At 39.9% G+C, this 121896-nt stretch overlaps 5 protein-coding genes across 12 annotated transcripts; 3 read left to right on the top strand and 2 right to left on the bottom strand.

Annotated features, from left to right (window-relative positions):
• Positions 1-6225: 6225 nt before the first annotated feature.
• LOC115592406 (nuclear receptor subfamily 5 group A member 2-like) lies at positions 6226-13268 on the top strand. 2 transcript variants are annotated; one of them, XM_030435080.1, is made up of 7 exons: positions 6226-6334; positions 6601-6717; positions 6882-7023; positions 8750-9345; positions 11311-11430; positions 11723-11870; positions 12485-13268. In XM_030435080.1, the coding sequence occupies exons 2-7, from the start codon at positions 6616-6618 to the stop codon at positions 12736-12738; spliced, it is 1362 nt and encodes a 453-aa protein (XP_030290940.1). In that variant the 5' UTR covers positions 6226-6334; positions 6601-6615; the 3' UTR covers positions 12739-13268. The 2 variants fall into 2 exon arrangements, with proteins under 2 accessions (XP_030290940.1, XP_030290941.1); XM_030435081.1 differs by having other exon boundaries at positions 6324-6334; positions 6847-7023.
• Positions 13269-21945: 8677 nt separating this feature from the next.
• Positions 21946-27308, top strand: psmb7 (proteasome 20S subunit beta 7). Of its 2 annotated transcripts, XM_030436827.1 has the most exons (9): positions 21946-22094; positions 22995-23088; positions 23995-24092; positions 24234-24374; positions 24628-24743; positions 25863-25921; positions 26005-26156; positions 26752-26778; positions 27089-27308. In XM_030436827.1, exons 1-9 carry the CDS (start codon positions 22033-22035, stop codon positions 27198-27200), a joined length of 861 nt encoding a protein of 286 aa, XP_030292687.1. In that variant the 5' UTR covers positions 21946-22032; the 3' UTR covers positions 27201-27308. The 2 variants fall into 2 exon arrangements, with proteins under 2 accessions (XP_030292687.1, XP_030292688.1); XM_030436828.1 differs by lacking the exon at positions 26752-26778 and having other exon boundaries at positions 21947-22094.
• A 3101-nt stretch (positions 27309-30409) lies between these two features.
• On the bottom strand, positions 30410-60371 carry nek6 (NIMA-related kinase 6). Of its 4 annotated transcripts, none has more exons than XM_030436888.1 (10): positions 60285-60371; positions 42416-42516; positions 42117-42257; positions 41497-41559; positions 41167-41277; positions 40731-40839; positions 40181-40288; positions 39719-39813; positions 33751-33864; positions 30410-32753 (listed from the first exon to the last, which is right to left on the bottom strand). In XM_030436888.1, the coding sequence occupies exons 1-10, from the start codon at positions 60355-60357 to the stop codon at positions 32643-32645; spliced, it is 1026 nt and encodes a 341-aa protein (XP_030292748.1). In that variant the 5' UTR covers positions 60358-60371; the 3' UTR covers positions 30410-32642. The 4 variants fall into 4 exon arrangements, 3 of the variants coding, with proteins under 3 accessions (XP_030292748.1, XP_030292750.1, XP_030292749.1); XM_030436890.1 differs by lacking the exon at positions 60285-60371 and adding an exon at positions 56025-56148 and having other exon boundaries at positions 42416-42513; XM_030436889.1 differs by lacking the exon at positions 60285-60371 and adding an exon at positions 56025-56148.
• dennd1a (DENN/MADD domain containing 1A) lies at positions 59870-89543 on the top strand. Of its 3 annotated transcripts, none has more exons than XM_030436885.1 (23): positions 59870-60033; positions 62276-62340; positions 67932-67975; positions 68367-68416; positions 70533-70652; positions 71265-71334; positions 71710-71790; positions 72030-72083; positions 73578-73688; positions 75421-75521; positions 75948-75993; positions 76133-76234; positions 76335-76460; positions 78800-78901; positions 79015-79102; positions 79446-79486; positions 80549-80620; positions 80716-80772; positions 81052-81204; positions 82133-82197; positions 83019-83156; positions 84363-84609; positions 85790-89543. In XM_030436885.1, exons 1-23 carry the CDS (start codon positions 60017-60019, stop codon positions 86843-86845), a joined length of 3006 nt encoding a protein of 1001 aa, XP_030292745.1. In that variant the 5' UTR covers positions 59870-60016; the 3' UTR covers positions 86846-89543. The 3 variants fall into 3 exon arrangements, with proteins under 3 accessions (XP_030292745.1, XP_030292746.1, XP_030292747.1); XM_030436887.1 differs by having other exon boundaries at positions 60002-60033; positions 71692-71790; XM_030436886.1 differs by lacking the exon at positions 83019-83156.
• Positions 89544-90274: 731 nt separating this feature from the next.
• crb2a (crumbs cell polarity complex component 2a) lies at positions 90275-121653 on the bottom strand. The gene is made up of 13 exons (XM_030436884.1): positions 121433-121653; positions 107221-107913; positions 106291-106486; positions 105559-105698; positions 103553-103723; positions 103346-103459; positions 102287-103240; positions 99370-99944; positions 97359-97524; positions 95399-96269; positions 95148-95264; positions 93832-93958; positions 90275-93166 (listed from the first exon to the last, which is right to left on the bottom strand). The coding sequence occupies exons 1-13, from the start codon at positions 121497-121499 to the stop codon at positions 92945-92947; spliced, it is 4413 nt and encodes a 1470-aa protein (XP_030292744.1). The 5' UTR covers positions 121500-121653; the 3' UTR covers positions 90275-92944.
• Between the last annotated feature and the right edge of the window lie 243 nt (positions 121654-121896).

The following is a 121896-nucleotide window of genomic DNA, read 5'->3' on the forward strand; positions in this document are numbered from 1 at the left end:
TGCAGCCTCTGATGTTTGTTTAGGGGGAATTCTCCCTTCAGTCTCCTCTTTAACAGGTACAATGCATGTTCAATAGGATTAAGATCTGGAGATTGACTTGGCCAGTCTCAAATCTTCAACTTCTTTCCCCCGATGAACTCCTTAGTTGTTTTGGTAATGTGTTTTGGGTTGTTGTCCTTCTGCATGATGAAGGATCTCTCGATCACTTTGGTTCCATCCCTCTTTAAATTGGCAGAATAATTGTTTCTGTAGACCTCTGGGTTCATCTGCTGCTGCCATCATGTGTTACATTATCAGTGAAGATCAATGAACCCATCCCAGAAGAAGCCATGCAAGCCCAAGCCATGATATTACCTCCACCTTCTTTCACAGATGAGCTTGTGTGTTTGGGGTTCATCTTTGTCTCATCATTCCATAAAACTTTGTCCCAGAACTTTTGAACCTCATCTCAGCACTTTGGCAAATTCCAGTCTGGCCTTCCTATTCTTATTACTATTTCTATTAAGAGGGGTTTGCATCTTCTGTACTTTTATTCCCTAAGTCTTTTGCAAACACTCAATTGTGATACCTTCACTCCTGCCCCCTGGAGGTTGTTGGTGATGTCACTGACAGCACTGCTTTTTTCTTTACAGCTGTCACAATTTTTCTGTCATCGATTTGTATAAAAATTAAAATTAAAATTAAAAATTGCTGACCCCAATTTTGGAAATATTCCAAGAAGAATTTCAAAAAAGTAGTCTTCCATCTTCAATGAAAAGCGCTTTAATTGTTTTACTACCAAAGGAGGTAAACCCCCCAACAAGTGTGAGAATCTGAGAACCATATATTTGTCAAATTCTGATCTCAAGATGATATGTAAGCTTTTAGCAAAATTTCTTTAAAGAATATAACCGGATATTATCGATAGAGACCCAAATGGTTTTATAATTGGAAGCAAAGGTTTCCAGGTGCTGATTATTATGTTTAGTCACAAAAATATATTCAGTACAGCATAACTGTCCTTCGACACCGAAAAAGGCAGTTTAAAGGGTCCAATGGCTTTATTTGTTCAAGGTTTGAGAAATACTTGTATGTGGAAACAGTTTCCAAAAGTTGGTTCAGGTTGCAGGCAAGGTCGTCCATTATCATGCTTATTATTTACAATAGCAACTGAACCACTTGCAATAGCAGCACGTTCAATAGCAGCACGTTCTCGCAGAATTTAGTGGAATTAGAGTTGGCTCAATAGAGAACTGAATTCCTTTGTAGGCTGACGATTTACATTCAGCAGATGCTGATGTCCGACTCTCTCTTTCTCCTCTGCCACTGCTTAGGTTTTTACAGTTCTGTACAGATGAGGTTTGATTACATTATATTAAATCCACTTATTGAATCTGAATAACTTTAGCTTTAAAATGTGACATTTAAAGTTGTTTATAACTAACCAGTAATATGTTCAGTTTTGTCAGTTCGAGGGCAGAAACACTGACTGTACATGTTGTGGGTGAGTTTGTTATGTGGTACAACACCTCCATCTACTGGTCATGAGAATCCTGGCTCAAAAACATGGTTTTCATTGACATACACTACCTCAGATAGTACCATCAGGTGTGGTAATGATATGACTGTTTTCACTGATGTTCCTCTGGTCCTTCACTGGCTCCCGCTCAACAACCTTTGACCTCTCCCCAGTGGATGCTGGGAGTGGTTTTGGTCTGGGGTTCATTTACTCCTCTTGGCCAGGCTACTATATGCAGTGTTGGGGAGTAACGAATTACATGTAACGACGTTACGTAATTTAATTACAAAATGCACGTAATTGTAATCCGTTACATTACTGGGAGAAAATATGTAATTAAATTACAGTTGCTTTTGGAAATTTCAATGATTACAACTTAAGTTACATTTGAAAAATCGCCGCAAAATCTCGGATTTATCAAATAGTTTTTCGCCCCCCTGGATTCATGTTTGTTTTTAGTTATTTTCATATCAACATCCTCCTGCCAAAACTGACGCTTGTGATTGGCTCTGTCTGGTCATGTGCCATTCGACTCAACCGACAAACCGCACGGCAGCAGTCAGACTCAGCAGCAACAGTGTCGGCGGCGCACAAGATGTTCCTGGGCTGGAAATACAAAAAACACTTCATACAGACAGAAGCCAGGCTTCCCTGTATTACAAAGGTGGCTCTCTTTTAACCCGACTAGATCACCATGGTAACTTATACTTAGCTCATAACCTGGCCCCGACCAGGTTCTGTTGAGAGTTTAATCATACAATCGGCTATAAAAGCGCCGCTGTTTCACTATTTAACTCATTTACAGCTGGCGTCACCTTTACTTTGAAAGTCCAGTGGAGCTGGATCAGAACGGAGCATTTGTACGGAGGGAGAGATCGCGCTGATCCGCTGCTGTTTACTTTCTCTCCGCGTCTCCGCCTACAGATGTTCAGCTGAGGGGATACGCTGCTCAGCTGTTGATCCGACTCGCGTCAGGAGGTCATTTATTAGGCTATAGCCTATTTACTTTTATATACAGTCAGTCACCACTGAAAGAAGTTGTGTGCTCGCAGCAGGACAGATAATTTAACTTAATGTGGCCATGAATAAATTAATTGTTTCGCCTGTTATGTGTTGCCCAAACGCAGTAAATCTTGAGTAGGTCTACTCTGTTTTCTCACATTTAAAAAGGTCTTTGTACAGAGACAACATGAGATTTGCTTGTAGCTACAGCACCTAAAAAACCCACTGTAACCCATTTTCATACGCACACCAGCCTCACTTTCAATAAAACACACACTGGCATTTTATAATTGCGATCAGTGAAATATATGAAAACAATATAAAACACAGTTTAAAACAACAGTTGTTGTTGCTCTAAAGCTTCATATTTAAAAGCAGCTCAATGTAGAGCTGTCAGAAATTAAAATCAGCCTCCTCTTGTCATATTTGCAGCAAACCTGTTGCTTCAGGCTGTGATCAGGCTTTTTTGTATCGCTCATACTCTCTCCATTAAAACAACCTGCTCCTCATGGCTGAAATCAGCCAATTGTCGCTCCATTTAGTGAGGAAGTGAGCCTCCTTCGCAGTACGGCCCTAAGGTCAGACTCATAATATATGGTTAAACCTTTGAACTGAAAGGTTAATCACACTATAGGTCTTAAAATGTGAAAATGGTTAGCAGTTGAGAGATTTCATTCAAAATTAAGAAAAGTAATCATAATCTAATCAAATGTAATTAGTTACATTACTTTGAGAAAGTAATTGAAATAGTTACACTACTATTACATTTTCAACAGGGTAACTTGTAATTGTAACCAACTACATTTCCAAAGTAATCTTCCCAACACTGACTATATGTTTCACTGATGTAATGTTCCCCACAACTGTCATATGTGATGTCAGACACCAAACCTTCCTTTTGTTCTGTCTTTACCAGCAAAGATGTGAGCGTGTGGAGTGGTTTGTGGTCAACTCCTTGTGACTAAAAAACTTGTTCCATCAGCACAACAACAGATGAAAGGCCCTCTGGTGGTTCCTGCTGATTTAGCAGCTCTGGAAAATCTGTTAAACAGATCCGAAGATTGGAACAACCTTCCATGCTAACAGACGCTGAAGATTTAGACTCTACAAAACTCTAAAAAAATGGTAACTACTATCAAGGCTCTAATTTGTAGAGCCTCACCAGCACTGAGGTTGTGATATTCATCTTGAAGGTGGCACAAGAACAAAGGTCATAGCATGTATAAAAAACAAGTTGGTTTACTTTTGAGGAGCATGAATGTGCTCAGCAAATTTCCACCTTTTATTAAATCTGAAATTATGAACCAGTGGTTTGTGTACCTCTGGGGGTAATTCAGCATATGTAAAGGATCATAATGCAAAAAAAAAAGAACAAATTAGAAAAAAACATTATCTGGTAAAAGATAATAATCCCACAAGGGGGAAAATTGCAAAAATATGTAATAATAAAATGTTCATTGTGTTGGAGGAAGATATGTTGGAATAAAAAAAGTGGGAATTGTTGAACATTATAATAAGATAAAAGTTTGAACAGTTTCTTTTTCATTTCAATCAAATATACCATATATTAGTAAAAAGTAAAAATAAAAAAAAAGTAAAAGTAAAAAAAGTATTCCAATGGGTGATTTTTTCAAAGAAAAATAAAAGTCAAACATTCAGTAGCTAATGACAGATACCATTAAAGCTGGAAACTACACCACATCTTTATTTAATGTACTTCAATTCAAACACAGAGGTATGAAGAAAAAAATCTGAGGCACTCAAGAAGGTAATGATAAAAAGCCTTTATTGGTACATGGCTAGTCTAATAAAAACATGCCAACGCATTTCAGCCTAAAAGGCCTTCGTCAGGGCAAGGGCAAAGTGTTTGTCAGTCAGCTCTGCTCATTGTTAAATAGGTGATCAGAAACAGCTGCTCAGTGTGAGCAGGTAGGCGGTCACATGACCAGGATGACCTGCTAATGACAGAGAAAAAGGGTCAAGGATATTGCAGACTCTGCACAACCAAAAGGAAATCTGCACCACACAATTAAAAATCACCGACTCAACCAATAATAAAAAACATACATACTATATACATTCATGCAAAAAACGTTTGGGCATGGTAGAAGACCGAGAAACTGTCTCAAAGGACCCGTCCAAAAGACAACAAGAACTATCAGTTCAAAGAGAGAATTACAAAAAGGGAGAGAAATCCAGTTTGCCATTCAAACCTGGGTAATATGTAGCTTTCAATATATAGATCCAAAATGACTCTCTTTGCAGAAGTTTTTTGAGCCTGTCTCCACCCCTGATTGAGTTTTCAATATGTTCTATTCCTGATATCTTTAAAGAATTACAACTGCCATGATTTACATCTTTATAATGAACAGCCATGGGATATTGGGGATTGCCAGTTCTTATTGCATACTTATGCTCAGCCAATCTTGCCTTCAATTTACGCTTTGTTCTCCCAATATAAAAATAACCACATGGACATTCAAGTCTATAAACAACGTATGAGGTATTGCAATTGATAAATGAATTTATGTCAAACTTACGACCAGATGTAACGTCAGTTAAAAATAGTTAGCATTTATCATAATACTGCAGTGATTACAATGTCCACACTTATAGTTGCCTTTTCTGGTGGACACATTCATTTGAAGGGTAAATAGGCAGTTTCACTGTAACTACTGGAGGAGCTCTAGAGGTGTAAGTATATAGAACATTAATTCACACCTTCCAATCAGAATCAGAACAGTGTATTCACCCAGACCATGGTATACATATAAGTAAACACCAGTTCCCTTTGAGCTGATACACCTACACAATGAAGATTAACTGAATTTCACATTACACCAAATCTGGAGTCTGGGCCAACATTATTATGTAGTGATGCAATGATTGGTTTGCCACAAATCATGCACTGATGCTACAGAATTATAGAAGATCAAGATAGATGTTTTTAATATATATGTATATATTTCTGTAGCATCACTGTAGTGTTTTTGTGGCAAACATAATACATTCTAGATGCATCCCTCTTATAAGTAAGGTTGTGTCTTTAACCTCTTTCATTTCCTCCTTCAATAGTAAAGAAAACACACGTACATGTACGTGGTGATAGGTTCAGCATGTATCAATATATATATACAATCAGTGGCCACTTTATTAGGTGCACATCTGCTCTTTAATGCAGATAGAAATGTATCTGAGTACATGAAAACATGCACACCTGGTGGTATGATGCGTACTGCTGAGCCAGGCCAAGGGTTTGAGTTTCTCACAAACTGCTGACCTCCTGGGATTTTCACTACAAGAGTCTCAAGATTTTACAGACAGTGGTGCGAAAAACAGAGAAATGCTCAGTGAGCAGGAGTTCACCACACAGCGACCACACAGCCAGGGAGGTGACATGGTTGGTCTTTTTTAGTTAAGTTAGTTATTGACCGTACCTCAGGCAATATAATGAAGAAGCGTTCAGAGTTTGGTCTTTAAAAACAGCACAACACTAGCAGTAACAGGAGGCAGAAGGCACACAGACAGCATTACAACATTGTCCTGTTGAACAGAGAGCAATACTGTGGGCACATTCAAGTTACGAAGGTATGTTGTACACAGGTGAGTCAGTGATTAGGCAGCTGATTGGCTGCAGGTTCAGTCCGGACCAGTTCTCTGGCAGCTGCAGGATCAGGACCCTGGACAGCGTCCCTCCCCCACAGGATGATGACAGGAGCAGAGGTGACCACTGTGCTCCACGTCACACCTGCAGGTACGTAGATCCTCAGCGTTTGTACCGAGTCTGAGTTCAGCTCACAGGTGTTCAACACAGGCGGGACACGGACTGAACAGGTAGGGCAGTCAGGACACGCTGCAAAGAGTTTCCTACTGACTGCGTGATTGATACTTTAAATCTATGATATGTTGTTTCCTGTTGGGAACAGGATGCATTTCTTTTGATAGATTTTTCGGAGCTAATTGAAATGACCGCTTCAAAGATAATTCATTGATTGATTTGAAAAGGTCATGCAACAAACTGATTCCGGTGTCAGACTGTTGATTCCTACTAGAGATGGCTGAAGTGGAACACAGAGCAGGCACATGTTTGGCTTTTCCAGGTCCGTCTCTGCAGAATGCAGCGCAGACAGGCCGTGTGTCCGGAGGAGCTGTGTCCGGTCTGTGGAGATCAAGTGTCTGGGTACCACTACGGGCTGCTCACCTGTGAAAGCTGCAAGGTACCCGTTGTTTACCTGTGTGCTTCTGTTCTGATGGTTTTGGTGTCTGTGACTGTCTAGTTCTGCACAGCAGTGTAACAGGTAGAGAGCTTGTAAAACAGTTGTCTAATTACACCATACCTGCCCCAGCCATGTGGATCCGTGCTCTTCTTCAACACTCGCAGGGTTTTTTCAAAAGGACGGTTCAGAACAACAAGAAGTACGTGTGCGCTGAGAGCCAGGAGTGCACCATCGATACCACCCAGAGGAAACGCTGCCCATTCTGCAGGTTCCAGAAGTGTCTTCATGTTGGCATGCGGCTGGAAGGTAAGGATGGGTTAACGTGGAGGTCAGCCGGAAAACCAACCCAGAAGCGGCCTCGCACTGCGCACAACCTTTCTTCATTATTAACACGCTTTTGCGATGTTCGTCCCAGTGTCTCCAAAAAGTTTACACTGGATATGGGGAGGTCATATAATATGAAATCAAATGACAGTCTTATCCTTATTAGATTTGATTGCATTGAGATGCGGTCGATGGTTTTAACTGTTTTCTTTTCGTACCCTTGTTTTCTTAAAGGAGTATTCTGAAGTTTAGCTAAAGAAATGTTCGTGAAAAGTGAAAGATCGTCATTGGCTGATTTTTCTTTCTGCCTAGACAAACTTAATAATCAAACTTTCTTTGTTTTCATGACTGAAAAAACAAACTGAACTTAAAGGACAACACACTTCATACTGTTTTACTTTGTTTTTATGTGGCGGACCCTGCCACCTTTCTAGCTTTAAACTTTGTTTTGGGACCTTTTTTTCCTCTGAGAATAGCTTATGGAGAAAGTTTGTATTATCACCTTAATAATACTGTAAATATTCTTTTCTTTTCCAGATGTACATAGTGCCCCATTAATAATAATAATAATAATAATAATAATAATAATATGTATTATTATTATTATTATTATTATTACAATACAAATACTAATACAATTCATAATAATAATTGGAAGCAGTGTTGGATATGTTCAACTTAATAAATCATAGAACCTTTTTTCAGTCAGCAAACTTTAAACAGTTCATTGTATTTTGGACATACTGTCCTACTGCCGATTGGCTCGCTGTGAAGTAAAATATCAATCATTGAATTCTGCAGTGTTGTAAGAAGTACCCAAAAGTCATACTCGAGTAATAGTAAAGATATTGTGTTGAATATTTTATTTTGTCAAAGTGAGTCACACATATGAATTGTACTTGAGTAAAAGTCTAAAGTATTTGACTGAATATACTTGAGTATCAGAACTAAAAATACAAGTCAATGATACATATATTTACATGTATGTAGCCTGTATGCTGTACACTGTGAATTGACTACGTTTTATTTTCCCTGCTTGCCAATCAAATAGATTGATTAAAAGTGAAGTTGTCAGACAAATGTAGTAAAAAGTAAAAAGTACAATATGTAAAAATTAATTAATTTATTATTATTTCCAAAACGTACAGATAATCATCTGATAGCCATTGCTAGAACTTTGTTCACCAGCAGCAATAATGATTTACAGTATGGTTTTTTTAATCAGTTATTTATCTATGTATCTGTGTGTCTGTGAGTCTGTGTGTGTGTGTGTCTGTCTGTCTGTCTGTCTGTCTAACCATTTAAAATGTATAATGATAAATACCTTGTAGTTCATCTATAAATATCATGAGGATGGCCATTATGACGTTATGTTTATAAACCCTTATACTTGCTTAGTAAATGGTGTATAAAGCATTGCATTCTTCATCTAAGTGTTACTTTGTTGTAATTAAAAAATGACTTGGGAGTAAAAGTTAGACTTGTGACCAAAAGGGCACATTAAGTATGACATCGACATGCTGACATGTCCATTTATATTCTAGGTTTTGCTCAGTGGGTGCTGAAGGAGAGGAATGATGTCAGTCATAATGTTGTTTCAGCCTCTGAAAGAGGACCTAAGTAATTATCTGACATTAAGGATAGAGTGTTCGTATCAAGAGACATCAGCTTGAAATATTACTCTAAACAAATTAACGTTTCTCATCAGCTGTTCGCGCAGATCGGATGCGAGGTGGCAGAAACAAGTTTGGTCCCATGTACAAGCGTGATCGTGCCCTCAAGCAGCAGAGGAAGGCTTTGATCGAGGCGAGTGGACTGAGAATAGAGGGCAGCCCACTTCTGGTCTCCTCAACCCACCACAGAGACTTCTCCTTTACTGGTGGCCTCAACCCAGTTCCCCTGCTTCAAAGCACCACACTACCTATGGGAGAGAATGATTGTCTCAGCTACCAGCTTCCATCACTGCCCTCCACCCAGTACCAGTATACCTCCTCAAACTGGACCATCAAGTCAGAGCGCATCAACAACTGTGCAAGTCCACAGGGGCCTGCTGCAGGAGTCACCTCAGACTCAAGTATTTTCTCTCCACAAAGTCCCAGGATACCTCACCTAGTGATGGAGCTCCTGCGCTGTGATCCAGATGAGCTACAGCTGCAGAATAAGATCACTGCTCATCTCCTGCAGGAGCAGATGGGCCGGGAGAAACACAAGAGCACCTTCAGCCTGATGTGCCTCATGGCTGACCAGACGCTCTTCTCCATCGTGGATTGGGCCCGTACGTCCATCTTCTTCAAACAACTCAAGGTCAGATCCTGTCTGTTGGCTTTGGGTTTCGAGCTCAAAGCAAACCACAAGATTTTATTTTACAGCAGTCATATCTTTCTGTTTCTACCCATGGTGCAAAGTACAAGTACATGTTCTTTTACAGAAATATCTGTATTTAACTTGAGAATTTCCATTTTTTGCAACTTTTTACATGTGCTCCACTCCATTTCAACTTTTTTTTCCTCCTACATTCGACAGCTGTAGTTAAAAGATACTTTATATACATACAACTTTCATTTAACAAACACAACTTACTATCAGCTCAAATGATAGTGTGAGCTGCTGTAGATTTAAGATGCACTCACTGTTAGGTTGCCTTCAAATTAAGACAATGTCACTGCACTCAGTGATCAGACATAAATTCATCAGTACTGAAGGAGAAAGCTCAGGATTTAGATTAAGAGTAGCAGATGATTACTGCCCACAGCATCTTTCAACCATCCAGCCTGACCAGACCAAAAGACGAGAGGAAGAGAGGAGCCATTTAAATCCAGTTTAGATTTAAGGCTGCTCCCGGTGAATGTCTGGCTGCAGCAAAATGAAATGGACAAATGGAACTCCGATAAAACAATGTGGAATTAGAGACTTGTTGTGCCCACAGACACCTGTCAGTGACACAGCATTCTGGATCAAGCTGTTGCACTCGCCTGGCAGACCACTTTCAGAGCTGAGAGCGCAGGACTGCAGGTGTACGAGGAGAGGTGGAGGTGGAGGCGTTTACATCATTAATGCTTGTTGCTTACACTCCCTGATGTCAAATTTTAAATGTGAAGATATCAACCGTATAATCACCGCCATCTTGTTGCTGCTGTTTACATCACACACAGGCACATTTTAATGAATGAAAGAATTATTTATGGGTGTATATGTGTTCATGATTAAAATCAGTATATATTTTCTTTGTTTGCATAGCATGAAGGAGTTTATAAAAAAAATCACTATGCAACCCTCTGTTACTACAGCCTAACAGCCAAATTGTGCTGTGGTATTCTGGTCATTGCACACTATTCACACCCATAAAACCCCCTCTTAAATCCTTTCTATTCATATCTGGCATGTCTTTCTCCTCTGATTCTACATTTTCAACCAGCTGATCCAAGGAAAAATACAGTTTTATCCTGATTTTGTTCAGGGTGTTTACAGTGGTATTTATGATATAAAGCTTTCTGTTGAGTCCTATCTTGGATTTTTAGATAATATAAAAATACTATATCACAATTATATGTTGCAGACCTACAGTATATAATTTAGTTTTTTATGAAAATGTATATCAATTTGATATTTTTTAAAGTTAGTATAAGAAACATTCAAGTTCTCTGCAGATGAAGCAACCCCATATGTAGTCCCTACCCCAAAGTTATGAAAACATGCTGGCCTGCATGATGGGGAAACTATGTTTTGGTCATCATATTTTGTTGGGCAATGTGATTGGACAATCAGATTATATCATGTAACTAAGCACACCAGCTTGAGTATTAGCATCTAGCTACCATGGAGACACCTGAAACCTTTCACCACAGCATTAACTGAAAACCTTGTGTGGCTGTTCATATTCTTTCAGGCAACAGTTATCAAAGTGTCGAGCATCCTACTATGAATCACAATACACTCCGTCCAATCTGAAATGCCTCAACAGCTAATCGATGAATTGCGCTAAGGTTTCTTCCAGACGTTCATGTTCCACAGGGGATGAATTGTAAAAACTACGATCTAAACCTATAACTTTTTCTTTACTTTGGTTTACCTTTGTTGTCCAAATATGTGTATAATGACATCTCCATTAGCTTCTGGGGTACATTATACCTCTAAACATGAGAGCATCGTCAGCTGTCATGGTTGGAACTAGGTCAGATTAGATGGAGGGAACACGTCTTAAAATGCTGATAACTGATTAACTGCATAAACATGCACTTGAATTTTTTAAGTCTTTCTTTCTGCTCCAAGGTGGGTGACCAGATGAAGTTGCTACACAGCAGCTGGAGTGACCTGTTGCTTCTGGACATTATCTCCAGACAGGTCCTGTACGGCAAAGAGGGCAGTCTGCTGCTGGTCACTGGGCAGCAGGTGAGTCACCTCTGCTCCCCCCAGATTTGATTTTATCAGTTCTATTTGTAGCTAGTAAAGATATGTTACAAACCAAACAGAGAAAACAAATAGATATTAAGCATGCAGACTTAGTGGGGTTTACATTTCTTAGTGTACTGTCTGTACATCTACATTATACTCCTTAGGGCAAACATCTGATTTCCATCACATACAATATACTGTTAATCCCTTACTGTATACTATAGACTTTGTCCTGTATTATCAGACTTGTGACTGTTCCAGATGTCATTGCATGTGTTCTTTGGTTCAGATGGAGCTGTCATACATAGCCTCTCATGCTGGTCCTACCTTGGCAAACTTAGTCCAGAGAGGACAGGAGCTGGTTGACAAGCTCCACGTCCTAAAGGTGGACCACCAAGAGTTTGCATGCATCAAGTTCCTCATCCTGTTTAACCCAGGTTAGTTACAACTAAGGCTTTTGGGGTAAAGCTTCAGATTGGAAAAAGTTTCATAAGTGTGCCTTCAGCCAAGGTATATTTCAATAAATGCAAACATCTGTGCAATTATAGCATGTTTCCAAAAACTGAGCTTTTCCAGAGGGTACAGGGGTCATTTAAGGGCTTTACCTGCATCTGGAACAGAGGAACAGGTTCTCTGTTCCCTCTCTGCTCTGGAGGTAGTAGATTTCGATGGCTCAGGAATTATGAAAGCTGTAGTTGCAGCGCTGAGCTTTCTTCAGCAGTCAGACACAGATGGCTGCTTTCAACATATGTACAGCTTTAGTAAGAGAGTTACAGGCCGGCGGGTCTATTCCAGGACCCTGCAGTCAATATGTTGAGGTGTCCTAGGGCAAGATACTGAACGCTTGTTATCACTACTGATGAGTAGGTGGCACCTTGCATGGCAAGCTCGGCCACCAATGTATGAATGTGCGTGTGAATTGGTGAATGCTTAGAAAACTAGCAAAGCGCTTTATTAATATAGTCCATTTACCATCAGTTCTCTTTGACATAGCAGCAGAGACCTGAATATACATTCATTCCTTGTTACTTCATTTCCCCCCACTGACCAGATGTGAAACAGCTTGAAGACCATCAGTACATTGAGAGTGTGCATGAGCAGGTTGAAAGAGCCCTGCTGGAGTACACACTGTGCACGTCCTCCCACCTTCTTGGACGCTTTGCTCACCTGCTGCTGTGTTTGTGTGAGTTACGCTCTCTCAGCACGCTCGCTGAAGACTACCTGTACTGCAAACACCTGAGTGCTGAGGTACCCTGCAACAGCCTGCTCATTGAGATGCTCCATGCCAAGCGCAGCTGGACATGAAGACTCAGAGGCTCTGTGATGGTCTACATTAATATATGGAAGCATCAAGCTGTGATGTATGTCTAAAACAATGAGATTATCCTGGGTATTTCCCTTTTTGCGAGAGCCCAACCAATATATCTATTGTTAATATTATCAGATGATATTGGCTCATCGCAGATACATCTATATTGGTGTATATGTTGCCCAATATACCATATGAAAACATTTGATAGATTTTAATGTAGAAAACAGACATGTGGGGTGATTTAGTCATTAAATTACCAGTAGGTTTATTGTTTTTATTTCACTGATGTCATTTTAGACAAAAAAGTTTTTTGGTAAAGTATAAAATATCCTGCCTCCATTATGTCACAAGTGTTTGATAATCAAATTCAAGAGATGATTTTTTTTTTTTTTTTATGTGTATATATCAGCCGATATATTGATATCAGAATTTGTTTTAGTCCCCAATATTGACATTGGCATCAGCCCCATAAATCCAGTATACTTTGTGTTTTAAAATGTGATGTTAGCAATATTATGCAAAAGAAAAAAAAAAAAAAAAATGATAATAAAAAGAATAGAAATAAAATTATAGCTGCTGCGCAGCGATGGGTCGGGTCCGGGATATTTTTGGCAATTCTGAGCAACAAACAGGAGAATAGGACAGTTGACATTTCATTTTGGACCACTTGAGGCTTGAACTCACAACTTCTGGAACTAAAGACTGTCATCTATCGCTCTGAGCCACTTGGCAGGTGGCAGTACAACAGTGGCTTCACAATTCTGTAAGCCATTCACTGTTGTGCAGGCAGATTTGAAACAACTGTAAAAAATTCAGTTATCAAGACAAAAAATCTGAAAATACACATATTGCAGCATGGAGATGTTGGTAATTTGTTTTTAACAATGATTGATTTGCTCCATAAGTGAATAACTGATTTTTAAAAATGCTGCTTGCATTGACTGCAATTATTCACATGAGAGCAGAATTCAAAATGTTCTCAAAAATTCAGTTTTTTAGGTAAAATTCTGATATTTGTCAAACATCATCTACCATAACTCTAGAAAAATGTTAAATTTTTTCATGAACATTCAAGATTTATTTATCACTTTGCAGGTATATGTTTACAGTAGTGTTCACAGTCAAACATTTTCATGCCCTGTAGGCAAAAATTGTGGGAGGAGATAGGTTTTTATAAGTTTTACAGTTTAGAAAAAACAGAGTGATGGACTTTTTAAATAATTTTTAATAGGTTTAAATGTACAAAAGTTTATTTAGTATTGGGGCTACAGTTTGATGAAAGTGTGAAGTTCTAGCAGGTTGATTTGTTATGAATTTTCAATGTTTTGAACTTTAGATGCTTGCTGTAGCGCCACCATCAGGACTATTGGCTTGGGTTTATAGCTGAGGTAATCTGGCATGAGACTCGACCTTTGTGCAACATTTGGTTAGCTTTCACCCATGGTCCAGTCCAAGCTATTTGTTTTTATTTAATTTAGAGGCTTGCTGTGATGCCCCCATCAGGACAACTGTCTTGTGTTTCATGTTGAGGACATCTGACATGTGTTTTGCGTCATAAGAGAAAATCTTTAAAAATGCCACTCTTACATTGACTCCAGTTGTTCCCATGAGAGCAGAATTCAAAATGTTCTAAAAAATTCAGTTTTTGACATAGAATTCTGATATTTGCCAAACTTCATCAACCATGACTCCAAAATATTCTCAATTTTTTTCAGGAAGATTGAAAATGTATTTAGCAAGAATTTGATAGTATATGTTTACAGTACTGTTTACAGTCAAACATTTTGATGCACTGTAGGCTTAATTTTTGATAAATCAAAAATCCGAGAAACAAGTTTTGTGGAGGACGGTCTGAAGGTGCTCTCTAGCAAGTTTGGTGACAAATGAGCAAAAATTGTGGGAGGAGGTTTTGAAAAAAACTGAGTGATGGACTTCACTAAAGTTTCAGCAGTATTGGGGCTATAGTTTGGTGAACGTTTCAAAACTGTAGCATGTACTGTTGATTTTGTAGGTATTTCTAAAGTTTTTAAAATTTATACGCTTATTGTGCCCCCCCAGGAGGAATTTTGACATGTCCTTGGAATTAAGTAAATCTGGCATGGGGCTGGACATTTCTGTAAAGTTTGGTGAGTTTTCGCCCTTGGGAAGTATGACTTCCTCGGAAGAAAGAAGAAAGAATTCCTAGGAATACAATAGTGTCCTGGCAGCTTAGCTGCCCGGACCCTAAAAATAAATAGGCCAATGTGACAATGGACATAGACGTGGAATGTGTTTTGCCTACATTGCAGCACAAAGACTGGAAACTGCTAGCATTCAACATGAAGAAAAAACTAAATCAAAGCCGCTCTAAAACTGTTATTTATAGACTTCTTTTTGATGAACGTTACAGATAGACACAGGGTGAGGGAATGTTCCATAGGAACAGCAGATATATCAGACCACAATGTAATCTATTTAACTATTCATTTGAATGACAGACAGAAGAGTACACTATGGAGACTAAATATCAGTGTTCTAAACAAAGAAACTGTTGTTAAGGAGATTAAGAAAGAAATTGATGAATGTGTAAAGGATAATATGACTGGGCAAGTGGACCCAACTATTGTATGGGACACAGTAAAAGCAATAATGAGAGGGAAACTCATTTCAAGAACGGCTTATCTTAGAAAGTTGAAGAGATCAAAATATGATGAACTAGAGAAAATGCTGAGAAAATTAGAGAAGCAACAACCAAGAAATGAGGACGAAGGGTTGAAAAAACAGATTAAAGATGTAAAAGATCAAATAAGTTGTATTCAGAACGAGGAATTGGAAAAGAAACTGAGATTCGCTAAACAAAGCTTTTACGAGTCGGGCCCAAAAGCAACCAAAATTCTAGCAAAACGCCTCAGGGCTCAACAAATGAAACATACAATACACAAAATTAGAGATCCTGTAACCAATAGATTAACTTATGAGCCAGATGAAATCCATAGAACCTTCCAAAATTATTATGAAACTTTATACTCGCAGCCTAAGATGGTAGAAGAAGAAAACATCATACAATATTTGTCATTATTAAACCTCCCTTCCATAGGAAAATTTCAAAATGATGATTTGACTGCTCCCATCACAAGGAAAGAGCTGGACATGGCTATCAGTAAACTGAAAGCAAATAAATGTCCTGGAAGTGATGGCTTCCCGAATGAATGGTATAAGATTTTTAAAGAAGACCTTGCTCCTGTTATGCTAGATTCATTTAATTGGACTCTATCAAAAGCTGTGGCACCACCATCATGGAAAGAGGCAGTGATATCAGTCATTCCAAAGGAAGGGAGGAATAAAGAAAATTGTGAATCATATCGTCCAATCTCTATATTGAATGTAGATTACAAGCTGTTCACATCTATTCTTACTAAAAGAATTGAGCATCTCCTGCCCAATTTAATTAATGAGGATCAGACAGGGTTTATAAAAGGACGCCAAACTCAAGACAATATTAGACGAACGTTGCACATTATAGAACATATAAATAAAAAACATTTAAGTGCAGTTCTGGCCGGTTTCGATGCGGAAAAGGCCTTTGACAGGGTCTGTTGGCCCTTTCTCTACAGAGTGCTGGAAAGGCTGGGCTTCAATGGTCAATTTGTCGGGTGCATACAGGCTCTTTACAGAGACCCAACTGCTAGACTAAAGATCAATGGCCATCTGACAGGCAGCTTTAAGTTACACAGAGGCACACGCCAAGGATGCTGTCTTAGCCCTGCACTTTTTGCGTTATTCATAGAACCCCTAGCACAGAGTATAAGACAAAATAAAGAGTTGAGAGGAATCAGCATAGCAAATGAAGACCACCTAATAGGACTCTTTGCGGACGATATTATTATCTATCTTCAAAATCCTAATTTAACACTCCCTAAACTCATGGCTACTTTTGACAAGTATGGCCAAATGTCAGGTTATAAATTGAACATAACTAAGACACAAATACTCCCTTTTAATTACACTCCAAGTAAAGATATTAGGCTGAAATATAAAGTAAAATGGGAAGCAAAAACAATAAAATACTTGGGAGTGTTAATTTGTCAGAAACTTGATAAAATATATGAAATAAACTACAAAATAATAAATGATAAGATACAGGGAGATATTAAAAAGTGGTCCACACTTGGGTTGGACTTTAGTTCAAGGATTGAGGCAGTGAAAATGAACGTTCTGCCAAGGCTGCTGTACCTTTTCTTATCATTACCTGTCAGAATCCCAGATTCTCAGTTTTCAATGTGGGACAAGCAGCTATCAAGGTTTATCTGGGCTGGAGCAAGACCGAGGGTAAGATTTAAAACACTTCAAATTGACAGGGACCATGGGGGTCTTGCAATTCCAAATCTAAGGGAATACTATTACGCTGCCCAGATGAGGTACTTCATCTACTGGTGCTCTCCGGACTACCAAGCTAGGTGGAAACACATTGAATTAAATATGGACAATTATCAACCTCAAACCAGGCTAGGTGGGAAAGAACACGCAGACTACAAGGGAGGAAATCTAATTCTGGAAGATGCATTTAAAAATTGGTATGAGATCGTTAGAAAATATAAACTAGAAGGAGACAGTAAACTTCTAATCTGGCCTTCTCAAACATCTCTGTTTAGGCCAGGAGAGATTGACACAACATTTGCAAGGTGGAGAGAAAAGGGGATTACAGCAATATGTACACTCTTGGAGGGGAAAACGTTCAAAACTTTTGAGAAACTCAAAAGAGAATTTGAATTAGATAATGGTGACCTGTTTAGATATTTACAGCTCAGACATTTCTATGAGTCAGAAATCAAAAGAGGAGTTTCAGCAGAAGGAAACAAAGTGATTGAGTTGTTTACTTGTGCATATAAATGTACACCTGTAAAGATTGTCTCCAAATTATATAGAGGTCTACAAAAGCAAAATGGAAGGAACTCATTTTATGTAAAATGTAAATGGGAGCTAGAACTGAATATTAAGCTGTCAGAGAGTGATTGGCATTCTATGTGTAAAATTCAACAAACTTCCACAAGCTCTAAAAGATGGAGGGAGTTTGGATGGAAGAATTTAATTCGCTTCTTCATTACACCACACATCAAAAATAAACAATTAGGTGAGCAGCAGCAATGCTGGAGACAATGTGGGCAGATGAGTGCCAATCACGCGCATGTTTTTTGGTCATGTGTAAAACTGCAGGGGTTCTGGGACAATGTAGTTCGGATTCTGGAAGAGATGTTTTCCTACAGGATACCCAGAGATCCCCGGATACTGTACTTGGGCTTGATTCCAGAAGGTATTATTCAAAAGAAAGACTTGTATCTTTTCAAACTACTGACCTTGGCATGTAAAAAGGCCATAACAAGAAACTGGCTGAAAAGCGACCCTCCAAGTCTGGGACAGTGGCTGGATATTGTTGAGGAGATTTACTCGATGGAAAGACTGACTTACTGTCTCAGAATGAAAGCAGGGACCCTGGATCAACAGTGGCATAAATGGACTGTGTATATGAAAAAAGATGGGTCTAAAACTCATCAAACCTAATGGACAGTGATAAAATGAGCAACAAGAGTGGGGTGCCCCCCCTTCACTTCCCTCTTTTTTTTTTTTTTTTTTTTTTATATTTTACTATAGTGTTCTTTTTCCCAGGTTGAAGTCTACATTACTGTGCACTTGATTCTGTTTGTGGAAAAGGAGGGAAAATGTAAAATAAATAAAAAGTTTAAAAAAAAAAAAAACTGTTATTTAAAATAAGTTTTTTTAGTTATAAATAATGACATACATTTTAGGTCCAGTAGAATGTATTTGTATACAACCAGCAGCAGAGCTTGCCATCGCAATGTGCTGTGTATGGATGTCATGAGGTCACATGAAATATGTAGATCTGGTAAAAAAATTTTTATGGTAATTAGAATATCTTTCCAATAAATCGGGACAATCTTAATGAAATGAGTGCAGTCTTATATGTTGCTTTCAGTCAAGTCTCGATGAAATGGGATAAATATTACTTAAAATATTTTAAAGAACCCATACATATCTTAAAAATAGTGCCGCCAGACTAAAAACAAGTATTATTGTCTTGCTGAAGAAAATATTTAAGAATTATATTTTTATTATGAGGGAAAAAATGCTTAAAGTCATACTCACCACAGCTCGAATGCAAACTCTGCACAGACCAGCTGCAGCCAGCACTTACTCAATTTTCTTGTTGTATGCTAGTCTCTCCCTCACAAATAACATTTGTAAGGACAATTATCCAGTGAACGTATTTTAAACTGGATAGGCTACTACAAAGCAGCATGTTGTGCTTGAAATAAGAAATCCCTTCTAAGATGAATGTACTTTTGCTTCTAAAAGATTTACACACAAAAAAAACAATTAATATCACTGGTGGTCAAGGTGAAAATGAAAATATAAGACCAATGGCAAAATAAAGCTTAGAATAAGAAATTCGGAATTAGACAAATTCTAGTTAATTCTAGTTGTAAGCATTACTCAGAACCAATTTCAAAAAATCTGTCACAAGTAATAATATCAATGTAAATTCATATATTTACATCCCACATGACATATTTCATTACACAAACGAAAGGTTCTTTTCAGCTGTACATTTAAAATACCCATTCTGTGCATAGTTATATTTTGTGTTCAATAAAGGACTTTTACTATTAGTATTGTTCTATGTGTTTTTGTTTATATATTGTTTATGAAGTGTAATTTTTTAAGGTGACAAAAATAATGCCAGCTCTTATCAAAGCATTTTGCATTCAGGACTTCCAGACAATAATGCATGCATTAAAGTATGCATTATGCTTTCTGACCAACCAATCTGTCATGCGTTGTCAGCCTGCAACTGAGGCACAGGAAACGCATCACAAACACGACACAGCTGTTTTTTACACAACATATTTAACACTAATTCCAGGATTTCAACAACAGTTTCTGTTGATATAATACATTGTCGTCAGAGTCTCAATCTTAATGTCTAAAATCTACAAAAACATAAAACATGGTCAAGGCTTTTCCTTTCTCTTGAGGAATGCATTCAACACACAACATACATACAAGTCAGTTCATAAATATATCGTATAAACAGATGGTATGTGTTGTGTGCTTACAAGACAAATATATTTTTTAAAGATAAATTGACTTTGTTTTTGTTGTGGTGTATCTGGTCTTTTGGAACCTTTTGGACATGGAGTAGAATTTCAAATGAAGGCCTGTGGGCTTTAGCAAGGTCTGGTCTCAAAGTGTGAGTTCTGATCAGTCCAGCAGGGATGATTAATGATGCTGCAGCCGCACGATCACAGACTTTAGCCTTTCGGAAATATACAAGCTGTGACACATGACACAGCTTGTGATTTAATCCAAGATAACAATTTTGGAAGAATAAGATAGTGGGCAACACACACTTCCTGCAGCTCAAAGTCAGGGCACATTAAATCTTTGTTATCGGTCACTGAGATCCCACTGATAACACCTTCTACCACCTGTTTTACCCTTTGTACCTTAATGAAAGGCTTAATCAACATAATGCACTCATCTGGTTTTGTGGAGGCGCCCTATCTGATCTTGTCCACCTCACTGGAGCGCTTTTAAAAATCGACCTTGACATCCAGCTGGCATCGAGTTGGCATCCATCCTTTACAAGGACAAAACATGGCAGCCTGATTAAATACACAATGCAACTGGCCCAGAACAGGTTGTTGTTCTGTTGGGACGGATCTAACAGAATCTGATTTACCAATACAGCTCACTTCTGACAGAAAAATTGTCTTACTTGATTGAAATACATCAAGTCAGGGAACCTGTTAAAATGAAACTTTGTATGCTATTATGTTTATTATTAGTGACTCCAGTTAATTTAAATCATTTCATGTCACCCTTCAGACATGCTGGTGAGTTAATTCTATGTATGATAGGGTGCACTAAATAGAAGTAAAAATACTTTGATTCGGCATTTGTTCCAAGTTAAGTACATTTTTTTTCTTTTTTTTCTTACAAATAATATTCTCAGTTTAAAATTCTAAGTGAAAAGTTGAATGTTTGAATGACTTTCAGAATGTTTTAGTAATTGGCAACATGCACTCGAGCTAACATGGACTCCACAAGTGTCCTCTAAGGCCTCTACAGCAGCCTTCCTTTGACAGTATCTTTGCTGCTTGTAGTCTTGTGTTCTTCTGACACTTCTGACTTTCTTAATCCTCTAATTCTGGTTATTTAAATGTTCACATGACAACATTAGAGGTTTTCAAAAGCTCTCAGACTTTTGGACACAATGTGAATGAAAAGGTTTACTGATCTAAGTGCTCCGATAAATGGTTAAAAAAAAAAAAAAAAAAAAAAAAAACATTCTTAATGAGGACAAGCTATCATCAGAGGATATCCAGCACTGAAGGGTCAAGGGTCAGGCTACTAATTAGGGTTACTGGGTGGAGCCCTAATTTGACACAGACAGTGAATTACACAGCTGACCTGTATCTTATTCTACTCTCAGATCCTAACGACAATTTTAGCAAATATAACAAAAAAATAGTTAGACCACAGCTTTAAGTAGTCTAATATTATCTTTATTATCTATATATCTATCTTTGATATTTTTGCATTCAAGAAAAAGGAGTACTACAAGTAAAATAAGTTTTTTTTTTGTTTCAGATTCATACTCTGCATTATTGTAGCATGTCTAAATGTATTATACTCTGATTTGTCACTTATATACTACAAGATGGCTCATGGATTTAAGCTGCTAAACCTTCTGATCCAGGCTTCATAACTGCCCTTAACTGGGTCTTGCAGTGCAAGTAACCTAAGCGTTTTCAACTCCCATTACTGAAACTATCACCAGAGATGGTGTCCACGTGTAGCCTACATAAGGCCTGACTAACATGAAAGCTGGAGTCAGTGAAGTGTGGAGATCAAATCAGCAGTTCAACTGTACCTTCAGAACAGCCAGCAAGAAAGCGCTCATATTTAAATAGGAATTACTATTGAAATTAGGTGGATCCTATTCCTATAATGTTAAGAAGCCCAGATAAAAATTAAGAAAGGTTAACCCTTCAGTAACGTAAAGCCCTTGTTAAGAGAACACTAGGCTACCTAAAGTGATCATCTCGGGTACATATTAGAGTCTGGTTTGATGTTATAGCAGGCTACAAGACTTGCATATTGGTCGCCAGTCATTTCCTCGGCGATGGTAAATCCAAATTTACGGATTTACACGGCGACCGCAAATGCATCATCTCTAATGAGCCGCTTCCTTTACTTCCCGGAAACACAAACCCGCATTCAGCAAGATGGCGACGTTGACAGTGAACAGAGCAGCGCTTGGGGGTTTCAGTTTCGAAAACTGCAAGAGGTAAGCGCTTTTCAGCGGATTAGAAACAGACCAAATTAACTACATGCCTGAGTTTAGTGAGGTTTTACCTTTTGTATATAGGCAACTTGCAAGATAGACGTGTTTTCCTAATGATGCTAGCTCACGGTGAGTTGGCTGCCATACAATGACTCAGGCGTTTTCCCACGCTAGCGGTAACGTTAATCTTCACTTCTATCATTCGTTTGAGAATATCTAGCTAATATATGTCTTCTTGGTGTCGTAGTAAACTCAAGTTGTTGGAGTCTATTCCATAAATATATTTTTACATGGAAAACAGTTTCTTCTCGTGATATGCAGCTCGCTATCCGTTATAACGTTCGTTAGGCCAGTAACATTAAAACAGGTCAGAGCACTCTTGTCTTTATACAGCAAAACGCATACTGGAGACACAGTGTGAGAAAGGATTTTACACAGGAGCAAGTAACGTTACAGATTATGATAATCCAGTTGTATGGTTTAAAAGTGACTTTGTGTGGGACATAATGTTCTTCATCAGCGGTCCAGCTCCACTTCTTTCACATGGAACAATGAAATTTGATCAAAACTAGTATCTAAATTTCCCTTGAAATATAGGTTAACTGTAAGTAATTATCCTGGTTGAACGCAGAAGGTGAAATGATAAAGGCTTCTTAAGCCCAATATAGTTTGAATAAGAACATATTGAGACTGAATATAAATTGAATTCAGTGGTATTTTGGTCCCGCTGTGGTCAGACCCTGTATCACAGGTAACCTACCAGACCTAGTGCTTAGAGATTTTGAAAAAGTTCAGACACAGCCATGGTCCGACTGCGAAAGATTTAGTTTTGTATAAAATTATTAAATAAAATTAGGATTTGTTTTTTACAGTGTCAAATAGTTATACTTTATGTTTTTTCAGAAATGCACTTTTGGAAGGTGAAGCCAACAAAGTGGGATGCAGCTTGCCCAGTGCTCGTAAAACAGGAACTACCATCTGTGGTGTTGTCTTTAAGGTGAGTGACAGAAACCAGGCTGCTTAAAATATGTTTGTGATACATAATAGGTGCTATTGTGCTAGTCTGTCTTCTTGTGGATTATATTCAACCCTTGTTTAAATTAGTATTCAATCTCACAATATTGTACTACACTGAGTCAAATCTATATCAGTGTCTTTACACTGTTTAGCATGAATACATGTGGTAATGTTTTCATTTTTACTTGCTGAAAACAACTGCCCATTTATCAGTCTTTCACAAAAGTACACATAGATCAGAGTGATTAACACAGCTTACCTTTTGTGTTTCTTGTTTCTGCTCCTTGATGTTTTCAACAATCAGCCGATCAACTTCATACTCGGCTGCAATGAAGTGCAGCGTTAAAATTAAGTAGTTTTGATGTTGTTGAGAAAACAACACTCTGCAGAGCCAGAGACCCCCTCGCAGCTTGAGGTGCAGCATCTCCACACTCATAGGGATAGGGTTAGAAAAGGTTGTGTTCAGGTTAACCCTCTCTCTTAACAGTGCTGGTTGTACCCAACAAGATGTCAACTAATTTGAGTTGTAATTATTTTTACAATCCTATGTAGTGGTTAATTGCTCGGAGTGAGAATTTAGGGGCATTTAGGATGGACTTGTTGCATTACATTCCATGGAAAGTGAATCTGATTGGGATCTGGGCAATATGGTGGACAGGGTGCATTTTTGGAAGAAAAAAAAAATGTAATTATGTGTAGGTGTAATTTTGTGAGTAAAAGACACTTGCATGAAACTGGAGAATGGACACCATTGATTGTCTAAAAGGAGAAACAATTCAGGAAGTCTCAGCTGACAGGCACATTGTTAGAAGATGTAATGTTTTACTTTGCTTAAGAGCAAGCAGCTTACTGAGTCTGAGTAAAGTTTTTTGTTTCCCTGTTAAAGGATGGTGTTATCCTCGGAGCTGACACCAGAGCCACTGAGGGCATGGTGGTGGCAGACAAGAACTGCTCCAAGATCCACTACATCTCCCCCAACATTTAGTAAGTGGCACAAGCTGTCTTTGAATGTTCAAATCCTACATATAGTAGCTTTAGGAGAGTTAACATTTTTTCAACATTTATATGATAGAGCTGAGATGATGTGTAACTGATGGGTTGCTGTGTACTTGTGTTGTTGTCCAGCTGTTGTGGGGCAGGAACAGCCGCAGACACAGAGATGACCACTCAGATCATCTCCTCTAACCTGGAGCTGCACTCCCTCTCCACAGGCAGGCTGCCACGTGTGGCCACTGCTAACCGCATGCTCAAACAAATGCTCTTTAGGTATGTCCCTCAAGCTGGATTTCTATATACCATGAGAACGATGATTTTCTGCCAAACAGATAAGAAATTGTTGATGGATAAAATAACCAGTAAAATAAATATCTGACAAATCAAAGTACGGAACCACGTTGAATAAAAGATTAGTCCTGTCATTCATATCAACAAGTAGTCGTAAATGTTGTAATATCAGTATGAAAATGTGTCTGATATATACAGACATTTGAATGTGCTGCTTAACTCTGTGTTTGTTCAGGTATCAGGGCTACATTGGTGCTGCTCTGGTCCTGGGTGGAGTGGACTGTAATGGTCCTCACCTTTACAGCATCTACCCTCACGGCTCCACTGACAAACTGCCCTACGTCACCATGGGTCCGTCTCAAATGCAACGCATCACACACTATCTTTACACATTCTGATGTTTCAATTAAAGCTTGATGTCTTGATGGAAGGATTAAGTGCTACAGACCTACAGACCTGTCCTACACACTCTCGCTATATATATGTTTTATTATTATTTTGGCCTCCCCACCTCTATAGCTCAGGTTTATTTTCTGACAATAATCTCCTTAAACAGTTTCCTCTGACTTCCAAAATCTAGATTAGAGGATCTGAACAAAATATTGAGAACCTAGTCTGAGTCTCTTTGGGAGCAGTAATCAGTGCTTTAGAGTCTCTCCTGTCAGGTTACAAACAGTTTGTTTGAATAGTAGAAAAATCGAACAAACAAGGCAGCGGTATGCTTGGAACGAAAGCTGTGTGTATGAGGGTACTCTTAAGTCTTGTTTGTCGCTTACCATAATCTTTAAATTTGTCAAACTCTTGTGCACAAAAGCATATATAAACAAGGTAAAACAATACTTGATCAATGAAGATCATTCGCTTCTGATGACACCCAGACCTCCCTCTCCCCGGATACTGCCTCCAGCTCTTCCGGGAGGACCCCAAGGCGTTCCCAGGCCAGCTGGGCGACATAGTCACACCAGCGTGTCCTGGGTCTTCCTCGGGGTCTCCTCCCGGAGGGACATGCCAGGAACACCTCCCGAGGGAGGCGTCCCGGGGGCATCCGAAACAGATGCCCGAGCCACCTCAGCTGGCTCCTCTCGATGTGGAGGAGCAGCGGCTCTACTCTGAGCTCCTCCCGGGTGACAGAGCTCTTCACCCTATCTCTAAGGGAGCGCCCTGCCACCCTGCGGAGGAAACTCATTTCGGCCGCTTGTATCCGGGATCTTATTCTTTCGGTCATGACCCAAAGTTCATGGCCATAGGTGAGGGTCGGAACGTAGATTGACTGGTAAATCGAGAGCTTCGCCTTTCGGCTCAGCTCTCTCTTCACCACGATCAAAAATGTCTTCCCCAAAACAACAAAACACCATTAATGACAAAAAGAAGACACATTACATAAAATCTTTTTGACAACAGCTATAAGGAAATGTGTTGTGACTGAACTGAAGACATGGATAGAAACGCAGCTTTTTTTCTCTACAAAAGGCTCTGGGTCCTTGGCTGCCATGGCAGTGTTTGAGGACCGCTACAAGCCTGACATGGAGGTGAGTACACCACTCACATGTCATTCATTGCAAACAAAGCAGACAACCATGTTTTTAACTCTGATTCTGTGTCGTTTTTGTAGGAGGAGGCGGCCAAGCAGCTGGTGCGGGATGCCATCGCTGCAGGTATCTTTAATGACCTGGGCTCTGGCAGCAACATTGACCTGTGTGTTATCACCAAGGGCAAGGTGGACTACCTGCGGCCCCATGATGAGGCCAACAAGAAGGGCGTCAGGTGAGAACTGATTTATCTGTAGTAGAATTTCATCCACATTATTCTCTTTTGATTCCTTGCATACACAACCCACTGGGTGAAACAAATTACTTATCTGTTGTCATGGTGAAGTATACTTTCAGACCTTAATTGTTGTTGGATTTTTTTCATGTACCACACAAGCCCCCAACTCCTCAGAGCTGATTGAACCAACTAACCCAAACTCTTGTTTTTCGTATCTTGGGGTAAAAGTTGATTTGTTAAATGTATTTTACTAGAATGGCACCCTGAAATAGTTAATTCCATCATGAGCACACAACTATGTAATGTAGTGTAATGTAAATCAACCAGCAGCTATACAATTAAGTTAACAGTTTTAATATTTGTATACCAGCCTAGAATGTGATTTGATATTGCTGGTTTGGGAATGTTTTTTTCAGATGGTGAAATGATATTAATAGCAGCTGTTCACAAGTGTACAGGAGGATTTACTGTTGTGTCTCCACTACATCATGCATGTTTGCAGTCATTGCAGTCATGATCATTTAATCATTAACTTCAAGCACTTGATAAACTGGTTGTTGACTTGTTGTCTTGTTGCTTGTCCTGCTTGAAGAGTAAATGAGGCTGAAGCCTTGAAGCTGTGAGTACAGATGCAGAGTGATGTGGTAGAATGTAGACTTAACAGCCGCCGCCTATCATGCTCATCTGAAATTGCTACTAACCATCTTTTTAAAGAAAAATCTATCCACTGGGCCTCAGCTTGACTTCATCTAATCAATGTGCATGTCTTCGTCAGTTGTTTAAAGTGGCGTGCTGTGCTGATGGAGATGCTATATCTCAAATGTGTGGAATCTAATTAAACAAGCTCTCAACAAAGACTTGTTTAATGTAACTGTTCAGGTTTGATTTGAAATTCATTTTTGCATTTTTCTTCATGTCTCCTGATATAGAACTGGTGACTACAAGTACAAAAGGGGAACAACTGGTGTGTTGACAAAGATGGTGACCCCGCTGGCCCTAGAGGTTGTGGAGGAGACTGTACAGACGATGGATACCTCCTAAAATACTTGTACTATGTGTTTCTTGATGTACCCCACAGAATTCCTAACACAAGTGGGAATGTTTTCCATGATTTACAATAAAAGTGTTTGAGCTGATTTAGGTTATGTATATGACTGTTCTGAAGTATTTTGTCTTTTTAAGTTGCTGAGCTACAAATATATAATCGGGTACTCTATTTTAAAAGAACCAGTTAGTGAAAAGCTCAGTGGGTAGAGCTGGTGGACCAGTGAATGGAAGGTCGCTGGTTCGAATCCCGGCTCCCTGGGGCGGAACTGAGCTACATGTCGAAGTATCCTTGAGCAAGATACTGAGCCCCAAAATTGCTCCTGATGTGCAGTTGGCATCCCTGTGGGGCAGCCACTGCCATCAGTAAGGGTCCTGCGATGAGCTGGCGACTCATCTAGGGTGTACCCTGGCCTTCGCCCATAGCCCACTGGATTTGGCCCCAGTAACCCCGCAACCCCCTTGAAAAAGGGGCGATAAAGCGGTAACATCCCCGCGACCCTGACGGAAAAAGCGGAAAGAAAACGGAACAGAACAGTTAGTGAAAAGCTGCTTGTTGTTTCAACTGTCAATGAGTGAGATGCCTGTTGTGAAGTACCTTTCATCTGGCAGGGTCGCTAAGGAGTGAGCTAATGACTTGGGTTATACATTTGTATCAAAATGGGCTCAATAACATTTAATTTAAGATGTTTTGCCTGCATTGTATAAGTTGACAGTGTAGACGCAAAAAGCTTGGAGAGCAGTAACCTACAACAAAAGTCCACATGCATAACAACATGCCACCAGTTTGAGTTCAGCATAAAAACACAACTGCTTTCAATGTTTCCTGATGTTGACATGAAGGTAAAATGCAGATGGGCCCTGGTGACTAATAAAAATCTGTTAGGTTAAAAGACAAGTAAAATACGTCACTTGATATTAGTATGATATACATGTACATTTAGGGCACTCTAGCAGATGCTTTTGTCCAAAGCAACATACAGTAGTTCACACATACATTCATACACTGATGGCGGTTGCTGCCATGCAAGGTGCTGACCAGCACATCAGGAGCAGTTTGGGGTTCAGTATTTTGCCCAAGGACACTTCGACATGCAAACTGTGGGGAATCAAACCAACGACCTTCTGATAACAAGACTCTGGCTCTACCCGTCACCACAGCCGCCCCTGATAGTCGGTCTTATCTTACGCTCAAAGCACATAGCACAAGTCAGCATCTGGCGATTCATACACTGGTTGCAGAGGCTACCATGCAAGACTTGCTCGAACTTGGACATGGATCGAACAACTTACTTTCAAATTAGTGAACAGCAGCTCTACCATCTGAGCCGCAGTCGACCCATAATTTGTAGAGTTTAAAGTGTGAAACTAAGTCAGGTACTCCAATTAACATGAAAACACATCTTTTACTCACTATCTTTTCCCTGTGTACATGTTTACTCCAAAGTTTATAGATTCATAAGTTACTGTAAGGTCATAGCATGCTGAGATAAGCAAATCCAGTGGACACCACAGACACACAAAGGAGGTAGTTGTATTAAAAGGAGCGTAACTTTGAAAGGCACCCATTTGATTGATCAACTTGAGGTGGAGACACTTCTTATTGACTTCAGATTACAATTTAGAACATGTTAAGCATTTCAGTTTTCTGTTTTGTTGTACTTCTACTGCACTGCATTTTGTAAGCAAATATTGTACTTTTACTCCAATACAGTTATATGATAACTTTAGTAACTTTGCGTAACTCATGCTGCATCAGAGCCATGGCAGTTATTTTTTTAAATTATTTTATCAAGAAACTGATTTTAAAAAACAAAAAAAACTGATTCCAGTAAAAAGATAATTGACCTGTTCCAGGTTAGCTCAAAGGACACCGTGAAAACAAACTGAAGGACTAAATCTATATATCATTGAATTTTACTTGGAGCTACCTTTGATAAATCGGTACATTTATTACCAGCAAATTACTTTTTACACTACATTTATACCTTAATATCCGACACCTTAATTCTAAGAGCTGTATCGTAGGAAGATGGACATGTTTCAGTTTCTTGTAGACGTTTCACATATAATCCAAGAGGCTTCTTCAGTTCTAACTAACTGGAGGGGAGTCGCAGGCTTTTAAAGTCTGTGTGGGAGTGTCCTTACAGAGTCGTTAGGGACAAGTGTGAGGTCTGAGTTTCAGAGTCAGTGGGGCCACTTGGGGGTTGTTAATTGGTCTTCGTGTGGGTTGTTAGGGCTAGGTGAAACCAGGTGTGAATGGATGTTAAGCTGTCTGGGGAAGGAACTCAGTAGTGCATTGTGGGTGTCTGATAAGTAATGTCGTAGGCCACCTCCTCTGTTCAAAGACGGTCATTCCAGTTTGACATTGCATTACTATTTTAACACTGCAGAGTGATATTTCAATCAAACAGTCTGTGCACACACAGTCTTGGAAAGAGGTCTGATCAGTCAAAATAATAGAAATCACATTTGTGACTTAGTGGTCCGTTTAAAGAAGCACTCTGTAGTTTTTGGAAAGATATTTTAATGAGAAGAGAAAGATCTTCATGAACTGATTTTTTGCCTAAATAAACTAAATTAACTCTCTTTGTTTTCATGACTGAATAAAAAAACTGACCTTGAAGAACAAAAGTCTCAATTTCTTCTCCTAACTACAGTATTAACAGTGTGATAAAAACAAAATAAATCCTGGTATCATTGGAGATAAAAAAAACTGCTTTATAAAGAAATTATATAGTGAGACTATATGTTTCTCAGCTAATTTCTTCAGGTGTTTTCCTTTTATTTGCCACCCACCTGCATTTCACATAAACTGTACTTGTATTTGTATATGGTCATGGATATAAAATGTTGCACCTCTCCTCCAGGGGGTGCACCATATCCACAACTTAGATGCTGAAGATATTCCCAATCATAAATATTGAGAGGCCGTGTGCTGAAAAATGTGATGTTGGTCTTCATAATAAAAGGCCTTTAGAAATCTGTGTGATGAAACTACATATAACTATGGTGTTATGTTCCTTCCATGATGTTAGGCCACATAAGAACAGCAGTGTGTATATAGTAAACATGGAAATCCTGTGTTGCGCTGTATTTTCTATAACAAGGGTACAAGGGTCAGTAATTCTAGTAAGAATTCATTCTAATTTTTCATTTTAAAAACACTCTTTTTTACTTTGAATGCAAAAGAGGAAGCACTTGGCTGGGATGCCACACAGAACCACATTTAATGTTATGATGATCGATAAAGTAGCTGGTAGACACATATTAGCACAATACTTTCTTTGAAGATAAAGATAGAAGATAGGAATTGTCTAAACATGATGAAAACTGAAAAACGTTCCTGCTTCCTGTATGTTTTACTAGCATAAAATACAAGTTATCAATAACAACTGAATACAACAATGTTCAGTTTTTCTCTCTAATAAGGCACTGTGCAACAGATATGCTCCTTAAAGACAATTTTAAACATATTCTTCTTCATAGCATCTCATTTTTATGGTACTTAGTTTCACAGTAATAATGGTCGATGTTTGCACAAATAACCACTTTAAACATGATCATAATCTACATTCTGAAAGTACATCACATGAAACTTGAATTATAGGTTACATCTTTGGAACACTCACCTACACCCACCACCATTGCACAAACTGTTATTTTAGGACAACTTCTTGTGTACCTGTTCAAATATGTATGGAACAGACTCAATAAAGGATACTGCAGCACTCAATAATGTGCTCATTTCATCCATTCATGGATAATAATGACAAAAATAAGTTCTAAATTGTTTTACACATTTTTTTTTCCTTCTTTATTTCACTATCAACACTGAAATGATGTGCATAATGTAATAATCTAGGCAACATGAAAATTGTCATAAATTTCAGTTTGTTAACTAAGGAGCTAGAAGAATGAAATCAAGAGGTTGGCACAGTTTCAAGAAGCATAGATGGTGACACCTAAACTAGGAAGTAGAAAAATAAAGTCCAGTCCTTTTCAAAAATCTAAATGACAGAAACCAAGAGGCTGTGGTGGATGATGATGATGATGATTTTTTTAAGCTCATTATCCGAAGATCACAGGTTAATTGTCTTGTAATACAAAGAAAACAGTGACATCATGACTTTGGAGGACTTGGAAGGTGAAAACTGCAGAGCCTGATATAACTGACCAGACTCCTGGTCTACATTATGAGTCTGACATGTTTTTTTTTACTTTTGGATCTGTGAATGAATGAATGAATGCAACTTGCCAGTTTTAAGCTATGCACTTTTGTCCGAGCAACAAGTGGTTTAACTAATCAGCGTCATATGAAGAACTACTGTCAGCTGTTAGCGTAGTTTAGTTTTAAGGACCAGCAAGAGAAGGAACTGTTTGTTTGATAGCTGGCTGTTAGCGTAGCTGCTGTAGCATCAGTTACATCATAAGTGGAGGGTGTATTTAATTGAAATTAGAAGCTGAAGCTTTTCTCCATGAAAAATATGGTTTTGCTCTCCTACTTTAACCAGATTAAAGAAAGCCTGTGATGGATAGAGAAAGACAGATGGTTCATCCCAACACCTGCCAAGTACTTTTGGAAAGATCCTGCCCTTTAACAAACAGTTTCTAGTGGTTCTCTTCTAGATGGTTCAGTGTGATAAACTATCTGGCGTGTCAGGTTCAGTGTTTTTTTATGTCTGTCCAAGGACAAGTTTGAAGATGGGCCAAGGACCAATGACATATGCAAAAATGTAGCAATGTCTACCAAATGCACATTGGTCGGAACATGAACGTGTTGACGGGCTGGTCTCCAGCTATAAATATATCACTTTTGTGATTATCTTGAGATACTGGACTTGGAATTAGTTATAAGCCACCAAAGTCACTCTGGCTTCCCTCAGAGAAATCTGACTTATAAATTGCTAAAAACTATTTACTAATTGTACATTTAGACTCCTAAATGATGAACTTCAATTGACAGGATAGAAAAAAAAAAAGCTATGATATGATAACATTGGTAGACACTAGATGATAAATTGCCCAGTTCTACTTCACACTTTACCTGACAAAAAGGGTATGAACTTGGAATGCAAGCCCTATACAAAAAAAGAAAGCTTAGAGAAGTCTGTGATCATAGTGAGACACAGCTTTCTATCTGTAGCCAAAGAAAAAGGCAGAAATGCGGTCCCCTCTCACGTGAACAATCATGGTTTCCGAAACTCCACCTTCCATGCGTGCTACACCACTAACACACCTCTTCACATCCTCCACGACAGAAAATAAGTGGGTGTTTGGATGTTTCAACATCCCAGTCCACTTGTGCAAGTCTTCCCTTGGATTCCTCCTTGTCGAGATGAGGGCGAGGCAGACACTTTTCTGTAAGACCAGGCAGAGCGCACTTCTAGTGGTTTGAGCTCCTCAGACTGAGCAGAGGGGGCTTGAAGAAGATAGTGCTCAGGTGCTAGAAGTCCACATGTGCATTTGTTGGGCAATCTGCAGCACAAAGACGATGTCCGGCCGCTGGTCTGGGTCTGGGCTGATGCACATGCTAACCAGGTCTCGAAGCTGTGAAAAATGGGCTTCATTAGCTTAAAGGACAGTTCACCCCAAAATTAAACATGTATTTTCCTCTAACCTGTAGTACTGTTTAGCCATCTAGATTGTTGCTGTGAGTTGCAGTGTTTTGGAGATACTGGCTTAAGATATGTCTACCTTTTCACCAATAAAATGGAACTAGGTGGCTCTCAGCTTGTGGTGCTCAAAGTACCGAAATACATTTGAAAAACTTAACAGCAAGGAGTGGGAAAAAAAATAAAAAAATCACTAAAGAACCTCGATTCTTGTCTCCAACGATTCAGAATCTATTCACTAATGTCAAACTGTCAGGGTAGTGTAGCTCCCGGATAATTTACAGTGTGCACACACCAGGGTTGTCTTGAAGTTCATCTTCAAACAAGGCAGCTATAGCGAGCATTTTTTTATTCATTAACTGTAAAATTACCTTTTACAGACGAACATTAAGCAGGTCACGTGTTTGTGAACACTTTTAATGCCGACACAAGACGTCATCATGTAGCGTTGACAGAGCGGAGCAAGATTCAGCATTAACAAACAAGATCAGCTGACAACTGCTAACAAGTTAACCAACTCACACACCGCAGCATTCAACATGCTAAACTAACTCTATGGTGAAGAAGAGAACACGGATCCAAAACTCTGCTTCTGCTCAGCATCTTGTGCAATGATTGACCTCCTGGAGCTAACAGTGCAGCAGTGAGGCTGCTCTCCATGCTAGACTATAATGTTAATAACACAGCAGAGCATACACCCTTATTTTGTTATCTAAATACAGGCATGCATCCTTTCAAATTAATGATTTCATTGTTCACATTTAAAATAGAAAGGCTGCAGATCAATAGTGTCAACAGTGATTAATAATAGATAAAGCTAACTGCATTCATGCTGCGTGATACTGTTGATTTGAATTTTTGAGCGACTGACTGAATATCGCATTCACAGTACGTTTTTCGACCTGAAAATAACGTAAATGTGTTGTTTCTACCTTCTCAGAGTAATGGTCAGGTGGGAGGGGAGGGTAGTCACACTGCTCTATCTTCTGGCAGAGGGAGAAGAGGTTCATCTTATCCCCATAAAACGGACTCTGCAGTGCTGCCATCTGGAGGAAGAGGAGGACAGTCTCGATGAGAGAAATTCTTGGGAGGAGAAAGAAAGGAGTGGACAGTGAATCCTGAATAAAACCAAATTCAAAATCCAATGAGGATAACCCAATGCCCCGAATAATACCCTAACTAGAGTTCATACTTCCACTAAGGCCCAAAAGTTCCCTTCAGTTAAGCCTAATCCAATATTTAACTCCTATGATTAGTCCTCTAAATTGTAAACCACCCATTACTGCTTAACAGACCAAGGATCAGCATCAAACTGTACTCATTCAAAGATGCCAGCAAGTATATGCACTTGATCTTGACAACGCCCTATCTCACAATGTTAAAGAAAGTGAAAAAAAATTCCTAGATCAGTCAGATATCAGGAATATCACCAAAAGCCTGTTCTGGGCTAAAACCCCTCCTCCATCCCACTTTCATTCAAATCTGATAGTAGTTCTGTGTAATCCTGTTGACAAACCAACAAACCGACCAACCAACAAACATTAACAGAAGAAAACATAACCTCCTTGCTAGAGGTAATAGTATGCTCTTAACTGACATCCAACAGATTTTATGCCTTAAGTAACGAGGAAAAACATTGTTCTTTGTCACGTAAGTGTCAGCGTGATCCTCTGTTCAATCAACACTTTATACCTACCAATATATGACACCATCAGCACTGGAAAGAATGACTATTTGGTGTAGATATTCATAGTCCCCAAAGGATGTCATGTAGTCTGGTGCATGACACAGTATAAACTAGAAAACAGATTTGTTTAAAACCAGTGTGACCATTCTTGGTCCCCTGAGGATAATTTCTAACAATTCTGATGAATACTTGGGCAAGTAGACATTTTCAGGCCAAAATGATTGGCTGCTAGCAGGCAGGGCTGTAGACAATTACAATGGCTTTTTTGTATGACTCTTGAAAGGATGCCAACTACCAAAATGTTAACATACACACAGTGATGTTCCATGTTTGCCCCTGACAAAGTTATCCTGCTACTCAGTCAATAAAAACGTAACAATGGCAACACTGATAACACATAAAGTTAAGAAATCACATTACACATTTTATGATATAAATGTACTTGTTAAGGACAATCAGCTGTGCAATTTTAAAAAGGAAAAAGAAGTTGTGAAAGACGTCTTAACAAAAGAAAAGGTAGGCATGAAGGCTGAGACAGTGTCTGGTTTCTCATGTGGTACATTTGGTGATACAGCCACAGAATAAATGAAAGTGACACATAATGCTGCTCATTCATTCTTTGTTAGCCTGTCAAAACCTCCCACATGCACAGAACATCTCCAGAAAACAGAGGACTGTGGAACCATTGTCTGGAGATGACCAACTGACAATGGCTCAGCAGTCCCACAAAACACAAGGAAATATTACTAGGAATAGGGGATATCATGTTCTCAGTGGTGAAATGAAATAGCATTTTTTTTGTTTGCAACAGCATACATATCCTCTCCAAAAGGGTGAAATGTCTATTTTACAGAGATGGGGACTCGAGTCACTGTGACTTGGACTCGAGTCGACTCGAGTCGCTGTTTTGATGACTTGTGACTTGACTTGAAAAAAAATAAAAGACTTGAGACTCGACTCGGACTTGGAAATTAATGACTCGGGACTTGACTTGACTTGAGACACAATGACTTGAATGTTATTCAGTTCATGATTTCAGTTTGAATATAAATTAACACATTAATTAAAAAAATTATATAAATTATATAAATTAAAAAAAATATATATATATATCGATTACCCGGTAGGAGCACAGGCTGAGAATGGCGTTGTCATGATTGGATCACTACCCTGTCAATCAATCATGCCCTCTCTACGTACCTTATGTGTTTATTTGAGAAACCCGCCCTCTAATATCAGATCTGCATCAACATGGCAGCGCGAGGGGTGCTGAGAGTCATCGTCTTCGGCTTTCAGAATTACCATTTTGACGGCAAAAGATGCACAGCACAGTGCAAGACATGCGACATAAACATCTCGGACAGCCAAGCGACAACTTCAAACTTTGTTCGTCATTTGAAGAGTCATTCTGCCCAGTAAGTGCTTGTCAATTAGCAAATTTTATCCTGTTAGCCTAGTCGGTAGTTAGCTAACTTTAGCTTGACATGATACGGAGGTGGAGGTGGGGAGGGTCGGTTTGGTGGAACTTCTTGTTTTTAATTTGCCAACATTAACCCCAGACAACGTGAGTGAACCTTCCGACTGGTTCATCACGAGACTGGCTGTACGTTTTACGAACAAGCAACACAGGGTTAAATGAGCTAAGTAACATACAAGCCCGCCAACACCGAATCATTACCCAGTGTTTTCCTTGCCTCTTAAGCAGTGGCGTGCACAGACTTTTTGAAGGGCAGGGGCGAAAAGAAGGGCACTTTAGCGCAAGTTTTGGCTCCCAAGAGGGCACTGTAGCACGTGTTTTGGCTCCCAAGAGGGCAGTTTATCATGTTTTAACCAGCCAAGGGGACAGTTTGGTGTGTTTTGCCAACCAAGAGGGCACTTTGGCACGCTTTTTCGGCTCCCAAGAGGGCACTTTAGCGCACATTTTGGCTCCCAGGAGGGCACTTTAGCGCACATTTTGGCTCCCAGGAGGGCACTTTAGTGCGCATTTGTCAACAATAGGCCCCCCCCCCCCCCCCCCCGTGCACATCACTGCTCTTAAGCAATGGCGGGCCGCTGCTACCTCTGTGTGTGTGTGTTTGTGTGTGCGTGCGTGCGTGTCATCCCTGCAGAGTAAATATTGCAGCGATGAAGTCACCTAAAAGTAGTAGTAGTAACTAAGGTTGTGAAGTTGAATGAATATTGTTTGAGATGGACTAAATAAAGCAATTGTCTTAAAATTTAGTAATTACTACAAGCTAAAACACTAGTAAATAAAGTAGATGCTGCTTAAAAACAGATCATGATACAAATATGGTTTAAAAACTTAGCAAAGTAAGTAAATATAATTTAAAATGGAATACATGTGTTAAAACAGTACATGAAATAAATAGTATTTTAAAATGAAGTAACCCCTAGTTAAAAAAACAGCATATGAAGTTGATTTGGGTTAACAGCTGAGTAAATGTAAATTTCTGTTTTGTTTGATTCCATTATGTCTTTTACTGAATATCAGTAATTACAAAGCAAATCCAAAGTATTGTCATTTTTTAAACAGGTTGGACACGTTGGCCATTGATTTTTACTGACAGTTACTTATATCTTGTCTTTTCACTTTATTAAGATCAGATTCTGCAGGTTAAATTGCAATAATAAAGTGACTTGACTTGGACTTGACTTGACCTAGTACAGGACTTGACTTGACTCGACTTGACTCGACTTGATACAACCTGTGACTTGACTTGACTTGACTTGCCCAAAAAAAAAATGACTTGGGACTTACTTGAGACTTGAAGGTTAAGACTTGAGACTTACTTGAGACTTGAAGGTTAAGACTTGAGACTTACTTGAGACTTGCACATATGTGACTGGGTCCCATCTCTGCTATTTTATATTGAGTTTTATTTCATGATTTGCTTACATATAAAGGAATAACATCTGGTATCTGTTCACATAGAAGGAGATCATAACTCGATACATATATTCTGATTTCTAACACACTGAACAACAACATACTAGCTTTCCTAAAGTCTCTTTCTTATCTAAAGTACAGGCATTAATGCACTACTTTCTTACTTTAGCCTGTTGAAAAAGCCAACAAACATTTGCTAGGGACAAGTTTACTGCTAATGTAAGTTTGCAGTATAGTCCAACCTATACTGTATTTTTGAGTAAGAACTTTTGTTACATGCTATATGGTATTTTATACATACCATATAGGGTATGTTAAACATACATATCTTATACATACCCATATAGGGAACCACTGTGTAATTCACACAGAAAGCCGGCGCCCCGGCTCCTAAAGAGGCGTGACGGTACTCGTCACGATGATGACGTCTGTGTGTTTTCAGGGTGTGTCGTCCTGTCAATCTAAACCCGTGGACAGTTTATAATCATATCGATGCAGTTAGAATGTGTTGTGATTGAGATCCTGACCCACCAAACATCCTGGAAAGTGTCAAAGTTACGTTGTACGTGGAGAAGTGTCTGTCCTCCCACCTGATCTACCAACTGTTCTTTACATTTCTGCCTGAAAAACAGCGCCTGACACCGGCAAAAAACTTTAACTCACCGAGTGTTTGAGACTTCAGTGAACTTTTCCCCAGAAAACAGCCTCTCTTCCCGCGAGTGACAGAGTCAGACAGGGTCCTGTTTACTGATGGTGATTATGTATTTATGTAATTTACAGCCAAAAAACATAACTGTAACTTTCCAGGATGTTTGGTGGGTCAGGATCACAATCACTACACATTATACAACATTTTACAACAGCATCCATATGATTATAAACTGTCAGCAGGTTTAGATTGACAGGTAAGACACCAGGGAAACACCTTGAAAAAAACACACAGAGGTCATCATCATGACGTGTCACGCCTCTTTAGGAGCCGCAGCGCCGGCTTTCTGTGTGAATTACACAGTGGTTGGTCTTTACGCTGCATATGCTTGGTTCTATGTGAACAAACAAAAATAATAAAACTTGATAAAACGGCGTCTCAGTGTGAAAAGGGCTACTGTAAGCGGTGCTGGCTGAGGCATGTTTGAGCTGACCAATCAGATTCAGACTTGGTATTCAAGAGTGAGGCCTCAAAGAGACATGAGCTACACTGTGCATAGTCGCTGCTAGCAAATGGGCCTCTGCTATCCAATAAACATAACAAACACTAAATTATCAGCTAATATTAGCACTTTCTTGACAGCTTTGTTAGCTAAATGCATCCATAAGTCATTTTAACTTTAATCATCATATCAATTTCAATTGGGCTGTCAATAATAACTTGGAAAAAGAGGGCTTAAACTAAATGTAGTCACCAGAGAAAAACATTCTAAAATGCTACTAAAATGTTACAAATAACTTAGATTAACTGACAACAAAGTGTGAAAGGGTCTAAGACAAAAATGTGGACTACACACTGAAACAGTGTCTCTTCTTAACACACACACTGACTACAACTATCATTAAATATCTATATGTGTGGGTTTCAGAGCTGCTTAAACCATTTTTAAAAAATTTTATTTGGTTGTATACCGATGTTTGAATAAAGATAAAGCTGTCCTCCGAAGATGGGTGGTGGTGGTGGGCCAAAAAATAAAAAATAATAATAATTTGTTTTAATTTTTTTTTTTACATTTTTAAATATCGATATTTGGCACAAGTGTATCGATAACGTACCTCAAGACGAAATATCGTGATATATCGTAGTATCGATATTTTGGCACACCCCTAGTACACGGTGCAGTGGATCTACATGGTAAACCTCTGATTGACAGTTGACGCTGAGGTAGTAACTCGTCAATCACAAGGTAGCCACGCCCTCAAGCATACCTTTCTTTATCATCTATAATATTTTACTCTAAATAGGACCACATTTTACACATTAAAAAGACTTGAAACTGCCATTTCAAAAGGGTCTTTTTCTCACTGACTTTAACACTTCAGGACTCCTTTTTGCAACCAGTGGAGTTCGTCAGCAGCATATGAATGGATGCAGGTGAAGGCTATGTCCACTTCTATCATACAGTCTATGGCTAAAACGCTTTCTGTGTTGATGTGCTGTTAAAGTTGATGGACTTGATCCAGTGCTGGTCATCACCAGTATGTTTGCATTTGGGGTGTAGCTTTGCAGCCTCCAGGGGCTGCTAGCAAGGCTTTTGTGCTTTCAGGTAGAAGAAGATATTTTATAATATGGCATTCACTCTCAGTAAAGATCAATATAAAGTGTATATGAGCTTACCTCATACAGAAGACATCCCAGGGACCAGATATCTGACTTAAAATTGTATCCGTTCTCATGGATCCTCTCCGGTGACATGTAGTAAGGTGTCCCCACTGGCCCAGAGAGAGTGACAAATACATCAAATTATACGTCTGAACCAAAGTGAAAACCAAAAAACTAATTGAGAGTGAGTGTTCTCATATAAGCTGTCACTGAATCAAGTTTAACTGATCATCACCTTAAAAAGGTAGGCAAGGCGATTCTGGACAAGATTGATTGTTGAGTCTCCAAACTGCGATGCTTTGGGTTAGAATTTCTGGCTGAGTACCAACCAAAAGTGTCAGTATTTGACAACCTGGGAATAAGACTCAACAATCCTTCTCCAAAATCGTCTTCCCTACCTTTAACACGCTCTCGCAACTGATACATTATTAATCAGATTGTACAAACCATATGTTAAAAAGACTTTGGTGCTTTTACCTAAAGAGTGGGCTGCCGTGGTTTTAGAGCTGAAGAAGCGACCCAATCCCAGATCACCAAGCTTTACCTCCCCTGTGGCTGTTATGAACACGTTGGCTGGCTTGATATCTGGTTCACACACACACACACACACACACACACACACACACACACACACACACACACACACACACACACACACACTTGAACCTGGAAATATCCACACCCTTTTTCCATGTATTCATACTGTACTTCTGCACTAAACCTCAACTGTTTGACTTATCATTGTTGAACTTGTTGAACTTATCAGACAACTAAAAAAGATGAAGCCATGGTCACAGAGTGTACACTAAGTTATGTACTCTGCAACTGCAAGTGTTAGCTTTTGGGGTTTGAACTTTGACTGTAGAATAATAACAAAAGTAAGAAAGAGAAAATATGAATGCAAAACAGATTAGGTAAGAAGGTGGTTTATGTAGAGCAGAAGGATGGATGGAGGAGATGATTTTTTTGTGTATGGTGTAGATGAAGACTGGCATGAAGGACAGTAAATCTGTGAGTAGTTGTTTACCACGGTGCATTACTCTGCGTGAATGCATGTGCTCCAGGGCACTGCAGAGCTGCACAAAATATTTCCATATAGTCCTCTCTGGAATGAGTCGCCTCTTCTTCTTGAAATACTAAACGGACAGAGGGAAGGATTGTTAGTCCATACAAAGTGACAATGCCGATCTGACAGGTGCTCTCACATGAATAGGATAACCATAGAAAGCATGGAACTTGTAAAAGGGAGTTTGGGATAGAATTCCTAGCTAATACTGGGATGTCATTTTCTAATTTTCAACCCTAATGTTGACACACCAGTAATCAAGTTATCTAACTCATACATATCTTTATTCCCTGATGTAACTTCTGTTGGGGTTGGGTCACCTTCTGCATACAGCATCTGTGCACTGTAATCTAACTTAAACCTGTGAGTGTCACATGACATTGCAGTAGTTCCTGACCTTTATCATCTGGGACAGGTCTCCTGCGTCTGCCAGCTCCAGAACAATATTCAGCTCATTGTCTTCGATAAAGGAGTCTAGGTATTTGATTACATTGGGGTGATTCAGCTGCTGCAGTGGACAAACAGGAGGAAATGCCAGTTTAAAACTGTCACTTGTTCATTAAAACATAGTAAAAGTAGTTACGGCTTTAACAATCACGATGTATAACTGCTCAAAGTGATCATCTAAATGAGTGGACATGGTTGAAATTAGCATCAAATGTTTGCTTTTGCCCTTATATTTACTGTGTAGAAATGCAGGACAATATCGGTGGTTGATCAACTTTACCTTCAGTAGATCTATCTCTTTGATGCAGTCCTGACGAGCCTTGGCATCCATCATATCGAAGATCTGGAGTGACAAAAATATTTTAGATAACATCTATTTTCAGCACTGTCCTCTTTGAAGTATGTGCAAGTAGGCGCTGTGGGGAGAAAAAAATACCATGAGAATTCTAGATCTTGCTTTTGATTTCGATTATTGAAAGTGAAAGCTCATTCTGATTGATTTTCTGTATACTGGCATTTACACTGTTTCCCTAAAAATCTGCTATCACTATACAATTTTCTCTGCTACCAGGTTCTTGTTACAGGTTGGCTGTCGGCCCTACGTCAGAGCAGGTCCATCAGTACTGCGGTATGAACAATGTCACTGTGTTGTTCAGGCTCTACATTTTATTTCATTAGTTTTGCCACCAATGGTAAAATCTTAAAGACACATACAATATTTAATTAGTCAATTGATAAAACTACATGCACTTACTAATTATCCATACAAGTGCATCTGTATGAATTTAGAACACATTCAGAATATTCAAAGGAAAGGTACTGAAGCAGAATCCGATACACTCCTGAGTGCTGTACCTTGACTTTGTGTGTACTGAACCAGGACTTTTGAGGGTAATTTACCTGGACCTTCTTGAGTGCTACCAGCTGTCCCTCCAGCAGGTATGTGGCTTTGTAGACCTCACTGAACTGGCCTCGTCCAATCTTCTTTTCAATCCGGAAGTTTGCCAGAGTGCAGCAGTACTTGTAGCTTGGCACGTTTTTCTGTAATAGAAGTAGCCATATTGAAAGGCTGAACAAATTACTGCAGTATAGTGCATTAGAACATACATACATTTTGATAGAAACCATGTCTAAAGAACATATCACACTGAGGTCTTTTTCTATCATGAGTACTGTGAACACGTCTAATAAGGTCCTACCTGATCCTCTTGACCAGGTATCCTGTAGAGATTGTTGTGGTTGTCTAAGGTGGGTTGGTTGTTGTTCTGTGCCTCCATGGTGGCATCACAACAACCCACTACTGTAACAAAGAAAATAACTGTTCAAATTCTATTTAATTAATTCAAACCATATTTTTTAAGGAAACATGAAAAGGCAAAACAGACATCACACACATATCGTTGCAGGCTGCAGAACTTTCTACAAGTGTCAAAGATCTGCTGAGACTATTACAGCATTTACGTTGTGTACAAATCATAAATAAATTAGCCTTCTGCTTAATTAATTAAAAATAAACATAAAGACTAGTAGTCTATTTGCTTTAGATTAAATCGTTTTTGACCCTATTATTTTGTACTGAAATTTATTAATTAAAATGAATTAATTAATAAACACACTTGTAAAGTGCAGCGTGGTCATGGCGAGCAGAGGAACGGAAGAGCTTGAACGCCCCGCGTCATTTAAATCCCCTTTATGGGATCATTTTGGCTTCCCTGTCAAATATAATGATGAAGGAAAGAGGTTAGTGGATAAAACCGTGACGGTGTGTAGGCACTGTGGCACAAGAAAGCCATATGACAGTGGAAACACATCAAGCATGGCCACGCATTTGAAGTGACATCACCCTGGTGTTTCACTGACAGGAGTGAAAACAAAGGCTGCTCAACAACCGCTCATCATTGCGGCATTTATAAAGTTATGTTTATTTCTCTTGTCTTTTTTATTTATTTATTTTTTTTGCTGATTCGAAAAATTATCCGATCCGTGGAAACGATCCGAACCATGAGATTTTTGATCCGTTGACAAAAACTGTTGAGGAATATTTAGACAATTGTTTTTGTTATAATAATTGACAGACACTATCATTAGTGTATCTTACTGTTTTTAGGTGATATTCCATGTTTGTAGTCGAGCTGTGATATACAAACTTTTGTTGTCGCTGATGTCTTTGACATGGTAGAATAGGAATGACTGTAAATGAAACGCTTAAAAATAAATAAATATTTAACAAACCATTGGACCTAGGCCTTCTAGTACGTTCTTCAATCGGTTTGTCTGTAGTGGGTTGGGCTAATCCAAAATGGTGAAAACAAGGGGGGTGTTCTGAAGACACACTGTTACCTGTGAAACAGGGGTGCTCTGAAAACACCCACATTAGCACATATGCCATATATATATGCAGGTCACACAGCATTGGTATGGAGAGGACCCGCTGCGTGTTTACGCACTGCCATAGAAGCATGTAATTAATACACCATAATCGACCAATCAGAATTTTGGTCGAGCCAGAAGTATCGACCAATGAATCGACATGGTGTTTCTTTAATATTTTTATTTATTTTCCAGGGAATAATGCATGGATCTTTATGAAAAAATGCAGCCATATTTAGGTGGCTGGTATCTATGAGTGAGTACAATTTGATATGGAACCAAACAAAAATCTATTATTCTTCCACAACACAATGGAGATTATGACAATTATGATCCCATGTGCATTATTTTGTTGTCCAGTTTGTTGGCTGTTCCAGATCTGGTGATTTTGAATTATCTATAAGGTTGGTTTAAAGTTTACAGTGATACAGTGCTCTTAATCCTGATATTAGATTAGACCTGATTGAATTAAAGCAGACTGTTGGGGCTTGGTGTAGATGTTCACGGCTGTGGCTCAGGGGTAGAACCAGCATCTTGTTATCGGAAGGTCACTGGTTCAATTCCCCTGGTCTCCATGTCAAAGTCTCATAGGCACTGTCAGGCGCTTTGGACAAAAGTGTCTGCTAAATAACCTAAATGAAAAAGCGCTCTTCTTAGTGCCATTCTAGTTCTTAATGTTTTAGTGAGCTACATCTCCTATTATAGAGCAAAAGGGGAGAGTGTGTACTGTGTAGGTTTACACATTAAGTTAAATGGGTGGTCAGCAAAAATATACTTTTAATATATTATTAGTTTCATTAGTATTTTTTTTTCATGCATTTCTCTGTGGGTAGTGGTCTCTATGAAAAAGTCCAGACTGGCCTACACTTCCAAAACACATCAAGACCCTCGAATACCAGAGTTTCAAGATCATTTTTGACCAAAACGAGTAGTCTGCTGGACATTATACAGTATAAAAAATAAACTTGTCAGAACTCTCTTGTAGAAAAACTATGTAACAGAGACAGTTCTAAAAGGACCTTGAACACCTTTGACATTTCAGCACTGACATTTCTTGTATCCCTCCCCCACCACCACCACCTTTTAGCTACCACCTTAGCTTCGTGCTCATATATGGAATGTGCTGAAGAAATACCATGGCAACACCATGGATAACTCTGCTGAATGCCTTCACATCTACCAGACAATGAACACTATTAAGTAAGTAAGTCCACGACGTGTTCTGTAGTGAGAGGGCAAAACCACAGTATAACCATAAGAACAAGAGTCTAATGATAGCCTAGTAGGGGAGGTAAAGCTGACTGTGTGCCTGCGGTCGTGACTCATGATGATAGAGACCTTGTTCTGGTTTTAACTGGAAATAATAAAAGGCATTTCCAAACAAGTGGCTCACTGATAGTAAGTCTCAGGGAGAGCTGGTGAGTAGTTGCCTCATTGAGTCCTCTTGGCTTTCCTTGTGACTAGCTGAGTCATCTGAGCGTGATCTTGTGCTTCCTGCTCCCTCAATCCCCATAGTTTTTTTCTTAAGAAACAACCTCATTAACAACTGTTTACCTGGAGCTGCCATTGACAAGTATGTATTGATGACTTGTTGGCTTGACAAAAAATAGCTTGTCAATGTCTAAGCCTGTTTAAACCTGCTCTCTATCCTAGAACATTAAGAGAATTACCCCTAAGCACCCCTCTCGCTCTGATGAGTCAGATTTAAGTATTTAGCTTGGTGAACATGTGGTAACTCGTACTCAACCTTAACCTATTTCGCTCTGCAAACCATTAAAATGTTAGTTATTCCAAGTGGGCTTCATGCCATGACTTTGGAATGGTTGGTGACACAAGTATGTCAGGCTGCTCTTAATTGGGGTAGTAAAGACTGTGCTGTTTTTGGTATGCAACACACATAGCGATTCCAAAGTATGCTGCCTGGCCTCGTGGGCCCCAAGCTGTATGGTTTTCAACCAAACCACAGAGATACAAAGGCTGGGTGGAAGACTTTTGCTGAGAAAACTCCACAAAAGGAATCATCTCTCCTAGGAAACAAATGCCTTAGATTTATGAATTTTTCTAATCCGCTAATTCAGTGTTCTACAAGCCTACCTGGCCTCATAATATGTCTGGCTCTCACAGTGTTATAGCCAGAAAACTGTGACATATTTTAGAACAGTGAACATAGTTTTAAAAGCTGCCTAAGCAAGAGCAGGGATGGATCAACATGGGAATCCTGAAAAACAGATATAGACCACGACCTATAGTGGTGCCTACACATATAACACATGTCATAGAGCTTGACAGTTACATTACAGTGTAATATTCACATATACACCCAGTAAGTATTTAGAGTATGAGCAATATCATAACACATAATTGTCCCACAATGTCAAAACGATTCATCCTCCAGGGTGGTTTGTAAGAAAGCAGTTGACCAGCCACCAACTATCTAACTAACTATACTATTGATATCCATCGTAAAAATGTCGCTGGTATGGCTAAAACGTAAAAAAAAAATGATGGTAGCATCCATGTCACAACTTTTCGATACAGCAACACAGTCATACGAGTTACCGCCTTGACTGTTCCTGGGCCATCAGATATATCTACCCCTTAAGTAGATTTTTCTGGCTCAAGCAACTATGGCAGAGGAACTTAGACACAGATTCTTCTGGTCCAAACGCAGGCAAGGTTCCTGATAGGGCTGAACCATGTGGAAGGAACCCTCAAATTGGAATAATTTTGACAGGTTTTGCGATTGCCGTATGAGTCACAGTTTTAGTGGGAATGGTAATTTGCATTCCAATTTTACTGGAGAAAATACATTTCCTGAAATGGTTTCTGGGCCCTTGGAAATACCCCTACTGCAGGGTTTCCACTACATGTAATTGACTGTGGCGCACCGCCACGGCAAAATAAAAGCCGCCACACCTTGAAAATTCAGGCATAAATAAATCCAGTGTTAGAGAAAGGAAATATTTTACCGTCGTCTTCCACCGCAGTCTTTGACATTAACTAGCATGTTGGATATTTAGCTTGATAATTAGCTAGAGGATTAAAATGGTCACGCAGAGTCCAGTCCTGCATGGGTCACGGCATCCGACCCGTTTTCCGACAGTAGCACAGATTACATTCCGTACCCGAGCCGACCCGCTATAAATTGATACCGACGCCCGAAGGAAAACTGGACGGACGTAATTTTTAAAAGTGAAAGTAAGACAGCGTGGGGAATGGGAGCTCAGGGAGGGCGCAAGCACGCATGAATGAGCTCATATGAAATATAAATGCTTATCATTTGTGTCGCTAATAATGACTTAACCACCACCCCCCCCCCCAGCGCCACAGTCTCAAAAAATACTGGAGGAAACACTGCTACTGTATGCATGTATATAAATTATAAAAGAAAAGAGGTCTCTATTTAAATTCAGAAACATTCCATGAAAAAAAACCTTGACTTGAAGCCAACCAGATCCCCAGAGGTACTTTCCAGATATAATGCCAATGACTTTTCATTTCTGTTGAGTCTGTGTGCTAATGTGAGACACTATATCAATTTTAACCCACACAGCTGTTTCCTTTTCCTCTGCCACAATGAAAAACAGCTTTGAGCCTCTCAAGAATGCAAAAGCAATTTCCAAAGAATTAGTGGGCGGGAGATTCCTTACATTACAAAGGGTCACAAAAAAATAACACATAATTTCCTGAATTCTTATTTGCTCATAGGTGTGAATGTGAGTGTGAGCATGTTTGTGTGTATGGGTGTAAACACTGTGATGGACTATAGACAGGTCAGAGTGTACCCTTCCTCTTGCCTGAAGCATGCTCGGAAGACAACAGCCCTACTGCAATGGACGGTTAATCTGCAGTTAGAAATAACACCCACAAATAACATTCCAGCGGGTCAAAGGAACTTTAAGCAGACAGTTTAATGGGAGATGATCAGCCAATGCAAAGAGTTCCCAGGTGTTTCAGTGGTGGGTTTTGTACATGGAGCAACACATACAGCACAGTTGAGCTGAGCAATAAAATCACACACCTGTGGACACAACATGTTGTTTTTCTAGGGTCATGATAATACATGCAAAATACAAAGTGACCCTTGACTACCAAAATGTAATCAGGTCATTCTTGAGTCCAAGTGGACATTTGTGCCAAATCTAAGTAATTCCATCACAGCATTCTTGAGATATCGCATTCACATACCTCAGACCACGGCTTTTGCTGGTAGGGAAGCCTTAAAAAGGTAATACACTTCCGAGTATACAGTATGGAAGTGGTTCAGCATCCCAGAAGTGTCAAAGCATGTAGTAGGACTACAAAAAAAGCTGTTGGTCAATGCCAGCCAAAGCAGGAAATGCAACAAATCACTTCCATCACCTGAAATGGCAACAACCAAGCAACAACACCATTCATCAAATTAATGATTTCATGAGTTTGGCGCAAAGCTAACGCATTGTTTTGTTGAGACAGGCAACTACCTTTATGTTATCATTTTTTATGTTTAACTATACTGTCTGCTGCCAGTTTGAATAGTATACTGATAAACTGAAGCCTCAAAAATATGCTAAATTATCAAATAATAAAATTCTATACAGTTACTGTTTGAACAATACAGAAAAATTATTTTGATAAAAAATGTTGCCAGATCAAGACCAACATCACAGATAGGAGTGCCAGCCAGCATCATAAGAAACAGTACGTTCGACTGTGAAATAAATCAACTGGACTGAAGAAAATCAATTGGGAAATAGAAATTCAAGGAAATCGTATTCAGTGAGGGGTTATTTCCTCCAGGTAAGTTGTGATCACACACGCCCACCAACCAGACAAAGCAGAGTTCTTCAGGTTCCTGCCATCTGAATTCTGGATTTGAACAGCTAATCAACAAAGCAGGGCAAAACCTTACTCCAGTTACTTACACACTTGACTCTTACGTATTGTTATTGGTTTGTCCACCACATCTTAAAAAACTGGAAAAATCTGGCAAATTAGATCAATGATGTTTAAAAAATAGCATTTATTCACTGTGGAGGGACTGTCATGTTTGAGATAGATGTAATAACACAAGAATTTTTGACCAAATCATTTCAGGAACTCTGTAGAGGAAATAATCTCAGCAGGTAAACTAACAACAGAAAGTCCCTTTGGAGTGTTCCCTATTTGTGTTCCCATCACTTCTGAAGAGCCATGAACATAAGGCAAATTAGAGCTGTGGTGGATTCAAAGGAAAGGTTGTGTTCAACATGGCAGATTTCTTTTCCACTCTAGCTTGCTCGCATCCAGGACTGTCTCCGTTGTTTTTTCACTCAAGCTCTCATCTCTGAGCTATCTTTATTACACTTTTTTTCAAAGCTTTACATTGTTTTTATCTTCAACATCAACAAATGTGAAACTAGGGCTGCACCTAAAAATGATCTTTTTAGTGATTAATAACAATAAATTTACCAAAAATAACATTTTTAACAGTCTTAACTGGTAATCTGCGAAATCCTTATATATCTGGGTGGTGACAAAATGTGATTTTACACTGGATCCAGCAGTATGGCAAAATCGCAGGTATCCCCATTCATTTTAACAGTGGTAGTCTGTTTTGGCAAAAAAAAAGCAGCGGCAAAGTTGAAGCTGACACATCACGATCCGATGGCCACTCACATAATATGGCGATCAGACTATGACTGAAGCCATAGTGGAGTGTCATGTGTCGTGTGTATTAACTCAGTTTGGCTCAGTTTTGGCATGTTTAAACTACTGTGGCAAGGACACGAGCGGAGATCATAAGCAAGACCAAAGACTCTTTACGTATTGGTCAATGTAATCTATGGTCATTGGTCAACAAATGTATTAAAAAGTTATGTAAGTTAGTGAAATGAATAAAATGGTTTGCAGAAAGCGATACAAAGCTTTATTATTTTCCTTTGACCGCCAATCATTTGGTTGAATAAAACATTTATATTTTCCCTGGCCTATCACTTATTACTTGATAAAACTAGCTATAGGCTCAACTTGTGATTAAAAATCCCGTTTTCCAAAATTTTGTGACTTAACACACGTGTAATCATCTACCCACTTTCTTTTATCCCAACACAACCGTTTCCCATATTCCTTTCCAGTTTTGTTTATGCTTATCTTAATGACATGAGCATGTTTATACATGTCCAGGGCAGGGATTGGGACAAAAGACAGTCCCCTGAAATGGGTTGATTTCCCCCTTATACACTTATACATCCTATATGACAATATATGTGAGTATATACATACATACATACATACATACATACATACATACATACATACATTTTTACTATGTCAGTGTTTCCCCTGTATGCACCACCACTGCTGAAATATGACCGCCGCTGCCGGATTATTATTATTTTTTTAACGAGGAGAGAGGAGAGGTGGAGAGGTGGAGAGTGGGCTCAGTCTTGTCTCTTTAGAAACTAACGTTATATCATTTTGCGCTCTGGAAGCTTCATATCCAGTTCAATCACACACCTGTTTGAAGCGATTTATGAAAATAAATCACAAACCACAGTGGGCCACCTATAAAGACTATGAAGCCTGTTGCGCTATTTCTTACAGAAACTTTGCAAGCGGTTTTGTTCGGTATATACATATCATCCAGATATACCATTACCGTTGATGCAGGTGATGCAAAAATTTCTACTGTCTCGAACGCAGTATTACTATGTGCGAGGGCCACTGTGACCCGCGAAAGCTGTCAATCTCAAATTACTGACAGATTACTTCACAGAGGCACAGACCTTTAGGATAAGGATTGTTCTAGTATTTGTGTCATCATGTGATTTTACTGAATATGGTTGGTTGTTAATATATTTTTGTGAAATTATTGTCAATAATTGTTTTAAAGATGATACTTTTATTGTGTTCAATAAAAGTGTATTTTCCTAAAGCTTGAGACACTCATATGTAAGCTAGACAGTAATTTCCCCTGCTCATTACTGTGCACAAATGTACTGTTATGTACTTAAGCCTAAAGAGCCTCTCTGGTGCCGGCAGACACATAGAAAACTCCTGGCTGGATGTGCTTTGCTTTTGCACGCGGGCAAACACTCACCTCCACTGCTACAACTCCATCCTAGGGAAAACACTGTATGTAGTGTACCACTGAGCAAAAAGAGTAGATTGGACACATTTTCAAGAGAGTTACTAACATTGCACCATTGTTTGAGGGTCATTGAGGGTGTTCCTGATTGTGTAACATCCTATCTGATAACATGTCAAAATAAAATACCACATAAACAGTTTTTAGCAATTTCTTGCATTTCACCATTGAGGCCTTGACAGTCTGAAACGTTTCTATAATGTCTATAATGTCTATAATTCTTAAACTTTGTAATACCCTCTGTTACAGCCTAAGAGCTGTCAATGGTTGTGTGTGTGATTGTGCATTGCTGTCCAAACATTTTCGCTAAAATATTAAGATATAGATAGGGCAGATATAGTGAGCAGCAAAATGGTGTAAACTAGGGATGTGAATCTTTGGGTGTCTCACGATTTGATTCGATTCCGATTCTAAGGGTCACGATTTGATTCAAAATCGATTCTCGATTCAACCGATTCTCGTTTCAACCGATTCTCGATTCAAAAATTGATACAATGCATATTGTGTTAAGGCAAATTATGGCATCAAAACAATACAGTTTGTATAAGATAATGTGATTTTTAAATAAACTGATTCCAATGATGTAATCACACAAAGGCAAACTTAAGACAAAAGGTAACATCTATCTATGGTCACATTATGCTATATAAGAAATGAGAACTTCTTTCATGAAATGCTCAACAGCACAACTTTAATAGCGCAATCTGCTGCAGAATGAAAAAAGCAAGCCCTTAAAGAGTGTGTTTTGACTAGATGAATATGGGTTTTGAAAAAGTTGCTGTCTCTCTGCTTGGAAGGAAGGTGCTGGCTACACTGTGTGTGGATGTTATGACCTGCACCTTCTTTTTGTGCACTTCTGTTTGACATTGTGCCTGCAGTGCATGGCTGCCCTTGTTTGAATAGTTAATAGCCACTTTTATACTGGGCAGCAAGCCGCCAATTTTACCATCCTTTTTGCGGCTCGGTCCGCGGATTTAGACAGAAGCCGATAAATGGGGGGTCTGTCCTGGTCTGCCAATTTGCCTCCTCGGAGGGTACACTTTTATCCAACTCCATTCCGATCTAAATCCGAGACGTCGTTATGCCGGAAATTGCGTGAGATGGGCGGAGGTGTGGATGACCTGCGCTGTTGTGCGACCCACAGCCGGGGAGTTTTAAAACCAGGACACAGCAGTCAGTCCATTACTTCATCTGCGGACATCAAGCTGAGCAACTGGACAGCTGCTGAGGTCCAGGAGATGCTAGCATCTCCTCGGTCTCTGAAGCTGTTAGCTTGTTGTTGCAGCAGCAAGCTAAGGACAGTCGCTACTTTCAAATTAAAAGCCCCCCGCTAAGAACCCAGTTCTAAACTCCAATGGGGTGCAATGTAAAGCTCTTATTTTGAAGACAAATTTGTTGTCTTTCTTTCCCCAAACTTGCTGCAACGCTGTGTACGGAAGCCCGTGGGGGTGCACAGAGAGATGGGGGAACGTTAGTAAAAAATCGTTTTTTTTTAAGTTTATGAATCGATTCAGAATTGTGGATGATTAGAATCACGATTCTTATGTGAATCGATTTTTTCCCCCACCCCTGGTGTAAACATTTAACTTGTAGTGTTTTACTGTTTTGACATGGACAAGCAAAAGTCCATCAGTAAATCCCCAAGCTTAGTGCTGCATTGGGCTGTATTATTTTTCAACAGATACTTCCAGTAGAAATAAATTATCATTAATATTAACCACTGTCACATTTTTCCACCAGCTGCATAAGCCTGAATAAGCTAGCTGGTGCTGTGCGATGCCTTTCTAGTTAGCCAGTTAATGCTGGTTAACTAGGGGTGCAACGGATCAAAAAACTCACGGTTCGGATTGTTTCACAGATCAGAGTCACGAATCGGATCATTTTGCGGATCAGGAAAAAAAAAGACAAGACAAATAAACATAAGTTTGTAAATGCCGCAGTGATAAGCGGTTGTTGAGCAGCCTTTGTTTTCACACCTGTCAGTGAAACACCAGGGTGATGTCGCTTCAAATGCGTGGCCATGCTTGATGTGTTTCCACTGTCATATGGCTTTCTTGTGCCACAGTGCCTACACACTGTCACGGTTTTATCCACTAACCTCTTTCATTCATCATTATATTTGACAGGGAAGCCAAAATGCTCCCATACAGGGGATTTAAATGACGCGGGGCGTTCAAGCACCTCCGTTATTCGCTCGCCATGACCACGCTGCACTTAACAAGTGTGTGGATTGAACATGCGCACAACTTTTTTTTTTTCATAAATCAATTCGCGGATCACGTGTGTGCCAAACCAAAGATATGGATCAGAACGGATCACGGATCAATGATGATCCGTTGCACCACTATGGTTAACAGTAATATACATAATGTTATTGTTAGTATTATTTATAAATTTATTTAGCTTTTATCATACAATCCATCAACAAACAGACAGGTCCCACCAGCCACAGCTAATGTTAGCACGCCTACTCTCGTTCACGGACAGTTGAACTGTCCTGAATGAACAACGCAGCATCAACAACTTCATCAACAACTCTACGTCATTAATAAGCTAGTCGTGTAAGCCGAATCTCAGCTGCAGGCAGCATCCAAAAGTCATTGCCAACATGATCTTTAGTACACTTAAATAGTCTGTGAGAATTTTGTCTGAAACCTTATGAAACCAATAGTGCGTGAGTATTTACGGGGAAATGTACAGTACAGTATGCGGCATTGCTTTAGTGACAGCAAGATAAAAATGCTGGTGTTCCTTCTTCTTCTTCGGATCAAGTAGACTAGATGCTGTAAAGGAATACTGCTGCCCTCTACAGCTTGTATTAATGTTTCTTTTGACAGTTGCTAATTGTGCTTGGTGACTTATTTTCTACAACTGAAATTATATTTTTGTTGTTACGCAGTACCAAAACCTGGTGGCAAAGTTGAAGCCGACTCAACTTTTGAAAAAATGGCAGCCCAACGCCACTTATCAGTGGCCTACCACATAAGACAGTGATCAGACTATGACTGAAGCCATAGTGGAGTGTAATAGACAAACAGTCAATAGTAGGAACCAGCATGCCAGTAGCATAACAACATAGCAGCTTAGTTTTTCGGAAAAATAATCAGCAGGGGTTCCCAACACATCACACACACAGACCATGGAGTGACACTCCTACACTGCCGCACCAGGCTGCGTCGTTTTGGCGCACCATCGGATCCAGAGTAAATCGAGCCGCCCCAGGATGCTTCTGCTTCAAGTGCTTGAGCATGGCGGTACTTCTGCTTATACAATCTGCATCGACGACGTATTTACATTATTAATTAGGTCGACGTGTAGCACCAGCCCTACTTATCAGTCTGACATTCTTCTTTGTGTAAGTATATATCATGGCCACACAAGGCTGACTGTCATTAAATTAGCAGAATGTGGACAGGGGACCTAATCGGTAGAAAAGGGTTAGAGTTATGTTCCATCACTGCAAACCTATAAATGGAACAAAAACACATTCTATATGTGACTTTATTCAAATTGAGCTACATTATTGCTCTTCTGTCACAGTTATCAAGCAGCCAAGTGGAAGTCAAAGCTACTCCTACCAGCAAGCATTGCTGTCAAATGATACAGTAAATTGTAACACATATGTCAGAATAATAATCTGTGGGTTACAATTTCGACCCAAAACCTAATGTTCATAACCATGCTGCCAAACATCACTGCGTTAAGCTTTGTCAATCTTTAGACAATTCACTTCTCCCAAACCTCGACAGAGAATAATGGTAGAACAGCTTTACAGATATTCAGTGAGGATGTGAGAAGACATGGATTCCTGCTGGGTGGTTAATAACCAGCCCTCCCAGTCACACAGGACATTGGCTCCCTGTCACAGCTGACACGTGACTAATTTTAGCCAGTTATTTGACCTTGGGTGCCAAGGCATCCTCATAACCAGCAGCAACTACCCTTTCAACACTGTCAACCCCACGCCCAGCCCCCCACCCCCCAGCCAGCGTTCCCTGTGATGCATTTAATGTTCGTTTATACCACTAGAACCCACAAACACAGACAGGAGGTCCTGCTTTCACAGTCCATGTGATCTTGTTAACATGCTGTTCTCATTGCTGGAGGTGTGTGTGTGTGTGTGTGTGTGTGTGTGTGTGTGTGTGTGTGTGTGTGAGTGAGTCTTTGTTTGGGTAACATGGGTGTCATAAGCTTGATTTGGTGTCCTGAAGGGGCACTATGTAGATTCAAACACAGAACTTTAACATTTACAATATCAATAAGGTAATAATAGAAACTTTCTCCATGATTGAATAAACAAGAGGTAAATAAAGTTCCAGAAGACTGTGTGAAGTAAAACAGTATAGATTGTGTTGTCCTTTAAGGTCAGTTGGTTTATTCAGTTTATTCAGTCATGAAAACACAGAGAGTTTGATTACTCAGTTTGTTCAGGCAGAAAGAAATCAGCCAATGAAGATCTTTCTCTTCTCTTTACCATTTCTTCACCTGAACTACATAGTGCTCCTTTAAGATTGTTTGTTTAAAAGTTGTATTATCACATATTGCACCACAGGTTGTATTAACTGTTTTTTAACCAACTTAAAAGAAAAGGAAATGGTGAACAAAGTGAAATGTAATTAAATGTTACATGTTAAATGTTCCGCATTTTGTTTTATTCAGAAATATTTAAAGTGTGCAGTTTGACAAAAAATAAAATAAAAATAGCCCAGAAACTGTAGAAGCTTGCAGTCGTTTCCTGTTATTAAAGAATTGCGGACAATGAGGAAATAAATAACTTAATAGCTCCATCACATTGTGATAAACACTAGGATAAGTTAATTTAGCTTGACTGGCGGCAGTAGAGCATTCATTTGACTTTGCAGCGTCCACATGTACATGTCAAATGCGACCTAAAGAGTTTCAGAAAAAAAAAACAGGAATGTGAGTGTTGATTTTTGGCCTGTCAGAGCACATGCTGCAGCACAGCGTTTTGACTACAACTGCGACGAAAAGCAAAAAGCAAAAAACAAAAAAACAAAACATGTTTAACCCAGAGAGCAGGAGTCAATGCAGCCTCGTTTCCGTCCGAGGCAGCGGGGAAATATCATTTCCATATGGTCGCTCTCTCAGTCGGCTAATGTTGTTGCTAGCTACGTTTGTGCGAAGTAGGTTTTGCAGCTTCCCAGCTTGAGTAAACTAACAGAGTGTGATCTGCTCCGTGAGGCGTTTCATACAACACGAGCACACAGCTTCATGTCAACAATGCTGGCTCGTGCAATACAAAAACTGCACGTCGTTCAAACGTGTTAGCGACCGTTCGGAGACAGTTGGTTAGAGTGAGCGCCTCTTACCTGAAGAGGAGTCAATGTCCTGCTCGAAGCTTCTGACAGTTTCTACAAGTCACATTAGTCCTGGTTGTTGTGCAACTCGTCACACCGACAGACAGACAGACAGGCAGGCAGGCAGACCCCCTCCCCCGCGTGTCTCTCCCCCCCCCGCCTCCTTCTCCCTCTCTGTGGTCTGTGTCGCTGCTGCCACGCAGGCTGCTAAATGGAGCATGCGGCTTTTGCTGAATAAGAAGAGGGATACTCTTTAGACTCTTTAACTATGCATAGTAAGATTGTGTTGAGTCGGTGCCAAGTGGAAAAGCAGTTGAAACGTCACGACTCCCTCTCTCCTCACTCAGCCTCCTGCATGTGGGGTGGGGCACTGTCTGATGATGGGATATTAAAGTATTTACACACGTGACAGAGTGTAACACATGCATCCCGGAGGGTACAAGGAATGAAGTCTGATCTCACAGGAGATTCTTCAACTTTCACCTTAGGGGGTCTTTAAGGGCTAAGATGCTTTGTGAATAACTTTTCAAGGAGCTAGTCTTAATTTAAAGTGATCTTTGGGGGGTTAGGGTGAGGTGGGGATCATATGAGCAACAGCAAGGTGGGAAGATGAACCACTAGAGGTCAGATAATAATCAGCTGAAGTTAATCTATTTGAATGATTACAAACTCAGTATGTAACTAAGTAGTTAAAAGTAGCATATTGAGCATACAGCATACTTAATGCATCATTACAAATACAACAACTGCACAGTCACTATAGATATTATGCCATTTTACCAAGGCAGAGGTGTGTGTGTGTGTGTGTGTGTGTGTGTGTGTGTGTGTGTGTGCATGCATTAAATTAAAAAGCTATGCCCAGAAAAGAAATACCGATAGGTGACTTATATATTCTGAACTTTAAAAAAAACTAAATAAATAAATGAGAGAAACATGTGATAAAATCCTGTCCACAGAAAACCAGAATACACATTGAAGCCCCCGTGATTTGGAGGACAAAGTCTGCTTTGAAATGGGGCTCAAATGTACTGGATTATATTGTATTATGAACAGTTTTTCTGTGCTGCAGGACAAAAGACACTGAGATCATGTCATTTTAAGAAAAGTGTAACCTTCAACTTCAGTGGAAATCAGGTGTAAAATCTTCCAATATAATGATCGGTGACATCAGCTTTGACTTCCACTTGGCTGCTTGATAACTGTGACAGAAGAGCAATAATGTAGCTCAATTTGAATAAAGTCACATAGAATATTTTTGTTCCATTTATAGGTTTGCAGAGATGGAACATAATAACTCTAACCCTTTTCTACCGATTAGGTCCCCTGTCCACATTCTGCTAATTTAATGACAGTACATACAATATAATATATATATATATATATTTCTATCTATCTATCTATCTATCTATCTATATATATATATATATATATATATATATATATATATATATATATATTATATATATATATATATATATATATATATATATATATATATATATATATATATATATCAGGACCAACAAGGCCAGAGGACCAGACGACATCAGCCGGAGTGTGCTAAAGGTCTGTGAGGAGCAGCTGGTAGGGGTGTTCATGCATTTTTTTGGCCTCTCCCTGAAGCTGAAAAAGGTGCCAACAGTCTGGAAGACATCAGGCATTGTTCCGGTGCTGAACAAGGGACGCCCCAGTTCCCCAAATGACTTCAGACCTGTGGCTCTAATGTCATGAAACCTTTGAGTGGCTTGTCCTGTAGCATCTGAGGCTCCTGGTGCGTGACTGCCTGGACCCACTCAGTTTGTGTACCAGACTGACATCGGCATGGAGGATGCCATGATCTACCTGCTTGACAGAGCTTACGTGTGCCTGGAGAGGCCAGAAAGCACGGTGAGGATCACATTCTTTGACTTTTGTAGTACTTTCGACACGGTCCAGCCAGGACCTGGTGGCATGGATTATAGACTACCTCACAGACAGGCCACAGTATGTCAAGCTGTGACACTGTCTGTCAGATGTGGTGACAAGCAACTCTGGCACAGCCCAGGGAACTGTTCTTTCACCATTTTTGTTCCCCCCTCTACACCTCTGACTCAGACAAAAAGGAGGAGACATGCAGGTAACTAATTGAGAACTTTGCAGGAGGGTGTTGCAGGAACCACCTTCAGCTCAACATTGGGACACCCAAGGAGCCGGTGGTGGACGTCCGGTACAGGAAGAGCCCCATAACACTTGTTTCCATAAACGGGGAGGGGGTGGAGATGGTGGACACATACAGGTTCCTCTGGGGGCATCTGGACAATAAACTGGACTCTACAGGAAGGGACCGGGCAGGCTGTTCTTTCTGAGGATGTGTGCACTAGGTTGCTATGAATGTTCTACCAGTGCGTGGTAGCCAGTGTCATATTCTCTGCAGCAGTGTGCTGGGGAGGTGGCATCAGGAGCGGTGGTGCCATCAAGCTGAACATACTGGTGAGGAGAGCCAGCTCTATGGTGGGGATGAAACTGGACAGTGTGGAGGCGGTGACAGAGAGGAGGATGAGAGGAAAGCTGCAAGCTATAATGGAAACCCTCTCACCCTCTCTACGCCGAGCTGAGGCCACTCAGGAGCACGTTCAGCCACAGTCTCATCCAACCACGTGCCTCAAAGTGCTTGGGGGTCTCTTTCATCCCATCAGTGATCAGACTACACAGCACCACCACCACAGCTCCCAACACCTCCTTTCACCACTGGTTAAGGACTAAGCCATACACCTCACTGTCACTTAAAAACTGACTGTTTTTTGTTCTGTTGTTATTTATTAGCTCAGGAACCCTGCAAATTGCACATTTGCACAGTTACATTTATTTCACATTATGTGCATAGTATGTTTCATTTTATTCTAATAATTTTCATTATATTTGTATTCAAATTGTTATTTTATTCTTTGCTACTTATTACCACCTGCACTGCTGTGTTACCTGTGGATTTTGCCCAAGGGGAATCAATAAAGGAACATCTTATCTCTTATATAAAGTCATATATCATATACAAAAGTCAAATTTTACTTAGACCAATCAGACATAAGTGGTGAAGCATGTGATGATGAGCTGAGACAATCCAGACGCAGCACCTTAAAGCTCCACTGAAGTTTGCTGCTGATCACATGGACAAAGAAAATACCTGAACAAAACCTTGGAAAGCATGGTGCCAGTGGATCTGCTGCTGTAAAAAAAAAAGTACATGGAATATTGAAGAAGGAGGATTATCTCCAAATTCTTCAGGAAAACCTTAAATCATCAACTAGAGGATTGGCTTCAGAGTGCAGCTGGGTGTTCCAAAAGGACAGTGTTCCCAAACACACATCAAAAGTGCTACAGGAATGGCTGAATCAGGCTACAATGGAGGTTTTGTAATGGACTTCATAAAGTCCTGACCTGAACCCCCAATACTGAGAACATGTGGACTGTGCTGAGGAAACAAGTTTGTGTCAAGAGGAGTAGTTAAAAATGCAACCAGAGGACCACCAGAAGCTTGTGGGTGGCTGTCAAAAGTACCTAATTCAGGAAAATGGCAAAGTAACATTTAACCAAATATTAGAATTACTGCATGTGTATTTTTGATCCAGCCAATTTGGTCATATTTTCAGCAGACCTTTGACAAATTAATTGCTGACCCAAACCACTCAGTGATCCACTCATTCCATCACAGAAAAGGAGCCGCCAGCCTTCAGTATTGCTTGCTTACACATATCGTACATATCACGGGACACAATTGTCGTCATCGCCTTGTTTTATGGGAGCTGTAGTTTCTAGCGAGATTGCTCACGGTTGCGGACGACATGTCCTCTTCAATAGAAATACAAGTCCCAGAGTACAGCGCGGGGCGGAGCGTGACCTAAGCGTGCATCCAAACCATGGCGTTGTATAGCTCTGTGTGACAGGTTAGCATCCAAAAAAACACCTCCGGGCAGACGCGTCTGCGCACCAATCTGCTGCCGACCGCAACGGTGTGGTGAGAATTAAGGATGGGGTCCCGAATCAAGTAAGAACGTTTATCTGCTGATATGACTGAGGCTGCTAGCTGCATGCTGCTGTGTTAGCTGTGTTACAGTGAGTCATTGGGAAGAAACAGAACAGTACAGTACAAGGCCCTGACTTGTTGCGACACTGGCTAAAAACACTGGTAACGTTAGCCCACTTACTGGACCAGAAAAACGAAGCATTTTGAATGTGGTGGTTTGAGGTTTTATTAGTTGTTCTCAAGCTAATAAAAAAGAATAATACGAAGCTTACCGCGCACACGTTGAGACAGAGAGGTTGCCAGGGAGTTAGGAACGTGTGTGTGATGTGCAGCTAATGTAAACATAGTGATTGTGTCAGAACGACTTCCTAAACCGGATGCTTGTTTTCACGACAAAAATGCAGAACAGATTTGCCGGGGTTTGGCAGCAGCGTTGGGCTTTTCTGCAGCCTATTATCACTCCTCTGACATGGTGCAGATATTGTAGGGCTACTACTAGTCTGTCATGATCAAGTTTTGTTAAATAAGAGCTGCTTGGCCCGTTATGCGCGCTGCTGTGTTTGTGGGAAACGAGCTAACAATAATCCTGTATAATAAAATTATATCTGAGAAGGAAATACACAAACGATTCTTCAAGAACTCGCCATTTTTTATTCAGCAGCAGTGGGACAGAACTGAGTAGTTGAAAACATTCTGTTTGTATTTACCACATGACGGTAGAACCCAGTGTGGTCCGGTCAGTCTACACATCTGGTGACTGACATGTTTTATCAGTCAGCACGTCAGCGGGTCGATTACGGAGCTCCTGCTGTGACCAAACGCTGTGTGGGACATGTTGATCATTAACACGTGTTTAATCTAACCTTTTTTGTTGTTAATCAAACAAAGCAGTGTTTTTATTCGCAAACATCAACTTACAAATTAGTGGGTTTATCAGAGATGACGTCAGACAAAGTGTCACCATGTATGCATCTGGCCTATGTTGACTAAGAATTTCTTAAGTCAGCTGCAACCTTCAACAGGATGATAGCTGCCACTGGAGACACAGGGAGTGTCCTCACTATTGTGTTCGGAACAGAGAACATAGTATAATTGCAAATTGTGGCTTTTTAAGGCTGATTGTGATATATTGAGAATATAGTTTTTCTGATTCAACTGTTTTTTAAACCAAATATTTAAATAAATCAAAACATAATTGTAATAAAAGTGTGACATGAGCTTTGAAATGGCATAATAAAATATATTGCGAGATAAGCGTATGTGTGTATGTATATATAAATACGTGTATATATGGATAATGTTAACCTGATATTGAACTGTAACTTTAAATTGTAAATGAAGATGCTAACCATATTATTATCACCATCTTGTTGCTGCTGTTTACATTCACCCAGATGCAAGTTTAAAAAAATGCACCCCATGATATATGTATATTAATAACTGTAAATGTGTTCTAAACTTTCATTTTGTTTTTCAGCCTTGAAAAATATAAAACTTAGCTTACCAATAAGCAATGAGTATGATCTACTGCATTGATAAAATCCAACATGACAGCTTCCACTAATTTCTAGTTGTTTATGCTTGTTAGCAGGTTGTCATTATATGCTAATGTCAGTATTCTTGTTCTATACAACCCTTGACCTACATATTCAAGTTTGAGTGTTTGTAGCATAATAATTAGTAGATTTATCAGTTGTAAAAATCTTTCTCAAATTCAACATCCATTCCTTATTGTTTGTCACAGTTAAATAGGACCCACTAGTATTTTATGAAAAGACAGTTTGGGCCATAACAGTCATTCTATGCAACCAGCAGCCTCATCTGCTTCACTTCACTTTATCTGTTAGTAGTCACCCTGGTGAAGATAGTTTGTTCTGCAGCTGTCTGTTAAGCAGCAGCTGAACAGAGCTGTTGTGCTGATAGGACAGCAGCAGGCCAGTTGTAATAGTACATGTACAGAAGTTACAAATACCTCAGTTACAATAATTATTATTTGCATGTTGACATTTAAGTGGTCAGGTTGCACAAGTGTATAACAAACACAATGTAATAAGAGTTGACTTTCAGTAAGAGCTTCAAAATACACATCAGATTAATGTCAAAATGAACACTTTTCAGTCATAATAAATATTGGATAATAACATTAGGTACATTCGATTTTTTGTTTAGAAGATAAAAAGTTTGAGATTTTTGTAAGGCTGTAACTCATTGAATATGCTTTCTCTACATAAATGTTCATATTAGGTTTCATTGTCTGTTACAGAGAGAGCCCCGATTCCACTTTTGAAGTGTATCTGGAAGTTTCCCATCCAGGCACACACAGCTCTGGTAAGTGTCTGAAGGTTGGAGCTAACAGCTTTAGAGTGTGTAACATCATGATGTGTTGCATCCAACAATGTGCCATTACAGCAGGATTTAAACATGGAGTTACTATTTAGAAATGGGTACAGGAACCAACAGTGCCGCCTATTCAATCCAATGAGAAGTGCTCAAGTAGAGCATACAGCAAAATGGTTCTCAGACTTCTACTTTTACTTCCTGTTGTTGTGATGACATCAGCTTGGGGGCCCAAAAAATACAGTCTACCAAGTGCAATCTATCAATCTAATCTAGCCTTGGTCCTGAATAAGTTGCAGCAAGAATGAGTCCTGAAACATGGCAGTAAGTTTGCATTTTTGCGTTTACTCCCTCACGTTTTTCTTTTTTTTTTTGTAAGGGGTTTTTGGTTAGAAGACTGCTATATGGTCTTTGTAAACTCAAGCTTAACGCATTTTCATGTTTTGTTTTACATCTTAAAATACACCAGTTATTACCACACAATGCTTTGTGTCTTTAAATAGCCGGATGCCAGCAAGTTTTAATTGAGACTACAGAGGTTGTTGGGGACATTAAATGTCATCACACCAAACACAGAGACTCATCTACTCAGTAGTCTGTTTTAACAGGCCAACTTTAGTTACAAACTATTGTAACTCAAACTTTACTATTTGTTGATTAATCAACTAGTGAAGTGTGTATAGTGTAATGTAGCAGGAAACATAGTATTGGTAAGATTGAAGTTATGTGACAGAAGCTTTTTACTTCTGGTAAATTAATTTACGTTTCAAAAATCAGAAAAGTGGTGTTTATCTATGGAGATTATTTTGATGAACAAAATGTGTAGATATCAGAAATGTGTGTTTTCCGTAGAGATTATAATAATCCAAAATGTAATTGAAAAATTCCATAGGCTTTTTCTCGAGGGAACGACAGCGATGCTAACTTCTGCGTTAGCGTGTGCAGGGGGGCTCTTGTGCGTGTCAAACGAGACTGTAGTGGTGTGTCATCTAGAGATTCAGAGTCTTGCCTATTTTTACTGCGGCATACGGTTTATCGTTAATATCATAAATTTCTAAAAAAACTACCAAAACTACTCAGCATGTTGCCTCCTGCTGGAAAGAACATGCAACCACAAACATTTATTTTCTTTTTGTTTTAATCAATGAATTCCACTTGCAGAAAGCAGACCTAAGCCATTTTTGCAAGCTAACTGCAGAATTTGCAGAAGTGACCTTAAGAATGAACTTATCCTGTCAAATGAAGCTACAGTTGTGCGTCATCTAGAGATCCAGAGTCTTGCTTATTTTTACTGCGGCCTACGGTTTATCATCTGGATCTATTAAATATGTCACAGGCTAGGCTTGGGCGATAAAACAATAGCAATATGTATTGGCGCTAGACATGTCATTGATAGGAAAATAGTTTGATAAAATGTTCGATGGTTTCACGTGTATGCATTACATGCACAACAATGGGCAGCTTATAAGAATACATACCTTGATAAAGTGGTTATTTCCAAAATAAAGAGCTTACATGAAACATCTTTTCAGCTGGTCTTTAAAATGATAAGAACAGGACAAGTGAGTGAAAATTATGAATAATTATTGATATGACTGATATGAAACAGTCAGACTCTGACAGTCGATCCCCCGCCCCCTGCTGTATTTGCACTCTCTCCAGTCTGGTTGTCTGCCTTGTCGACCTAGCTGGGCAGTACAGCCTATATTTCTCTGTCTGTGTTTTATTTACCAGCCACTTAGAGCGCTGTTATCTTACTCTGTGCCTGAAAAATTGTGAAACTAAAATACAACTCAAGTATTACATTTGATAAATGCCAACTGGCAGTGCTGTCAATGAATCGCAGCTCAGAGAAATAACTGCGTTGCATGTGTATATGCGTTCACTTGAGCACGCACAAAATGACTGTTGCGTTTTCCAGCAGCAACCTGGACCACACAGACCGGATAATATATAGTAAGATGGCACTCATGGGTGCTCATGATGTTCAAACAAGACAATGACTATCTGGTCTCTTAGTCAAGGTTTAGTTACAAGTCAGAACTAATAGGCTACACGATTAAGAGCAATAGATTGATATTGACTATTAACTATAGCTTAGAGGCTCCTGCTAAAATTGTATATATATATAGCCTGAGCTGTATAGTAAAGTAAATTGTGAGGACTGGAATAGTCACCAGGCAGCAGAGCCTAAGCTTCGTGGTATATTTGATTTTTTTTCATTTATTTATCGCCTTTTAATCGTTATCTCAAAATGCACCAGATTGATACACTTAACATCAGACCCAGGGGAGACCAGCACATGGTCTAGCAGTGCTAACCAAATGTAAGCAAGCCAGTAATACACCATTGCTATTTTTGATTCAGGCGCATGTTTATACACAGAGCAACATTCTGCACCTCAGAAAGTTTTTTTTTTTTTTCTAATATTTTTATTGATTCACAGTTGCAGTAGACAATACATTCCGAGAGAGTCACATTTTCATTTTTCTGTATAACCCAACACCCACTCCACCCACCCTAGAGACACTTACATCATTACATCCACAGGATAATGTATCCAGATCAGTTTAACTGACGATGCGAAAAATAATTAGCTAAGATAATAAGTAGAATAAAAGTAAGAATAAAATTAATAAAAAATAAATAAATAATTAAATAGATAATAATAATAATGAATGAAAAATAATGAAATGAAAAAAGGTGAATAAATGAATAAAGAAGATGAATAATGAATAATTAAAGTATATGTGTATATATACACACACATACATGAGAAAGCTTTTTAAACTCAAACTCACTTTGCATATGGATGAGAGGCAAAAACATAAAGGAAAATATTTGTTTTCAATAATATGTATACATTCGATTCAATTAAAAAAACTTTATTTGTCATGGGGGGCAATAAAGTGTGGATATGCTCACATGGCCTTAGATTGAAATATCAGAGGCATCACTTAAAATCTTATACAATTTTGTGGGTCCCATTTTCTCCCCCTTGGATGAAGTTGTAGCAGCAGAGGTGTCATCGCGCATATTTTTTTGTTGTTGCAAAGTTCAGGTGTCCAAGAGGTGTGTGTATGTCTGCTGACAACAGAGGGACTCTTAAGTACATAAAGTGCATATGAGGTGTGATGAGCCGGTCTTTTAAACTTACCTGAAAATTTCAACCTGCACAGGCGAAAATCAAATATCACTTTTGGAGCTCCATGAAATACTACCAACACTGCTGGTTGTATTTACAGTAACATACTGTATCAGCCCAACAGTAGATTGTGGATCTCAAATACAATCCGTAGTAAGCAACATTAACATAAATGGTTAAGTTCTTAATGTCCCCTTGTTTTTTCTTTATGGATTCAACATTGAAGCAGTTTAGAGGGAAAATCCCTCTTTTGTGCTCCTCCAAAGTAGACAAATGCAAACTTTGGAATAGCTTGTTTATAGCTGAATGATAAATGGTGGTTTTATAAAAATGTTGATGTGTCTCTGAGGCTTTTTCTTAATCTGTAGTATGTGACTAATTTCCTGGGTATTGCGGAAAGGCTGCCGTATTTCTAAGAATTTCTTCTTGTTGGAGTCTTGTGCCTCTCACCATTTCCTGTTTAGTCTTGAAGATTCTGCATCAATCTCTGTCACACAGTTCTTCTTCTGTCTCACTTTTACTGCTGTTTTTAAATGTGGAATCTTTTGGACTTGATTGTATTTTCAGTCTGCTTCACAGAACAGCTTCCTACTTTCATTTAAGACCACAATTTAGATCCTTCTACACAGAGCTGGAAAAATTACTTGGTAATCAGTATACATCAGTTATGCACAACAGTTTGAAATGTGGAGGATAATTTGTTGTTTTTCAAGTTCTTAATTATGCGCGATTCATTTATTCAAACATACTATTTCTCTCAAAACATGAAGATTAAAATCCAGTTTTTATGTGTTGTGGTGATATTTAATAGCATGCATTTCTCCACTCCGCTTCCTGCTGGAAAGAAAGCAGATCTTAGCTGTTTTAGCAAGCTATCTTGACTACAGAATTTGCTGAAATGACCATAGAAATTAGCTTATCTGATCATGTGCTTCTACAATATTTCTGTGTGCATATAGCCACCTCTTATTAAAAGTGCATCCTGCAAAACATGGGCCTAAAGCTGTGGTGACAGCCTTTCTGTTGAACTAACCTAGTTTTGCAATTCTGTAGTGACAATTCTTAGTACTGAGCGGTTGGCATATACACAGAAGAAGCTGAAGCTGATATAACTGCTAAAACAGGATATCAGCTGATATATCGACCTTGTTGGTTTATTGGATAGGTGCTCTGGTAGCTGCTGTAATTGCATGAAGGGGCCAAAACAAGGACAAACAGACCCAGACCAAAATGCCAGTGTACCATATCCTTTGGAAATTACTGAAAACAAGTCAGCTCCTGGAATGCACCCAGCACATTAGACAAAGAGAAGTATTTTTAAGTATTTATTTCTTAACCCTGGTATAACAGGTACCTCTGGTAACAGGGGGTCGTTGTTTTCCGGATCCTACTTAAAGATCCAATATACAACACTCAGCCTCACGAGATGTCAGCAAACAACAATGTTGAGATACAGTTAAGTGAAGTAAAGACGTGCTGAGGAGAGAGTGATGTCACACTCCCTCTCTGTGTGTTGTTGTTGAACTTCCCTGTTTTTTGTTTTTGCGAGCAGGATTGTCTGTTCTGACTTATGCGTGAAAACTGGTCTACCTTACCTTCATCACTTCAAAAGTAGCCCAAGTCTGCTGTTTTCCCCCTGAATTATCTATCCAAACATGGTGTTTAAGGTTCAACTGTGTTGATGTAATGTTTTTTCTAAGTTGTGATTATGAAGAATTTTATAGTTTTGATGATAGTGTATTATGTAGTTTTGGTTATAAGGAATGTTGTACTTTTGATTATGAGGTGTATTTTGTGGTTTTGATCATGAGAAGTGTATACATTTAAAAGTATTCCTTGTAGTTTCGATGACAGTGTATTTTGTAGTTTTGAAAGTGTTGATGACAGTGCACCTTGTAATATAGATAATGAGATATATTATAGTTTTGATTATAGTGTGTTATGTAGTTTTGATTATGCAGAATTTTGAAGTTTTTATTTTAGAATATTTGTTTGGCCTTTATATAGCTTTATTAAAAGGAGAGATGGAGATATGACAGGAAACAGGATGAGAGAGAGGGGGAGTGACACGCAGCAAAAGGCACTGAGGAAATATTTCTATTGTAGATTTAACGATCAAAACAGCTTTGTGTTCTGCTAAAATATCTAGCATATCTCCATAACTGAAAAATCTATGAAGACGTTTCCACGTGTTAAGAAAGATTTTGTTCATGGTTGTACATTCAGAATATTTTGAATCAATGTGTTTTGTGTCTTTATTTAGTCTTTCTTTTTTAATTTACGACATGATTTCACTACTTTTATATTATTATTTTTTGACCAACGTGAAACGTTTGTACAATATTTCTGAGATTTGACCCAAAATCTTAAGTCTTCATGAATATTTTCGTTCTGTTCACTTCTCCACATTCATTTCATGTCTTTCCATTTCTAACAGGGCCGGAGGTGAAAAGGCAGTACCCAGTAGACTACACAGACCAGGTTCGAAATTAATGACTGTACTATACTCCCTTTCCTCTCTATGACTCACTTTCCTCATAGCTATTCATTGTATTTTTCACACATTTGTAACTCTTCCCTTTGTTTTTGCTTTTCCTTGTTGTTGTTCTCTTATATTGTATACAGGCTTGATTCTAATCAATGCATGCACCACTGATGTGTACCATCTTTATTCATGTCTTAGATGTAAACTTGAGCAGCCTAGAAATACAAGTGATCCCACTTTTCTTTGATATTTTGTCCCAGTATAAAGTGTACTTTCTCTCATCACCATTCCACTTTAATTCTATGCAACATTATTTGTATTTATTGATGATAATACATGTTAATACTACTGTATACGTTGGTATTGTCCTTCACCTGTGTCCCACAGGAAACTCTCCAGACTGTGCCCAAGTTCTGCTTCCCTTTCAGCATGGACAGGTAAACACACAAACACACACACACACACACGTCTGTCCCTCCACTTTGGCTTTCAAAGGTGGTACATTTTAGGAAGTGTTTGAGAGAGACACTTCCTAACCCCAGAGATATACTGAACAAAAATATAAATGCAACACTTCTGATTTTGTTCCCATTTTCATGAGCTGAACTCAAAGATCTAAAACTTTCTCTAAATACACAAAAGATCCATTTCTCTCAGATATTGTTCTCAAATCTGTCTAAATCTGTGTTAGTGAGCACTTCTCCTTTGCTAAAATAATCCATCCAACCTCACAGGTGTGGCATATCAACATGCTGATTAGACAGCATGAATATTGCACAGATGTGCCTTAGGCTGGCTACAATAAAAGGTCACTCTGAAATGTGCAGTTTTGCTATATTGGAGGGTCTGGGGGGGGGGGGGGATCGGGGGGGGGGGGGGGGGGGGGGGGGGGGGATGTCAGAAAACCAGTCACTATCTGGTGTGACCACCATTTGCCTCACATCTTCTTCACATAGAGTTGATCAGGTTGTTGATTGTGGCCTGTGAAATGTTGGTCCACTCCTCTTCAATGGCTGTGTGAAGTTGCTGGATATTGGCAGGAACTGGAACACGCTATCGTATTCGTATCGTATACGTGTCGTATCCAGAGCATCCCAAACATGCTCAGTGGGTGACATGTCCAGTGAGTATGCTGGCCATGCAAGAACTGGGATGTTTTCAGATTCCAGGAATTGTGTACAGATCCTTGCAACATGGGGCTGTGCATTATCATGCTGCAACATGAGGTGATGGTCATTGATTAATTGCATAACAATGGGCCTCAGGATCTCGTCACGGTATCTCTGTGACCCCACCGCCACCATTGGCCACTCGATCCACAACGTTGATATCAGCAAACCGCTGACCCACACAACGCCACACACGCTGTCTGCCATCTGCCCTGAACAGTGAAAACCGGGATCCATCCGTGAAGAGAACACCTCTCCAACGTGCCAGACGCCATCGAATGTGAGCATTTGCCCACTCAAGTCAATTACGACGAACTGCAGTCAGGTCTAGACCCTGATGAGGACGACGAGCATGCAGATGAGCTTTCCTGAGACGGTTTCTGACAGGTTGTGCAGAAATTCTTTGGTTATGCAAACCGATTGTTGCAGCAGCTGTCTGGGTGGCTGGTCTCAGAGAATCTTGGAGGTGAACATGCTGGATGTGGAGGCCCTGGGCTGGTGTGGTTACACGTGGTCTGCGGTTGTGAAGCCGGTTGGATGTACTGCCAAATTTTCTGAAACACCTCTGGAGACGGCTTATGGTAGAGAAGTGAACATTCAATTCACAGGCAACAGCTCTGGTGGACATTCCTGCAGTCAGCATGCCAATTGAACGCTCCCTCAAAACTTGCAACATCTGTGGCATTGTGCTGTGTGATAAAAGTGAACATTTCAGAGTGGCCTTTTATCGTGGCCAGTTTAAGTCACACCTGTGCAATATTCATGTTGTCTAATCAGCATCTTGATATGCCACACCTGTGAGGTGGGATGCATTATCTCGGCAAAGGAAAAGTGCTCACTAACACAGATTTAGACAGATTTGTGAACAATATTTGAGAGAAATGGTTCTTTTGTGTATATAGAAAAAGTTTTAGATCTTTGAGTTCAGCTCATGAAAAATAGGAGCAAAGACAAAAGTGTTGCGTTTATGTTTTTGTTCAGTGTAATTTTGCACGACCCAGAATCAGCTGTGAATTTCAGAAAATTTTGCCTCTTTCAGAGTGGTTTGTTGACATTGAGGAAACAGTATTAAAAGCAAAACACGACCAGGTTACTGTTAAATATACATTGGATTAACCCATAATGACGTGACAGACGAGTACATTTCAACACACACTATCAAGATGCATATCCTCAGTTAATCAACCTGTCTCTCTGCTGGTTCAGTATTTATCTTTTTCATTTACTAATACTCACTTTGTATAAGTCAGTTTGTTACTGATAGCATTAAAATGATCAGATGTCTGACAATAGCTGTCCTCTACACATGGGACAGATAATAGTGGCCTGCAGGGCCCTCTCATCTCTCTCCTTCCTTATCTTCTGAATCTCTCTCACCCTGCAGCCTGACAGTCAACCAGGTCGGCCAGAACTTCACATTTGTGTTGACTGACATTGAGAGCAAACAGAGATTTGGCTTCTGTCGCCTCTCGTCGGGTGCCCACACCTGCTACTGCATTCTTAGGTAAGTCTGTGCGTGTAAGTGTGTGCGTGTGTACAGTCATTGGTAGCCCCGAGCATCTGGAGGTATTCAGTAGGTATTGTAGTAGCATCCACAGATCTGGGTCTTAACCGAAGCAAAGACAGGAAATGCTGAACCCAAAAAAAACCTCTGTTTTATTGCCAAATACAAACAGGTTTGCACAATAATGCAGCTATGTCTTTGAAGCAACATTATTCAAGAACTGATATGTTTTGCAATATGGCACCTCCGCTGTGTGAGGCTGCAGTTCATTATGCACCACTGTCAAAGATATGGACAGCTGTACATGAGCATTTGTTATTGTCACAGAGTGTTATGCACTTTGTGCGGGAGATCATACCCAGTCACAGAAGTGGCAAGTGCAAGTTTGAATTATTACCTCATATTGTCAGTATTAGGATAAATAAAGAAATATTTGAAGTTCTCCTCAAAAACTAGATATTGCCCCTTTGAAGGTATTCTAATGAAACCCATCACTCTTCTAACGACCACATTTCAGAGTAAAACCCGATTGAGATCCTAGAATTTTGAAAATGTATAAAATTCTCCTTAAGCTGTAACTCTACTAACTGCTAACTATTTTTGTTCTTTCAGCTACCTGCCATGGTTTGAAGTTTTCTATAAACTGCTTAATATCCTTGCAGATTACACCATCAAAGGCCAGGTAAGTCATGGACAGGTGACTCATCTTCTTGTGGATGTTAAATTAGATTTCTTGACCTTAATTAGGAATTTGTCGGCTGACTATCTGGTCAGCTGGTCTCTGGTTTATGCTTCTTCACAGCGAGCTGTACAGCTGAGAGTTATTAGACTGACACAGCAGTGAAAGCAGTCACGCTGTTGTCTGATGAACAGATGACAGAGCTTTTTAAGATGTCTCATTTTGTTTTGTGACTTTGCAGTAATTCTTCTGTGTAGACTTTGCAGCTTGTCATACTACTTATTCATTTGACCCTGAAGTAATGTTTGTTTTTTATACATCGGATGACATGTTTTTAATTGACCATTAGATGGATTTTAGATATTTTGAATGTTTCAGGAAAGCCAGTGGCAAGAACTGTTGGTGTCACTACATACGCTCCCTATCCCTGAGCCTGGAGTCCCTGTCCATCTCGGTGTGGTGAGTATGAATTCATCACCTCGCATCCAATTCAGCTCGCTTTAAACTAGAAATACTGCAATTATCTGTTTTCACAAAGACAATGATATCACTGATAGATAAGAAAGGTTGACATTTTTTCTTTTTACAGACTACTAGCAGTATACATTTTTTCATAGTCTCTTTGCATTGACTTTGGTCCTCTACAAAATGGATGGGTTCAAACTGTAACTGATCCTCTTGTTTCTTCTTTCATTCAGCATTCCTTCTTCACTGTGCCTGACACAGGGGAACTCCCCAGCATACCTGAGAGTGTGAGTGTCATTCCCCTCATCCCTGTCAAACCTCTAGATTGGTTTACATTTGGCAAGGGAGAAACATACTGTTTGTAATCAACCCAATTTGTGTCATTTCCTAAAAGTTTGTTTCATTGTGTGAGATTTGCTTGTGGTGTTACTTCCGGTCATGCTTTTATTTTGAAAGTGACTCCCAGATTTCAGTTCAGAGTTCCTGTTCTAGCGAAGGGTAAAACGAATTTGAGAATCGGCAAAGTTTACCTAAAATAATAATGGTTAAGGTATTAGCAATCCTCTGAAGAGACCCAAGCTCTTATGTTGTTGGTTTAGGTTTGTAATTAATCTGAAACAACATCAGTAAGTGTCTGACCACCTTTCGGGGATCTGCTACAATGTTTATACAATTGATTTGTATCTGTGTGCAGGTCAGTTGGAGTTGTTATTGTTAGGAGCAGCATGATTTTGTTTGTTTTGAGCGCCACAACCCCCCGCTGCACGATTAAATCAATTTATCCCCATTCAAGTTAGCATGGCGCTAAACCGGAAGTTAGGCAGCCCCGGTGGCAGAAATGTCTATGGGCCTCACAGTGCGGAAGCTATGCACAGAAGCCCAGGCTTTCGAGCATTTTTGGCTTAATGCGCCAATGAGCAGCTTTCATATAAATGAATGGGACTCCATCTTGAGTGCTGTGTTCAGTAGTGATAGGTCTATTGTTAGAGATCTGGCTGGGGCAGGGCCTTTCCGTGCAGAGTTTGCATGTTCTTCCTGTGCTTGCCTGGGTTCTCACCGGGTACTCCGGCTTCCTTTCTCGAAGTTGCCTGTAAGTGTAAATGTAAGCGTGAATGGTTGTCTATCCCTACATGTCAGCTTTGTGATGAACTGGTGACTTGTCCAGTGTGTATCACACTGTTCAGATTGGCTTCACCCCCCCCAGATGTGAATAAGGTATAATAGTGCAGTGTTAATGTCTTGTTCTGAGTTTTCAACACACAAGTTATCTATCACAGTATTTTGATTTAAGCACCTTATTTCACAGAAGTATTTGGTAGTCGTTACCATGATGAAAATAAGTGAATATATATGACAATATTAGATAAGATCCAACAATCATGCTTTTTTTCTTTAATGATGAAATCATAATTATGAGTTATGAGAACTTTCATGTTTCATGTTTCTTCCATCTTTCTCCCTCCAGATGTACGATAACGCATTTTTGTTGAGCACCTGTCAATTGAGATACGCCAGTCCTCAAAATGAGTCACTCTTCTTTTTGGGGACAAAAATATTCGCAAAACACAAATGAAAAATTCACATATGTCACAGAACGCTAAATTGCACTAAATTATCCCAAAATCCCCATCTTATTTTGAGTGGTGTGGCTACAGGTTACTTTCTGTGCAATATTGACTTTTATGACTTGAACCACAGTTTATATCATGCATACTGAATCATGTACTGTACCCTCACGACTAACTTTCTTGTTTTTCTCTTATTGTGTTTGACCCCTGCAGAGAAACCTAACAGAGTACTTTGTAGCAGTAGATGTCAATAACATGCTTCATCTGTACGCTAGTATGCTTTATGAACGTCGAATCCTCATCTGCTGTAGCAAACTAAGCACTGTAAGTAGATCCCACTTTTTGTTTCTTCTCTCCTCTACACAGCTCTGTCCATTTTGATCTCTTTTAAATCTTCCAGTAATGAGCGGGTCTGTTTGAATCCATCGTTTACAGGCCACATCATTTTCCCTGTGAGCTTTCTAAACAGAGTTGAGGAAATGTCTTCCCTTTTAATTGTAATTTTGAGAAATAAGGAATAAATGTTGCAATGTTGAGGTGCTTAACTTCAATAGACAAAATGTATAATATAGATCAGGTAGGTAAACCCCAGCATTGAAAATTGCATAAATGCAAAACAAGTACATTCATAGAAACAAGTCTGGATAGTAATAAACATGCCCATCAGTACATGTATTTATCTATTCAACTCCATTTGGAAGAGCTTAAACAGTAAATGGTTTTGAACTTCATAGTATATATTTGATATTTTTTCTCTTACCTATAGTGCTACTAGATTGTTTTGGTGATTTGGTGAGTTTCAGTTTTGTAGATATCAAATTGAGAGATGTCTGTCTTTTCTTTAATATAATGGAGCTAGATGTCTCTTGGCTTGTGGTGATCAAAGCACCAAAAAAATGCTTTTGAAAAACTCAAGAGCAATGTCTTTTTCTAGGCATTATGACCTGGTTACTCAAGAAAATCCAACGAGCAATTCACGTAGGAACTATTTTCTTTCTGTATCACCGCACAGAAGGTGTGCCTCTATTTATGGACGAGAGGCTAACTAACAGTAGATAAAAGCTGAGAAGCATACTTCTTTTAGCACAGTGATACGGTGAAGGTCAGTAGAAAGAAAATAGATTCAAATGTATCTTGGAGCTGCTGTTGAGCATTATAAGCTGAAATGGATAAACAGCGCTTCAGGTAAGAGGGAAAATATGTATATTTGGTTTGGGTGAAGTGTCCCTTTTTAGGGGATATCAAGATGACATGAAGTAATGCAACATTTAGAACTTTTACTTATTTGGATTCTGTTAAATTCTGTCTCTATTCCTGGCTGTAGTAAATATAAGGTCAAAGTGTAAGTCATGATCAGTTCACACAGCCTCATACTGTAAGGTGTAACTAACAAATTTAGTCTCCATGTGGCCTCAACAACAATTATTGTGTTAACACAAATTTAAACTGGCATAGCTAAGTGTTGTAAGAGCTGCCGGGCTGACGTATTTCTGAAGGCTAAGCCAGAAATTGGCATCTGGGCAAATTGATGACAAGCAGCAGATGCCAATCTACACTACATGACACATTCCCACTTCCAATGTAATGAAGTTTAAAGAAAAAACAATCGAGTTAGAGCACTTGCTTGTTGCTGAAACACTTGAGGTCAGTATCTCACAGCCGGCCAGTGCTGCCAACACAACACATCAGTGTGGCATCATGACTGAATATGACATAGTGTGAAAGAGGAAGAGACCAACTGAATTGATGTGATAATCCAAAAATATGAATATGAAGGAATTAATTCAGCATTTGTTGACACCTCAACAGCAAAACATAGCTGCTAGCTGATAACACACATGTTGGGCTCCATAGTTTGCATCATTATGTTTAATGTAATTGGAATTAATTTGGTATACTTGCAAGACTCAATCTAGAGCAACACAACATACAACCTAATATATTTGATATGTATATATTGATGTCTTTTGTTGACTATAGTTTTTATTCCTGAATTGCATTTTGAACAGTGACTTCAACATGACTTCAAATAGGTGATATGTGTCTGTGTCTACAGTTAACAGCTTGTGTCCATGGGTCTGCGGCCATGATGTATCCAATGCACTGGCAACATGTTTACATTCCTGTCCTGCCACAACATCTATTAGACTACTGCTGGTGAGTATGCTGACTGTCACCAAGACTTCAAACCTGTTGTGTTACATGAGGGATACTTTCTACACAGCTAAACATACGCATAAAGACCCAGACTGTACACACATATCAAGTCCAGTACAGCATATCAAGTGAGTGCACCAAAGGTGTACACCTGATTTTTTAAGTTTGGCCCTCATTTCATAATTTTTTTTGATTCTTTGTGTGTGTATACTAACCCTCAGCATGCATATTTATAACTAGATTGGGTTGAAATTTATACTGAAAATCCAAGAAACCCAGATGATAATTACCTACATGTAGTTATGTTAAAAGTTGTTGCAGAATGTTTACAGTAACCACTAGATAATAATAAATCTGTGGCACTCAACCTGTAACCCAGCAATCTTTTTAGGCATAAATGTAACTATAAAACTGTCTCTTTTTCAGTGCCCCAATGCCCTACCTCATCGGAGTACATTCCAGCCTGATGGAGGTAGGTGTCTATAGCTGGCACATTTGATCCAGGTCATCCAAGATTTAAAACAAAGAATTGGAGTGAAAATGCTACCTTGCATCTTCTGGCGAGTTTCAAATAGTGTATCCTCTCAGAATGCTCTTCCTGTTGCTTGTAGAAAGTCCGAGGGTTGGCTCTGGATGATGTGGTGGTCCTGAATGTTGACACAAACACCCTGGAAACGCCCTATGATGACCTGCAAAGCCTGCCTAATGATGTGGTGAGGAACTACCATACTACTGCACACTACGGAGAGTGTTTAGAGATATATTTATTATGCATGAAAATATTCACCGATAAAATGACGTCATGTGCCACAGGTGTCATCTTTAAAAAGCCGCTTGAAGAAGGTTTCAACAACAACTGGGGACGGTGTGGCTCGAGCCTTCCTCAAGAGTCAGGCAGCTCTTTTCGGCAGCTACAGAAACGCCCTCCAGATTGAGTCGGTCAGTATAGAATGTATGTGAAGGGTTGACATCAGCAATAGGGCCCAACCAATATGGATTTTTTGGTGGACGACTCCCGTATTGGGGAGTAAAAAATTCCAATAACCAATATATTAGCCGCTAAAATAAAATTCACTCTCAAAACATTATTTGAAATACACCTCTCTTATGCCCATTCTGAACAATGAAGTTGTTATGAACCAATTCGGATGTGAAATGCCCTTGCTTACTTAATGTTATCAAAACATGTCATATTTTGCAATATTTCTTATTTAGTGTTTAATAGTCACAGTCACAGGATTGTCCACCCCTCTCTCCCACTGGACTGCACTCATGTTAAGCTACATTAGCCTAGCTTTAGCTAACATAACAAACAAATAAGCATGACAGACACAATGAAGCATATCATGACTCATGGATAAGCAGATTGCATTAAAACAGGGAACAGGAACTCGCTGTTTATTTCATGGAACTAATTATAAGCTTACTGTGGAGGCAAACTCTGCTCTGCTCAGCTTGTTCAAGAGACTCTCCTCAGTAAGAATGGAGTCAGAGCGCACCCTACTGGATGATTAAAAAAAGCAAGTCATATTCCCTGCACAGGGAAAAAGTTTGGCCGATACACTCCGATGTTAACAATTATTCTCAGATAGGTAGTGTAGGGGAAAGACTACTTATACATTTCATTTATTAGTAACTTGAGATTAATAAAGCACTCGTGAATGGGGCTTTTAATTAATCCGGAGGTAATAGTCAGATTCGTCTAGACAAGGTTAACTTAAAACAATGTCAATCAATTCTAATTAACTTCAAATCAATTTATTTAGTCTCATCACTGAAGTGGTGACTTCTTAACACAGTTACCATTGGTTCTCCACATTGAAACAGACCTCCACAGACAACAAAGTATGGTTAAAAATGTTTGGCTAAATTTGGCTAAATAATTCAGGGTAAATGAATGAGATGGCAAATTAAACAAACTAGTGCATTTCCCGTAGGAAGTATGTATTCCTATAGAAAAGTGGGAGGTTAAGTGTTTGCACTTTATAGAAGATAACAAGTCTAAAACTAAACTAAGAATGAATGTTTCTCATGTTGAATGTTTCATATTGTGTTTCACATTTCCCAGAATGTCAGCATGGTTAAATGTGGACTGTCTTGAACACAAATCACATGAATCATTAAATCATTAACATTAAAAAATAATAGTACTTAGCACTTAACACACTCGATTATACAGTAGAAATATTACTACACATTTTCTTTTTCGTTCTAGCCAAATACTATTATACTATTACTAATACAATACTATTACTATTAGCCAATATACTTATATATATATACTTCTTATACTAGAATATACTCAGTGACTGGTAGTATGCACAGATGGGATGGAGGAAGACTTTTCAAGTTGTCCAAATCTTACCAGGACTCCCCACGCGAGAGCCCTGTGGATCCATATAGAATAAAGTGCAATTTGGCATTTTTAATTTATCTTGGTTCATTTTTGCCACAGAGAAACGAGGATAAAGTCAATTTTATTAACATTATTTCCAAATTTAATTTCAATTCCATTTCCCAAGAGATTAGGTTCTGGCTTAATAGTTGTTTAAAATCTGGAAGAAAAAAAGAAGACTCTACCTAAGAAATGTTAGGGGAGTTTAGATCATAGATCACTGTGGTCGGTGAGTTTGTTATCTTAGCAGGTGAGATGAGAGAATTAAAGGGGGGGATGTTAAATTCAATACATTCAATACTAACATATTTAAAAAAAAATAATAAATAAAAAAAAAAAAGTTCTTCAGTCTCTGGTGTTTTACATATCTGGATTCAATTGTGAAACTTGAATCTAACTTGACTTTTTAAGAAAAGGTGTATGAGTCATGCCTTTTCTTAAAAGGTCAAGTTAGGTTCAATTTGTAAAGTTGCAGTTGTAAATCCAAGGGCCTCTCCAGATGTATATAATATTAGAGATAGCAGGTCTGTGAAGTGTCCAAATTGAAGTCTTTATTGTTAAGAAAATAAAGTTCCTCTGTCCAGAAAAAGATGATCGGAGACTAGATTGGGACTCCTGGTATGAAGATTCACAGGGTCAGCTATGCTGAAAATGTTTACCTTGCAGAGAAACAAGGTCTTAATTTAGATCCCAGAGAAAAGGCATGAACACATGAGATGTGTTCCTACAGCAGCTATAATTGGCCAGCAGATTAATCAGTTGGGCCCTAATCAGTAACATTATAACAAGGTTGAAGGCTAGGACTACTGGGCACTAAAATCTGAATTATACCAAATGTGCTGTACAGTAACATGACAGTTGATTTTCTTTCCTGCCTGTTTAGGGTGAGCCGATTACATTCAGTGAGGAAGCCTTTGTGAACCATCGCTCCAGTGCCATGAGACAGTTCCTCCTGAATGCCATCCAGCTGCAGCTTTTCAAACAGGTACACAGACACTGACACAGACACACACACATAAGAAACACACACGCACACACACCTTTTACTTCACTCTTCCTCTTGCAATCTGATACATATATTTGTGGTTCTACCCGCAGTTCATTGATGGCCGGTTGGACCTGCTGAACTCAGGAGAAGGTTTTAGTGACATCTTTGAGGATGAGATCAACATGGGCGAATATGCAGGTGAGTCAGCAGTGATGTTTTGTGTTTTGGCCACTAAGAAAGCTTCTGGTATGATTTTGACAGTTTTTGTTATAAACACCTAATCACTATCAGAAAATGTAGAAATAATGTCTCCAATGTCTCTAGCAAAAAAAGGATGAAAATCCATTAAAAACATGGTAAATCACAGTTTATACTGTCTTATCTTATGTGAGGTCAAATGCTCTTTAAATATGTAGGATGCTGAATTGTATTTCATGATCTGAGCATTTTTGGCCCTCAAGAGAAAGAGTTTGGACACATCTGTCATCTAGCATGCAAGGCTTGATATTTCTGATCTCTTATCATTATGACCCCTCCACAGGCAGCGACAAGACCTACCACCAGTGGCTGTTCACTGTTAAGGTGAGCTAATCTGAATAATATTACTCTAAAGAATACATCACAGTTTGTCCTGCTAACAGCAGGTACTAGTTTCATCATTGTACACTCTGTGCCTGTCAATCTATCCATCCAACACTTTGGTGTAGGAAAAGATAGCTCAACAACTGGACAGTAGTTAAGTAAAACTGACTGTGGATATGGATGCTCCCCCCCAGATCTTTCCCACTACCATTTAGTCAAATTTCCCCAGAACAAATACAGGAGTCTCCACTTCTTTTGGCTAGTATGTATTAAAATGTGCTGTAGATATTCAGAGTTTACTTTTCTCCAGGAGGAATGTTACTGTTATTGGGAACCTCTTGAACTTTCTTGTAGCCCGCCTTTCAGGCCAATCTAATGTACACAAGAAAGATACAGATCTAATGCAGGACTGTCACTCAGGGTATCACAGCTAAAGAAAAGAACCTGGACATGTCAGTCACTCAGTCCCTTATAAAATGTATTTGTGGGAGAATGTTGAAAATACAAACTATTTAGACAGTTGGCAGTGTTCTTTGTAGGGCAATATATTATCATATCGTTATCAGGATTAGACTATATGTATATGACACAGCAGACTGTTCCAATATTTGTCCTCACCTACTTGTTAATTAAATCCACATTATTGATTATTTTTTGAAGACTGCCATGATATACATGTTCCTTATGATTGGATGTAAACTTTTGACCATGCTTGTATATACAGTGTATAGTTCATAGTGATTCATGCTCTCTAGTAAAATAATATCCTTCTTCCAGCACCACCATCAGGGTACATCTCACCTTTTTTGATTCACTTCTAGGAAGCTTCTAAGAGTAATAAAAAAATATGTTCTTCATTTTGTTTTGAAGTGTTGTTTTGCATCTGTAATGAACACTGCATCCTCTAGGTGCTGCTAGCAGGACTCCAGACATTTACTCATGCTACTATAAACTGCTGTTTAAGAGAGACCCCTCATTATGCACTACTTGTTTCAAAGTTTCAAGATTACTGAATGTGGTACAAAGTGTTACTAACAGATTTGTGTAAATTTTTTCTGACAGAAAGGGGGCGGGGCTATCTTCAACACCGTGAAGACCAAGGCAAACCCGGCCATGAAGAATGTTTACAAGTTTGTAAGCAAATTTCTGTCTTCTGTTGGCCTCAGAAATTGGAAAATTAACCACTTTAAAAAGGCATTCATCTTGCGTTGTTTCTGTTTGTGTGGCAGGCTAAGGACCATGCGAAAATGCGTATCAAGGAAGTCAAGAGCCGGCTGAAGCAGAAGGTATGTAGCTCTGCACTGCTGAAAAATCACTCTGGATCATTTCCTGTTGTTGTAGTAAGAGATTGCATTTTAAGCTCCACCAGCAATGATGGTGACAGTTCTTGGTCTCTCCCTCACAAAAATACCTTCAACACTACCCTGACTTACCTTTATTACCTCGACTAAACCCCACCACCCCAGCCACAGCGTGCAGCCTCCCTCCCCCTCCCCATACCCCTGCAGTGCCATCATTCCTTCCGCCCATGTCAACCTCCACCTCCCTGTGTCCCCCCTCTGCAGGAGCATGCAGAAAACGGCTTCCCCACCGCAGGGCCAGCAGTCATCGATGACGACAACACAGAAGGCTTTACCTCCTCCACTGGCTCAGTCAGGAGGGAGGGACCACTAAGAGCCTTGGACAACCACAGGCCAATCACTGTGCACTTTGGACAGGTGGGCAGAAATGACGTGGGGTGGGAATGTGGTGAGGAGGACATTTTGAAGAGTTCATATGGAATTTCACAGAGCTGCTCTGCGCTGGTTGAACAAAGGCTGGGTGATTATGGGCTTCAACCAATGATTATTTTTTATCATGTCTTTAAAATATCAAACAAAATGTTGGGAAATACTCATCGGCTTCCTAGAGCCCCAGTGTGATGACTTCAAATTAGAGTCCAACCAACAGTCCAAAACCTAAAGACTCTTCAGTTAGGCCTGCTATCAGAAATGATAAAGAATAGCAGAAAATCCTCACTTTTAAGAAGATGGAACCAACACTTTTTTTGACATTTTGCTTGACTATAATGTAAACTCGATTATTATTATTGTCCATCCGGAGTATTACATACTATTTCAACAATTTATGGAACAAAGGTTCCCTGCTACATAAGAGACAACAACTTGAGCTTGAACTTTTAAAATGTTTTTTTTATCTGTATTTACATTGTGGGCAGCTTCTGCCTCAGCAAAAAGGTCCTGGGTTCCAGACCTGGCTGGGCCATTCAAACCACCAACCTTCTGATAGTTTAGAACCTACTGAGCCACAGCCGCCCCAAAACACCTGTCGCAGACCAATAAGCAGGAATGCCTTTGGCAATATTTATGTTTCTGGTTTTGTCAGTGTTCCTTGATTTGTCAGCTTATTCATTTACTGGACTATTAATGAATACTTAATATCATAATTACTTTTTTCTGTTTTCCTTACACTGATTGTTATTGTCTACAAGTACACAATAACAACTACAGTATATACAGCTTTATTTGTCTATTCCCATAAAACATCTCTATTGTTACAGTGCTTTATATATTCATTTGAGTCTACCTGGTGAGGAGGTAGGTGTGCCCCAAATGTTTTTTTTAATTTTATTTTTAACTTTGACAGGCTCGCCCACCAATGCTGTTAAAGAGACCGAGCAGCAATGTGAGTCTGGAAAGCAGCGTTGACCAGTAAGTCTTCCTCTTATGTCTCAGCATATCCCATGATGTAGTTAAGAAAGATACAGATAGCGAATGCGTGACCTTTGAGGTTATGACATGGCGGTCTTATTTCTTTTTCAACTAACGGCACAGCTTCCTTTTTGCCTAACTGAAATGAATTAATCGAACATGATTCACTGTTGTTCAAAAGCTTGGAATCACCTGCCACAAACGCTTGATTCAGTAATGTCACAAGGCAGAGGGAACGACTCTAATTTGGTCTTTCAGACATCTTTACAAACAAGTGTTACTTTTCTATGGAAATTATTTATTTTAAGTTTTCTTTTTTTAAATCAACAAAACACTTGGTTCAACTACCATGGTTCAACAAAATGACATGACTCAGCTACTCTCAAGAGGAAAATATTTACAGCCCACGAATGACAGTTTGACAGACTGGAAACCTGCCCAACTCTACTTGGCAGTTTGGGCAGATTTATATGGGAGTTCCCGGCTGCAAGAACCGTTCAGCAATGATTTGGACTGGAAATTTAATTCAAAATCAAAATACTCAATTATTCTTCATTTTGAGCCAAACCAATAACAAATGAAAATATAATATTTGTTGTTTGAATTGTGATTTTTTTCAGTGTTAAAAAATAACCACTATTGAATGAAAGATACAAAAACATTATGTAAATACAAATACAGAAAAGTAATATTTTTAAGATGACTAATCCTCAGATTTCCTTTTCTTAATCTTAATCTTCTTCTTCCTTCCTTTTCCTTTTTAATTAACATATCTATAATGAGCTGTGTCTCTCCTGTTGTCTTCCTTTTCCTCTTCCTAGCTCTATCCGTCCCACTCGTCACTACACAGTCTTTCTCTCTGAGGATTCGTCTGGAGATGAGCTCCAGTACGACGATGAGTCCATCTCTGCGTTTCCTGACAGCTTTCTCTTCTCCGTCCCTTTTGAGTGGTCGCCTTTGTACGCATCTCTCTGATTGGCTTTGCACTATTGACTAATTTTTCAACTCATCTCTTTTCTCTTTGATGAGATCTGTGTGTGTGTGTGTGTGTGTGTGTGCTGCACATGGAGGACATTATGGTCATTGTATAGTTAAATATTGGGATATAATCATCTACGGTTGTTTGAGCTTTTGCAAACATTGTTGCAAATCAATGAGCAGGACTGCTTAATAGCAAACTTATGGCTAACTGAGGCATAAGCTAATTATATAACATTACCTAGCTACAGCCAAGGAAAGCTAATTCTTGTCAGTTTCTCTGGTGATATGCTGACTCCTATATTTTTTAAGCTTCCTTCAAATTATGGCCAAATAACACAAATTACACCTTTGATATGTCACAAATAGTTACAAAAAATTTAAACATAAAAATCTAATATAATGTCCTTAAATAAGAAAAACATCACTCAAACAGAAGTAGACTAACGTGTCTTTTTTCTTCTGTACAGGGTTCGTACGGGTGCTTGAAATCCTTGAAAGTGCTTGAATTTCAATGTTGTGTTTTCAAGGTCTGAAAAGTGCTTGGATTTTAGTTTAAGTGCTTGAAAGTGCTTGACATTATAACTGTGTCTTTTACAAAATTGGGATCAGACTGGATAATTAATTTCTGAAGTTTTTGCTGTTATAGAATATAATTTTAGATGTTTACAGCATAATACAATGTACATAATTGTGATAAAAAGTGAAGAAAAAAATCACAAGTATATATATTCCTTTAGATACGTATTTTACCCCAGCAGTAAGGTGCTGGAAAATCTTAAAAATGACCCTTAAAAGTGCTTGAAAAGTGCTTGAATTTGACATTGAAAAATGTGTACGAACCCTGTCTGTAGATTAATGTGCATTTTGGGTGGTGGTGCCTTAGTAACTTAAAATGAGCTACAGTGTGCATGTTCATCCAAATGAAGACTAATTAATTGTAATTGATTCCAATGGATTTGCTGACAATAAGAAAATCACCAGCCTCATTATTTATTTAAATACATACAGCATGCAGAGTGTAGGATAAGCTACAAGGCTCATCATAGACCTGGAAGAATGATGAATGAAAATGTATGTGCATCTTTTATTTGGACTGAATTACAATGGTCCTCTTCTAAGTTTGGGTAAAGTGAAGACCTCTGGTGTGAGCAATAAATAACCCTGATTCAACACTGTCCCTGTAGACCACAGCCATACCGCTCCCTGAAGGAGGTTGAGTTGATGGAAGGGGACGATCCTGGTTTTGGGGCAGAAAGTCACACAGCCCCTCCCAGCCCAGTTAATGAGAAGTTCTCCAACATCAACCTGCTAGGTGATATTTTCGGCTGCCAGGATGAGCCTGACAGCCAACCAATGACCTTGGCTAAAAGTCTTGAGGACCTGAGGACTCCCAAAGACTCTGAGGAGCTACAACCGAAGTTCACCTACCAGGTTAGAGAGTATTCTGCTGCCAGTGTTCTTCTCTTAAGTGCTGTCTAAAAGATATAATATGTAACATCTCTGTATTGCACCTCTAAAAACAACAATACCTTTGTTATATATTTTGTTGAGCTGTGTACATGAACCAAAATGTTTCCAACAATGTTCAAACACATAAAAATCCCTTATTTTACTCAACGTAATGGTGCATTTACTTTGGTCTACTTTCGATAACTTCTGGGAGAGAGTTGGCGCGAGTAAAGAAATCCCCACTAAACACTAAACATAATGTGAATATAGCTTTAATACATTACCTCATCCATGAACAGTTCTGCCAGAGCCATGTCAAATAGATATCAACAATAGTGGTTGTTTAACAATGAAGACAACAACTTCCATGACTCCACAACACTTTTGTCTTTAGTTTAGTTTTTGTTTTGATTGAGAGACCTCTATTGGCAGACATTTCACACTGTGCATTTAATAGTGTTGCTTTCAAATAGGAATTTGATCCAGAAGTTCAGAATTCCCTCAAACAACTTTGTTTTGGACAAGGGGAAAATACCTAGTCACCAAATGCCCAGAAGGTGGCTTTTTGATGGCAGTTTTAGATTTGGACCCATTTACTGCAATGTATTGTTGACGTGCGGTCGTTTCTGAGGATGCTAAAACTACGTTAGCTAGCAGCCTGCAAACTGTATCTCTCGAGAGGGAGTCTAACACAGTTTCACGGTGTGTTAGACCATGGATTAAACTTACACCGGAATATCCCTTTAAGATGAGCAACTGACAGCCGCTGAGATGCACGTGTCTCCTCAGTCTCTGAAGCTGTTTAGTTGTGTTAGCTTGTTGTTGTGTCGGCAAGCTACTAACGGTCAGTGCTTTCAAATTAAAAGCAATAGGATGCAATGTAAAGCTCTTATTTTGAAGACAAATTTGTTGTCATTGTTCACAGCCCAATTCGAGCTTCACGTCACGTCACATGTTTACGCCTACCTCAGAGGCGGCTTTTGGAAAAGGAGGAGTATTACGCCTCCGTTTTAGAAAGACAGGCCGGCAAATTGCCGACTTTACCTTGGAGCAAATGTACCACCTTTTCTATCTAAAAAGGGCTATTGGTGTAAGCTGTAAGCATATATGATTAACAACTGGAATGTTCCTTTAAATTCTGATTTATCTCCTGTGTTTCCAGCGGATGGACCCGAGTCTTGGTGAACACTCACGAACTCTTCCAGGCCTGAAGCTCTCCAACCCTTACAATAAACTGTGGAGTATAGGGCAGGAGGAAACAGCCCAGCCTGTTTGTGTGCCTCTGACCTGCGATAGACCTCCATCTGTCCAACTCCATGTACAGACAGAGTTCCACTCTCCGAGCCATGAGAGCTCTGGCCAAGGCCTGGATCCTTTGGACCCTTCCACCCCGGGCAATATCACCATTCCACGCCCGCACGGAAGAAAGACACCTGAGCTTGGTAGTGTCCTAGCACCGCCTGTGGCACGCTCTAAACAAGCAGGAATTGGGGAAGGAGGGACTACATCAGGGGGACAGGAGTTTAGGCAAGCCCTGAGCAGGACCACAGATGGAGACCTGCTTAAGACCACTGAGGACAGTATAGATCTCATAAGTCTTCTAGACCCCCTTAAAGGCTCAGCACAGACTAGTTCCACGTCACTAAGTGATGGGGTAGATATCGGTATGCAGTCATCTACCTCCAAAACAACACAACCATCCAAGTCTTACCCACAGGGCTTGCCTCCTTTTCCACTACATCCTAACATATCACTCAACCCATTTGCCCAGTCTCTGCACCACACTTCCCCTCAAATGCATTACTCACCAACTGTTAGTGGGAATCCCTTCAGTGCAGTCTATGGGCCTCCACCAGGATCATACTTACACACTACAGCTCAGCAACAGTCCTTCTCTACACTACCAGGGCTCTACAGACAGCATTCACCAGGCAGTTCAGCCCTTCCACCCAGCTACGGACTGCTACAGTCAGCCTTCCCCCCCTCAGTCACCTCCCTGCCTGCCTCCTCTGCCAGCAACCACGCTCTTTCTAGCCTGGCAGACTTGGCGTCTGTCCCTAGTACATCAACGAACAAACTGGCTAAGCCATTTGGTGCTGACAGAGACAGCCAGACGACTCCGGATCCTTTTGGGGATCTGCTGACTATGGCCAAACCCACTACACCCCCAAAAAAGAAGGTGGATGACCTTCGGAGGAGGTGGGAGACATTTGACTGAAATCTGTGAATATGTACTGAAGTGTCCCTCTTTGTCACCACACCTCCCTCACTACTGTATCAGGACCTTCTAAGTAGTATAAGTCTATTCTGCTTATGTCATCGGAGTTAAAGCTGAACTGTTCAGCTATTATTAAAGACATTCTAAGGAATGCAACTTCAGTTCTGTAAGAAACTAACTAATTGTCTATTCCAAAATAATGATTTTGCTTTGTGTGTATTTTGAAATCATGCTTACGAATGAAAAATTGTTGATGAAAAATTCGGTGGGCTCAACATCAATAGGCATTGTTAGCTAGCAAGCTAAAAATTGATTAGAAAACATTAGCTTATTGGGCTTAGATTATTTCCCCTGCAAGCTAACATTCAAGCTACTTTTAAGACAACGAGCGGTTGCTGTCGCCACGTCCATTGTTTCTAGAGTCAAGTCAGCAGCTGAATGTGAATGTGTAGTTATTTGCCACTGCAGTCTGAGTTGATAATAGCTTAACATTTGACAAACTGTGTTCACTCGGAGGCCAGCTGACAGAGCCCTGTTGCCCACAGTGACTCGCCCATCTCCATGGCTAACTTAGTTTCTTGCAAAGAGCAGATACCATGGCAGCTGGTTGGTACAGCCAAAGAAAGCGTCAGTAAAGAGTATAGTTAGCAGCATTTATCAGTTATCCTGCCCCCTGTATTCACGGAGCTACTTTGAATTTCTGTCTATTTCTTACAAATGACACTTTAAAGCTACCACAAGCTCTTTTTCACGTTTTGATGAGATTTTAGTAGAGGGATAGTATCAACCTGTAGCATATGGTACTGCTTCCGTCTCTTTGAAATACTGGAAATGTTATATGATGTTGCTGTTGTAACCATTTGTAACACCAAACTTTCACTCACTGTCTAATGTGCCGAAAAACATTTGTTTTTTTCAATGTTTAGGTTTAGTCCTGGAGCATCATTTTAAATGTATTTTTGCAAGTTGGACAGTAAGCAGGAGGACTTCTGTTTCAACCGTTTGCTGCCTGAAAGCTCCTCAACTCACAGGCTAAAACTAAGTTACTATCCTTATGATTTTCACTATATCATTAGCCCATTATTCTGTTGATGGTCAGAAAATTCTGAGCTACAGTCATTGAATGTATTGTCATTCTGTAATTACTTCTCTATATAGTTGTTTTTATTGTTATTTGGGGAGTTTGTCAAGATTCAGACAGTATTCCAATGGTGTGTACCCACACAAAAGGGATCCACAGGAAACTATGCATGCACTTACTAAACATGAAGCAAAAGACAACACTGGATCATTGGTACGCTAATGATTAGATTTATGATCGAATAATCATTTTTTTAATTCAGGATTGATTAATTAGTCTGTAAAATTTGTAAAACAATGTTGATTAACAGCTAATCCATTATCATAATAGTTAGCCATGAATTGTCTTTGGAACTACAGCTACAATCAGATGCCAGATGTTAACTTACATAATGAATCCTCACAGCTGTGCTGTAAGCTGATACCAGGTGTTCCTCCTCTACTATATTTCTGACAGGGTAGCTGCTCACTGGATGTTTACTGCCACGTTGTTATAACTTGCCATTACCACTACAGGCCCCAAATCAACCTTGAAGAAATCTTTGCGATCTTAAGTAAAAATGAATAGCTTTTATTACTAACATGTAGTAAGTACGTGCTGCATTCATGTATGATGAAATCATTTTTTATGTGATTCATGACCTTTGTTCTGGACTGACTGAATGACTCTTTGTGTGTTGTGCATATGCATCACAGATGATATACGATTTACTTCAACAGAAGGTCCTGATCCAGGTGGGAGGAATGGTCATGTGGTGACACCCTACACACACACACACACACACACACACACACACACACACACACACGTTCCCTCCCTTACACCATCCGCCGTGCTACTGACCAATGAAAAATAGTGTGTGTCTGGTGAACAAATGGACATGGACTGAACCGACTCTAGCTGTCAAAGGATCGTCTGAATTTAGGTGTTTTGTTTAATTTACCTGCCACCCCACCCAGGAAATCACTCTTGAAACAGGCCTTGCTTCCAGATGTTCAGATGCCAACAGCTTCTCAGCCTATTGCCACTCATTAACAAATCAACACAGTTCTTTACACAGCAGCCTCTTGTGTCTTCTGTCTTAAACGCCACCACATTAGCAAAGTGCTCAGTATAGATTTGTGACTATAAAAATAGCACGCAGTATTTCATGTCACACTCACAACATCATGTGTCTCAATGATGTCAACTTCCACGATTAGCTTGTGTTGTTACCCGTAGCCTGCTATAGTTGATGAAAATCCTAATGGTATTATGGTAGCTACAACGTGTGGTGCATCTCAGTCATGCAGTTAGTTCACCTATCGATGTTTGTGGTAGGGCAGTGCTTTTGTTTTTCTGTTTGTTTCTTGGCCTTCATGGTGAATCCCATCTCTGGCTTCTCACTGACCTGTGAACATGTGTTGCCTCCTTCTGTTTTATAAAAAAAGAAACTTTTTAAGAAAACCTGCAAGCCTACAATAGACTGTAATGTCCCTGAAATGATTTTAAACATTTCTGTCTGATTAAATATGAGGACTTTTAAACACTTTATTGTATATCTGTTGTTCCGAAGGTTCCTTTTGCCTACTCTGCTGCTGATGTATGTGAGCCAACATAAACTGATTTTACACAAGATTAAGAGCTCATGTAGTTATTGTAAAGACATGCTGCCAAGACTAGCTGGCCATTTCTGCAGGAGTCACATAAAAAGGACCGATATCATTTTCATCTGTCGTGTGTGATTAGCTGAGTTTGGAGTGCTACATACAGTACAGTATATTGTTTGTAGGTCTTATTATTTACTATCACATCCAGTACAGTCCTGACTGTCTGAATGTTGCACATGGTCTGCGGTTATGAAGCCAGCTGGACTTACTGCCAAGTTGTCGGAAACAACTTTGGAGACAGCTTATGGGAGTAAAATGAACAGTCACTTCACAGGCAACAGCTCTGCTGTATCACTGTGTTGTGTGATAAAACTGCACATTTTAGAGTGGCCTTTTATTGTGACCAGTCCAACGAGGGCCTGTGCCCGAATCATGCTGTTTAATCAGCAACTTGATATGCCACGCCTGCCGGGAGGATTGAGTATCTTGAATAAAGAGTCTGAGTGAAATACTTCCCGTGTGCATAAAAAAAATTTAAGTTGTGAAAGATGGAAGCAAAAACAAAAGTGGTGTGTTTTAATATATTTGCTTTGAGTGTTTACAGTCAAAACATTTCAGCTTGGCCAACATTTGAATGTGTTTTGTCTGTCTCTGTGTGAGACTGGTAGCCTGTCCTGCATAATGCCTGCTGGGATAGGCTTAAGCCACTGTGATGCTGAAAGCATGAGTGGTTTAGTTAACGGATGAATACTCGGGAGGTATGACGCTTCAGAAGCTGCTTCACTTTATTGCATGATCGTAATACATTATGAATAAAACATCTTGGATTTTGCACATCAGAATAAAGAAAACCGAGACAACGGTGATACACTGTGCAATGGTAAATGATTACATGTTTGTTTAGAAAAGCTAATTATGTACAACACATTTATTGACAGATATGTCATGATTTTCCCCCTCAAATTTAAAGCTTCAATGTCACGTCCTAAATCTCTCAATTTTTATTCAATTCTCCGTGTTGAATGTCCCTGGGTTTTAATATATTCATCCGTGATTGTAAACAAATGTGATGTTGCAACTGAGACAGACTTGAGCGGACACTCCCTTTGTACATGTGAGGCCCTAACAGTAAAAGTGGAAATCCAACAAAAGTTCAAACACAGAATCAACATAATAAATATACAAACTGTACAGGCCTGACAGAGAGAGACAGCCATGAACAAGTCAACTTGTGAAGGAAACTGTACAACAGGGAGCCTAGACTCTGATGTCATTAACAAAACAGGGTGACATGTCCCTTGAACCGAAAATACAATACTGTCTTTTGAACATATTAGATGTTTTGTATGCTTTTGTATTGTTTTCCCCTTTTGCTCCCCAGTTTGTTATAATGAATTCCCCTGTACGGTCCCTGCCTTCTTTTTTGTGCCTTCTCTCACACACAAGAATTCACCAAATGCTGCCTTTCATTTACCAGCTTCACTGCCATTCCACGGTTCGTGATTTTAAACTACTATTTGGTCCATTGAAGTTTTTTTTGTGGTGGCTGGGAGTCTTTTCAAGCACAAACATTTGTAAAATGGTTCAGCATTAGCAATGTAGTGTTGAAAAAGTCATCGGCCAGGTTTGCAAATTCTACACCTCTCTCAATTTTCTCTCCATCCCCACGCAACATGATCCATCTCCGCAGGCGTTGCTGAGAGTGACTGTCAGCCAACACACCGCTGCACATGTGGGAAAGACCGAGGAGACAACCACCTTTCCAGGTAGCAGGGATCAGCCGGCGTGTGTGACATGTCAAACTGCCCGTGTCCCAGCTCACCTCACCAAGTGCTTTCCTAAAAGTCCCACAAGCCCTCAACTATTTATGAATCTTGTTATTCACTAATTTATAAACATTCTCTCAGTGCTCCAAACTGTTCCATCATCAGATTGTCGTCGTGCATAATACACCGTGCTCTGTCTTTGGATGGGAGGAGGAGTTTTGATAAATTATGCCATTTAATCTCTATGATGTCACCAAACACTTATTTAAAGCCAGCATTGTGTAATTGCCAGCAGCTAGGCCATTATATTCAATTGTGAGTGCAGTTAGGCTGATTTTTAACCAGGTTCTGGCAACAAATGTGAACTTCACTGAATGTCGAGCAAGATGTTTCAAAGTCTTTCCGGCATCAGCAGGAGGTATGAGTTGCAGTGTGACAGCGACGGTTCCAGTCCTGAGAACACTGTCCAAATCATTTTGCGTCTGAGGATTATGAAACTTTTCTCTGCAATTCTACATTCCAATGTTGTCTGTTGTATAGAGCAGCAAAGGCTACAGTCTCCTCATCACCCACCGCAGACATGATGTCTTTATTTCTTCAATGGAAATGATGAGTGAAGTCACATGTGTTCTGTAGGTCAGTATTGATCTGGCCACAGAGGATGCTTGTGTGCTGTGTCGCTGAGCTGCAGCTGCTCACTCCTGTGTGTGTGTGTGTGTGTGTGTGTGTGTGTGTGTGTGTGTGTGTGTGTGTGTGTGTGTGTGTGTCCACACAGGCTGCATTGCTGCTGCAGCGTGGCTACTGCCTGCCCTTTCTGTTTACATGGAGTTTGCTTTTTGATGATTATTAGTTAACTGATATTTAATTGACAGGATTTTCCTTTTTCACCAATGAAAGAGCCAGAAAGCTGGAGGGGGAGTGAGTGTGCCGCTCATGTAGCCGCTGTGGCCAGCCTGTCTTCTGCTTCCAGTGGTGCCACACATTTTCATACGCAAATGAAAAATAGACACAAAAACAGGTGGAGACATACTTGGAACAGTATTTGTCAAAATGAACAGCAAGAACCACTTTACAAGTAACTAAAAAAGAAATTGTGCTGAGTTAAATTCAATTTATTCTAAAGTTTCTTCCATCCAGTGTTGTTAGAGCCGACGTCTAGTGGCTTCTAGAAAAGCTGCAGCTTTAGAGCCCTGTATGTTGGTCAGACTTGCTGCTCGGCTCCTCACATCTCACGCTTCTTTTTCTCTGAATGCAACACAGTTTCCTCAGTTTGTGTGCTTGTAGCCCTTGAAATAAAGCCCTGAAATTGTCCTCTATGCACAAGTTATGAACCAGGTTAAGGCCCTGCCTTAGACAAACTACAGTGTGTCAAGTCATTCAATGGATTGTTCTTCCTTGTTCCCTCATCCTATCAGTGAGTTTCTGAGGTCCAAAGGCTCCTTTATCACTAACCCCTACATAATTAACACATCTCTGTTAATAGAAGTGACGTACTGAATAGCAGCACTGTGTCACTACCTGCTCGCCACCAGGAGAGGGCTGTATCCTGCAACATAGGTCCTTCAGTTCAGCCCAAGTATTCAGGCAATCTCACAGTGTGACAGTGAGCACATGCCCGCAGTGCTCAGATCCCATCCAACACCCTCATCTCTCAGCCTATGTGTCATATGAGTCTTTCCTCTGGTGGGACTTTGAGCATGCTGTCCATCTCCAGTCGAGCTCCAGCCAGCTCCTGAGCACTGGGGCTGTACGCTCCCTCCGACTGGCGCTTCTTCCTCGCCGTGAGCACCATGAAGGTCAAGCCGATGATCGCTATCAGCACACAGAAGCACAGCAGCGGGATGGCTACCATCAGCCAGGGGATTCCCTGTTTGTGGGCTTGTTTCTACGAAGGGATGGAGTGCACAGATCAGAATACAAGGTCATATTTCAGCCATCTCTGACAGTACAGTTTAGATGTTAGTACATGTTGTTGTGCAGCCCAATTACCAGGATAAAACTATCGACTTAACTTTTCTCCAAACCACGGATCTGTTCCTATTTTTACTTGTCATAGCTTACATACCATCTTGACATTTCAACAGTCCTTCTCATATCACATTCCCATTAATTATTTGTGACCCAACTGTTATATATGGAGTGGTGGTGCAGTTACAGGTGAGAAAGCTACCAATTCAGTGACTGCTGGTAAAGACTGTGTTTAAACATCTGTGAGTAAAACCACCGGATGTTTTTGAAGGAGACCTCAGGCATCGTCTGTCAAGTTTGTGGGGACCAAAACAGGCCTTTTAAACAAGAGCATGATCTGTGCTTAAATGTAACCAAGTGTGTTTTTATGTCTAACCAGACCGTAAGCACAGAGATGTCATGTGATAAAATGAAAAACTGAAACGTAAAATTTGCAACAAAAGTTTCAATCTCTGTGGTTTGCAGAAACGTACTTTGCAGAAATGTGTCCTGGGAATTGGTTTGTGTTGGGCAGCAAATGTAAAATGTACATCTCTTGACGTGTACGTCTAATACTAAAGAAGAAACACGCAACGAACATACATTCATGTCACAGGTGGGACCACTGTAGCCAGGCGGGCATTCACACACAAACATGTTGAATCGATCCAAGCAGGAGCCTCCGTTTCGACAGGGGTTAGACTGACACTCGTCAATCTCTGTTTCACACCTGCCGGGCACAAAATCACATTAGGACAGGACGTGAACACACTGCGCAAACATGTAAGGCCACTCTCACATGTCTAAAGACATTTATCAATTTCAGTCAAGTGTGTCCAAGCCTTATTTCAAATTTATTCTACAAATAATAGTAAAAAAACAAAAAACAATTTCTATTGCAGATAGTTTTGGTTTACTTGACCAGGCGTTGACTTTATCTGCTTCAGAGATTTCTGAGGGGAAAGAAGTAGGTGCCATTTTTAGGATTCTAATGTGATAATTATACCTTTGTCCTGCAAAATCCATGTTTGGTCGACACATCAGAGAAATTCTATGAATGAATAGTGCATGTGTGGTCTGGTGAATGGCAAGCCCTAATTCATGTACTATACAGTATAGTATCAGTTAGTTTTATACATCACACTCTGAGGTTTAAGACTCGAGCACTGCACTCTGATACACAAGGGTTTACAACTAATATAAAGAGAGTACAACAAACAGAGACATTTTAATGACAATAATGTTCCACCTACAGTAATTCTGTGACATTAGGTCACTGTTAAGTGTTTCTATCATGTTAAATGAATGTGAATAAATCAATAATACAACTGATTAAATGAAACTCATGCAAATGTATAGCATATAAGCACATAACATTATGTGTTCATTCAGTTATTACATATAAACTTAAAGGAGCACTCTGTAGTTTAGGTGGAGAAATGTTAATGTTTTTGCTGCCAAACAAACTAAATAATCAAACAGTCTTTGCTTTCATGACTGAATAAACTGAATAAAAAAAACTTAAAGGTCAACACAATCTACACTGCCACCCTGCCACCCTATTAGCTTCAAACTGCTTTCTGGAACTTTATTTTCCTCTGACAGCAGCTTGTTTATTCACTCATGAAGACATTTTTTATCATTACCTCATTTATATTGTAAATACTGAAATACTGATGTTTGAGTTTCTTCTCCAAAACGACATTGTGCCCTTTAAGTGGAACTTCTACATTCACATTACGTGCTTTTCCAACCAATATTTATTATTCAATATTACACATAAAAGAGATGCATTTGAGTAGTCTTTTAATTTAAACACATTAACTCAACTTGACAGAAAAGGTTACTCTTTACAAACTGTACGCACATTTAGAATATTTGGAGTCTATGTTTTAGGGAGTGTTCAAAAGTGAGCTCACCTGCTGCCTGTGAAGCCTGGCATGCATGTACAGTTGGCTCCCCACAGCCCGTCATGGCAGATGCCATCATTTGCACACTGGACATCTTCACCACACTGCAATGGAGGATAGTCCCACCTGGTGGAGAAGAGATGAAGCTTCAGCCTCAGTGAATGATAAGAACAGTTGTGTGTTGCTTTGTGTTACACTGTAAAGCCACAGCTGGCACTGCTGCTTCAACCCAACAAAAAGATGGATAACTGAGTACTCACTGGCACAGAGGCCCTCTGTAGTCCTTTGGGCAGATACAGGTGTACATGTTGGGTCCGTCCTGACAGGTGCCTCCATGTTCACATGCATGATGCTCACATTCGTCAAAATCCTCATCGCAAAGTGTGCCAGCATATCCAGGGTGACACCGACACTCAAACCCCGCTAAGTAGTCCTTACAGCTTCCGTGAACACAGGGCTGAGACGCACAGTCATCAGTGTCTGTTTCACACTGCTCCCCCTCCCAACCCAGGTCACACACACAGCCGAATTTATTAAAGAGGTCTTCACATGTGGCTCCATTCAGACAGGGAGTGGGGTCACAAACAGGAGCACTGGTACAACCTAGATGAATCTTCGGTTTTCCTTCTAAATGGAACTGAGATGGCTGCGGGGCTTTATAGTCATCTACAAAAGGAAGGTAGACTCCTCCGACTCTCACTGCACCCAGACAGCCAGTGAAGCTCTCTGCTAAGGCCAGCGTGGCTCCCTTCTCATTGAGAAACGGAAGGCTTCCTGTTCGCTCTGGCGCGCTGCTGGCATCTGTGATTCCATCCACAGTGATGACCCAGGCAGAGGCTTTACGTTCCCTCTCAGCCATTGAGATGTTCACGCGGTGCCAGCTCCCGTCAGCCACTCGACGAACTCCTGTAAAGGTCATTGTCTCTACACTGTTTCCGATGTGGATCTCCATCCGGACTGAAGAGTCTAGCAGACCCACCATGAGCAGGTCTGAGCCCCAGGAGGCTCTCAGGAGCACAGCGTTCTCTGAACGAGTCCGCAGCTCCATGTAGATGTTAGAGACGGGCTCAGCCAGGGATCCTCCGGCACTGTAGTGCACAGGGTTGTTCTCAAACGTGGCATTGTTCACACCTACAGGACAACATGGAGAACAGGCATTTGTTTATTGCTGAACCAACAGCTATTTCACTAGATACAGTATGCACCAGCTTTTTCTCTCCAGATGTGATACCAAAACGCAGGGTAACGATCTGATACCAAATGTAAGCTGTTTACTGTGGAGTTTGTAAGTAAGCGGGATTCCTGCGGCGCTAACAACTCTTTAATAATCACTCCTAGTACTCCTCCTGATACACTCTGCTGATGTTTAGTAGAGCTCCAGAGGAGTCCTAACCTGTAAGGCGCTGCAGGAGATGGTCTGTTAGGCAGAGTCTTGGAAACTCTTTATGACAATGGGATTATTAAAGATGAGTTACAGTTAAGACTGACTACGTGCTGGATGCAGATGAGAGCTATTTTCTCTCTGTTTTGGAATGGGAACTCCAATGTGTCTGTGCTACAGAAAAGGGCTGTCAGAATCTGGAATTCAGCAGGCATTAATCAAACTTTGACTGCACCCATAGGTCCTTATAAAGATGCTGTGCGTATGAGCAGACTGACGCAAAGGGGGGAGCACTGAGTGCAGAAATTCAAGTGTTAAATAAAATCTTTATTTGAACTGCATGCAACAGAAAAGTCTTCCCTGCCACTGCACCTCAAGCCAGCACTATAAAGATCAGATGGTTGGCATTGGGTTCTTTTCCATATCAGAGGTAGTTGAATTGATATTCTATGAGAAATAACATCACATAATGAAAATATGTAAGGGCAATATCACAAATATGAAAAAATATACAGGTATATATTATCTGCAGGTGTGTAAATTGCATTCAAGGCTCCAAGTTTTACAGATATACCGGTACTGTATATTCCTGTGAAGTAATCATTCTAAAATCACAGTAAAACATTCAACCATGTGTCCAAAATTGTCACTCTTTTTATACTAATGCTAATTATTATCATTGTATGCATGCTGCTTCTACAGTAACAGCTTGTGGAGGTGAGTGTGGTTTCAAAGTCAGTCAAGATGGCTAATTTGACGTAATGGCACCAGTAATACCTAATGAAATATGACTTATTTTTTTACTAAGCACAGTTATAACATGATGCAGATGTTCTTACATTCGTATCCATAAGGGAGGTCCACACAATGGCCGCCGTTGACACAGGGACCACTGACACACCACACACGTGTTTCACAGGTCTTCCCAGTGTATTCCTCTGGGCACGAACACGTGAAATCGTTGAATGTGATGGTGCATTCTCCTCCATTTTGACACGGCTTCATCTGCAAAGGGGAGCAGTGGGACACAGCAAATTCAGACAGCAAACCGTTTTAAAACGACAAAGCTTTGACATGTTATCTTACAAGAATTTAGAGGGAAGAATGGGAGAACTTCCATCATTGCTCGCCTCGTAGTCACACCAAATGAATAATAGTCCATTTTTATAGTTTATTCAGTCAGAGCACTCTTGCATCTGCTGATTTATATGTGCTGCTTCAACTTCACCGGCTCATTTATCATCTGTGTGGCTACCAGCTGTAACATAAGTTCATACTGACGGAGTTGTAGAATACAGTCTTTATTCTACTGATAAACTCCACCAACCCATCCAACACCTAATGTGCTATTCCTTTGGTGATAGTATTTAATATTTCAAGAATAGCTCCACCAGTGTTAAACATTTAAAATCCTGTTGCCTACAATACCCAAAATGCAACATAGCCACTTAGTGACATCACTGGAGGCAATTTATCAGATAACATTTTTTTTTTTTTTTTTTTTTTAATAAATGCATAGTACATGGGTTGGAAACTATGTGAAGTTCCCTGGGAGATTTGTATAATCTAGTTATGGGAATGGTCACTTGATATGGAAGAAAATAATGGGATAAACGAAGGACTGGGCCTTAGTCAAGAGATGTGTATACATTGTTCTGTAACTATGGATTTGATTAAGTATTTCTTAATAATGAAAAGGTTAACAGCTGTGCGTTCAGAGAATCTGTTCACACCCAGTTGAACGAGTAATAGGCTGGTGATGTATGGACAAAAACTGCATATACATTTAGGATAATAACATTTGAATATGGCACTGGCTCTTTTAATGGGGAGCTGCACAGAATTTTTACATAAAAACAGACTTTGTACAAATGGATGATGCACAAAGATTAAGATGTTTGTTTAGATTGGAACCATTTCAACTAGCCAGTTACATGGAGGAAGCATGGGAGATGAGAAAAATAGCCCTGCAATACATTTTTGATATGGTATTTTGTAATTGAATTTATTTAATGCATTTATTTATTTATTTATTTATTGCTGATACTTGTAAAACTGGTAGATAACATATAATCATATTGCGATGGTGTCTTACAATCCCATCTTTGATGGGCCAGATATTGGCATGACACAGACATAAAAATGAACATACTAACTAATTAATTGACTACCGTTAGTATTAACCAAGACCTGTGATGTACAAAATTGGTGAAGTTACGCTTTAACTAAAATCTGGTGTCCCTGTCTGTATGTGTTTGTTATGGGGCCATAGTTCTTCAGCAGAATCCTTGTTGCTGCTTGGATTCGGAGAGTTTTTCAAAGCACTGAACCTTTCTGCTAAATGTAATCTATTGAACCAGATACATATAAACAGTATATAAATTATATAAAATCAGTTCATAACAGACTTCAAGGCCATTATTGGTGGCTTTGCTGCCATTTTGTCACCTCTTGGTTGAGACTTAAAGTGAGAGCAATCACAGCTGACAGAAAATCTTGATATGTCCGGCCCAGAATTACAATTGTGAGGCTGTTTTTTAGCTCATGTGGGACTATAGGGAATGTATTTTTCTGCCGGGAGCATAATTCTAAACATCATTATTCTCTCCCTTGGCAATAATATTTGCTTTGGATGCTCCCTTTAATTTAGAATAAAATGTCAGCTATAAATGGTCTATAAATAAACTACAGCAGATCCCATCGTCAATGCAGCAAAGTAAAATATGCTGCAGAAAGTTTCTCTGGCATTCACTGTCATGCTGGTCCTTTTACCTGCTACTCAGGCTTACTTAGACAGTTATTGTGACAGTATAACTGTTGGGAACAAGCAGATCAAACACTTTTTCCTACCTTGCATGTATCATCACTGACACAGCCCTCCTTCACATTTTCAGCATCGCTTGGTAAATACACTTCCTCCTCATCCGAGCTGTTCCAAGCATCCACATGCAGATGCACCGAGTCTAAACGAAAGTCCTGCAGGCAACCTTTGTAATGTCCCCCCCACACGTCAGAGTCCAAGTCCCCAGGAAGTCCTCCGACATAGGCTTGATCCCCACTGGCAACGTTCACCTCGGGGATCTCTCCAATTCCATAACGGAGGCCTGCGTGTTCAAAGATCACCTGTCTATGTTGGACTTCCACCTGTAGAAACTGCTTCTCACCAGTGGTCACAAAAACGGGAGCTGTCAGTGAGGCACTGTTAGGTAGAGAGCTGACAAACACCCTCCCCATCCCCAGGTAGATAGAAAAGTAGACCTCTCCCCCCTCCTCCTCTGTGGGCCTCCTCAGCTGGAACAGCAGTCCGTCTGGTTTTAATGACCTCATGAGGAAGGACACGTTGAAGTTGCTGCCGCGGTCCTTGCTCACATCATAGGCACTGAAACTCACAGTGTCCTCATGGCTGTACGTCCATGAAGGGAACTCTGTCAGGGGAGATATGGAAGCTTGGATTAGTCACATGAACAGAACAGATTAGAGTTAGTGATAGGACTTCAGTGTGTGAGGAATACAATGCCAAACTTGTCAAAAATCAAACAAATATAACCTGACTTAATGTTGCAGTAGTAAACAGAGGTCAGTAAGTGCTGCAGCTTATCATACCTCACTTTTGTTTCTGGGTCCTGTCATAAGGACAGCAGCTGTCATCACTCACAAAGTGCAATACCTTTTTTGCCAAACATAGATTGTGAAGTCATGAACAAACAAACCATATTTTCTAAATAGAACAGAACATCACTGGTACCATCTTCAGAGCATCGGTGACATCAGTAAAGTGAGATGTCTGCACAGAGCTCAAAGGATACTAGAAGACAACACCCACCCAGGTCCAGTCTGTTCACCCTACTGCCATCTGACAGCAGATACAGAAGCATCCACCCCAATCATCTGTGAAAGTCACTTTATATGCTTTTAATTTCTCTACATCACCTAAGTCTGTAACTAAAACTAAATAACTCACTTTGTTTTCATGACTGAATAAACAAAATAAACCAATTGACCTTAAAGGACAACACAATCTATATTGTTTAATTTTGTTTGTATGTGGCGGACTCTGCCACTTTTCTAGCTTCATCAGTATTCTGGGACCTTATTTTCCTCTGAGAACAACAAAAAATACATATTTCCGAGTTTGTATCATTACCTCATTGATATTGTGAATATTAACATTCTGACTTTGAATTTCTTAAAAGTGCTCCTTTTATATATTTACGCCATTACATTTCAAAGGGAAACACTGTACGTTTTATTCCACTACATGTATTTGACAGCTGTCACTCTGTAATTGTCTGTTATAGCACAGGCGTTTGACTGATTAGATCTATGGTCAGGTGTATGCTGGTGGAGCTTTGCTGGGTTTTACATGACAGGCTTCAACTTATACGCCATCACAGAGCACACAGCGATTAAAGTAATCAGCATTCTACGAGGACCTACTGGCAGCTACAGGTGTGGTTTAGGTGTGACGACCAGTGAGAAAAGAGACTTTTTGTTTGAAAACAACAATGGCACCTCTGCCAGATGTTAGCAAAGATGCTGCTAGATCAGATATGTCTGAACTGGAGAGTATATTTACAGCGCTGAAGGCTTTTCTCGATGGAAAACATGGTTTCGTCAGTAAGAGTTTGATGTACCAGCTGGCTCTGCTGGTGGTCCCACTCTTCACTGTAGATCTGATTGGTTGAAGTTCGCCAGTGATCGACACTGATGGCCTGATGGTTTGTCCAAGCAGCTGCCATTTTCCAGGCGCCTGCCCTTTTCCGAAAAGTTTCTAGCGGTGTCTTTTTTTCCAACCGTGTGGCGCATTAGGTCAGCTGTTTGAGGCACCGAGAAACATAACAGAAACTCTGTGGGGTTTTTGGCCTACATGACACTATCTGTTTCATCCTTACGTCAAAAGGTGATAAAGTAGGCTATATTTAGAGTTTCATTTCGAAATTTAGTATAATTGATTTGAACATGTTGGATTCAAATTTTTTGCTGCAGGGCTGTGCGTTGTTTCCCAGCAAAGCCTGCGGTCCACATAGCCTACACTACTACTCACTGCAACACCTGATTTGGCCCATAATTTGTGTCCCACTTGATCCTAACTTGCTCTGATGTCATGCACATGTGGGCAATGATTTGCCACAGTTTTTAGATCCAACTGAAATTCACGGCCAACTGCAAATCCTGAGGATTAATGGGAGAAACCTTGCTGCCGCCTTATCAAAGAGCTGATTGGTTTTGATCACAAACAGCATGTTTTATAGAATCTCCTGTAGACTTTAATGTTGTTGAATGAAGGATTTATGCAACAAATGTATTATTTTACTAATAGCATACTCGTTGAACAATTTCCGTCTGATTTCCGAGCTCTGTTGAAGAGAGACTGCTCTACTCAAAGAATTAGTTGACTTGCTGCACACTAACAATTCCTGGAGACTCCTTATTTTAATCCTCCTTCATTTTAGCTGTACTTTTGCTGTTTTAATTAACTGTCTGGAACAATAGGTTGGCAATAAGGGCACAAAAGGTTCAGCTCCTACCCTCTGATAGAAATTTGCTCCATTAAAACTTCTCTACTATTATCTAACTTGCTTCCTCAGGTCATATCCTTCACTATAACATTTATTTTCACTGCTACATAGATGACTCTCAACTTTCTGTCCCATTCGACCCAATTCAAGTAATGTGGGGCTTTACACTGTGATATTGCTGCTTTGTAGTTAAGTAAATGGTTTGGTTTGACAGGATTTGTCAAAAAAGTTTTGGTACAAGTGCTTACCCTCTGAGCAGCTCTCACTATAGAAGGGACGGTAGCAGTCACACTGATAGCTGGTCCACAGGTCCACACAGTGCCCATGTCCATTGCAGGGGTCAGATTTACACCATTCAGTCTTGCTGCATCCTAGCTCATGGCCTTGGTCCTCTGGAAGTGTTTGGGGTAGGATAGGCTTGGAGTCGATCATCAGGTCTTCCATACATCCAATGAAGCCTGTGCCACTCAACGAGTACTCTAACAGCTCCTCTGGTGCTCCACCAATATAAATCTGAGTGAAGGCTTCAGAGGGCTGGAAAGGTGGTTCATCAGCACCACTATCTGTAACTGTGCATCCATCCCTGTCACAGCCAGGACCTTTCAGAATCAGAACCAGACCATCATTATCTACAAACACATGAGCATCTCGCCAGTCTCCATCACTAACCAAACCAGGAAATCTTACATCCATTTCAGAGTCCTCAGAAAAGGCTTTTGCATGAAGGCCGCCATTCATAATCTCCAGGAGGAGGTGGTTGTCCACATTCCCTCTGTAAAAGAGTAACATATTGGGTATAGTTGTCCGGAAACGTAGCTGTACTCCAAAACCACGGTGAGCATGATGCTCAACCTCCCTCCTGGTCCTTTCTTCCAGATCAACTTGGATGTGAATGAATCCAGGGGTGGAGAAGGAGAACGTTGTTCTTGTGGAGCAGTGCTCATCATAGAAACCATGAGGGCACAAGCATGTGTGACCGTGTTCTCCACCCTCCAGCCATGGGTGGCAGGTGGCTCCGTTCTGACATTCGTGTTCCACACAGCCGTGGAGTTTCACATCACAGTGACCTCCTCCCCAAGGAAGTTCCCCTGGCTCCGCCTCAGGACAGTGGCAGGTGTAGGACGCCCTGCCGTCTTCACACCAGCCTCCATTCTGACAGGGCTGACTCTCACATTCATCAATGTTCACTTCACACAGCTCACCTAGGGGTAGACCACACAAACGGTTACATACGGTTGTGGATTACTTCTGGTATATCGAACATGCAACCGATGCTTCTGTCCAGTTATCACAAGGTGGAGACTCACCTAGAAATCCAACAGCGCATGTACAGGTGTAGCCATTGATCTTATCGTTGCAAGAGCCTCCATTCTGGCAGGGTTCAGACTCACACTCATCGATGTCGACAGAGCAGTTCTCTCCTGTAATGTGAAAATAAATCAAAAGATTGTCAGAGGATGAAAGAAGGCTAACAACTGAGATTTTAACTGATCGGTTTCTTTAGTATTAATGACCTGCAAACCCTGGCTGACACTGGCAGATGTATCCAGCTGCATCTGCAAAGCTGAGCTCCCAGTCCAGCTCCCAGTGAGACGGATCTGAACGCTCAAAACACTCGCCGGCGTTCTCGCAGGGCTGCTCAGCACACTCATCTATGTCAATCTCACAGTTTGGTCCTTCGTAACCTGAAGAGAGCAAGACAGAAAATGGAGCTCGATTTGTTTTATTCAAACACACTCACAAAGGGAAAGTCTGAGATACGTGTCTCAGATCAGTAGCAAGAGGTATTCCACAGTTGGGATACATTAAGTAGCTCTCAGAGAACGGAGCATTATCTTAACTTATCACGTGAGGATTTAGAATGATTTTGTTTTTCAAATGCATACACTTGTTACATGCAGCAGTTACAGGTCTGGGGTCTCACTTATAAAACCCTGTAGAGAATCCACGCTAAATGTTTGCATACATACAAATGAGGAAATGAACCTATGGCAAAAAATGTTTGTGTTTGTGCGTGTGTGTATGTGTGTGTACATGTGTGGTAGCCAGCATGTTCCCAATGCTCTCTGTATGCCTGACAGCACTTGTGTTAACTGCAGTGAAAAATACGCACAGAAATGATATGAAAACTAACATGGTACTCAAGTGGTAAACCACAGTAGAAGACGACATTATTAACTTACATTATCTATTCCGTAATTCTTTGTCGATATTATCTTGAATTTCTACAACCAAGGCTGATCATTTCATTAGTTCACGTGGTCGAGGTGAAAAGGACTCAAGAATGTTCACGCTTAAATATCGGGGACAGACAGGCCAGACTTTCGTAACCTTCACCCTGACACATCCTGCATTTCAGCATTTGGGAGTTCTACGACTAACCACCAGCGTCAGCACAGTCCGGGCCTCTCCTCTGCGCTCCGGGGGAAATGTAAGGGTGCACATAACAGAGCTAGTTTGAATGTTTAACATATTACACTTATTTTTGCACCGCGGAACGTTTCTCACTGGAAGAGTTTCAGGGGTACCGATTATACTGGAGCACCAACTAACGTTCATGACTTCAGACAACAACAATGAACGAAGAAGCAGATGAGACTGCTTTGGTCGGCCCCGTGGATGGGAAATTTTGTTTTCAAAAGCGGACGGATGGCAGCGTAGATAAGAGCATGCTATTGCTGCACTTTATGGCAAAAATTGCACTGGTTGCTCAGTGGGTAGAGCGCGCGTCCCATGTGCCGAGGCTCTGCAGCGGACACAGGTTCGACTCCCGGCCTGGGTCCGTTTGCTGCGTGTCACTCCCCCCCTCTCTCTCTCTCCCTGTTTCCTGTCACATCTTCAGCTGTTCTGTCATTAAAGCCATAAAAGGCCAAAAAAATATCAAAAAATTGCACTGGTCTGTTGGTCTTGAAAAAACAAAAAAAAAATGTTGTTGCTTAAGCTTCTGTATTCAGTCATTATTCAATGATATACTAAAATCCATGTGAAAAAAATTGCTTCTCACTGTTCTCAGGTCAAATATTTATATGCGATTAAAATGCGATTAATTTCGATTAATTAATTACAAAGCCTCTGATTAATTCGATTAATTTTTTTAATCGAGTCCCGGCCCTAGTTTGAACGTAAGTGGAAGTGAATGTGTGAGAGGCTTCATTTTACAACTTGGCTTCAAGACTCCATCTTACCATCGGTGTCACCATTCCCCTTGCTTCCAAAGTGTCCGTACCCACGGGTCAACATTTTCTGCATCAAACTATTTTTGCATGGGAAGTGGCGTACACCTCTTTCAGACTGTTTTTTTTTAAATAAAATCCCTGATGATTTCACCTTTATGGGCAGTTTGTGTCTCAGGGTGAGCTCTACATGGTGTGTGTGTGTATCTAGCTGTGGATTTTGGAAAACCTGCAGCGACAGGTAATGTGGTCTCACACAGAGAGCAGCCCCATCAGCTAAGTTCACAGCCTTTGTAGATCTGTGTGATGGTGCAGAAATGTTTGGTGTGTAGCATGTTGTTCAGTACCTGGCCAGCAGAGGCAGGTGTATCCTTTGACCCCCTCTACACATGTGGCAGCATGCTGACAGGGATCAGAGGCACACTCAGGGATGTCCACTTCACAGTAGTCCCCCTCATATCCTGTGTCGCTGCAGTCACATTCATAGCTGCAAGACACACAGATGAGTTTTTATATAGCAGATTATCAAAATGCAACAGTGAGCGATTAACAATGCTACTTTTTGACTCTCCTAAAAAGCGCCTCTGAATATTGTAACATTAATGGTATAATAAATCCTAGACTTTGAAAATGCTTTTGCTCTGAAAGGTTTCTGTTTCTGATTTCATGGCATACAAATAGAACATCTGTCATTACCAGCAACATACATAGGAAACCAGTTGCTATGTGTGAGAGGAGTGAAGCATCTGTACATGAGACAGAATATTTTTTACATCCCGAGTCTTTGAGGATTCGGGAAATGCATTCAAAATGTACAGTGGTTAGCTTTATCAATCCAACTTCTGGGTATTTATTGCTCAGAATGAATGGACTTTTAGCATTCTGAGTTGGAGATAATGATGATAAATGAGAAGCACAAAGTGAGGCCAGGTAAGATGATAGAGGGGACATCTGATGGAGCAGCACATTACCGCCAAACCTCCACCCTGCATGTGTTACCCAGGTGCGTGTCTTCATTTAATTCATAATCACTGTTGCAGCTCCCACAGACAGGACATTCATTTGTAGGTATGGCCTACCTGTTCACCATGTCGTGACAGACAGCTCCGTTCTGGCAGGGCTCACTGGCACACTCATCCACATCAAGCTCACAGTCGATGCCGGCAAACCCGGGAAGACACTCACAGGAGTACATGCCAATCAGGTCATGACAGGTGGCTCCGTTGTGGCAGGGGCCAGACTCACACTCATCGATTTCAGTTTCACAGTTGACTCCTGTTGAGGAGGCGAACGTCATGAAGCAGTGAGAGAGAAGTACGAAAGCGATGATGATGATGGTGATGATAGGTAATGTGTCATATCTGGTGGATGTACTCTTGTATATACTCAAATGATCAGTCGCACTTTGATAAGTCAGCCACACTGAACTGCCCAAATGCCAACATCAGTGTGTCTATTCTGGTCTGCAGATACCTGTGATGGTAACAGCCTTTATTAACATTCTCTAAACAATCTGATGATTGTGAGTGGGGAATGCAGGAGTGCTGATCTGACCCTGCACTGACAGATAACACGAAGCTCCTCTGACACAGAGCAGAGTCATGGAGTAAGAAAGGAGTGTAAAAAAAGCAAGATGGGAGTGTTTTCTCTCACTCTGCACAGAGACTTTATCTGAGCCAGTGATAAGACGCCTGACTAAGAACATCTTACCGCGCACTTAAAATACTCCTCGTGCCCAGTTTATCAGGAACAAAACACTTTGGAATTAACAAAGGATGTTGAGGAAAACAAGAAGTAGAAACTCCACTGGAGGAACACATAAATGTTGTCAGGAAGCAGAAAGTCCTTGTCTCGCTGTTGACGTGTTCTTAGAGGAGATGATTCATGATGACACAGGAGCAGCCTCAGACACAGCTTTAAACCAAAACAAACACAAATGTAGGATTCGTGTGTGTGTGTGTGTGTGTGTGTGTGTGTTTGTGCGTTTGTGTGTGACTTATCGGATGTACCTGCAAACCCCACCAGGCACTCACACTCGTAGTGGTCCTTCTCGTTGATGCAGGTGGCGTTGTTCTCACAGGGCCGTGAAGCACACTCGTTGATGTCGATCTCACAGTTAAAGCCCTGAAAACCAGGCACGCAGAAGCAGTGGAACTCTGCCACTCCGTCTATACAGATAGCTCCGTTCTGACAGGGCTCTGATGAGCACTCATTCACATCTTCCTCACAGGTCGTCCCCTCATACCCTGGCGCACAGTGGCATTCAAAGCCCTCTGGTTGTAACACACAAGAGCCATTGTTCCTGCAGGGCTCATCGATGCAGTCAGTCACGTGAGTCCTGCAGTCCCGTCCTCCGTACCCGGCAGGACATCTGCAGAAGTATCCGTTCAGCTGGTCCACACACAGAGAGCGGGGCTCAGAGCACGGGTTGCTCTGACACTCGTCCACCTCCTCTGTGCAGTTATCTCCCGTTAGTCCATCGGGGCAGATGCAGTGGTAATCTGTGGTGCCAGGGGTGCTGGTGCAGTTTTCACATGGAGCAAAGGAGCAGGCATCATAGAGTTCATCACAGTGTTTGCCCATGTATCGGACTCCCCCTCTGGTACAGATACACGCGTAATCATCCATGGTATCCACGCAAGAAGCTCCATTCTGGCAGGGTGCAGACAAACACTTGTCTGATGTGGCTGTGCACAAGATTCCTGGAAAACAAAGGATTCATTAATGCATGTTAAGATTATCTTCGACAGAAAAATGGTTCCCATCCTGCACCTGTAACATGTCATTAAGGTCAACGTTATGCAGCATCAGAGCTGATTCCTGCATGTTCTACATTGTTCCTCAAAGTAAAGTTTACTTTGTCAGATTCTCATTTGACATTTTCAATTATATTTGTTTGGAATGTTTTAATATTTGCAATTTCCAGACAAGTGCAGAACAGATTCTGTAGTGGAAACATTTATTTAAATCTTTCCTTAAGTTTTAATTATAGTGAGTGATAACCTATATTGGTTGCTTCACCTATATTACTTGTACGTGGGCCAAGAACAGCTGTGCTTGCAATTTGTTTTTTATTTTGTTATCTCAAAATCACAGGTGAATATTATCCTGAGACAACAAAGCTTGTTTCTTGAGAAAAGCTGTCATTTGTTGATTAGTATTTCTTGGTGCAAGCTATTTTTCAGAATATTTCATAGATATATGAATCTATGTAAATGACACCCAACTTGATTATCTCATTATCTTGAGATAACAATGTTTTCCTTGAGATAATGTAATAATTAACTTGTGAAATCAATATAATTGTTTAAAAAAAAGACTGATTGCATACGCGGCAGCTCTAGACCTCTGTACTGCACACATAATTACACTTTGGCTCATGTCAGGACAGTCACATGACCAACAGGATGCTACCTGGACACTATTTAAATGTCTCCATTTAGCACCAACAAACAAGCGGATGAACTGAAATGTGTGACTGAAATAGGCCACCTGCTTTTAAACCTGTCACACTTATTCATTGTGACATTCCCTCTAATTATCTCTCACTTAATTTAAACAGACAGTGGAACTAAACCAACCCACACACGTCCAGCATCTGCTTGTATGAATTGAAAAGTATGAATTATTGACTCATTTCACTTCCTGCACCTCAAAATGAGTTGAGTTGAGTTCAGTCTTAACTAACTGGATGGAGGATTACTTATCGCCTGCCTACAATGCAGTACTGGGCTCCCTTCCCACAGCTTAACAACCATTCACACCTAGGCTCACTTAGCCCTAGCAACCCACAAGTGGCACTATCATCTCTGAAACTTAGAGCTAACACTTGTCCTTAATGGCTCTGTAAGTATACTCCCACACATTGTTTAAATGCCTGCACTCCCCCCCCCCCAAGTTAGTTAGAATGGAAAAAGCCTCTTGGATGAAAGGTAAAACGTCTTAAGGAAACTGAAACACATCAAGTTGCCTATAATACAGAACTTTTAATTACCATAACCTGAATGACTGAGAACCTTCATCAACAATTTTTCAGTCCAAGAAATTCTCTGAACTGAGAGGTAGTGATTCTTTGCTGTTGGATTAAGGATTTATATATCAATGCTGAAGAATATGAACCCAGAGAAAGACTGATTGGGGATTCCAGTTCTTTGTTTTAAATATCCTCAATGAATCTGGACAAGATGCTGCAGGAAGAACACTTGACAAGAACGAGCTGTGGGCATTTCTTTGTGGAGTGAGCAGTTTGATACATTCACAGTATTCATACAGACCTGCTTTATACTGGAAAAAAAGGCATGGACATACTGCAACATCTGAGCGTAAATGTCTAAGTATCAATTTGAAGGCTGTTGTTGCATTTATGTATTTCTGCCTGTAAGGCCTCTTATATTTGTTGTTATGAACATTGTTCTCATTGCTAATCATATTTGACTAGCAATACTTTATGTTTCACTCACATTTAAGAAAAACCTTTCATCATAGTGAACGTAAATGCCGAGCAAAGCTATAGTTACCAGCCTACTCACTGCTGTCCAGCTAGGATTTCTGATCGGATTGGCAATTTGATGTGGATCCTGGATCTGGTGAGCTTAAATAATGGTTGGTAGTTTTGGGTGCATAGAGTGATACTAACAGTTTTATATTAGTTTAGACTTGATTGAATTAAAGGGGACTGTTGGGCCTTGGTGCAGTTATGTGCTCTACAGGGTGCCATTCTAGTTGGTCTTGAGGCACTGTTGATGAGCACATAATGATGTTTCTAGTCTCAATTAGCTTGTTGCTAGTGCAAATAATGACTGTATTGTGCAGTATCCTCTATGGCCTCTCTCAATTTGTGAGGGTTCCATATGTTAATTCACAAAGTGGATGTGAATATTTGAGGGGGTGGGTAGTTTAGAGAGGATTTACAATACATTGCTGTGTCCCCTTACCATTCACTGCTATGAGGTCTCTGTGGAATCAGTCCACATTCCTTTTATTAGGCAAACCTCAACTCCCTGTTCTAAATAACCCCGTCCACCACTCCCAGCCTCCCTGACACTTTGATCAGTGTCCCGTTTCCAAATTCTCACTGAAGTGGAAGATATTAACAGTGAAGGGAGTTATGGAGGGGAAGAATGGGGAGGCAGAGAGAGATAGAGGGAGAACATTTAATGAGATACATTAGTTACTTGTTGCAAACGTTACCCCTTATTGGGTTTACATGAACAAGAGAGAGAACTACACATTTTGAGTTTATCTTTTTTTCCTTTGACCCTTTCAGAAGACCATTATCTTTTTGGTTCTCCTACGATTTCAGGGAGAGGTGTTCAGAGCACGAGTGAATAGATACCAACAAAAACATTCATCCTGATTCAGTTGAATAGCCCTTATCACTGAGGTGTAATGCACCACCAAGTCTAAGATTAAATGTAGTCTATTTCAACTGAAGACAACGTTGATTCACAACCAGTTGTATTCTTTCCAAAGTTCAGCTCAAAGGATTTATTTATGTGTTACACCAAAGATCAATCAGGACAATCTGTCTGGTTAAAAGGCCTTAAAAACTCATTTTCTCAAACAGCTGCTTACTAAGAGTGATAGAATCCTCATCTATATACTAGGGGTGGTGAAAAAAGTCGATTATTGATTAATCGCGATTATGATATTGACGATTATGATTCGATTATTACATTTCCAAAAATCGATTTAAAAAAAACAAAAAAAAAACTTTTTTTTTAATTTTTTTTAAGAGTAATACAAACTGGAGTCCTCCTCTTACTGGCTTTGCTACATGGTCCACAGTCTGGAGCCAAGATATGTTATTCCATCCCGGAGCTTTTTCACACTTAAATCGATTCCAAATTTTTACAAGGAGACAAAGCTTTCCGTGCAAGAGTCCCTCAACTCTGCTCACAGGGTAGCAATAACGTGCGATGCCTGGACATCCAGAGCTACAGTCTCATATGTGACCGTTACAGCTCATTATGTCAGCAGTTAATGGAAGCTAATGTCCTACGTACTTCAGACGAGAGCTATGGATGATAGCCACACAAGCGCAAATATGTGCGAGTTTCTCAAAGCAATGGCAGGCGAGTGGGGAATAGAGAAACACGCCCTGGTTCTCGTCACCAACAATGCTTCTAACATGAGTCCGGCTGCTGAGCTTGGCAGCTTTCTTTTAACAGTGAAAGACTACATTTAAAACAAATTAAAAAATAATAATTTTGATATTACAGTTACACTATACAATATTGAAGGTGCTGTGAGGTGTTACTCAAAAGATAAGTAAAATAATTCAGCAGCTGACTGATGTTAAATGGAAGATCAATAATCGTTAATAATTGAAAATCGAATCGATAATCGTTAATAATCGAAAATCGATTTGTAATCGAATCGAGACTTCAATAATCGGAATCGAATCGAATCGGGAAATTGGGCCGATTAACCACCCCTACTATATACTCACTTATGCTAAAGTTAAAGCGCTTTTGGTCATTAACCAAATGGTTTGTATTTTGAGTTTTGTTTTGTCTATCCTCCATTCCGTGGATTAGTGTCGCTGTATGGAATCAGATACAAAACAAGAGTTTGCTAGAGAATAAAACCCTGCTTAAGCAAAAATATGTTATTGCAAAAGTAAAACTTACAACTTGCAAACAATGATTAATGTAATGGTATAAACTGCTGGTCTTTTACTTATCTCATAATTTGTCCTTTAGTTTACAGTCATCCGATCAGACTTTTGCCTTCACTGTTTGCATTGGCTGAATATCTGTTTGCAGTTCCTACTTCTCATGTGCACAGGCTTTTTTGTTTTCCTCTATACATTTGTTTATTTTGTCCCACTATAGCATAAGTCTGGTTTTATTCCATTGTTTTTCTTCTGGCCACACATTCTTTTTAGGCTCTTATCAGGATTGCTCAGGCACACGTTTATTTCATCTCTGCAGCTCTAAAAGAATAAAGATAATCATCAGTTTTCTTCATAATTATATATGTTTTATCACTACTATTATTTCCACACACACCTGAAAAAACATAATATTTAAATACAGTTTTTTGAAGTTATTTACCTGATATGCATGCATTTCAGCTCACTGTGAGACTTTACGGCATCATTGCTTTCATTTACTGTCATGCTAGTTTCCCTCCTTCTCTGTCTGTTTACTGTGGACGTACAGCTGACACAGGTAGATCTCGCTATGTGAGACTACTGTGGGCAGGCACACGCACACAGAGTACATACACACATACATCTTTTTTGATGTATCGAAGTTGGTTCAACAAGTGAATCTTATTGAATCTAGTGAAACTTTTCCACAGGCATGAGAGCCACCACAGAGTCACATCATCCAGTCACTGTATACGTCTCAAAAGTCATTGCTAGGAACAATGTACAAATGCTGCTACTGGCTTCAGATGCGTATATTGGCATCCAAACATGACTGGTCCTCAGACCATTGTTGCTTCGATTAGTGAGAATCATGAAAATCTTTTGTTAAGTCTCCCATGGATGCGTCCCAACATGCTGCACTAGCTCTGGTTTTTAAAAATTGGCAGTCATAAATGGTTCTTGTTGGTCCTTGGTCATCATAACCCCACCTACAGCCCCTGACGTGAGTACTTCTTTGTTCTAGGCAAAAACACATTTTTCTTCTGTTACAAGTTTTCCTGGACACTGTCGAATAATTGGTTCCCAATCTGGCACTGGCTCCAAACCAGCACCTGAACCACCTTGGTCTTAAAGGGGTAACATACACACATGCAATACAGTGGACTGGACTAGGTTAAGGTGGGTGAAATGAAGATAACACAAGTGTATGACAACTTCTAATATAATTTGAAATGTATAGGAGTTCAGCACCGCTAAAGGTCTGAAAACTTTATGACTCATATCCTGAGGAGATCAAACAATGCCATCAGTATAGGCTATGGAAATCTGCACCACAATCACATTGTCTGCAGAACCCGGACATGGCTACACACTGGAATCTCAGCGCCCACAATATGTTTCACATAAAGCTGGACCCTGATATTTACATTGACATTTACATTCAGGGCAGTTAGCAGATGCTTTTGTCCAAAGCGATTAAAGTAATAAGTACATTTGTCACAAGAAAGAAACCACAACATATCACCATTGATAAAAAAAAAAGAATGAAAAAAAAAATAGAAACAATTTTGAAGCCTTCGTCTGGGCATAGTAGCTGCTGTTTATCACGGATAGCTGATGTACATAAGTCCTATGATTTAAGTGTTAAGGGTAAGAACATACAAATACATATAAGTTGTGTTTTTTGATGCGCTGGAACAGAGAAGAGCCGCAACTTCGCTGATCGAACTTTGTTCTCTCTAAGTGATGGCGGTACCAGCCGGCCAGCTGATGTAGCAGAGCAATGTGCTCACTCTGGGGCGTATACGAGCTATATTTGCTGACGTAAGCTAACCCAAGCTGTTATGCTGATATTAGCTTCTGTCAGAGCTTGTTCCAGCAGACATCTGCCAGACCAGGATAAAGTCACTGAAAAATCAACTTTAATCCAACACTGATTTGTGTAATGAAACACCATCAGAGAGATTCAGACTTGTTCGGGTCAGAGTGAACCTCCAGTCCACAGAGTGATGTTTTCGCATTAGTATGCAAATATGCAAATCACACTTTCTTGCCCCTCCCATCAGACCCCTCCTCTCCACGCCACAACAATGACACTGAAAAGTTACCAACATGGTAAACAATTGTGTTATTAAAAAATGACAGACATGACTGAAATATCCAAGGATTATCAAAATTTTAGACCCCTAAGCACCCAAATATGTGTCCACACAAGCATAGTCTCTCATCCACATTAGGTTTGTTCGGATCTCGTCAATCTTGTACTAAACACAAAAGCTTGGATGCCAGTTTGAAGACAGGATACAGCACAGAATTGATTTACAGTGGCTCTGGTCAGGACTATGACTAGGGACAAGAAGAAGACACAGCAGGCTGGGGCAGGAGAGGCTGCAGCAGGTAGAGCTGGAATATTTTCACATCTTTCTCTGTAAATTGAGGATTTATTTGGACCAAACCTGAGGTAATTGTGAAAAGACAAAGCAGGGCTGTTTTGTGGAATTTTTATTTCATTTGTGTCGAGTTTGAATGAAGTTCATTTTAAAATGAGTTAACAAGACAGTCTAGCTCATCTTACTTCACTTAAAGACAGAAACCTGAATTCAGATGATTGATTCGATTGTATTTGCCTCTTAGTAAGGAATAAGGAAACATTTCCTTTCTGGTGAGTGTATCTTGTGGAACTATTAGACATATTACATATTAATAAGTAGTGAACTGGATGCTTTTACATCTCCTAGCCGACACTACGGCAGCTGTCACACTCTTGCTGTAAGAAGTGGTATTATGAGACAGAATAGGCTGGGGCTAGCTGGTTAGCATGCTAACTTCCGCAGAGATCTCTGAAACAAATCATAGACATCTTCTTCACACTCGGTTTTTAAAAATGTGTTCCTTTTTTAACATATTTTAAGTTAAAATCTAAGATTAGTTTAAGACCAAAACCTTTGAGATGACATTCCTTTTGCAATAAACTCTATATATGCCTTTTTTGTTTGATATTCAATGATGTTTGATTATTAACTTCACTCAGAGCTGAGTACCGTAGTCGAGAAATCATAAAGTATCGAGAGAAGGACCAACACATTGTTGGTTTGGATCTTTTCATGGGATAAAAACATGTGAAATAATACAAGCTTTATCCTCTAACGGGCCTGCCAGGTGAAGGCAGCTTTAAAACTGTGGCCCTGTGTCACCCTTTTGAAGCAGAAGGCTGTTGTCATCTTCAATTCCGGTTGAGGTGTGTCCTGCCCTCAGTCTGCACTGCAGATACCAGGTTTGACTGTTACAGCTTACAGTGGGCTGCAGGAGAGTGTCAGCCACCTGTGGACTAGAACATGTCCCAGGTGGCTGTCGAGGGTTTCCAGATTAGGTTCAAGTCTCCTTAATGTAAGAAGGAGACCGGGATAAACATGTTAATTTACTGAGGTGTGATCCTTTGCTTGCAAGATAAGAAACTTAACTCAAGTGCTGTCGGGTCAAACAACCGTATTTCAATCATGTGCCGTGAAGAGACGAGTGTATTCAGGCCTTCAGCCCAACCATATTCTAACTGTACTACTACTAATTCTTGATCGGCTCCTTATTCCTGCAAACATAAGCTTTGATGTAGCGTATGCAAATGATCCCTCATTGGAAACCTAATGCTAGACACATATGGACTATCCTGCATTTCGCCATCTTATGTTTCAAGACAATATTTCTTAAATTCTCACATTCTGCAATATCTGTTTGTGGAAACTACAATGCTATGTAAAGACTGTATTTATGCTGAATAAACAAGCAAAAGGTTCGAATATGGTAAGGCAACTATAACACTTGGTAAAGGCAAGGGACAGGCAAGTACTTTAACTCTATTACTGTATTTGATATTTGTACTCAATCTCAGGAGCAAATATTGTACTTTCTTCTCCACTAAATTTGTTTAACAGTTTTAGTAACTTGTTACTTTTCAGATTACAATCCTGTCCAGCTAATACCATGTATTTCCAAATATGCGTCATTTAAAAGTCATTTTAAATTTCTGAATTTCCAAATTAAAGGTTGAAGTGTTCCTTTATGGGTCGAGAATGTTCGCCTTCTTCTCAAACTTAATACATGCATTTAAACCCTCACAAAGCTGAAAAAAGGCTGTTTTTTGGGGTTCTCACAGTACAGCCCCCTCTTATTAATCCCCACCTTCTCCTTTTCCACCCCCCACTTCTACAATCATTCTACTTTCCCTCCCCCTCTTTCACCCAGCAGGTTTGATGGCCTCCCTGACCTTCAGAGCCTTTCCATGTCGTAATCCCTCTTGCCTCTTTGGGCCAATCCACTTGCTCCTCTAATCTCCTGGTGGCAGGATACCTGCACAGATTACAGCTCCGACCTCCAACCCTCACCATGTGTCTGTCACCTACTCTGTTGCCATTCTCTCTCACATGAGCTTCTTCCTCTGTTACTTTGACCTCACATTTCACCAGCTTCCCATACTCAAGCCCTCCTGAGACGTGGCACACTTGTCAGGATTCCCATGATGTGGAAGCAGAAGAATAATGCTCTACATGGTCTCAAAATTACATTTTACAGTCTGAAAATGTTTATTTCACCTGTGCGATATTATATGGATTCACAACACTTTATGTGAAACTGCTTGTGCTAGAGTAGCTTTAGATTAGAAATGACTTAACATGCTGCAGCTCTCTGACGTGTTATGAAGAACAAAGTTTAATTAAAGTAACTCATGTAACGCCAATATTAAAAAAGTAGAGTCATGACAATTTGGTATCCGGTCTTGGTTATGATCACACTTGTAATCCATGTATACATACAAACAACAGTAAAGGAGTATTTCAACATTTGGCAGTGGAAGAAGTGGTGATCCATGCAGGGCCATGTGTGTGGAGCTGAACCCAGCTGTAATTGTGTATTTTCTGCTGGTTTATACTAGTTATACAACTAGAAATGTTGTCTTTATTTAACTTCTGTGGTGTGTGCAGGCATGACTGTCCTGCCAATCACTGGTTTTAACCATTAGTGAGGTGGCTGTTACATGTCTTGATGACTAGTGTATTTGGCTAATGTGGATTATTAGTTCCTGACCCCTGTGGTATTGGTCAGTACAGACAACATCGCTGAGAGCTATCACTATACATGTCACTCTTTTAAGTCCTGTTGTTCCTTACAGAGGACAGCGCTGGAGCTTTAAAATGACACCACATGTGGGGGTGTGGCCTTGGCAACTTGCCTGTGCATGTCTTTTCAAAATGGCTGCCGTCCCAGCAAGCATATTTTGGGGAAAAAAGAAAGATAAGCATAATATTCATAAGTAAAACACTTATGAATATTGCCTATTGACTTATTGACTTATATTTCAATTGTTTCATGTAATTAAACATCTCTGGAATATTGGTGTGAGTTTTCAGAGCTGAGCTTATTTATTTAGATAAAAACAGCTAATTTATAAATGTGTTCTGTAATGGATGTGATAGCTAGCTAACAAAATAGCAATTAAGCACATGCTAGATAACAATGACAACAGATTTGTACCAGTTGCATGATACGCAGTTCTTTTCATACTACAACGAAAGGGTTTGCTGTCTGACGTTCCATGCATACTTGGCTCCTAATCTGCGTGCCATTCCAGTTTGCAGTACACCAAAAAAATCAGAAAAAGAAGAAGCATGCACACTGTGTATGTGTGTGCATAAGAATAGGACAGGGACAGGAAATGTTGTAAATTGGGGAAAGATGAGGGGCGTGCAGTGGATAGGTGTGGGTCTCTGTGTAAGGGTTTGTGTGAACCTTGTGGACACCACACCCCCTAAAAGGCTAGAGCCAGCCCTGGATGCAGCTGCTGTTGGAGCTTCTTTTGATCACTTAATATTCTCTCCCATATACCCAGTTCAAACAACTGTCCAGTACAATTGTTATGTAACTCTGAAGAGAGTATACAAGTGACAGATACCTGATAAAGTATCAAGTGTAGCTGTAATCGGTCATAGACATACAACATCCTCATATCTGAGCTTCATTTTGAGGGTAAAAGAAAACATTTTGACAGAAATTTGGAAAGGGCTCCTTCTACATGAGTGTCACACACAACACTGTGTCATGGTAATCCACAGAATACACACAAGGGTGATCCCGAATGATCAGACACCTGTACGTACAAGACGTGACAGAGAGGACACAGATCAGACAATGACAGCAGGAGGACAGATGTCTCATTCAACTGACCCAGCTCCAGTTAATACAGTCACACCCTGAGCACCCTGAGCTGTTTAAGAAGCAGGCCTTACTCCTATCTCCTCCGTCTCAGGCAGATTAGCAGCTAATCATTTTTTTATATTATTGGAAAAAGGAAGTTCCATTCATACACTCCCATTTATGGAGACTTGATGAAAGACCGTTGTCCAATGCAATTAGATTAAATAAAATGGTCTTTTTACGTGTAATTGCAAACACCTTTAGTTTATTGGTCTGATTGCTCGAGATCTTAAAATGCTGCTCACTGTTTTAGCCCCATCTTAATTATGAACATCAGGGTCCATCTTGTTTTTTCTAAAGATCCAGTGGATTAACAGTGATCCACAGAATTTTACAGAAAGGACATTTAATGGTCATAATTCTGTTTTCAGTGGTATAAAATCATCTGAAATTAAGAATAATTATGCTTTTGGTACCTTAGAATGTGCCTTTCACATCTACAGAGATAGCAGGTCCTCCACAGTCTACCGTGTTGCACCACCATGTTTCTACAATAGCCAACAGCAGACAAACCAAACACTCGCTCCAGAGACGGGCATCATGCGTAAGCATTTTAGGAAAGGGCAAGATGCAACCTCACCCCTAGAAGCAGGGCTTAAAATGTGCTAAATCCTGCCGGAACAGGATCCTGTAACTGGCACCTATTCAATAGGATCCTTCCCCTCTTTTGTCACTATCACATGAATGTTGTTTTGTATTTAATGTTATCTATTCGGTCATTCTATTATTTTTTCCCATTGAATTTTCTCAAAAATAATTATCTTGTTTGCCTATTTTGGCGTTTTAAATCTGATTTTAAAAAAAGAGGGGCACTGTCATGCCACATTGACGCCTGATGGATTATTTAGACTTTGAGTTTTGCAGTTGCAGGGCCCTTCAACTGTAAGTGGTACTCAAACTTTGAGTTTTGTGCACAAATCGCAAACTAAGCTGGGTTATACCATGTCTAAATATTTTGGCATAGAATTAGTGTAAACCCAACAAATAAGTCAGCCTTGTGCTTTGAAATGATTACATGGGTATGAAGGTTAATTTAAGATGTGTGTGTGTTGGTGCGACGCTGTCAACAGCACTGAGGTGGATCACAGGCATTCGATCAGATGGACAGGCAGAAAGAACATGTCACCGAGTTTGGTTTCTTAGCTTTTTGCTTTTTGTAGTCGTAGTTTGTAGTGAGGTTACTCAGCTGTTTTATGCACCTCTCCCAGCTTAATGCTCTGATCGATAAATGTGAAAAAATAATGCTCAATCTGTAAGGACAGTTTTAGTTTTGCGTAGTTTTAACAGCTGGCCCCATGTGTTGTCCAGTGTGCTCCAGGCACTCCGGATCTTTGATGTGTACTTTTTCGCTCCCCCTGACCTGCTGGGAAAAGCACCCTGTCTGTGTTCCAATTTACAAATTAAGCACCATATAGAAGTCCCTAAATTCTGAAGCCTGAACTTTTAAAGATACAACAATCCACCAATCAATAGTGTTTGCTCTGCCATCATGCACATCATTTTCCCTTATTTTTTAGACCTGACCCATTTCCTCCACCTCTGCACCAGTTTAATTCTATTTAAAATATTTGATATATTGGGATGATTTGGGCTGAACATTATTTAATACAGTTACATTATCAGACCATGACTAGTGTGACTTTAGTGAAGAGCTGAATTTGCCTCACAGTACTGCCTTTAGATTGGATCATGAGCATCGCCTGCTTTTCTCTTCTATCAAAAATCACTACTAACATGCCATGCTGCTGTCTGACTCTGACCAGCCTGATATCTTCATAATCTTGATAGTAAGACAGCATTCTACTATTGTTTCCAACATTTAAGTTCTACTCCACATTTTTCTCCTGGTCACATGCTGCAATGCCTCGACCCCCCCCTAAACCCGACCCGACACACAGTTTGAGAACAATGAAATATTCATCCTTCAAACAACTTGAATGGCTCTTGTAAAGAGGGTTTTAGCTGCTGAGTCAAACAATAGAAATGCTAATATAGTAATGTCCATGAGTCCTAAAATGTGGACTCATTAGACAACAGCATACTTCTGCCAGTCCATCCAAGAGTAATAATATAACTGATTTAATCATGTTGGTTTTCAGTGCAGCCCCCTGTGAGGGGTTGAGGTTCATGGCCAGATATTTGATTCTCCCAATCTTTTCATGAAATGATTCATTGTAAATAGTGAAACCCTAAATTCTTTGCAATTATGAGCTGATTATGAGCTGTTCTAAACTGTGAGACTACTTGCCTTTAGAGTTTTTTGGTTTTTTTTCACCAGTGCTGACCCTCGCTCCATCCATTGCCTATGCCTATTTTATACCCAATCATGATACTTTCCCGGCCATTTGCCCCTTTCACCACATTTTGGAATGTGTTGAAAGGTATGAACATTGAAATGAGTGTACACAAAATGGGGTTGCACAATACAAAGTGTAGCTATATGTTGCTAACTGATATAATGTTCAGGGAAAGAGAGAGTTGAGATAGTTCCTAGCCAAGAATCAACAAGTGTGGTGTCTGATGTAAAGATAACTTTACAAGACTAAATGTAAACCTTCTGGATGTTACGTGACCTCTGTCTGAACCTCCATTCACACACAGACAGATATGAATGAGCCTCTCTCGATTGCTCTTAACCCAGTTTGCTCTGTCTGAGTGTGCATGACTGAGGAGCACTGCTTCTGATTCTGAACCAGTCGTATGTCAAGTCTAATAGAAAACAGATAGTAAAAAATTTAAATAATATCAAATAAAGCCATAAATTCTACCAGCAAGGCTCAAATTATACACAGCTACTTGTGTTTACGATTCCAATTGAATCAAAATGTAATTATCTTCCAAATCCCCATGGTTTCTCAAGGTTGGAGAAACACTAGCCAATCCCCTCATCGTTACTGTTGTGAGTGACAAAGGACAAACCCCCCCCCCCCCAACTTGTCTCTGTCTACTTGAGTCTCCTATAGGGAGCACAAACTAGTCCAGTAAGCACCCCCTAAAAACCACTTGTGCACTGAGCAGCATCTCTGAGAGCACTGATGACATTCCTGAGACCTCCTCCCATTAACTGTTAGATAAAGGAAAGTGAGAATCCTCATGAGCGTTAATAGGTTTTTGGTCAATAAGCACAGAGTACAGGTGAAATAGCTCTGTTGGGTTATTTACATCACAATAAGAACTTGTCCCAAGCCTGTTGCTTTCACACACAAAAAGGCTTAAGAACTGGCTCCAAACAACAGAAACGTAACCACACTGAATCTCAGTGAGTTACACATGCCTGTTGGTACAATAGCATTAAGATACAATTACACAGTCATGATCGTGCAATAGGAATACCTCAGACTGTCTTTTAACTGTCTAAACTGTCTACTGTTACTCACCCCACTTGAACATCATCATCGTCAGCAGCACTGTCTTTAGATTCAGGTGAATTTTTCCAAACTCCATGGTCAAACGCCTGACCCGCGTCTGTAGAAGACCACAAGGTAATATGTAGAAGAAAAAAAAAAGAAGAGTCAAGTCCTGGAGTAGTCACATGCTGCTGTGTGGTGGAGAAGCTCCTCACTGTGTTTAAAGGCTGGCATGCGACAAACTGCCCATGCTTGGCTACTAATGAGTGCAGTCCTCCCTGCTCTGGACTCACAGAGTGTAATCAGCCATGAGAGCAGAGAGACGACACGAAAACATGAGCTGGATTAACACCTGCTAATGCTGATGCTAATTCTCTGAAGCCCTACTGAAGAGTGTTTATGAGTGTGTAAGGACAAGAGACTAAAGAGAAAGCACAAGCAAAATACAATATATTAATATTAAACATACCATTGAACAGCTGGTGAAAAACAAG

This window comes from Sparus aurata, chromosome 12 (genome assembly GCF_900880675.1).
Source record: "Sparus aurata chromosome 12, fSpaAur1.1, whole genome shotgun sequence".
Lineage (NCBI taxonomy): Eukaryota > Metazoa > Chordata > Actinopteri > Spariformes > Sparidae > Sparus > Sparus aurata.

Coding starts and splice junctions, on each gene's coding strand:
- nek6 (XM_030436888.1), bottom strand. CDS start 60,357: ATGTTTACATTAGCTGCACATCACACACACGTTCCTAACTCCCTGGCA. Junction 42,258..42,415: donor TACCTGGTCAAGAGGATCAG/GTAGGACCTTAT, acceptor CTTCTATTACAG/AAAAACGTGCCAAGCTACAA. Junction 32,754..33,750: donor CTGACCATTACTCTGAGAAG/GTAGAAACAACA, acceptor CATTTTTCACAG/CTTCGAGACCTGGTTAGCAT.
- psmb7 (XM_030436827.1), top strand. CDS start 22,033: ATGGCGACGTTGACAGTGAACAGAGCAGCGCTTGGGGGTTTCAGTTTC. Junction 22,095..22,994: donor AGTTTCGAAAACTGCAAGAG/GTAAGCGCTTTT, acceptor ATGTTTTTTCAG/AAATGCACTTTTGGAAGGTG. Junction 26,157..26,751: donor GCCAACAAGAAGGGCGTCAG/GTGAGAACTGAT, acceptor TCCTGCTTGAAG/AGTAAATGAGGCTGAAGCCT.
- dennd1a (XM_030436885.1), top strand. Junction 67,976..68,366: donor CAGTAGACTACACAGACCAG/GTTCGAAATTAA, acceptor TGTGTCCCACAG/GAAACTCTCCAGACTGTGCC. Junction 73,689..75,420: donor GCTGTAGCAAACTAAGCACT/GTAAGTAGATCC, acceptor CTGTGTCTACAG/TTAACAGCTTGTGTCCATGG.
- LOC115592406 (XM_030435080.1), top strand. CDS start 6,616: ATGCAGCGCAGACAGGCCGTGTGTCCGGAGGAGCTGTGTCCGGTCTGT. Junction 6,718..6,881: donor TCACCTGTGAAAGCTGCAAG/GTACCCGTTGTT, acceptor CAACACTCGCAG/GGTTTTTTCAAAAGGACGGT. Junction 11,871..12,484: donor CCTCATCCTGTTTAACCCAG/GTTAGTTACAAC, acceptor CCCACTGACCAG/ATGTGAAACAGCTTGAAGAC.
- crb2a (XM_030436884.1), bottom strand. CDS start 121,499: ATGGAGTTTGGAAAAATTCACCTGAATCTAAAGACAGTGCTGCTGACG. Junction 93,959..95,147: donor CCAGGCTTCACAGGCAGCAG/GTGAGCTCACTT, acceptor TGTGCCCGGCAG/GTGTGAAACAGAGATTGACG. Junction 93,167..93,831: donor GTCCCACCTGTGACATGAAT/GTATGTTCGTTG, acceptor ATCCCTTCGTAG/AAACAAGCCCACAAACAGGG.